Source organism: Peromyscus maniculatus, chromosome 19 (genome assembly GCF_049852395.1).
Source record: "Peromyscus maniculatus bairdii isolate BWxNUB_F1_BW_parent chromosome 19, HU_Pman_BW_mat_3.1, whole genome shotgun sequence".
NCBI classification, from domain to species: domain Eukaryota; kingdom Metazoa; phylum Chordata; class Mammalia; order Rodentia; family Cricetidae; genus Peromyscus; species Peromyscus maniculatus.
This window is the reverse complement of record NC_134870.1, coordinates 10,924,076-11,068,254: the sequence shown is the minus strand read 5'-3', so window position 1 is coordinate 11,068,254 and position 144,179 is coordinate 10,924,076. Positions and strand designations below refer to the sequence as shown.

Sequence of the window (144,179 nt, the reverse complement as noted above, 5' to 3'; positions counted from 1 at the left end):
CATTAAGACTGGTATTAGAATTGACTTTTTGAACTTTTTCAATCCTCAGAAATGGGACAATTTTGATTTCACTTATATACTCTATCAACTGTGATGACTTATTAATTCTTTTGTGTGTGAATATATGCTTTATTAACTGTGGTGACTTATGAACTGTTTTGGGTAAAAAAGAGAAGTTTGGGTTTTTTCTACCCAGGCTCAAGATGCAGCTTAAAATAATTATAAAGAAAAGGGGAAGTTAATATTCCTCAGTCTCTTTAATTAAAAAAAATTTTCTTGTACCTTGAGTGGATTAATGATAATTTGTACTAATGCATCCTATGTTTTATATAGTTCTATTAAGAAATTGCTTTTGAATATTAAAGTTTGTAAAGTGTAAATAGTCTTATTGAGAGTTTGCTTTTGGATGTAAGTTTGTAAGAACTGTAATTGTATATAGTGATATTCATGCTAGAATTATCCTAACCTGTTGATACTGATGAACAATAGTTTGGTGAAGCTAAGGGAGTCTTTAGGTTTGATGTGGTTGCATCAGGAATTTACTGATTTATTTGATGTGGTTGCATCAAGAGTTTATTGATTTAAAAAAGGGCTTGGTGCTGCTAAGACTGCTGTGGTCTTCTTAGACTCATTCAAAAAGGCCATTCCATCTTGGTTATCTTCTACTTCTTTACTGGGAGATGTGGCAGCCCTAGGGAGCAGGAGTATTGCTGTGGTTGTTCCAGCTACTTGCAAGTTCTTAGTAGGGACCTGAGTCAGAGCTGCATAGAATTAAGTTCTGTACTTTCCCCTGCCAGAGGCTGGTAGTCAGAGATGGGTAAGTCCTTTTTGCTAGCTGCCAACCTAAGACAGAGTACACTTGATGGAAAGTGTATTTCCATGATGGGTAAGGCTGATTAGTGAAGAAGACGACCTAAGACAGATGCAGTCTATCTAAGGGGTCTGAGGGGTCCTTTAAAATATTAAGAAAGGGGAGCTGCAGAGACCCACAGAGGTTTCCTAGTGAGAACATAGTCAGGGTCAGGGAATCTGAGCTTGCTTTACTCAGCAGGGCTGCATAATGGGATGATTTGATCATGGGCATGGTTACCAGGTATTTGGAAGGATCTACACTTGGCTGTGTGGTGTGCTTTGATCTAGCAAAGGTGAGGCCTTTTGCCTTGCCCCTTGGCATTGTTATAAAGCCCTTTTGAATAAATGGAAAAGGCTGTTCGGTATTGACCCAGGTTCTCCTGAAGCTATCCTTTGTTTCTGTCTTTCTCCTCTTCATTATCTTTCTATCTAATATTTCTTATCTCTCTCTCCTCCTCATAAGAACCCTTGAAAAGGTGGGAGCAGGCCTCCCACAGGCAGTGTTCATGGCATTTACAACAAACATCCTAATTCCATATTATTATGCTCAGTATGATGGTTAGATTTAATTGTCAACTTGATACAACCTGGAATTAGCTGGAAAGAGAGTCTCAATGAAGAACTGTTAACTTTAGGTTGGCCTGTGTATATGTCTGTGGGGGATTGTTTAATTAATTGATATAAGAAGACCCAGTCCCCTGTTGGCAGGACGATACCCTAGGTAAGGGGTCCTGAATGGTGTAAGAGTAGAGAAATCACCACACAAACAAGTAGCATGTATGGATTCATTTCTCTTTGCTCTTGACTGTGGACATGATTTATTAGCCACTTCAAGCACCTGCCATTATGACTTCCCTGCTGTATTAGTTGTTTTTCTGTTGCTGGGATACAATACCATGACCAAAAGCAACTTGTAGAAGAAAGAGGTTTGTTTAGGCTGACAATTCCAGAAGAATCGGAGTCCACCATGGCAAGGAGGAATGACATTAAACGTCAGGCACGGTGGCAGGGCCAGTGAGCTGAGAGCTCCCATCTTCAGCTGAAAACACAGATCTGATCCAGTGAACTGAAAGTAGGTAAGGCTATGCAATCTCAAAACCCGCCCTCGGTGAAGTACGTCCTCCAGCAAGACTGCACTTCCTAAGTCTCCCCAAACAGTGCCATAACTGGGGACCAAGTGTTATGCCTGAGCCTATGGGTGACGTTCTCATTCAGACTACCACACCTGTTATAATACAGTGTATTGTAAAACTGCAAGCCAAATAAATGCTTTCACCCTTATGTTGATTTTTGGTCAGGGTATTTTATCACAGCAACAAAAATGAAACCAGCAAACCCATGGCACTTAGTTATAGGATATCATAGAGCAGTGATTGTAGGAGCCAGTGAGGAACTTCACTTGCACTGGAGAAATTTCTTAAAAATACATTTATTTTTATTTTATGTATATGGGTATTTTGCCTGCTTGTATGTCTGGGCACAACCAGGAGAGGGCATCAGGTCCTCTGGGATTAGAGTTACAAAAAAAGGGAATGGGGTTCCTCTGCGAAAAAAAAAATGTATGCTCTTAACCACTGAGCCATCTCTCCAGCCCCACGGAGAAACTTCTTAGTGACTGATGTGCTGCAGTCAAATTTGTTGATGAGTGTGGAGGTTTACAACCCTTGAAAATGGCTTAGGAAATCGCATTGACTCACTGTGGATAAAAATATGCTTCTCTTCCTGCCTCTGCTCACAGAATTTATGCTGCATTTGCAAAATTGAGCTGTATGGAATGCTCTGCAGTGTGTTTTAATTCCAAGCGAGAGGCTGCTTGCTCTTCTCAATCACTGGCTGGCAGGACGAGCATGGGTCAGCAGATGGCTTCCTCCTATTGTGTTCGACTCACAACGTGCACTTCAGTCCCTCCAGTCTGCATCACTATGAGAAAGACTACTAGATACTGCCCATTTCCTTCTCCCACAGAATGAGGGGGAGAAGGAACGTGAGGGAGAGTACTTATCAGGAAAGGGCTCCTGGGAAGACAAAGGGGAGGCTCTGTGGAAGGCCATGTGGGGAGCAGGCAGGAAAAGGGTAAGGAAAGCAGAGGTCTGGCATCTATTTAGAACGTTATGAGAATGGGTAGTGGAAATGGTTGATAATATAGAGAAGGGCAGCTGGGGGGAAGGCGGCCCAGCCATTTGTCCCAGGTTTGAAACCTAACAATGTGTAACAGAAATGAACAAAAAGCATTGGAGACTGATGCTCAAGGAAACTAAGAATGCTCCAAAGGAGCTTGTGTGGAAGAGAGGCCTGGGGAGCCAAGGAGATCAGCAACAGAGTCAGGATGCTGAAGTGGCTGAGGCTGGTCTGCAGGCAGCCATGGACTCTGAGGTGGTGCAGCTGCCATCCTGGGGGTCCCCTGGAAACTGTTCTTGCTGGACAGGAGGATGAGGCTGACAGGAACATAGGAGCCGTTCCAGGGAAAAAACTTGAGCAAGTCCTGTGCAATAAGGTGAGCACAGCCATCTCTTCCACAGCCCTCTGAGGTGACGGTCAGTGTGGACATGGGCTTGAGAACCTTTGTTCTGAGCCTTTTCTTTTCCTACCTGCCCCCCCCCCCTTATTGTTTTCTTTTCAAATGGAATCTCATGTAGCACAGGATGGCTTCAAACCTACTATTTAACTAAAGCTGGCCTTGAACGAGCTAACCTTCCAGCCTCGGGCACCCAAGTGCTGGATTCCATGTATGCCATCACATCTGACACCTACATCTTACTTTGCTCCTTTTTCTGTTCCTGAGACCAAGCATACCTCATAGGCTCCATTTAACCTTAAAAACAACAACAACAAAAGAAAAACAACAACAAACAAAGCAGCAGATGCAGCACTGGTCTAAGCAGGATGTGTAGCACCTGGAACCTGGTGGACAGGAGTTAGATTCTGCTGTGATCTGTGGGGAAGGCACAAACTCTAAGCTACTGGATCACCATGTCGTCTGTAAAACATCACCAGACCTCTGAGCCTTGAGTTGTTGATTTGTGGTCCTAGTAGGGACCCGGAGTGAGGGGAGGGATGGAATGGCCTGTTAAAACTTGACAAGGCATTACAGACAGCAAAGTGTCGGAGAGGGAAGTAAGGGCCAGAGCAGAGATAAACCTCATCCTACCTCAGTTTGTTTTCTATGCTGTATCTGAATATCTGAGACTGGACAATGTATCAGGGAAAGACGTTTTCTTTGATTCGTGGTTCTGGGAATCTAAGGGAATGGCACTGGTAAGAAAAATGGATGGAGCAGGTGGATGTACGCGAAGAAGGAGCGTGAGCAGGAGAATGGTAAGGAGGTGTCAGCTCACTCTGTTAGAACCCACTTTCTCAGGGCTGGAGAGATGGAGGGCTCCACACATTGGCTGTGTGGAGGACCTGGGTGCACTTCCCACCACCCACACAGGGTGGCGTACAACTGCCTGCACCTCAAGTTCCTGGGGGTCTGACACCCTCTTTTTGACCTCTGTGGACACCTGCATTCACATGGTGTATATTAGCTCTTACAGACACACCCACCTACTCACAAATAAAAACAAAAACGCTTTTTAACCAACTCAGATTCCTAGGTTTCATACTAGAAATTCTGATTGAGTAGTTATGATATAATAATACATAGAATATCTGTTCTTTGTTCCTAGCACCTGGCATGGAGCTCCTGGAACAGTGCAACTTCCTTCCTTCCTTCCTTCCTTCTTTCCTTCTTTCCTTCTTTCCTTCTTTCCTTCCTTCCCTCTTTCCTTCCTTCCTTCCCTCTTTCCTTTCTTCCTTCCCTCTTTCCTTCCTTCCTTCCCTCTTTTCTTCCTTCCTTCCTTCCTTCCTTCCTTCCTTCCTTCTTCCTTCCTTCCTACCTTCCTTTCCTCCCTCCCTTCTTCCCTCCTTCCCTCCCTCTTTCTTCCTGAAGCGTGATTCTAATTAACCTTAATAATAAAAACCTGGAGTCAGATATCAAAGGTGAAAGCTGAAAGATCAGAGAAACAGAGCAGCAGCCACTAGAAACTTCTTACCTCTGTGAATCTTCAGACCGAATTGGGAGGCGGGGGTGAGATCCTGTCTCCACCCGCCTTATATTCTTGTCTCCACTTCCTTAGTGCTGGGATTAAAGGCATGTGAGTGCCACCACTGCCTGGCTAGAAACGTATTTCTAAGCATCATTTTGAACCTGGAAATAAAGTCTGCATATAAAAAGCCATGCAACAAGAAAATAAGACTCCTATAATATAGGGAAGGTGATTTGAGAACAGATGTTCAGGCAATGTAGCACCATTGGAGGTGAGGTGTGGGGACCCATAAGAAAGAGTTGAGCAACATGGAAACCACAACTTCAGATGGAAGATTCCCACTCTGGATGTGAGAGAACGGGAGAGAGAAGTGGGGTGGTAGCCAAAACTAAGGATGAACGAAAAAGCCTTTTGGAAACCCACTAGCTTGTAAACTAATTAAAAAAATATAATGGCCCAGTGGGTTAAAGCACTAGCTGCCAGGCCTGATGGCCTGAGTCTGGTCTCTGGGGCTCATAATGTGGGAGGAGAGAACTTTTGAAAGCTGTCTCCTGACTTACACACACACACACACACACACACACACACACACACACACACTAAATAAATAAATAAATAAATAAATAAATAAATAAATAAATGTGATAAAATTTATATATACTTTATGTGTATATATTTTTATAGATGTTTGAATGGAGATAACCTGCCTGAGTGGACAATGCTTCCCCCAGAAGACCTGGGTTATTAAATGAAAATCTCAGTGTCAGGCGCGGGATACCTCCTTATGAGTTATTGGTCAGGGAGGTACCAAAGGCCCCCCAAACAACACCATTGTTCTTGGTTGCCCACCACAACAGGATTGTAAGACGCTGTTGCTGAAGACACCACCCATTTGGGTTGCGGGAGGAAGAGAAGTCAATGTCAAACTGACCAGGAAACTTCTTCCCTCCTGGCCAGCTTCCATAGTGCCGGAAGGTGCTCTGTAGGCTGCTGGGGAGGATCAGCGGTGGACTGTGCAGCTACAGCACTGACCTGCAGGCAAGACGTGGTCATGGCACAATAGTGGTGTGACCGTTATGAGGGCCACCAACTGTCCTTTGCTAGACTGAAGACCTATTCTGCAGGAGGGAATTCATGCATGGCTCTATAGACCTGGTTAAAAACCACAGCTGGGCAAGTCGTAGGTCCTAGAGGAGAACCTGGCACTGTTGTTTTGATATAGGGACATGTCAAACTGCCTTCTAAATACGTATGTTTATGCCCATAGATTAGCTCTCAACCTTGGTCAGGTTAGCTTCTTTTTACAGTGGGTGGCAGTTAATTCAGAGACTCATTTGGAGTATTTAGACTAAGTGGTTGTCTAGTACTCAGCCCTAAATGGACACCTGTATCACCCAGAAGGCTCAGGGAACATCACAGAAGATGTATGAGCCAGTGGACAGGAAAGAGTGAAATGCTGTCTTCTGGACAAGACAGGGTCACTGCACGTATAAACTCTGCCGTTGTGGTTACCCTTACAAGACCTATGGAAAATAAAACCAGTCAGCATTCCAGCATGGATAGGGGAGGAGCTTCATCTCCAGGTCCCACCCCTCGTTAAGGAGCTGACAGTTGATGGCTTCTGGGAGAAGGCAAGTCTTTTTTCGGAGGTACGGCTGCTGGTGGGTTGCCCAGTCTCAACTGGATGGCTTCAAATCTATGTGCAGGTGAGCAGCACTAATTAGACATACTGGGCTATTTTTTAAAAAGAAGAGAAACTAGGTGCAGGTGGCGCACACCTTTAGTCTGCGTACTCGGGAGGCAGAGGCAGGCAGATCTGAGTTCGAAGTCAGCCTAGTCTACAGAGTAAGTTCTAGAACTGCCAGAACTACACAGACAAACCCTGTCTTGAAAAACAAACAAACAAATTAATTAATTAATGAAATATGGGGAGGGGGTGTGTTGGAGGGTAGAGGAGGAGCGAGGTGTGGATATGATCAACATTGTATACATGAGTGAAACTGTTAAAGATTTTCCCTGGGTTCAGGTGTCCTTTATTTTCAATAATACATTTTGTTTCAGTTCCTCAACAGTTGATTTCCCATTTGATTCTACTTGTCATAGAAATAATCTATAATGAAATAATTCAGATCTTAAATTTTCATGCTTAGGCACAGGCCATTTTGCTAATTCTATAATTGTGTCAACAAACAAACAAATTAGTGTTTATTTGATTTGTTAGGAAATTTGGGAGTTCTCTTGAGCAGCTGGCTGCCTTTCCTGCCAGATTAATCATAACGAATGATCTAATTTCTTATAGAAATGCATTGGAAACATTCTTGGATTAAACAGGTCTGTGACTAAGAGGCAGAATTATTAGCTTTCTCCGTGCCCTGTTGGGCACGGTAGACATGCTGTTCTGGGGCTTAAAGCTAGGCTAACAAATGTCACTTTGAAATGAGACTTTGTTTTGATCATCTGTCTACTGGCAAAACTGGCTAGACGGAGTAGTTAGGGTCTAATATAGCTGTAGGATTCCAGGACCAACATTGCAGGTGGTGAGAAAAAAGTTAGAACACATGGGGCTAGAGAGGTGGCTTAGCTATTAAGAGCAAGGACTGCTCTTGAAAAAGACCTGAGTTCAGTTCCCAGAGCCCAGGTCAGGTACTCACATCCACCTGTAACTCCAGCTCCAGAGGGAAACTGGAGTCTTTTTCTGGCCTCCAAGGGCATTGCCTTCATGTGCGTATTCACCCCCACCCATATATATATATATATATATATATATATATATATATATATATATATATATATATATATAATTAAAAATAACAGAGACAAATCTAAGGGCATTGCCTTCATGTGCGTGTTCACCCCCACCCCCACCCATATATACATAATTAAAATAACGAGACAAATCTTTAAAGTTGGGCGATAAAGTAACAAATTTATTTTAAAAACTGTGTTACATTTAATTATTTAGCGTTGGTGAATGTGTGTGTCACAGGGCACACGTGGGGACCAGAGGACAGCTTGCAGGAGTTCCTGCCATGTGGGTCCCGGACCCACCTGAGGTCAGAAGGTTTGTCCCAAGTTCTTTTCCCCACTGAGCCATCTTGCTGTCCCCAGTGATGAGTTTCACTGTGGCGTTTTCTTACAAACCTGTCACTGGACTTTGTCCTAATCTGTCTCCCTCCCTACCGCCCTCCCTGACCCCACCGCCTGCTCCCATCATCCTCCCGGAGTCGCTGTCTGCTCTCCTGCACACCTACCCATCCTCCTCTTTGTCCCCCTTCCTTGACATTTGTCTCCTCCCACAGAATCCTTTCTGCTTCATCTTTCCAGCCCCAAACTGGTTATTATAATTGTGGTTTTAGTATCTTCAGTTTCTTAAAACATTAAATCATATTTATTTAGTGCTGGATTATTTTCAAATTCCTAGATCAAATCCTCTGTTTGGTTGTATTCAACATCTCTTGATTGATTCACTGCTTGAAACTTTTCTTTTTTAACCTGCATTTTCTTTTTTTGTTTCTTTGTTTTTTGGTTTTTTTGAGACAAGGTTTCTCCATGTAGTTTTGGTGCCTGTCCTGGATCTCACTCTGTAGCCCAGGCTGGCCTTGAAATCACAGAGATCTGCCTGGCTCTGCCTCCCAAGTGCTGGGATTAAAGGCACGTGCCACCACCGCCCGGCTTTAACCTGCATTTTTAATGAAAAGTGGTGCTTAGTTGTACTTTATATATCCTTTGCTTTTTATGTATCCTCCTATAATATAAACAGGTAGTTAGTTGACAAATAAAAATTAAATGAATTTATGGGTACTTTAATGTATACACATTACAAAATTATTAAATCGGGCTAATTGATATATCCAACAACCACCTCGCCTACTTATTATTTTGTGATGAAAATATCTACCATCTATTTATTCCCTTAGTGATTTTTAGGATGTAACACATTGCTATTCTAACTATAGTCATCAAGCTGTTAGTAGAACTCCAGAATTCTTCCTAACGGAAGCTGTCCCTAAGTGCTCATGACAGTGTCCTAAACAGAAAGACTGTGACCAGGTAAACAGAAGGGCTGCCATTGGGCAAACAGAGCCAAAATTCAGCATTCCCCTGAATCTCGTAAGGTGAATTTATGTTTACCAGGAAAGCCACTATTTCCCTTATCCAACCCAACAACAACGCTCAACTGCCTAGTTCCTAAACAACCTGCCACAGATCAAAGTCCCCATGTTAAATCCCAGGCTGCTCTGGCCCAAATCTCTCCTGTTGCTGCTCCCCGTCTCCCTGAAACTGACAAGGCTTCTCCTGCTCCCACCAGCTGCTCTCTAGCCCCCGAGATGGCCCGGCAGTCTCTCATAAACTTTCCTGTCTGTGTTCTGACTTCACACCCTTTGATGTACTTGCCAAGGTCTGCTTGTTAGATGATGCTGCAGGTATGCTTTCCACACTGGCTGACTACACTACACTCTCACCAACAGTGTGCAAGAAGTCTCATTTCTTGATATCCTTGTTATAGTTTGTCTTAAAAATTATTTTATGTGGAACTGGAGAGACAGCTTAGTGGTTAAGAGCACTTGCTGCTCTTCCAGAGGACCCAAACTTGATTCCCAGCCCCCAATGTTGGATGGCTCACAACCTCCTGTAACTCCAGCCCCATGAGATCCTACATCCTCGCCTGGTGTCCACTGGCATGGCACACAAATGGTATACACACAAACATATGCACACTCAATAAGAACTCTTTTAAAAACTATTACATGTGTGTAGGTGAGGTGCTTTGCGTGTATGTATGTGCACCATGTATGTGCCTGGTGCCTGAAGAGTCTAGAAGAGGGCACCAGATCCTCTGAACAATTATGAGCTGCCATGTAGGTGCTGGGAATCAAACCCAAAGGGCCTGGTGCTCTTAACCACTGGGCCATCTCACCAACCCTTCTATTTAGTCTCAACAATAACAGTTCTAACAAGTGGGCCTTGGTTTTAGTATGCAATTCTCCAATAACTACTTTTATGGAGTCCAACCTGATAATCTCTTGTTTAACAGTGAAATCTTACAAGTGGGCTCTTTTTTCTTTTTCTTTTTTTAAACTAACCACCTGATGCTGTTCTAGTCTTTTGGGGGAAGCACTTGTCAACATTAAAATGGTCAGTAAGTGGAAAGTAATGGGCTTGGGGGGTCTTGTTAGGTTTTTGAGAGAACCTATCACATGACCTAGGCTGGCCTTCAGCTTGTGCAGCCAAAGCTGGACTTCAAATCCTGATCCTCCTGTCTCCATCTCCAAAGGCTGGGATTACAGGAGTGTGCCACCACATAGGGCTGTAAGGGGATATTTACAAAAATATCAGCCAGAGGAAGATGAAGCTGGAAAATTATAGCCATGGCTTACAATGAAGTAGCTACAGAATGTTGGAAACAACAAGCTGATTCATCAGAAAGTATATTTCAAAGGTAAGCAGAAATTCATTAAGGAGGCAGTGATGCATTTTGCATGTGAGTACACACATACTAGAGCTGATGAAGACATGAGTTTGATAATATCAAAGGCAGCATGCTAGCTACTTAATATGCAGAAACTCATTGAATGGTCATCACATTGAATAACAAAAAAAATAGGTATCTTTTCTATAGGAGAATGGGGGAGGGGTGGAGAGTTTAAGAGGGAGATAATCTGTCCAAGTTGTAAACTGGTCGGACCTGGGGCCAGAATTCCAGCCAAGATGAGGAATCTGCTTCTCTAACCATTGTGCTAACCTTTGCACTGTGTTTTGGAGAGATCAATCAATCTGACCAAGAGAAGACAGGAGATACCTTGTTACAAGTGAGTTAAATCCTTCATTCCATATATATATATATATATATATATATATATATATATATATATGGAACTTGTGTGTGTGTGTGTGTGTGTGTGTGTGTGTGTGTGTACTATGTGCCACAGTATGGGTTTTTTTGGCGGTGAAGGTTAGGGAGAAATTCTCTGCTCTCATGAGCTTGATGTTCTAATTGGAGAAGCAGAGAACAAACATAAATATACAGTACAAATAGGTATTTTAAAGGCAAGATGAAGCCCAGCAAAGAGAGTGGATGGAGGTTGTCAGGGCAACACTTTAAAGTTGGGTTCAGCTGCATTTTGTTGTGTATGAAGAGAACAAGTACAGTCATTCAAGGAGCCAGACAAAGATCCTGGGAAGCAGATTGCTATTGCAGATAATGCACAGACACTGATAATGGAACTGTTTATTTAGAAATTATACTGGGCAGAATAACTCACTAAACAGGATAGGAAAAAAATTGTCGCAGGGTCCTGGAAGGTTGATGTCCTATCCCACGCTGTTCCTGCTGCCTGAGTCAGTCCACACCATCCAAGCCCATGAGGGAGGGAAGAGAGTGAGACTTATGTGCCCCTCAGGTCTGAAGCCAGCCCCGAGGCCATGCCCAAGGGGCTGGTACCTCAAGGTCATAGTGAAACAGGTACCCACTACATATTGTAGACAATTAAAATACACAATGCGGACATGACCTTGATGCTTTCTTTCTTTTTAAAAATGTTCTGGGTTTTTAAATGTTATTTTCTGTGTAAGAATGTTTTGCCTGCATGTATATCTGTGCACCACATGTGTGTCTGGCGCCTGAGGAGGTGGTGAGCTTCTATGTGGAAGCTGGGAATTGAACTTGGGTCCTTTGCAACAACAACACATTTTCTTAACCACTTAGTTCACTTGATAGTCCTGACCTTGGTGTTTTCTAGATTGTCAAAACATTTAGTAAGGCTGCAGGGCTCTGCCTTTAAGGGGTCAAGAGATAACAAACAAACAAATGAACAAGCAAACAAGCACATAATCAGGATGTGACTTCATATAGGTTTCTTTATTTTTACTACTGCAAAAGCATTTTGAAGGCTGGAAAGATGGCTCAGCAGTTAAAACTGCACACAGCATTTGCAGAGGAGCTGAGCTTGGTTCCCAGTACCCACGGCAGGTGGCTCACAAACACACGTAACTCCAGCTCCGTGGAATCTAACACCCGCTTCTGGCTTCTATGGATATCTCACTCATGTGCACATACCCACACATAGGCATACACACATACACATGATTAAGAAAAAATGAATCTTAAAACAGTATTTTAAGTTCTGTTTCAGTGGAGTTATAGGACTGTGATAACCCACAAAACCAAGTCATAATTCATTGGTTTTGGATACTCAGGAAAGACACATGAAAATGTATGATAAAGTGAAAATGGATATAGCACTTCATGGAGGCACTATACCCAGTGGACATTTTTAAGAAATTCAAGTTAAATATTAACTTGATTAACTGATTCTAAGGGTTATCTATTTAGATTCAAATATCATTTAGTTGATTACTCTCTAACATTCCCATGGGTTTAAAGCTTGTATGGTAGTTTAATTTCCAGAATGATCCCCTAAGTCTAATTTAGCACCCTCAAAACATCACTATTCTATTAATAATAGTACAGACCATATCCAGAATGATTGCAGTGTTGTGCCCAGGTCACAAGGCCCCCAAGCAAGACCACCACAGAGCCGATACCCGATGCAAGCACACAGGTTTTTTAATAACAAAACAAGCAAGCCCTGGGCTTGGTCCCTGTGTCCAACATCCAACACAGCGGGTAGAGGAGGACCGCCCCGAGCACTCACTTGAAGGGGTTTATACAGGAAAGGTTTACATGCAGTTTGGGATTGGACAAGGGGGCTAGGGGTGAGGTAGCTCTTTGAAGTTACTGGCTGAACTATAAGCATGAGGTTACTGATGGCTAACAGGATTCAGGGTCTCTACAGAGACATATATTTTTTACTCCCTATGTCCTGCTTTTGCTGAACCCAGGAATAGATACATTCAGATTTACTGTTCCAGTCCTATTTTCCCATAAGTTCAGTATCTGGTCAGTTGAGTCTGTTACTTCCCATATCCTGTTTTTACCAAGCCCAGGATATATACATTTATTGTTCCAGCCTTATCTTCCTATGAGTTCAACTTCTGATCAGTTCTAAAACTGCTGGTCAGCAAATGCCTTTAGAGGAGGAGGGCAGCGTTTCTCAAGATGGCTACTGATTTTTTCCTTTCAGCAGTGTTTCTGCAAGGAAATTAACCCAGGTGAGGCTGACTCCCATCTTCCTGTCCTCAGTCCTATCCAACCCACTCAGATTCTGTTTGAAGTCGCAGCGCCAGCAATGAGCTCTCTAGAGTTCATGGGATATGAAGGGGAGCATGAAACAGTTAAAGAGGCCCAAGTGGTCAGAGAGACTCCTACAAGAGTCCTTTAAGTGTTAAGGGGGCAGATTCCAGTTGTCCTGGGTGGGAGGAGGAAATAGCAATAGACTAGAATGGCTGGGGCAATTCCGACACAGAGAGGGTCCATCTAGCCAGCACTACCCTGTTGTCAACTGTAAGGGACACTATTCCCTTTGTAGAGTGGCTGTTCTCACAGAATTGAGTATCTCAGGTGTTATAAATGGGAAACCTTATTGTCAGGAAGATATTGGAAGAGCTGGACTCCTGAGTTAGACACCCACGTCAACCCACATTTATGTCTCAGGCATCTGAGTTAAACTTCTAATCATCTATTTATAGATTACAAACCCATCCATATATGTATATATATGTATGTATATGCACACACACACACACACACACACACACACACATATAAAGTTCAAAACATCAGAAGGTACCATAGGGTTATTCCATTTCATGTGTTTTCGTCGTTCAAGTGACTCTATCTAAACCTCTAGTTTCTTTCTTGACTTGAGTGCTCAATCCGTCATCTTGGTTGCACTGTGGATGAAAGAATGGAAAAGATTGGGGACAGGCAGAGTAACTGCATGGTGATTGGAACAGTGTGGGAAAGAGCTACCTAGAACCTGGTCTAAAACAGGAAACTTTCATACAGCTTAGGCAGTAAAATTTCACCTGAGGGCAGAGAGAGAGAATAGCCCAGGATGTTTCTTGCTTCCTGGTGGAATAAGAGGGTGATAACGAACCCTAGCAAAGGAACAGTTTTAGGGGGATGATGGTGAGCTCTTTTTTAGACAGACCGAGTTTGATGTACCCAGGGAACAGTCCCATGGAAAGATTTAGCAAGCCTGGAGCTGGGCAGTTAGAGATTAAGATCTGGTCACCTGCATGCAGGTGGATGCAAAGCCAGGACAAGGACTCTTCCGTGCTGTGAGCTCACATCCAGGAGGAAGCAGCCTGGAAAGCACAATTAATATTTGCCCAGAAGACACGTGCCAAGGAGGTTATATTCAAGAAAATCAGAGATGCCTTTAACCCGATTAATAAAAACCGTCGGAGTCAATCTGTTCACTTGAGCTACCCAATACTCCTTAGTGATGAACATTAAAGCTGCTTACAATAAACACAAATAGGTGGCTTCTTCTTCCTCTGGCCTATTATCAAAACACTGCATTACATAACAATCTACTAGGAATTTAGCGTCAATCGAAATAGTATTAAACCAACTTATAGAAGGCTTAAATGTTTGCACAGACTTACAAGTTTTTATTGCATGTAGTCAATTTTGTACGATTTTGCCAGCCCTGCCACCCTGCCAACATTATTAAAATGTTTCATCCTTTTTAAATTATCAATAATGTGTCATAATTTCTTATTTCTTAAACAGGAGGACCTAAAACCTCTTATTTTTTTTTTCCTTCTAAGAAAGGCAGTTAGCCTTGATTTATTTTCACAATTAAATTTGTTCTCTGCAGATTTCACACCTATATGTGGTGCGTTCTGGTTGGAAGTAATCTTGGAAAATGCCAGCAATGGTTGTGTGATGGTGGAAATGTGAGAGTCGTGTCGCTAAATTCTAGTATTTACTTACATTTCAAGAAGTTACATAGTGAACAACATTCTTCCTGTTTCGTCACTCACCTGTGGCCTGCATGCGGAACCTGAGGGTACAAAGTCCTTTGCAGACCACAGTGCATCAGGGTTTACGGCCCATTGTCACTCTCTCTAAGTCATCCAAACAGGCGGGGCCCAGGGCTAACTTATAAAATGCGCATGAGTAATTATTCCCCAACTTGGTATTTCTGACGATAGTTGAGTAACAAGGAGATATAGGCGTTTCATTAGTGACTGAAGAGCGTCTGGGCTGTTTTAACAGGTGACTGTAACAGCCCCACTGCGGGCTGTGGCAGGGTGACGGGCAGGCCCCTCCCTAGGGACTGGAGACTGACAAGGGGACAGTGGATGAGGGTTGAGGACCATGTCACCTCGTGTGCTTCTCCAGGCAGCCTCTAGAGGGCAGAGCAGCCGTCGGGCTCAGCCTGAGAGGAGGCGTCTTCCAGCATGACTGCCACTTTAAAAATGTCAGACACTGTGCTTTGTAATATCCTCTGTGTGTTGACTTTTTTCATGAGATATGGTGCCACATTCCATAGATACTTTTATTCCCCAGAACCAATCAATGTTGCTTGGTTTGACCAGTTCTCTACATAGCCTTTCAAAACCTGTGTACATGTGTTATGTGTAATTGTAGAAAGTAAACCATGGAACATATATGCCTTCAACCCCACCCGCTTACTTGTGACTAAGATCACAGCGTTCCTCCTGATAGAGCTCAGACAGAAACACAGACTTCTCCCCCTGGCTTAGTTTCTGTGCAGGAAATTCATTTACAAACCATGTAAATGTTTTCAGATGTGCAAGCAAGCACAGCCTTTCCAGATATCCCATGATTGACTCCAGTAGGGAGACACACACACACACACACACACACACACACACACACACACACGTTCTTAACAGTTCATACAATCTTCTTCAGGTAACTGGTCCAATTTCAACCTCTCTTTCTCGGATTGATTTGATATTGGGGAAGGTTTTCAAAGAGATTATGTGAGTGTGTACAATCATCTTGGGTTTGTCTTGTCCTGAATGCTATGTCTTCTGAAATGTTTCTGGTGGGTTAAACTGTATATCCTGGGTTTTCTCATGCCACCCACGATGAAACTCTGCCATCTGTCCTTGCCCACTCTCCATCCCCAATTACTCACTGCTCATCTTGGTACCTCTTTGCTCCTTCCAGTGACACACATCAAGGTCTGGACACACAGGCATTCTCCTCAGATGTGAGGAGCCAGGGGTGGTGTTTCAGGTTCATCTACTAGGTTTCTTCCTGTTGGTTCCTATGACCCGGTAAAAAACAATTGAAGGGAATAAAGGTTTGTTTTAACTCCAGATTGAGAGACTAGAGTCCATCATGGCGGGGAAGGCATGATGGGAGAGTGGGACCCAGCTGCAGCAGCTGAAGCGTAAGGTGGCTGGGTATACCTCCTCAGCACGCAGGAGCAAAGTTCTAGGGTAGAAATAGGGCTGGGCTACACACCTCAGGCCCCGGCCTCCGTCACTCACTTTCTCCAGTTAGATGCTACCTCCTAAAGGTTCCACAGCCTTCAAAACCAGTGTCGCCACCTGAGGACCGAGTGCAGAGAGACAGGAGCCTGTGAGGAGCATTCCATATTTAAACCGAATAAGATGAAGGGCATATTAGCTCATGCCTGTGGAGAGATGTCTTGACCTCTTCAGCCTGAAAATTGGACCTGGAGTAGCTCGCCAAAAGGCGAATCTCACTTTCTTACCGTCTTTTGTAGCTAGAGTTTTCCTGCCTTGCCCACAGTCAGGACAAATCTCTGTCACCCGCCAGTCCCACAGCCGCTCAGACCCCACGTTGGGCGCCAGGTATTGATGTAACCAACCGTTTTATTAAATAAGAAACACAGAAATAATGCAAAAGAGAAAGCCGAGAGGTCAGAGCTCAGAGCCAAAATCTCACCCTTCCGCCTGCGGTGTCCCAGCTTCCCGAATGAGCGCTCTATTTCCTGTCTGTTCGTCTATTTAAAGAGACAGAACAAGCCACAGCTATCTCACCTCACCAGTTCCTCAGCTGGTCCTGTTTCCTCAGACTGGAAGCTTCTGTGTCCTCATCCCAATAGCTCTCAGCTGAACTGTGTTGCTCCAAAGCCTGAAAGCTTAATCAGCCAAATGCTTCTAGTTTCTGGTCCTCACGCCTTATATATCTTTTTGCTTTCTACCACCACTCCCTGGGATTAAAGGCTGGCTTTCTGGGATTAAAGGCGTGTGCCACCACCGCCACACTCTTGCAATGGCTCTAATAGCTCTGATCCCCGGGCAACTTTATTTATTAACATACAATCAAAATCACATTTCAGTATAATTAGATTACCACCACAGTCTCTTTTCTCCTTTCTATTCCTGTTGTCTCCTTTTCTGCCTGCTGTCTCACCTCCTTCCCATTCATGGTAGTCAGAAGGCTCAGCAGGAGCCTCCTCTAGTAAGGTCACTTCCCCTAAACCTCCCCAAAAAAGTCCACCAACTAGGGATGCAGTGTTAAAATATCTGAGCCTATGGGAGATATTCTCCATCTTTAATTGGAGCTTTAAAAAAATGTAAGATGTAGTTCATTGGTCAAACATTGTTCTCCTTAGCAGGTACACCACACACAAAAACATAGGAAATAATTTCTCTCCAGCAACGCAAAATAAAATCAACAGAACAGAATATATCTTGGTGATACTGTGCTAAACCTTCACAAATAGCTCCCTGTGGTGATATATTGTGCGCTCTAATAAACTTTGCTTGAAGATCAGAGAACAGAATAAGCCACTAGATTAAACATAGAGGCCAGCCAGTGGTAGCACACATCTTTAGTCCTAGCATTTGGGAGGCAGAGATCCATTTGGATCTCTGTGAGTTCAAAGCCACCCTGGACTACATGAGATTGACTCAGTCTAGGAGAGAAACTGAGCCAGGCAGTGGTGGCACAAACCTTTAATCCAAGTACTTGGGAATCACATGCCTTTAATCTCAGCACTTGAGATCTCATGCCTTTGCTTGAGAAACACACATGCCTTTAATCCCAGGAAGTGATGGCTGAGCAGAGAAAGGTATATAAGGCATGAGGAGGCAGGAACTAGAGGCTTTTCAGGCTAAGGAATCCTAGAGGTAAGAGGTGGCTTGTTCCTTTGTCTCTCTGATCTTTCAGCATATTCTCCAATATCAGGCTTCAGGTTTTTTATAATAAGACCTTTAGAAATTTGAGCAATATCTGGCATCCAACTTTTGAAGCACAAATTCACAAAAAAGCCACAGGCTCAGGCCAGAGCTACATGTGGCCAGAATCCCCACCCCGCCTGGGCCAGGAGTCCCTAATCTGCTGGCTAAGTTTTTTTTTTGCAGCCTCTTTGCAGCAAACTCCATTGGTTTTTTTTGGCTCCAAAATCCGCAGGAGTTAGCCACTTTTACATGTTCCCCTGTGCAGACAGCTGGATCTTTAGTTTCTTCCCTTTGGCTTTCTCGGGGGGCCCCCTCCTCAGGTTGCTGCCACACTGTCATCTGAATCATCATTGTCAGCATATTTGGTGAGTAAATTGGGATTTCTTAAAGGGAGGAATTAGTAAAAGAAAGTTTTTTTTCCCCCACATTAAAAAATGGGAAACATTTTAAAAATGGAAGGCATTTGGCCTCTGTTTGACTATATATTAAATGGTCTGAAAATGGAACAATTAAATGAGAGGAAATAATGTTGATATGATAGATGTAATGTCAGTTGTAAATTTTATTTGTTTGATAATTTTTGTTTTATTATTAAAAAAAGTTGGTTAATATGAGTGCCAAAATAAAAGTTTTAGAAAAACCTGCTTGTTAAAACAGATCATAGAGCTATTCAGACCCAGACAGAGGAATTTAAAGGTGAACCAATCTCAGCATTGCATTATAAGGTTACAAAGAAACAGCCTAAGGCTTTCAAACAGACAACCTTAATCTATCCAGTAACCTTACAGGAACTGCCAGGTGAGAGATATCCTCAAGGCTGTGTAAGAGCTGACTGGACTCCTGTGCAAATGTTAGATTTGAGGAGAGTCAAAGAAACGTCTCATATGACATCCATTAATTTTTTGTGAAGCAGATGTTAAAACTCATGGTCAACTTGTAATAGAATTAACCCTCAAGACTGGAAATATTTGGTTACAGCAGTCTTAGAGGCTGGTCCACAATTACAATGGAGGGCCTGTTTTGATTTATAATTTCTCCTTAAATTTTTGTTTAATTTTCTAAAGCTGTAATGTAGAAGGATGAGGCTAAGACCATTGAACAATGAAGTAGAGCTAGAGGTATAGAAATTTCCCAAGATCAACTTCTTGGAAAGGGGTTTCTGCCTTTTCAGACATCCCCTCACCATGGAGTCAGGGTTGGCCCCTGGTGGTCCCAAAGAGCTTGCTCAGACACCATCTTCCCAGATACATGCAGATGGTTGTATAGGCTCAGTAGGAGGCTGACTGCTACTGGAATTTATGGCAGTTCTGAACATCTGACAACTTCTGAGCTGTGGAGTCAATGCTTCCTTTAAAAAATGGAGGATAGCCACTACTTAAGTAGCGCTTACATTGCATTAGGTGTTGGAACTAACCTAGACAGGACTTACAGGTTACAGGAGCATGCACACAGGACAGGCACAGATATTCTGTTGTGGTGGACAGTTTTATATCAGCTAAATCATAGAGGGAAACTCAATCAAGAAAATGTCTCCATAAGATTGGGTTGTTGGTAGGCTTGTAGGGCATTTTCTTAATTAGTGATTGGTGTGGGAGGTCCCAGCCTGTTGTGGGTGGTACCATCCCTGGGCTGGTGATCCTGGGTTCTTTAAGAAAGTGGGCTGAACAAGCCATGGGGAGCAAGCCAGTAAGCAGTACTCCTCTATGGCCTCTGCATCAATTCCTGCCAGTTAGGTCTCAAACTTGGGGCAAAGGGCCAAGGTGCCTGTTTAACTTATCAAAGTAGACCTGGCCACCAGGTTCTCCCAGCATCCCTCAGTCCCTACCTGTTACAGGGTGCTGCTGGCATACCCTGCCCCCATCCTAAACTTCTCCAGCCCAAGAAGCTGTGGCCGTGCTTCCCCCAAATGCCATTCCCTGTATAATCCAGACATTTGGTTGCCTAGCCCTGTTGTCTACCCTCTCTTCTCTTGGCCCAGGCTGCCTGTCTTGGTTGGTGGCTTCTCGCCCCTCCCCTTCTCCTCACACGGCCTGGCTCACTCTGGACTCTCCCACAGTCTCTTAGCCCACACCACCCCCTTTGGTTGGTGGCTCCTCTCCCCTCCCACCTCTTCTCACATGGTCCAGCTCAGTTTGGCCATGTCTACTCTGGACTCCCCCAGATGTCTCTGCCCTTGGCTATGCTCTCCACCATACCTATGAGCAGCCATGTCTTTCCTTTTTTATTTCTTTTTTTCACTCAGGTGATTAAAGCTCTAGGTTCCTGCCCTGATTTCCTTTAATGAAACAGTGATATGGAAGTGTAAGCCAAATAAACACTTTCCTCCCTAACTTGCTTTTTGGTCACTGTTTCATCACAGCATGGCAACCCAAACTATGACATATGCTAATTTACATAAGGACCTGAGTGTAGATTTTGGAGTCTGTAGGGATCCTAGGGACAGTTCTGGAAAGTACAGAGGGTGATTTGGATTCCTTCAAAGATGGCTCATCTGCTCCATTGACTATACAGCATCCTTTGAATCACACTTGCTTTGGGAAGACTCCTGCTGCTCCCACGCCCCTCTCCCTCTTCTGCATCCATTCCTTGTACTTGCTGCTAACAAGAGCTATAGATTTTGATGCAATAAGGGGTCCTCATCCTTGAGGAATGTGTTCTTGTTGCACATGCTAGCATCCCATTTCTATTCTCCAGCCTGGGCTCCTGGTCAGGTTTGCTGAGAAGACTCTGTGTGTCAGAGTCTACGTTGTCCATCTGTCTTCTAGATTTGCTAAAAATAGTTTGTGGACTTTATTTTCCTTTCTGATTTTCTTTGATTTCCATAAAGTAGCAGGGGGACATCCCAACTTAGTCATGCTGATCCTGGAAGTCCTAACCATTGATTTCTAACATTTTTAGGAACTGGTATTAAAACAAATAACCTGCTACTCAGTCTAACAGTTGGTAGTTCTTAGAATTTGAGGGAACCATAGGGCTGGGGACACAGCTCAGTGCTTGTCTTGCAAACGTAAGGACCTGGTTTGACTACCAGAGCCTATGGAGAAAACCTGAGTATGGTGGCTTCTGCTTGTGATCCCAGCCGTGGGGAAGTGGAGACAGACAGATCCCTGGAGCTTGCTGGCTACTTAGCCTGGCCTGATTGGCAAGGTCCGGGTCAATGAGAGATTCCATCTCCAAAACAAAACAAAACAGCTGGATGGTTCCTGAAGAATGACACCCTTGCCTCTACACTCATGTGAGCCACACCCCCCACCTAGTAGATGTGTACCTCCCCCACATCTGTTACTGAAGACTTCTGGGGTGACAGTGTGTTAGTTACTTTTCTGTTGCTGTGATAAAACACCATGACCAAAGCAACTTACAGAGGAAGGGTTTATTTGCGCTTACAGTTCCAGAGGGTTCAAGTCCGTCATGACGGGAGTATAGCACCCAGCAGCAGGCATGGTGGCAGGTGGAAGGAGCTGGGAGCTCACATCCTTTCCAGGAATTAGGCAACAGAGACAATGAACAGGAAGTGGAGCAAGACTGTAAACACTCAAAGCCCGCCCCCAGTGACATCCCTCCTCCAGCCAGGCCACTCCTCCTCAACCTCCCCAACAGCATCACCAACTGGGGACCAAGTGTTTAAATAGCTGAGCCTATGGGGGACATTCTCACTGACGCCACTGCAGACAGCATGTCCTCTAAAAATAAGGATGTCTTTTATTGCTTTGTTAATGTTTATGGTGGTTTGAATAAGAATGGCTCCTATAGGCCCATAAGGAGTGGCACCATTAGGGGGTGTGGCCTTGATGGAGTAAGTGTGGCCTTGTTGGAGGAGGTGTGGCCTTGATGGAGTAGGTGTGGCCTTGTTGGAGTAGGTGTGGCCTTGTTGAAGGAAGGTGTATCACTGAGGGGGGCTTTGAGATTTCAGAAGCTCAAGCCAGGCCTAGTGTCCCTTCTTGCTGCCTGTGGATCCAGATGTAGATGTAGTATCAGCTGCCTGCATGCTGGCATGACATACTTTCCACTGTGACAATAATGGACTAAAGCATCTGAACTATAAGCCAGCCCCAATTAAAGGTTTTCCTTTATGAGTTGCTGTGGTGTGACTCAATGGGCTACACTACAGCTTCCATGCCATGATTTTTTTTTTTGTTGTTGTTGTATTGTTTCTTTGTTTTGTTTGTTTTTCTCTTAAATTTGGTTTTGATTGTGGGGGAAGGTTGCAAGGGCAGAGGGCAAATTCAAGCAGACAGAGAGATAAGGGGGATCAGAATACATGATGTGAAATCTACAAAGAATCAATAAAAATAAATAAATAAATAATTGAAGAATTAAGTTTTATGGTGAAAAAAAAAAGAGTTGCTGTGGTCTTGTGGTCATGTGTATGATCACAGCAATAAAACCCTAATTATGACAATGTTTATATCACATAATTCTTTTCATTCCTACTGTTTGGCTAAAACTTCTTGGAAATTTAATATTGTTGGTGATAATTCCTTTCATTGTCTTTAGCCTGTAAGAAGAGCACCTCATCTGAAGGAAGATGTTCTTTCTATGCTTGCTAATATTTTCATTACAGAATGATGTCCTGGAATTTCACCATTAAATCCACTGTTATGTATTAAAAGCATTATTGGCTTTAGCTCTGACCTAGTTTATCTTTTAATTACATTTTGTTTATTAATTGATTAATTAATTGTGTGTGTGTGTGTGTATGTGTGTGTGTGTGTGTGTGTGTGTGTGTGTGTGTGTGCTCATGCACACCCACAGGATTTGTGTGTGGAAGTCAGGGAACAGCTTGTAGGAGAAGGTTCTTTCCTTCCACTGTATGAGTCCTGGAGATCACATGCAGGTCATTAGGCTTGGCAACAGGGCGTTGTCTGTGAGCTGCCCTGAGGCCCCTGACCAAGTCATTCTAAAATCAGGGACAGTGAATACCTGGGCTATATTCTGGCTCCTGCCCCTCTTAGACCCATGTCAGATCACTAACCCATCCCAGCATTGGATCCTCACTGGAATTTACGTTCGAGATAAAAATCTGCTTGACACTCTAGTTTCACATGATAAAGAATTTGCCTCTCATTTAAAGTGTTAGGTAGTCCACCTAACTGAACCCAGACTATCACTTTTAGCAAAAGGGGGCATTTGGAAAGCAGAAAACTGCCCAGTCTCACCATGTATCCTTGGCTGACACAGGGGACTGTGGATGCTAGTTTTTTTTTTCTCTTTTGGGGGGCCCACCACCCACCTCCCAAATAAATCCACACATGGAAGCTTATTCTTAATTATAAATACATGGCCTTACCTTGGCTTGTTTCTTGCCAGCTTTCCAACTTATATTATCCTATCTATCTTTTGCCTCTGGGCTTCTCCCGTTCTCTTACTTCTGTAAATCTTACTCTTACTCCGTGGCTGGCTGTGTAGCTGGGTGGCTGACCCCTGATGTCCTCCTCCTCCTCCTCCTCCTCCTCCTCCTCCTCCTCCTCCTCCTCTGGCTACTTCATTTTTCCTCCCAGATTTCTCCTATATATTCTCTCCGCCTACCAGCCCCACCTATCCTTTCTCTTGCTTTGCTATTGGCCATTCAGTTCTTTATTAGCCCATCAGGTGTTTTTACACAGGCACAGTAACACAGCTTCACAGAGTTAAACAAATGCAACATAAACAAAAGCAATACACCTTAAAACAATACTCTAAAACAATACAACAGGGGACAGCCACAGGAGTCTGTGGGGATCACCCAGGGCAGCAATTCTTATGAGACGAGAAATCCATGCTAAAGCTGCAGAGAGGGCAAGCAGGCCGGAGCTGTGCCAATGGAAAGACCAATGCTTGCCTCTACAAATACTGGGGCCTCTGTGCCTACGGTTTCTAGAGAGCCCTCCTCTCCTTTCCTTTCTGCCTCAATCCCTGTGTGCGTGCCTCTGTGTGTGTGTGTGTGTGTGTGTGTGTGTGTGTGTGTGTGTGTTGCTCTAGACTTAGCGCATACTAGGTAAACATGCTGTCAGGAGCCACATCTCAATGTCTTCATCCTCAATCCCTGATGCCCTGCTTTGCCCGGCAGGCTACTCCCTCTGCGGTCCTGAACGCCCTCTCACTGACTTTGCACACACAATTTGTTACCTAGCAACTGCCAAGCCTGAGACCAGTGGACCAAGTTTCATCTTTCTTGTTATTCTTGGCAAAATGACAGGAAATAGATTAAAAGAGACTTTTACCTCTGAAGAGAAAATAGACTCGTGTTCTTCCTGGGATAGGCTTTATGGACTTAGGGACTGGAACAGGTATCTATTTAAATGTTTTATTTTGGGAAGTACTTACTCACTAACTACTGTAATATTGGTCTGGAAATAACCCATGAGGTCACCTGGTCACCAGCTCTTTATTTTCCAGGTAAGATGACTACTCTAGATGAACACTGGAGCTCAAGGGCCCTATTTCTGTTATTGTAGCAATAAAGACCATTAAGAAAAACTTCCGGTCCAGAGAATAGAATCTCTAGCCTGGGTGGAGACCTCACATTCCACTTGGGCTAGGGCTTTAAGAGGGCCAAGGGATCACTAGGAAGCAGCCTCACCTTAAGCCACACCAAGGAGTAGGCAGAATAATTTTTCTTTTAATGAGCATGGTGATTTGAAAGAAAATGGCCCCCCAAAGGGAGTGGCACTATCAGGAGGTGTGGCTTTGTTAGAGGAAGTGTGTCACTGTGGGGGCGGGCTTTGAGGTCTCTTTCGCTCACACTTCCCTCAGTGTGACTGTCAGTCGACTTTCTGTTGCCTGCAAGATGTGGCACTCTCAGCTCCAGCACCACGTCTGCCTGCACGCTGCCATGCTCCCCGTCATGATGATAATGGGCTGAACCTCTGACACTGTACATGAGCCACCCCAATTAAATGTTTTCTTTATAAGAGCTGCTGTGGTCATTGTGTCTCTTCACAGCAATAAAAACCCAACCAAGACCATGAGACTCTACACTTTTCCTCCCAACATTCCTGATCACACCCTCCCCCACAGAGTCCCCACCAGCCACCATGAGGTTTGAGGTTTGGCTGGGTCTTCTCATCTTCCTGAGGTTTGAGTCAAAGGCACAACTTCTCCTTTTCTTTTCTCTGCCTTTTCTCCCTGATGCTTTGGGTTTCATAACTCTCTCAAGGCTCCCTCCCCAACGTGCGGTGGCTTGTTCACCACATGTCTGACCATGGCTTTTTCCTTTGCTTCCTCCCATCTCCCTCCTCCGATGGACGGCTTGTTGCTGTGCAAGTGCAGCTTTTGAACTCGAATAAAATTGTCCTTGAGCGTCTGTTTGGGTCAATTCTTCCATTGTTTTGTTAGTGAAACTAAGAACCCCAAGGAAGGACCCTAGTTTTCCTTCATCATTTCTACCAACAATGTTGTCTAAGTAAAGACAGCATCGTGTCAGCTCAACAGGGTCAACAGGGTTCTTGCCTAGCACACCCACACCCCTGAATTCAATGCCCATCATCATCATCATCATCATCATCATCATCATCATCATCAACAACAACAACCACCACCAAAGTATTGTTTTTCCTGGTCTAAGATGGGAAATGATGATTTCGACTTTATATGCTTCAAACTATTGCTCTGTTGAAAAATTTTCAGTTCAGCCCAAGAGCTGGCTCAGCTGGGAAGCACTGGCCGTGCAAGCCTGCATTCAGTCTCTAGGACCCATCAACAATCCAGCTGTGATAGAACACATCTGCAATGCCAACACTTCTACAAGATAGAAGACAAAGAAAGGAGGATTTTCCTGAGGCCTGAGGGCCAGTTAACCTGCTGCAGGATGCAGTGCAGTAGAGCCATGGTGAGAGAGACCCCGAGGCAGCAAGGTAGAAGATGAAAACCCACTCTCGAAAGCTGCCCTTGCAATGTGCTGTTAGAATGGACTGTTAGAATCCAACCTCTGCTCAGGCCTCTTCTCACAGACACTGACAGGAGCCTGCCGGCAAGATTGTCCAGCTAGCTGACTTGCTGGTGCCGTGACATCTCACCTGGGAAGTGAGTTTATATCAAAGGGTACCACAGCTTGGCTTCTGCCCACTTCCCTACCTTCTGTCTGGGGAGCAGATAGCCTGGCTATAGGTTCCTCCTGTGAAATCTCCCTCTCCTCAGGGAGCAAGAAGAGACTTCCTCTTGTGCCACACGGGCCCTGGTTCACTTTAGACCTCTCACCATTGTGTCTGTCTCTGATGGGGCCTGAACTCTCCTCGGAGACCCCACCATGCTGAAGCCTTCTGTCTGTCTGTCCAGGGCATTAATAACTCTTCTAACCAATCCTTTAGTTCACAGTGATCCATCTCACTGTCCCACAAGCCATCCGACACATCCAAAATCTAACACATACCCTAATGCATGTACATGACATGTACATGCACACACATACACAGTAAAAATAGATACATGAATTTCAAACATATTGCAATAAAAGAGTGAAAGTGAAGAAAGCTGAGTGCGTGGTGTATTTTGCTAGGCAACATGGTAGTTTTCTGTTATTTGGGACAACTTTTCAAGTATTTTAGAGGCTAATAAAGTCAAACATAATTCTGCTTGCAAGCTCTAACAGAGTCAATATCTGTATTTATAATAAGACATTCACTTTGCTGCAGTGTACTTCAGATGGTTCAGGTTCAGGAGAGCCTGCTGAGCTACAGTCTGGTGCTCTATCTGTGCTCATCCCATGCCTCAGGTGGCCACGTACATGGTATGATGGGCTGCGTATCTCCCTAGGACCGTTCTGCAGGAATTTCTCAAGGTTCAGTGTACTTCAGAACACAGAAAAGACACCAGGTGTGCCCCAATGAATAGACGCTGCTACAACTAATTCTTCGAGGAATTCACTTCACTTCTTGTGTTTTCAGGGTCACATGCATTTCTTCTGGAAGCACAGCCCTGCTCCCTGTGAAGGTGGACGCGTGACAGGTGACATGGGGGTCCCTCTCAGGAGCAAAGAGCTTGAGGAGATGAGCGCCTCTGCTTCTTCCACCACCCACAGGCGTGCAGTCGAGGCAGGTTAATCATCCCTCCTCAGAGAGCCTGGGTTTATGGCTTCTCCCCACCTCCTCTCCCTCTACACGGGTAACCTCTCTCTGACCCTGTTCACGGCAGCGCTGCTCATGAGGCAGAGCAGGCCCAGGGCTACTCATTACCTGGCTGTGAGGAAATGCCAGGGTCTAAGCCAGGTGACTGAGGTAAATGGCAGGTTGAGTATCTCATTACTGTGTTTAACAACAGTTCTGAGCATAAAATATTCTTTCAGGCATGCTCGGCCTGCACTGCTGGGGCCAGTCCAGAACCCGATTTATACATTATTCTGATTTTATTACTCAGTGTGAACTCTTTCTTGGATCCCTAGGTATCTGGAGACCTCTCCTGCTAAGTCTTCCCCTTCAGCCTTTTAATTGACTGGTGGGTCAGATGTGATCCAGTGGAGAGGTTAATTCCTTCTCTTTGTCTGTTTCCCCCACTTCTCCCTCACTCCTTTACTGTCTCTCTCTACCCCCTCTCTCTCTGGAGCCAGATGACCCTCACTGGGGTCCCCGGCTTGCCCATTCACTGACAGCACATGTCTTTGAGTTGTGACACGTCAGTTTTCTCCTTGGCGAAATGGAGTAACTGCTTTTGCCACCGTTACCGTGACCATCAAACGGTATAAAGAAGGCGGCAGTCAAGGGCAGCCTCAGGATCCCCCACAGGAACCTGCAATTCCTCAGAATCAGACAGCTTTTAAAAAAGAGGAACTTTGGCTGAGGAATTAAACACAGCCCAGACAGAGGACAATTAAAATGACCAGAGCGCATAAGCCTGAGTGAGCATGAGAATAAGTGGGAGGAAGAAAAGTGAAAACCAAAAGTAAACTCAAAACCATATTTGTGTGTGTGTATGTGCATGTGTATGTTTGTGTGTATTCATGTGTGCACAAGCATGCATGAGGTAGGTGTATGTGGTGTTTTTTTTTGGGGGGGGGGTGTAGATCAGAGGACGTCAGATGTCTTCCTTGATCATTCTTCAACTTAGTTTTTTAAAAACCTGGTTTTTAGGTCACTGTATTTTATGTGTATGAGTGTTTTGCCCACATGAATGTATGCATACTACATGTGTGTCAGGTGCCTGAGGAAGTCAGAAGAGAGCACTGGATCCCCTAGACCTGGAGTTACTGATGGTTACTTCACCTTTTGTGACAGAGTCTTTCACTGAATCTGGAGTCCAGGGATTTGGCTAGGGGAGCTGGCCAGCAAGCCCCAGGGGACCCAGATGTTTCTACTTCTCCAGCACTGACATGATAGACATATCTCTTTTCTGTAGGTTCTGGAGATCTGAACTCAGGTCTTTGAGCTTACAAGGTAAGCACTTTATTGAGTCATGTCTCCAACCCTGAAAGCCACATTTTTATGCAAGAACCATAGTATAGATTTCTGTTGTATAGTACATAGAAAATACACATTGAATGTTCCTAATTGTTCATCTGAAAATCAGACTTTAGCTGAGTGTCTTGCAGTTTTACTCAGGGAACCTGGCAGTCTCACACAGCTGAGTCTCTTGAGCAACCTGCTTCTGCAGCTGCTGGCCCAGCCCCTGAGCAGGGTCTGCATAAAACCAGAGAAGTGAGCTTATGGCCTATACGGTCTTTTCCTACGAGAGTAAAATTCCCTGCTTCATCCTCTCTTCTGAGCTTGGCATCTTACTCTTAGATTTCCACAAACTGTAAATACAAACATCCAAGGCATAGATACTTTAGGTAAGTTGTATCTGTGCTGGCTGTTCTTGGTTGTCAAGGTGATTATATCTGGAATTAACTACACCCCAGAAATGGAGGGCACACCTGTGAGAGATTTATTGCTTGGTTTGAAGTGGGTAAATCCACTTCTGGCTTGGACCTTTGGGGTAGGAAGACAAAAGTCTTTAATTTGGATCTTGAGACTGGAAGACACACCTTTAATCTGGGCCACACTTTCTGCTGAGGTCTATATAAGGACAAGAAAGAAGGAAGCTTTTGCTCTTTGCCTGCTTGTTCTTGTCTTGCTAGCAAGTCCATCCCTTCACTGGCATGAGAGCCTACTTCTTCAGCTTCCAGTCTCTACTAAAGACCAGCTGAGACATCCAGCCTTGTGAACTGAGCGATTTCTGGATTCTTGAACTTTCCATTCATAGCCAACCATTGTTGTGTTAGCTGGACAATAGCCTGTAAATGATTCTAATAAATCCCCTTTAAATACTATATATAGGACACACACACACACACACACACACACACACATAATATATATAGGACAATTCTATATATAGTTAAATAAAAATATATAATCACAATTAGGACACTGTTGTCAGGGCTCAGGAAGGCTGGAATGCTAGCCAAAGGCTGGTAGGGGATTCAGGCATTGGGGCTGAATATATATAAATATATATTATATAATATAGATATGGGATTTACTAGAACACCTACATATGTATCTACAGATGGATAGAGAGGGAGGGAGGGAGATTCATTTTATAAGTTCTGTTACTTTAGAGAACCCTGACAAATAATACAATATCATCATTTATACTTGACTGTAGAATACTGAGGAGAGAGAGAGAGAGAGAGAGAGAGAGAGAGAGAGAGAGAGAGAGAGAAAAGAAGAAGAAGGAGGAGGAGGAGGAGGAGGAGGAGGGAGGGAGAGAGGGAGGGAGGGAGGGAGGGAGGCTGGTGGAAAGGGGAGGAAGGGGACCTGAGGCAGGGCTCGGGAATGCTAGCCACATACTTTGCCTATTTCCTAGGCCTGTCTCAGTCTATTGTTCTCTGCCAGGCTCAGCCAGGTATGTTATTTGTGTGTGCTCTCCCTGCTTCAGAGGAAGAGAAATGTCAGGAACGGCCTCGAGGGCAGCAGCGTTCACACTGTAGTGAAAGCGGGTAGATCTTCCTGAAGACAGCAAAGCCACTCATGTCCCCTTGCTGCGGGAATTCCTCGGCTTGGCACTGCCTGACAGAACTTCCTATTGTTAATCCCACTGGGCGAGAATAAGACCTCTGCTGCAATGTTTGAGCCAAATTAGAACAGGCTTTGTTAAATGCCGGCCAGGACCATGGGCACTGGCCAGGTCCATACCCAGGATTCCCAGAGTGTGATGCCAAATTACACTGATCAGGTGCTTACAAAGCTATGTACTTCCCACCTTCTTCAGTCAGGGGCAAGCATACACTCTGATGTGCTTCCTGACTGTGCACCTCCCACCTATGTGTGATCAGGCACACATCCTGTGAGGCAACCATGCTTGCTTGGAGAAGCAAAAACACATGGCTTGTTATCTTACATGAACAACAGCCCCCAGTATTCCAGGAAGTTACCTGTTCTTGGGCAAGTGAGACTTACAGGTTAGAGGCATTTTGGTTTTATAGATCTCTTAAGCTTAGTAATTTAAACTTAAAACATAACTTTGGTTTGCATATTCCTTCCCTGAGTTGTATCCTGAGTCAAATCCTTGACTCTGTGGTAGATACCTGTTCATACTTGGATCTAATAACCATCAGCCTAATGACACCAAGATGGGAATTTATGTATGCAATTAAAGAATTAATGGTGTGAGGGACAACAGTGATTAATAGAGACAGAAGGACCAAAGGCCCTGTGATGGCTGGCATCAGAGTTACTATCCAGAAAGAGCCCCAATAAGAATGGGTACCAGCCATTTATTTCATCTTGGGTCCCCTTTTTGCAATTTTTTTAAAAGTACATATCTCTAATGGTTTCCTAGTGGTTTGCCTAGAAACAAGAATTTTTCTTAAAAACCACAAAATAGCCTCCTTGTTTTACATAGGGCAGGCCAAGTGCCTTATTGTATTGTAGAACTATTTCAGTTAATGAATCCACCTGTTGATAGCTCTGGGTCATTTGTTTTTAACAGGCACCTTTCCTGGTATTCCAATAGACACTGTAGGTAGCATTTTGTCACCTTTGCCAGAGAGTTTCCTCTGGACCTAACATTCCAGCCTTTGTTGAGGATAAGGGGAGATGTACTCTCTTCTGTAACTACTTCCTGCTGAAACAAGGACATCATTGTCAGGGCCCAGGAAGGCTGGGATGCTAGCCATAGGCCAGAAGGGGATTCAGACAATGGAGCATTCATCAGAAGCATCTTGTTTGCTGACCCTGATGAAGAGACAGTGAACAATCACTTCATCTGGACTGGTTCACATCAGCTTTCAGCAAGTCCAGGGCTTGCAGCTGTTTGGAGCAGTTTGTAGTCCACAGCTGATTTCTGGATGGGGTCTGTTAACTGGGTGGAAATCTGCTCTTAATCACTGAGCCATCTCTCTAGCCCCTGAAACTTTTTTAAAAAGAAAATTTTGGAGGTTTTTTGTTTTTGATTTTTTTTTTTGTATTTTCAGACAGGGTTTCTCTGTATAACTACCCTGGCTGTCCTGGAACTCTCTTCTCTCTCTCTCTCTCTCTCTCTCTCTCTCTCTCTCTCTCTCTCTGTATATGAGGCTGGCCTCAAATCCACAGAAATCTGCCTACCTCTGCCTCTAGAGTGCTGGGATTAAAGGTGTTCATTACCACTGCCCAGTGGAAGTTCCAGAGGACTCAGATTCAATTCCCAGTACCTATATGGCAGCTCAAAAGTGTCTGTAACTCCAGCTCCATGGGGTTCTGACACCCCCACACAGACATACATGCAGGTAAAACACCAAAGCACCTAAGATTAAAAATCTCTCAATTGTGGGATCCTATAATATAAAAAAATAAATCATGTACCTTTTTTACTTCAAGAGGGCACAGTCACAGTCTAGACAAGACAAGAGCAAACTCCAACTGTGTAAATAGCTCAATGCTCAACATCTGGGACTCACTCACAATTTTCTGGGCTCCTCCAAGGGGCCTGGGTCACCTTTTTAACTCCATCCTTGGCAGCATATGCAGCCTGCCTTCTAGGCTCCAGCCAGATCCATTTTATTGAGATTGTTGTTTCTGGTGACTGCTATCACATGTCAACAGCATTTCCCAAACTGCCAGAGTCCCTCCCCTGGTCTCTCTATAGGAACTCCAGCCCTGCTACACAGTGCCAAGTCTCAGCTTCTCTCCATGACCCCTTCATGCCTTTAAAACCAGTACCACCTGGGTGAATCTAAGTTGCAAAGTTTGGCAGCCAGCACAAAGTATATTTTGTATATGAACATTCTTGTATATGAACACAGGGAGGTACAGCTTTAATACCTTATTAAACAAGCATTGTTTTAAAATCCGGTCTATTATAAACTTTGTGGTGGTTTGAATAGGTATGGCCCCCATAGACTTGTGTGTTTGAATGTTTGGCCCACAGGAAGTGGCACTATTAGGAGGTAGCCTTGTTGGAGGAAGTGTGTCAGAGTGGAGGTGGGCTTTGAGGTCTCAGATATGCTCAAGCCATGTCCAGTGTGATTCTCAGTCTCCTTCTGCTGCCTGCAGATGAAGATGTAGAGTCTCATGTCTGCCATGTCTGCCTGCATGCTGCCATGTCTTGCTATGAGGATAATGGACTAAATGTCTGAAATTTTTTGTTGTGGGTTTTTTTTGTTTGCTTTTTGATACAGGACTTCTTTGTGCAGCTCTGGAGCCTTTCCTATAACTCACTTTGTAGCCCAGGCTGGCCTCAAACTCACAGAGATCTACTGGCCTCTGCCTCCCAAGTGCTGGGATTAAAGGTGTGTGCTACCACTGCCCGGCAAATGTCTGAAATTTTAATCCAGCTGTAATGAAATATTGCCCTTTATAAGAATTGGTGTGGTCATGGTGTCTCTTCATCGCAATAAAAACTCAAACTAAGACCAACCTTGTTTTTGTTATTTTGTTTTCAGAACAAAAATTATCACACAAAAATTCATCCTAATCCCAAATACCTTGGAGGCTTGTCACTGCCTCCTTGGTTGGTTTATGCCATGTGGTCTCCTTTAATCAAGATGGTGGTGAAGTCACATGACATCCACCCTCTCCAACCCCAGCAAAGAAGGCTGCCAGCCACATAGTTGTCTCCATCCTGACGTGGGTCATCAGTTCAGATGGCAGCAAGTCATGTGTCGCTTACATCCCAAGATGACATCATATCACAAGATTACCTATGTATAGATTTTTCACTACCGACCCCTTGTGTTGTGAGTTTTAAATTAACCTCTCTGTTACAGATTTTATAGATTTTAACCATACCCGATAAACTTACAAATCTTGAGGTACAGAAAGTTCACATAATAGTCTTAAAAATCTTGAGATAAGCTTTATATCTTAGTGTGGTAGTTTGAATGTAATTGCTTCCCATAACTTCATAGGGAGTGGCAATATTAGGAGGTGTGGCTTTGTTGGAGTATGTATGGCCTTGTTGGAAGAAATGTGTCACTATAGGGGTAGGCTTTGAGGTTTCTTATGCTCAGGATTTCACCCAGTGTCTCAGCCAACTTCCTGTTGCCTTCTGATCAAGTTCCAGCCAGCACCATGTCTGCCTGCATGCTACCATGCTTCCTGCCATGATGACAATGGACTGAACCTCTAAAACTGTAAGGGAACCACCTCAATTAACTGGTTTCCTTATAAGAGTTGTTGTGGTTACATGTCTCTTCATGGCAATAGAAACCCTAACTAAGACACTTAACAAAAGAAGTTTTAGGCAGTTAAATGAAACCAATCATCATCTTTTTTTGGGGGGGGGGCTCTTTTGCTTTGCTCTCCTCTACATGTCACAAAGTCAGGTAGATCCTCTGACATAGGACACAGAAGAAACTTTTAAATAAACATGCTTGGGTCTAGAGGAGGGAGAGCCATAACCCAACTCCAGAGCTAGCTTTTCAATAATGTAGAACAGCATGAAACAACTTTAATATCATCCATACCCAAAAGACATTTGAATTCCTGCTAACCTTAGTCCAGTGACCAGAAAGCTCAGAGATAAGATTTTCTAAGCCCTGGCCATCAAAGCAGCCATGGGAAGCAGTGGTGGCAGTGGTTTGGCAGCCAGCAGTGGCAGAGACAGCAAAAACAAAACCAATAAACACAGAACACAGAAAGTCCAAGATACAGAGACAGCAAAAACAAAACCAAAGACAGGACAAACAAAACACAAAACCAGACCAAGAACCTCAGGTGGGAGGTGTGACATCTCACTTTTTTCCCTGGACAGGAGAGAACTGAGTCTTATTGAATCCCGTATAGATTACTATCCCAATAGAACCAGATGTCACAGAAAATTACTAAGACTTATTGAGGAGGGGGCAGCCTCTGTAGATGTTTGCTGTTTTTCTCAGCATGGCACTTCACTCTGATAGTCCATAAAACCAAGGTATGCCTTGGAGTTTTAGAACATCTCAAAGTGTATAATTCCTCAGGTGGTCCTCCAGCCCTAGAGCCCTGGAATGAGGTCTTGCTTTAGAATTTGGGTGGGTGGTCTGATCTCGCTGGGGCCTCCAGAAAATATTAATTCTACTGGGCGAGAATAAGACAATTTTTTGAGCCACATTGAAACAAGCTTTATTAAATACTGGCCAGGACCATACCTAGGATTTCTAGAGTATGGTTCCAAATTATATTAGTCAGGTGCTTATAAAGACAAAACCCACAAGGCTAAGTACTTCCCACTGTCATCCAATCAGGGACAGCATATATCCTGAATTACTTCCTGCCTATGTGTCTCCTAGCTATGAGTGATCAAGCACGCATCCTGGAGCAGCCATGCTTGTTTAGAGAAGCAAAACCATGTGGCTCATTATTGTACATGAACAGCAACCCCTATTCCAGGAAGTTATCTGTTCTTGGTTAAGTTGGACTTACAGATCAAAGGCATTTTGTTTTCTAGATCTCTTAAGCACAGTGATTTAAGTTTAAAACATAATGTTAGCCATCATTCTACAACAGTGGAAATGTCTGGCTCTGTCTATTGCAGTAGGCACAAGTCCTGTTTTGTGACCAACCAGGAAGGAAGGAATTTTTAGTTTTACTTACATTTCATTAAAATTAAACTTCAAATAGTTGCATGCTGCTTCCAACTCTGAACTCAGAATTGCATACTACATCCCTCACCATCTTCATGGGCAGCTTTAGGCAAAACTTTCACCTCTCAGAAACTGGGCTCTTCTATCTGTAACATTAATGATGGTTTGTACTCCACAATGTTGTTACAAAGCTTTTATGAGAAGAGGTGGGTAAAGCCTTGAAGATCTGTGATTGGTAATAAATGTAAACTTCAGGAAGCAGCTCATTTTAGCTTACTGTAATTTTATTTACAGTTTTTGTTTTTGAGTCGGGATCTCACTATATCCCTGGCTGACCTGGAACTCACTGTGTAGCTGCAGTTGGCTTCAAATTCAAGATTCTGCCTCACTGCTACCATTACTGGCTGATTCACAATTTTTTATATAGAACATCAATTTTTGAAAGAAACTGGTGGGAATTAAAATGGTGTAAATAAAAGTGTCTTTCTTGTTAGTAAAAAGTAAAGTGTAGGAACTCATATAGAGGAAACATTATTTTTATACACTTTCTGGGCTAAACTCTATTGGTCATAAGTTAGTAAACCATATATGAAAATAACTGTATATTGAGCCTACCGAGATGACAGACTCATTAACATTCCATTCCTTGCTTAGTGGCATTCTTAATCTGGAACTGGAGAGGAACTATATTTAAAAAAAAAAGAAATCAAATTTAGATGGAGCATAATGTCATTAAAAATAGGGCAGTGAATATCAATGTGAGCACAGCAAAAAAATTATGGAGAAAGACACAGAAGTGACCTTTGTAAAAAAAATAGTATAATAGAAAAGCTAAAAGAAAGTGACCAAATGGAAGTGTAACAACTAATGGCAATTGTTGTTTGAATATAGATGGTCTTTTAATAAAAACCCAGAGCCAGATATCATGATGAAAGCTGAAAGATCAGAAAAGCAGAGCAGTCAGTCACTAGCTCTTACCTCTACGAAATCCTCAGCCTCAGGAGAGTGAGTTCCTGCTTCCTCACGACTTATATACCTTTCTCTGCCCTGCCATATTACTGCCTGAGATTAAAGGCGTGAGTGCTTCCCAGGCAAAGGCATGCGATTTCCAGTGCTGGGATTAAAGGTGTGTGCCATCACTGGGGCTCTGTTTCTCTCCTATACTGGATCAATCTCATGTTGCCCAAAGTGGCCTTCAACTCACAGAGCTCCTGACAGATCTCTGCCTCCCGAGCGATAGGATTAAGGGTGTGTGCCATCACTTCCTGACCTCTATGTCTAATCGAGTGGCTGGCTCTGTCCTCTGATCCTCGGGCAAGTTTATTAGGGTACACACTGTATCACCACAGGCAACCACTGACTATTGCTGAAACCCAATGTCAAAGAAGAAAAGAGCTTTACTCCAGCCTGTTTCTAAGTCATTTGGAAAAGTGATTTAGCAGAATTTCTCAGATTTCAATGTTATTAAGATTTTAATATTATTATTATCAACAACATTTAACAATGTTAGTAAGTTTTAACTTAGTAGCTACAATCCTTTTAGAATATTTGGCTATAAAAAATATACATTTGAGCCGGGCGGTGGTGGCGCATACCTTTAATACCAGCACTTGGGAGGCAGAGCCAGGCGGATCTCTGTGAGGTCAAGGCCAGCCTGGTCTACAGAGCAAGCTCCAGGACAGGCACCAAAACTACACAGAGAAACCCTGTCTAGAAAATATATATACATTTGAGTAAGCTGTAAATGCAGAGCTGTGAGAACAAGCAATTAGGACTCTGATTTTATAAAATTTAATTTAAAATTATTAATTTTATTTAATTTACTTATTTTTTGAGGCAGTGTTTTACTTTGTCACCAAGACTAACTAGGAATTCAGTATGTCAAAGTAAAAGAATAGAGAAAACACAGAGAGAGACAGGTAACACAACAAAAAAGATGTACGTTTGATATTGGTGAAGTGGAAACAGAAGGAATTCAATGGGAAAAGTTCAAAAATACAATTGAGCTAAAAACAGAACAAGTACGTCTCTTCAGTATAGATTTTGATGGTTCTATTATCCCTATCAACTTTTGTATTTGACTAATCAAGTTTTATTTTATTGGTCTTTGCTCTCTTCTAGTCTCTACACTCTGTTTCTAACATTTTATTGGTTATCCTCGGACTTTAAAACACAGAGGTAATTTGTTTGGGCTTGAGGTGGAAGCACACAGGTTAGGGTCTCATGTAGTCTACACTGGCCTGGGAGAGATGATCATCCAGCTTCTGCTTTCTGAATCTTGAGATTTTAGGTATACACAAGCATGACCGGTATTTAAAGTCTTATTCTAGTAGGTGTCAGAGGTGCTTGCTAAGGAGAAATTATCTTAGATACACACCAAGTCTTCAGGTGGAATGAGACCACAGGATCTGTCAGGGTCAGACATCCACGAAGATCATTACAGATGATGCATCCTTTTGGGAAAACTCTTAAAAGATAACTCTTCAGGACAGGATGCTAACTTTGTGCAAAACAAATAATAGACGATGCCCGAACCCAAACCAAACTAACACAAAACGAGGCGTGGCAGCTTCCTGGCAGGATTCATAGGTTTAAAGGTGTTTTGTGATTGCAGGCTGTGTGTGGCCTAAGCTCTTCAAACAGGGGGTCCACACAACACACTGTGGCCTCCCAACCATGAGGTGGGTCTAGGAACACCCCCCCCCCATACACACACACACACACACACACACACACACACACACACACACACATGCACACACTTGTTACCTCTGAGAATTGTATGACATTTTAATTCTCTAACGCTGGAGGTATTAGGACATGAAATTTTAAAAAACTTAATATTTACTGAGATTTACTATGTTCTAAGCACAATGTCTCATCACTACTTTTCTGAATATGGTTTATAAAATTCCCCAAACATAATTCTCTTTCTGATATGGAGTGAATGCATCGATTAACTCACAAGTGAGCAAATTAGCAAGATGATAAAGTCGTTTGAAGAGTATTTTGAAGAAATGAACATGCAGGTACTTAAGACAGGTATTAGAATTAGATTGTGCTTTGTAGCCACAAGACGACAAAACTTCTGAGCTCATCTTTTCCGTCCTACTGAAACTACTTTAGGTTTACTGATCTACCTGTAAGTTAATATGTAATTCCACTAAGTCTAAACTCTTAGTTCCTGTATGAGTCATACAAAAAGCTCTGTACAAAAGTCAAAGGAATTCTGCACCCATAGTTTAATGATCCATGAATGAGCGGGGTTAAATAATGACCCAATGTGTCACCAAAGGCATGTCCTGAGTTCTCTTTGCCTTAGGTCCAAGTTTTACATAGCTCTTAAGGAATTTATACTGGCATTCTCTAGAGGAATAGATCTTATAGAATATATCATTATACAACGGAAGCAGTAAAAGACCCAAGTCTGCATTATTTTTCTCTATTGAAATTCTCATTTGTAAATTAAAAATGACTACATTTAAGTAGCTACCTGGCTTTTGCCTTATTTGTCTTACATGGCTGATTTCCATTGTGTTGGACCTGTTGTTTATGGGTGTGTGTTTGTGTTTGTAGTGATGTTTGTGTTGTACTATATGTATATATGTATGTGGTGTGTATACCTGTGTGTGTGTGTGTGTGTGTGTGTGTGTGTGTGTGTGTGTGTGTGTGTGTGGTGTATGTGTTTGTGGTGTGCACATGAAGACCAGAGGAGGATGCTGGGTGCCTTGCTCTGTTACCCTCCCCTATTCCATTGAGACAGGGACTCTCCCTGAGCCTGGAGTAATCCTGGTAGCCAGCAAACCAAGGGGCTCTCTTGCTTCTCCCTCCACAGCACTGAGGTGGTAGTCACACTGCCACACCAGCTTTTTATGTGGTGCTGGGAACTGAACTCAAGACTTCAAGCTTGCACAGCAGACACTCTCCACTGCAAGCCATCTCCCTGTCCCCTAACTTACAGGTTCTGCCTAATTCTTCAGGCAAAGGGAACCAAGACAACGCAGAAGTGTACCGACGAAGACTCAACTTTACTTTCTTATGTACACTTTCTCTACTCCTCTTTCTCAGGCTTAAGCTGGTTAACCATGTCATACTTCTCCAAGACTCTGGGCCACTAAATGCTGTTGACTATTATGTGTATTGCACAAGAGAGGTCACAGTAAGTTGCTTAACACTATTTTGGTAAAACAAAAACAAAACCCTTTGATTCTTCCTGGTAACCCTGACCCAAGCTCTCAATTCACCAAATGCACTTGCACTTAGGAAGGAGTTACAACCTACACACCATATCTTGTAAAGGTGAAGTCCATCATCACTCTTAGGAAACTGAGGCCAGACACCCAACTTTATTAGATTTTAAATATTCCAAGTAAAGCACAACAAATGGCACTAAGTTAGATACAGACCCTTTCTGGTGTGAGACGGAACTCTCTGCTCCTCCAGGCAAGGTGGAGCTTGGCTGCCAATTCCATTGTTCCTCAGTATATTGAAATCTATCTAACTCTTCAGACTTTGGGCACATTGTGAGACTGTTAATAGTGACTGTCCTTGTGCCTGATAGTCTGATTTACCACTTACCACAGAACTCACAGGACCATTTTATCTTATTCAGTTTCTGTTGGCACTGATATTGTTTATGGGAAATAAAGATAACAAGATTAAAGTCAGGGCCAAGTTGCATAATTTATTATGGTTGGTTATCTTCCTCAATTTCTTCTCACTTTATCTTTTATCAATTTTTTGGAGACAGGGTCTCACTATGTAGCCCTGGCTGGCCTGGAACTTGCTAAGTAGACCAGGTTGGCCTTGAACTCACAGAGATCTGCCTGTTTCTGCTTCCTAGGTATTGGGATTAAAGGTGTGTGTCACCAGACCTAGTACTTCACCTTTGTATTTGAGACAGGATGTCTCACCGAACCTGAGGTTCATGATTTTGCTACACTGGCTGCCTGGCAAGCTCCAGGAATCTTCCTGTCTCAGCCACCCAGTGCTGGGGTGGCAGGAACACACCATGGCACCAGCTTTTTATATGGTTGCTGGGGACAGGAAATGTAGGACCTCGAGCTTGTATGACAGGCACTTTCCTGAGCAAACCACCTCCTAAGTCTGAGGTTTACTCTTTTCTTGATATTTGCTTGATGTCAACTTCAAATAGGATGAAAACAGATACCTCCCCCACATTGCCAAAAACTTTCCAGGACCTTACAGAGAAATTTTAAGGTCAGGTTCTGTCCCAATTTTCTTTCTCCCGCTCCCCCACCCACTTTTTTGTTTGTTTGTTTGTTTTTCTAGACAGAGTTTCTCTGTACACTTGGCTGTCCTAGAATTTTCCAGGCTGACCTCGAACTCACAGCGATCTGCCTGCCTCTGCCTCCTAAGTGTTAGGATTAAAGACATGTACTATCATGCCTGGCCAACCCCAATTTCTGATTTATAATGAAATCTCATTTTTTTTCTTAAATTGAGATTTGATTTTTTTAAATTAGTTTTTCCTATTTTATTTAATTATTACTGTTACATGAATCTATACATATATAAATATACAAATATACATATATAAATATATAAATATACAAATACAACTCACTGAGTCCATTCACTACTGCATATATATACTTTTGGGGTGGCCAGTTGGTATTGAATAACCAATTAGGGGACTCGTCCCTGGAGAAGATTGAGTCTCCCTTTCTCAGCAGTCATTAATTACCTGTAGCTCTTCATCTAGGGATGGGGCCTTGTGAGAAACCCGCCCCCCATGATGCTGTAATGTCATCTGGTCTTGTCATTGCTCAGGTCTTGCTTAGGTGACCATATTGTCGAGATTTCGTGGATGAGTTTCATTGTCACGTACAGGAGACACAATCTTGAAACAAATACCCTGGTCCTCAGCTTCTCTTTCACCTTGTTCCCTGAGGCCCACATGTAGGGCTGTGTTGTCTGTGTGGCAGTTTGGGCTGTGTACCTGGGCTGGTTAGTTTTTTGTCTACTTGATACAAGCTAGAGTTAACTGGGAAGAGAGGTCTTCAGTGGAGGGAAAACGCTTTCAGCAGATTGGCTGGTAAGCTAGTCTGTGGGACATTTTCTTGATTGATGTTTGATATGGGAGGACTTGGCTTTTATAAGAAAGCAGGCTGAACAAGCTATGGACAGTAAGTAGTGTTCTTCTATGGTCTCTGCATCTGTTCCTGCTTCCAGGTTCTGGCCTTGACTTTCTGTCACGATGGACTGTGGGATGGGAATGTACCCTTTCCTTTCTGAGTCGCTTTTGGCCATGGTGTGTTGTTGTTTGTTTTTTGCTCTTTTGTGGGGGCCTGCCACCCAGCTCCCAAATAAATCACACATGGAGGCTTATTCTTAATTATAAATGCCTGGACTTAGCTTGGCTTATATCTTGCCAGCTTTTCTTAAATTATCCTGTCTACCTTTTGCTGCTGGACTTTTTCCTTTTCCTTCTTCTGTAATCTTACTTTCACTCTTACTCTGTGGCTGGCTGGGTGGCTGGTCCCCAGCATCCTCCTCTCCTTGTTCTCTCGATCTTTCTCCCCCCCCTGCCCCCCATATATTCTCTCTGCCGGCCAGCCCTGCCTATCCTTTCTCCTGCTTTGCTATTGGCTGTTCAGCTCTATATTAGAATATCAGATGTTTTAGACAGGCAAAGTAACACAGCTTCACAGAGTTAAACAAATATAAATGTAAAAGAATGCAGCACATCTTTGCATCATTAAAGCAAATTTTCCTCAACATACACAAATGTAACACATCTTAAAATAATATTCCACAACAATGGTGTCTGTCACAGCACTGGACCTAGTGGACCACTCGTCTCTGCCTTCTGAACACCTGTGGCTTTCTGCGATGGATGGTCTCTGTATGCTGCAAAAAGAAGCTTCGTTGATGAAGGGTGAGAACTACAGTTATCTGGGTCTATACCATGTATGTTGGCTACAAGGTCCCTGGTAGCAAGCAGCTAAGTTAGTTTTTAAAAATCAGAATACCAAATACTGAGTTTCATTGTGGCATTTTCAGTCTCACTCTGACTTTGTTGACTGCCCCCCACCCCTGTCCTCCTGGTCCCCTCCTGCTGGCCCCTTTTCTGCTGCTAGAAGCCCCTCTGTTGTCTTCACATCAAATGTATCTTATTTGTTCCTCAATCCCCCTCTCTTAAGACCCACCTTTTCCCTTCTCAGAGTCCCCTTTCTGGTTTTATGACCTAAAACCACCACACACAAATACACATACTTATAAACGAAAATCTTGGATTCATATACATGGCTTTTGTTATCAGCAGCCTTTAGAGAAACTGCTCCAAGGCTGCACCCAGGGTATGCAAAAAAATCCATGAATGTGACGAGGGCTAGACTTTTTCTGTCTGAGGGGTAATAAGAAACACATGCTTTCTGATGGTGACTTTTTCTTTTACTTCATCTTAAAAAATCTCTTTCTGAAAAATCTGTCTACACACAGCTACATTCCCCACACAGCTACATTTTCCATACACAGCTGTACATCTCATCTACATAGCTCTCTCTTCTGTCCACACATCTCTCTTCTTTACAGCCACACATCTCTATGCAGCTACATCTCTCTTCTACACAGCCATACATCTCTACACACAGTTACATCTCTTTTCACATAGCTACACATCTCTCTCTACACACCTCTCTTCCACACATCTCTCTACACACATCTCTCTTTTTACACATCTCTCTCTACACACATCTCTCTATATACACATCTCTCTTCTGCACATCTCTCTCTACACACCTCTCTCTCTACACACATCTCTCTCTACACACATCTCTCTCTACACATCTCTCTCTACACACATCTCTCTCTACACACCTCTCTCTTTTTACACATCTCTCTCTACACACATCTCTCTCTACACACATCTCTCTCTACACACATCTCTCTTCTGCACATCTCTCTCTACACACCTCTCTCTCTACACATCCCTCTTGTACACCCATCTCTCTACACACCTCTCTCTCTACACACCTCTCTCTCTACACATCCCTCTTGTACACACATCTTTACACAGCTACTGCCCCGTCTCTCTACACAGCTCTCTTGTACATAGCCACTCATCTTCTACACAGCTCTCTCCGCACACATCACCTTCAACAGCTACATCTCTTCTCCCCACACATCTCTTTTACACAGACTTCTCTCCACCCTGCTACATTTCTTCACTCGTAACTTTGCATCTCTCTTCTGCATCACTCACTCATTCTTCACTCACTCTCTCACTCACTCACTCACTCACTCACTCACTCACTCAATTTCACTCATTACTACCTCACTCACTCACTCACTCACTCTTCTTTCCCAGAACAAACACTAGACAATAAATGAGTTACATATTCACGGTCACATAGCATTGCTTGAGTAAACAGTAAGAAACAGAGCCGTGAGAAATCACAGCCTCTCTCAGGCTAGAAATGTCCCTCTGACCAGGCATGGTGAGTCTGTTCAACAAACAGACACCTGGAAACTTGCCCTTGTGCATATTTTGCAGGGACAACTAGTCTATTTTGAATTTGCTCTGAAGTCTAAAATTAGCTAAATGTGTAAAAAGTTGTTTGTTCTTTGTAGCTGAGAATACCGTTACTTTCCTGTGTCAGTCTGAGTTAAGAAGACTATCCTAGTATTATTTCTACTTCTCAAAATTATACAGCTTAAGCAGAAATTGTCTTCCTGACCATCCACAGCTACATGTGTGCCCAGGAGATGGAATATACACATGAGATAAACATACAAGCAGTGGGGAAAATACCCATAGTTGGTTTTAGGGAAGAAATGTAGTGGCACAAGAGAAAATTACAGAATCAACCAGTTTTCAGAGTCTGTGGCCCATAAGCCTTGCTTGAATGGGCTTCCTCCTTTAGAGAATTATTCATCTGGTGGGTTGACACCTGAACCATCAATTGCCATCTGCTGTACATTCTTGTGGCCTCTGGTAAAGCCATTGTTACCAGTAGCTCTCAGCAATTCGTCTTTCTGGATCTGGGTTACTTCGTTTAACAAAAAAGTTTCGGTTTCACGGGATGAAATTTCTTATTAGTGTTTAGCTCTTTTTAGTTACCAGTCAGACCTAAAACTGATTGAGAAACAGTCCTTCACCCATGCTCTGTTCCCTGAGGGTATGTGTGTGTTTGCAAAACTCTTCTTTTGCAATTTTAAAAAACCAATTTCAGTGTTATCATGGATACAATCTTCCTGATATGTGGTTATTTATCCTTCAAATGTCATGTCACCTTTTCTTTCTATTCTTTCTGGGCCTCATCCAGGATCTGCCTTAACTAGTTCTGTTTAGAATAGAGTTTTCCTGGCCAGGTCATACATATAGGCCAAGGTGGAATTTCTGATGCAGGAGGCCTACGAGATGTTGCCTTTAGAGCTTTCTTATTGGTGCTAGCTCTGTGATATGATTCCAGACTAGGTTAAAAGTTGCACTTGCATGGGACACAGTTTTGTAGTAGACTAAGTTTGGCTGCCTTTGACTCAGCTTCAATACTTTCCATATGAAAAAAAAATCAGCAGTTCAGAATTTCATGTCCTCCAATGTTTCTTCCACATCTTGGAGGTTTCCTCTATGTCCATAGCTTGTTTCTTGCAGAGATGCTGTGTGTGCATGGCTAGTTGAATAATCCTTCCCTCCCATGTAGTCAACAGAGGCAGAAATACTTTCCCAGCATTCTCCCTGCCTGTGAGAAAATATTCCCAACTGTCTCTATCCCCCTTTCCCAGACAGAGTCTCCCGTAGTTCAGGCTGGCCTCAAACTCATCCTGTGGCTGAAGATGATCCGGGACTTCTGGCCCTTCTCTTCTCACCTCTCTGATTGCTGGAGTCACAGCATGTATGTAATGGAGTCACAGGCAGGCTCAGCAAGCACTCTACCAATGGAGCTACATCCGTGGTCGCCAGGCTTGCTTGGGATATTACTGCTCCGGGATTTTAGGTGGTCCCCAGTATCTTGGAAGATGTTTTGTTCTTTTTGGGAGGGTAGGTGACAGAGCTGTTTTTATTTCGTGAGTGTAAACCGGAAAGCACATTCAGTCAGTCCAGCCTTTTTAGCAAGTCTTCTTGCCGAATGAGTAAATACTTGCTTAACCCCTTTTCTGTGGCGGTGGAGAAAGACTGACAGACAGAACACCACCACCCTGACATTACCTAATGGTGTGCTTCAGAGCATTAATACTCTTTCTATATATCATAGCACAGCTTAAGAATTGCTGTGCTTGCCAAGGTGTGGGGGTGCACACCTTCAATCCCAGCACTCAGGAGGCAGAGGCAGGAAGATCTCTGTGAGTTCAAGGCCAGCCTGGTCCATGTAGTGAGTTCTAGGACAGGCAGAGATACATAGTGAGACCTTGCCTTAAAAAGCCCCCAAACTGAGCTGGGCATGCCTTTCATCCCAGCACTTGGGAGGGCAGAGGCAGGCGAATCTCTGAGTTCCAGGCCAGCCTGCTTTCCAGAGCAAGAGAAACCCTGTCTGAGAGAGAGAGAGAGAGAGAGAGAGAGAGAGAGAGAGAGAGAGAGAGAGAGAGAGAGAGAGAATTGGTCTGCTCGATGAAGGCTTCTAAGAAGATCGTCAAGTCATTTTATGAGCAGGGGCCCAGACGTTGGGCTTGATGTCTCTTGCTTGTAACCCCAGCATTTGGTCAGGGAGAGTCAGGAGGGTGGCTGTAATTTGGAGGCTAGCTCGGGCTACATGAGTTCCAGGACTGCCTGGTCTGGGCTATGCAGTAAGACCCTGTCAAATCAACCAAACCAAACAGCAACACCCAAATAATCCTGGAATTTACGGATCTGCTCATTAATCAGCATGCGACTCACATTGCTGAAATGATCCTGACATATGTGCTCTGGGCATCACTAGGTTAAAATTTATTTCTGTCTTTGGTTGGTGCTGTTGATTTTACAGTTACACATGTTATTTTGGCATTTAATGTTGGTAAAGTGACATTTTGTATAAGACAAGGTTTTGTGGTATGTGTGTGTATTTGCACATATGCATACATATATACTGCAGCGTTGGGCACTGAGCCCAGGGCCTCGTGGGTGACAGGTAACCCTCTCCTCCTGAGCTATATACTATATATATATATATATATATATATATATATATATATATATATATGGAAAGTTTTTACTGAAATAAGTTATTTGAGGACAGTTTCTGTCAAGGTGACCAATAACTTAGTAAAAATTGGCATTTTCTTCAAGTATCCCTGGGAACAGGAGCCCCACAAATGCTTTTCATTCTGACTTTGACAAGGATAGCAGAGGTGTACTTGGATAATTACCGAGCTTTAAAATGTTAGGGTTGGGGTGGTGGCGGCGTGGCTCAGCAGTTAGAGCACTCAGTGTGCAAGGGTGAGCCCTGAAGATTGGATCTCCAGCAGGCATATAAACGTTGGGTAGGCAGGGCTGTCAGACATGATTCCTGCCTGTGAAGGCAAAACAGGGGTGGGAGGACAGTCTCTAGAGCAAGCTGGTTGGCAAGACTAGCCATCTCCACAAGCTCTGGGTTGTGTTGAGAGACCCTGCTCAGTGAGTAAGTGAGAGAGTGATGGAGGATGATTTCTTCTTCTTGTTGTTGTTTCTCATTGTTAATGACAAATATTGCCCCATTTTCTCTGGTTAGAGTCTTAGCCAATCAGAAGATAAAATCATCTGACCTATCACCCATCCTGCAATGGCTCTGCTGATGGCAAAGGCCATTAACACTGTCTGTGACCTTGTCAACCCGGGTCACATTCATCTGGATGGACATGTGGTCCTTGTCACGGATGATGTGTTTGCTTGCAGAGCATTTTCATGGCACGTACAGGCCCATGAACTTTCAGGCATCAGTCTCCATGCTGAGGCCACACCTATTCCCTCCATTATTTTTAATGCACACGGCCGCTTTGCCATGTGTACGTCTGTGCACCCACTTTCATGCCTGGGGCCCACAAAGGCCAGAAAAGGGTGTTGGATCATCTGGAAATGGAGTTACAGATGGTTTAGCTGCTATGTGGGTTTTGGGAGTCAAACCTGAGTCCTCTGGATGAGCAACCAGTGCCGTTTACCATTGACTTCAGCCTGAGGACGATTCTTATAGCAAACTCTGGTCTCCATACATGTGCACCCACACACCTGAACAAACATCTACATGCATATGTACAAACCACACACAAGTGAAAAATGGAAAAATATATTGTATTATTTTTAATTTTCTATATTGTATTGCTTTAGTAATTTGCCTAGCGTTGCAAGATACGTGCACGTCTGGTGGAGGCTCACTGGCCATGGTGAACTGGTGTTATTCTTTTTTTTTTTTAATGTATCTCTGCAACAGCCCTAGCTATCCTGGACCTCAAACTCACAGAGATCCGCCTGGCTCTGCCTTTTGAGTGCCGGGATTAAAGGTGTGTGCCACCACTGCCCAGCAGTATGATTCTTACTTTGCAGGTGGAAAGGACTTGGCTTCTTTCTTTAGCTACCTCGGGCATACCTAATGTTCTTGTCTTTTACAACAGCTTCTTACGTTTTACAGTAACACGATCCTTCCTGGGACTGTGCACTTGTGGATTTTAGTTTAAGCCATGACCTCAGTGTTCTAGGATTCTCCTTCAGACTCAAAAGTATCAACCCTGCTGTGGATATCGTTCTATATAAATAAAACACTGATGGCCAATGACCAGACAGGAAGTATAGGCGGGACAAGGAGAGAGGAGAATTGGGGAAACAGGAAGAAGGAGGGAGAGACACTACAGCCACGGCCAGGACAAGCAACATGTAAAGGCACCAGTAAGCCACCAGCCACGTGGCAAGGTATAGATTTATAAAAATGGGTTAATTTAAGATAAAAAAAAAAAAAACAGCAAGAAGCCTGCCATGGCCATACAGTTTGTAAGTAATATAAGCGTCTGAGTGATTATTTTATACATGGATTGTGGGACTGCGGGGCTTGGTGGAACCTGGAGAGAAGCCCTCCAGCAACAGAACCCATTTCTCACTTTAGTGCCAGTACATTGAGCCCGGCTGTCACACTCAGAAACCCAGACGGGCTCCCTGCCCAAGATCAATCCAGCCCCAGTTATGACATAGATAGGGAGGTCCTCTCCAGGCCCCATCTTCTACTGAGGAGCTCTGGGAGAGGGAGAATCATTCCTATTTGAGGTTGTTCCTAATACCACTAGGGGTCTTGATTGGGTTCATTTTTTTCCTCTGCCAGTAAAAGAATTAAAAGTTAGGGAAATTCTGAAGTTCAACAGGTAGCAGCAGTGTAAAATCCCAGGCAGAAAGAACCAGCTGGAGAAAAAGGCTTTTATTAGGGATACAGACTCCCCCCTTTCCCACTTCTTCCCACCCCGCTCCGCAATTCACACCCAGCAAGGCAAGACACACACCCAAGGCCCTGCAGAGAAGAGGGAGGGCTCAGGAAGCTAGTGTCCGGTTTCTCTTTAAGGGGTGGGGGTTTAAGGGTCTTTGAGGGATCTTCTTCTTCTAATTGAGAGTTCATCAGGTGAACAAGATGGGTAGGCTTATAGGTCCATAACTTTGGGGTAAACATGCCCTGATCTGGCCTTGAACTTGTTGGACAGGCCCAGCAGCAGGGTGCCCACTGGCAGGAGAAGAAGCCTGCCTGGCCTTTGTTCTAAGCTGCCAGGCTGCTGCCTCAGATCAGGAGGATGGGGAAGAAGCCGACCTTTACCGTCTTTATTATCTACCTGTGACTCCTATACAGGACCTAACCCCTCGTTGCTCATTCCTACCCATTCTCATGCTCCGGCGGGTGACCCCCACTCACCCACACATACCTGGGAAGCACTAATTGGACTTAGTAGGCTACTAAAAGGAAAAAAAAACACATGAAGTTGGTAGGAAGCCAGGTAGCATGTTGGGGAGGATTTGGAAGGAGTTGAAGAGGGAAAATGGGAGTAGATAAGATCATGTTTCACTGTATGCATGTATGAAACTCGCAAGAGTAAAGAAAGTTGACAGAAGTTACGAATATATTAAAGCTCCAAAAGTATTTTTTCCCCAAGTCACTAAAAGAATAGCTTAGAAAAATCCCATGAGCTTTGTTAGGACGTTAAATAGGTTAATAAATGGATAAAAAAAAATGGTCTAGAAAATTCTCTCATTAACGGTTCTCTGTATCATAATTGTATTTCTTGGCTTGTTTTCGTAGGTACAGCTATATTGTTGTTGTTGTTATTATTACTTATTAGTTTTTTAGCCTGTGTAGCCCTGGCTGTCCTTAAACTCGCTCTGTAGACCAGGCTGGCCTCGAACTCAGGGATCTGCCTTCCTCTTCCTCCTGAGTGCTGGGCTTTAAAGTTCCTGTTGCAGTAAATACATTCATAATACATTACCTTTCATCTAGATGTTTCCAACCTGTGGATTGTGGCCCCTTTGGATGTTAAATGACCCTTTTATAGGGGTTACCTAAAATCATCTGCATATCAGATATTTACATTATGATTCATAACTACAGTTATAAAGTAGCAATGAAAATAATTTTGTGGTTGGGGGTCATCACAACATGTGGAACTGTATTACAGGATTAGAAATAAGAGATAACAGCATTAGCGAGGTTTAGAACCACTAACCTAGATACTTTTTCTGAGTTATTCACCTGTGAGTATAAAACTTCTGTTGTTAATGTGCTCTGGTAAAATGGATTAGGATTTTTGTTGTTGTTGTTGCAGTTGTTTAACAACCTAAGGGGTATAAAATAAAGTAAATAAAGTGCATTGATCAACTCTTGCTTTGCGCTAGGTACTCAGATACGACTGCATATCATCAAATTCCAGTGCAAGTGATCTTTTAAAAAAGCAAGTGATGGGGTGACTGGTGGCGGCACATGTCTTTAATCCCAGCACTTGGGAGGCAGAGGCAGGAGGATCTCTGAGTTTGAGCCCAGCCTGGTATACAGAGTGAGTTCCAGGACAGCCAGGGATACACAGAGAAACCCTGTCCCAGGTAGGTTGGTGGGTGTAGGCAGAGTTTTCTTGTCCTGACTGCCCATTCCCAAATAACCTACTCAGAGGATGAATATGAATTATAAATGCTCGGCCAATAGCTTAGGCTTGTTACTAGTTAACTCTTACTTTTAAATAACCCATTTCTATTAATCTATGTATTGCCATGTGGCTCGTGGCTTTACCTGTCCTCTGGCACATCTTGCTTCCTGGGTGGCTTGCTGGCATATCTCCTGACTCTGCCCTCCTTCTTCCCATCATTCTCAGTTTGGCTTTCCCACCTAAATTTTCTGCCCAGCTACCAGCCTGTCAGATTTTGATTAGCCAATGAGAGTAATGCATGTTCATAGTGTAGAAAAAAATTGTTCCACAGCAGTGGGGGAGCAAATGGTGGAGAGTAGGACATTTCGGCCACAATAAGCAGATTCTTTTGAACTGTGTCAAGGAATAATTTTTGGTTTTCCCTTTTAACAAGGTAAACAGCAGGAGAGAGATCTCAGAGATGCCAGGATTAACCAGTTTGGATTTGCATCAGATCTAACAATTAGGATGTTGTATTTCTGTTGCAAATTCTAAAGTTTACCTCTACAGCCACTTCTTCCCTCTGCCTGCTCTAACCTGTCTCTGTCTCTCCTTGCCCACTTGACGATTCAACTCTTATTTAGAAGAATAGATCTACTTTAGTATATATGCAACTTGATTCTAACTCTTGTTTAGGAAAATAGATGTTTTAAAATAGCAGCCACGTGGTTTGCCTCCATTGTGACTGATGACCTCATTAGCATGGAAGTAGCCATATGCTTCCACTCTAATTAATAACAATAGATCTCTTCTTTTCCACCATATCTCGGCTTGGTCATGTCCTCATTCTCACTCACTGGGCACATATGCGTCAGTGTGGTGACTTCCCTCAGACTTTTTGGGGTTGCACAGGCTCCATGTACATGCAGCCTCAAACAAGTGAAGACAGCCTCTTCTGGTCAACCTGGGTATTTAAGATCATCCCTTCCCATGGAGGACAATGCACTTTGCTTTCAATGTGACATGGCTACACTTCGATCCTTCTATCTTCATTCTTCAGCTGGGTGTGATGGTGAATGGCAGTAACTTCTAAAAGGTGGAGACTGGATGATCAGAATTCAAGATCTTTTGCAGCTACATAGTGAGTCTGAAGTCAGCCTGGGCTATTGGAGATCCTGTTTCAGAGTAAAAGCTAAAACTAAAAGTGAAAACAAAATTCCCACCTTCACCCTTCCTTGCCTGCTTGCTCACTGCCCAGCCCCAGAACATTCTGAAGGACTCCTCATTTCCACAAGGCAGGCTTCTTACTCCAGTCAGCCTTGGATTTGCTGGCCCTGGGCTGGGGCCAGTTGGTGGCTATCAGGCAGTTCAGATTCTCTTTAAGGAAAACTGCTGAATAAACCCAGCAGACATCAAGCTGAGAAAAAGAATGGATAAAGCTAACAGGGTCTACTAATTTTCCAATTTTGATTTATAAACTAGTGACAAGTCAGGACTAGAGGGAGGTGACCTGACTCAGAAAAGGGGCCATGACTTCATGTACTACTTTTCCTTCCCAGCATCGATGCCGTGTGATATCATTTAAATAGAATCCTGACACAGATGCTTATGACAAAATTACTAAAGAAAGCTTGAATCACAGATCGTCTGTATCAATTTCAAAAACGATGATAAAAGCACCCCAGCTAGAAAGGTTTACCCTGACACGTGAAGGAACCCATGTGAAGATGGATGCTGGTGCGGCTGGCAGGAAGGGCATAAGATCAGCTCAGCTGATAATGTCTTGGCTGGGCTCCCAGTGCTGTGCCTTACTCCTCTTGACCTGAGGCCAGTTCTTTTGCCTCATCTGGCTGACTCCTGTTTCCTCATCCCCAGATGACCTACGATGCTCACCAAACGGGTGCTGGGAAAATGATGGGCAAGTGGTTTGAATACTTGGAAACATAAAAGGGGGTTCCGATGATGAAAGAATGGTCTTCCTCAGAGGTGAAGGGCGGGAGGCATGTGGAGAGCAGCACAAAATTTGGGTCAAATGCTGAATTAGGGATTTTCTTTAATTTTTTTATTATTTTAATTCAATTCTTTAATATTTTATTATTTCAGACACACCATAGGTATGGCTGTAATGTGATGAAGTTTGCTTCTCAGCATCATATTTATTTTAAAATTTCTCCACTATAACCTAAACATTGAAGAAATCAATATCTTTTTTTTAACTCAAAATTCTGACCATATTTATAAGGGGAAATTTATTTAAGAGAAGGTTCTGTACTACAACATATGTATAAATAATTTTATGACTCATGCTGGTGTCTAACTTCCATATAATTTACATGTAATTATATAAAAATTATGTAAAATATTCAGTTGTCTAAAGCATAATTTATCAACTCAATAATATTCCTGAGCTAGGTCTCAGATAGTGAGACCATGCATTGGAAAAGGCATAATATTACATATTTATATGCTCATGAAATTAAAGTTAATTTTTATGGATGGTGTATGCATGTGCGTCTGTAGGTTTGTGTGTGCAAATGTGAGCACTTGTGTGTGGGAGCAAAATGTCTTCCTATCTTCCTCTCCACTTTCTTTTTTTGAGACAGGGTCTCTCACTGAACCTGGAGCTCCCCTGATTCAGCTAGACTAGCTGTTCAGTAAGCTCCAGGGATCCTCCTGTCCTCTTTTTCCCAGGATTAAGATTACAGATGAGTCTCACCTTGTGCAACTTTTTACCTGTGAGCTGGGGATGAGAACTTGGGTCCTCATGCTTGAGCAAACACTTGAACAACTCAACCAGAGCCCTAGCCCCGTAATTACCCGATTCAACCAGTGATTACAATACAGAGGTTTGAAGCCTTAGCAACGATTACAAATGAGATGGTATCTTTGTTTTGTTTGTGAAGACAGGATGGTGCTAGGTTAGCTTGGCTGGCCGGATGTTTGCTATGTAGCCACAGCCGCTCTTACACCCGCAGTGTTTCCTGTCTCTGCCTTCGGAGTGCTGGGATTACAGGTGTGTACCACGGCTCCTGGTCAAAGTGAGCCCCTAGATGCTGGTTTTATTATTCCCATTTTCCTCCTCTGTCACGTAAAATTCTTTTTACTAGGCTCATAAAGAAATCTGAAGCACTTGGTGGGTGCTGCTCATTCTTACTCAGCATATACCAAATAAAATGTCTTGTATCTCCAGCAACAATTTCTCCATTCTTCCTTCATTCTCTCTCCGCTCCTTCCTTTTCTTTTTGTGACAGTCTTGCTCTGTAATCCACAGTGGCCTCAAACTCTCTATCCACCTGCCTTAGCCTCCCAAATTCTGAGATTACAGATATTGTAAAAAACATCAACTATGATTTAATTTATTCAGCTATATATCTAAAATTTCAAGTGTGGGGGCTCCAACAAACAGAAGATAATAAAAAAAAATCACTACACACCTAGTAGTAATACAGTTAGAAGAAAGTCATTAAATGGAGTTTCCTTCTTCTGTCTTGCCATTGCAAATTACAGTCTACTCTCATAGGTTTAAGGTGTTTTCACCACTGTTGAAAAAAGCTCCAAACATCTCAGATTTCTGCAGCCTACTTTGCTGTGGAGTTTGCCTGGCCCCCCAGGAAGTATCGGTTGCTAACACAGGCTTGAAGAGGCTCAGTTTGCATTTCATAGGCTCCAAGCATTCTGTCTCTGTCGTAGAAATGAGCTGAGCACAGTGTTTTAAGGTTCAGCACAGTGGTATTACCTGCCTACAAGCCTCTAGGCTTAATCTTTGGCATGGGAGTTGGGTAGGGAGTGGGGAAGGGGAGCAGTGAGATCCTCCTGCGTCTCTTTAAGATCACCAGAGACAAGTTTTGGCAGGAAATTTGGTGGTTTTTTTTTTTTTTTTGAGACAGGGTTTCTCTGTGTAGCTTTGCGCCTTTCCTGGAACTCGCTTTGGAGACCAGGCTGGCCTCGAACTCACAGAGATCCGCCTGCCTCTGCCTCCCGAGTGCTGGGATTAAAGATTAAAGGCGTGCACCGTCACCACCGCCCGGCCGGAAATTTGGTGTTTAAACAGAGAGATAAGCATCCCTGTCCCTTGGGAGACTGATCAAAAGGAGAGATTTTGGATCAGGCTCCCCTGTACCCTTTACCCTTTAAAGGCATCAACTCATTTACTAAAGTGACCACATGCATTTGTTTTTTGGTATAACTGTAGAGGTATGATGTATTCCGGAAGAGTCCATTAAAAACAATTTTCTTAAAAACCAGAAGTTCTGTGTATGTATGTGCATGTTTGTATATGTGCACAGGTTCACATAGACGTGTGCATGAGTGTGTGTGTGTGTGTGTGTGCGCGCGCGCGCGCGCGCGCAAATGGAGGGCAGAGATTGACATTGGGTGTCGTCCTCTACTCCACTTTGGCTTTTGAGAAGGGGCTTGGGGAAGAGGTAGTCTTTCACTGAATCCAGAGCTCCCCAGTTGCCTAATACTGGTTGCTAGTGAGCAGCTGGGGTCTACCCGAGTCTAACCTCCTGGTGATGGGCTTGAACAGACCATGGTGGAGCATACACAGCTGTTGCTACCATTAAGTTCGACTCCCGCCCTGGCAGTCCTAACAAACCAGGACCAAGCACCTGCCCTCAACAGGACAGTTAAACATAAGTAACAGTGACAAAGAAAGGTGATTTATTCAATGTGGCCACACTGGGAAAAGAGGGAGATAACGAGATCTAGTGACCTCCTCACCCCAAGTTTACCTTCAGAGTCCTGGCATGAGGTTTAGATTTTCAAGGAATACGCCTAACTAAGCAGTCCTGGGCAGACAGTGGTCCCTTCCACCATTGACTCAGCTTCCTCTTTCCTACAAGATGGTCTGACAAGTTGTTAGAACTGTGTGAAACCTCTTTTGGAGAAATAAGTCCCTGCTCTGGCTAGCACTGGGCTTCAACCTTTTCCTTCCCCGGTATGAGAGTATGGAGAAATTCCGATTTCTTGAAGACCATTGTTTTTAACAGTTTGAAGGCTAAAAGAAGGACCACGCATCTCTTTGGAATCTATCTTTGGTCCTGCCAGGATGGTGTATATAGTCACAATGAACTGATCAGCTGAAAAGAAACACCTGCATACAATATGCTGGGGATATGAGATGTAGGTGAGGAGCCCAAACAATGTAGCTAGCAGCAGGAAGCCATGGAACAAAGGGTAGCCCCGCGCCTAGGAGGTGCATCAGTTCAGTGGACTGCTTCCCGTTTGGGATTGGGCTGTGGTGTTCGTGGGCCTATTGGCTGCGTTCACCTTCAATGGGAAGGTTGGTAAAGGCATAACGGATACACATAGGCCCACATCACATCCGACAGTCCATAAATCCGGGTGGGAAATGTGCCTCCTTCGTCCTTCTCCAAAAGATCCTTGTTTCCCACGAACATGACCCTTGGTGCAGAGCGCATCCCACGGTGGGGATGCGGTCCTTGCCTAGTGCAGGGTCCACGGGGGACAGTAACCCGGGAGGGCGGGGCGGGGTGGGGACGCTGGAGCGGAGTGCCAGGACCAATCAGGACGCGCGGCGCTCCAGGGGCGAGGACTCTTGGTTCCCCTGCTCTGGGCGCAGCGCCGCCTGGCGAGTTGTGCACCGGCGGGCGGAGCCTGCAGGGGTCTCAGGGCGCACAGGGCTGTCGGGATTGTCCTCGTGGGTGTCCGCGATCCGCGATCACCGCGCGTTTGTCACCTCTTTCCTTCACCCTTCACCCTCCGGGCCCCGGCCGCGCGCCTCCGCCGGGTAGTCCCGGGTCTGTGCGGGGGCGGCACCTCCTCTCCCTCGGGCTCCGCGGCGGGAATGCGGCTGCCGTGGCCGGCTGGGCAGCGGGCGGCGGCAGCCAGCGGAGCTCGGGCGCATTCGCCGCTGGCCGGGACGCCGCCCTGGCCTGCGCTCGGCTCCCGAGGCCGCCGCTGCGCTCCGGGGCCCGGCGCGGAATGAGGTGCAGGCCGCGCGCCGGCGAGCGCCCCGCTCCGCAGCCCCCAGGTTCCCCGCGGCCGCCCGCGCCTCGAGTGCCCCGGAGCCCACGCTAGAGCTCCGCACTGGCCGCACTCGCCGGGGCGCAGGCCCACAGAACGCACGCGACCCGGCCCGGGTCCAGATCGCGGGGACTCACCTCTTGGACGCCGCCCGGGGTGCGGGGACCCCGACCCGCTGCAGCCTGTGGGCCGCGCTCCGCAACTCAGCGCATTCACCAGCCTGGCCCGCGGCTTTGGCCTCCACGGTGCCCGGTCCCCCGGCCTCCCTCCACCTTTCCCCGCATCCTCCCTCCACCCTTCCCGCTGCTCCGCCGCCTCCCATTCATTGCATCCGTTTCCCCTTCCCGGCTTGGTCCTCCCCTCCGAAGCTTCTCCGGCCGGACCCCGCTACCCTTTTGGGGTTCTCCGTACATTCATGGAAGTTTAGGGCCTGGACCGTGGCCCCGAGTTCGACCTGAGAGCGCAGCCCGCGCTGCCGACAGGACCAAGGAAGATGTCTGCGCTCAAGCGGATGATGCGGGTCTCCAATCGCTCCCTGATCGCTTTCATCTTCTTCTTCTCCCTCTCCACGTCCTGTCTCTACTTCATCTATGTAGCTCCAGGCATCGGTAAGCACCCGGACACACCCTCACCTCCTATGGTCAGAAAGAAGGTAATTGGGGTGTTCAGTCTTGGAAGATGAACCAAAGCATCTGATTTGACTTATTTCAAAACTGTCGAAGAAACTGCTTGGCCACGTTAGCTTGGTTAATACACCTTTCAAAGAACTTAAAAGGTGGCATTCGGTGGATGTAGGGAAACCAGGGCCTGGTGCTAGCCAGGTAGGGGTGGGGGTGGGGTGGGATGCCTCTGTCGCTTTCTTCAGGTAAGTTCGGTGTTTAATTGTTGTATTATTCAGACATCTTTATCTCCAGATACAATATCCGGTTATGAAAATATGATGGGGGAAACAGGACCTGTGAGGAAGGTCAAGAGTGTGTGCATGCTAGTGTTGTAGGTCAACAGACGTTTGCTCCATACTGGGGACATTTTAGGGGCTGAGTTGTTGAAACACAGCTTTGTTACTTAGTCGGCTTGGGTCTTCTTGTCAAAGTCATCTCTGCTTAACTTGTTCGGATTCCTGCTCAGGCAAAATGATGATTAAAATAATTATGCAAGGCAATTTATGGGCTTAAATTGTTAACTTTCTGTTAGTTGCGTTTGACTTTGGGTCCCCAATACACCTTTGCATGATCTTGGCTTCTTTATTGGAATATCCCAATTCCTCATTTCTCCTGCTGTTGACAAGGGGGCCACATGGCCTTGTTTCAGGGAGTGAAGATTTCTGTGAATTGATACGACTCTTAAAACACATCCTAGTCTCTAAACCTGGCTGAGTTTTCTTGTCACTCAGTGTTTATTGCTGAGTGACTTGGTAACAGTGAATATTCTGTCACTTCTCCTAAGATACTCAGTTGTCTTTTTTTGAGTCAGCGTTTCTCCCCTGAGTTAGCTAAAAATGTCATGCCTTTCAGAGAGGGAAAACATCTGCAGAATTTTGAGGTGAAATTCTTATCCCTGTAGAGGTGTGTGTGTGTGTGTGTGTGTGTGTGTGTGTGTGTGTAGGTGTGTGGGTGTGTGATAGATGATGGTAGTGAATTGCAGGGACAGACTGAAGCTTCATCCAGACTGATTTTTCATGAAAAAATTATTACTGTATAATCTTTTTTATTGGACTTAATTAAAGAGTATACAGTCAGATAATGATGCTTGGAAAAATCTTGACGTATCATTGCCAACTAGAAGTTTAGGGTAAAGTTTGAAGGAGTATGAATACTTGAACAATTTTGTCCTTTAGTTTGTGTTTTTCCCCAGGTAAAGAAAAACAACAACAGCAACAACAAGGACAAAACCCCCATTCTCTTGAAACTTTTGGTGCTTATGGCAGCATTTCACATCTCAGCCTGAGTCACGAATTGGGCAAATTCTCATACAGCTGGGATAGGCTGTGTAAGAATGGTTTTTATTGGCCTTAAGTTGGATGTTTTGAATCTCTTTCGTTAAGAAGTCTTTATTAATTCTGCCACACCAGCTAGTTTGTAGATATCAAAGGTATTTTACTATCTTTTCTGTCATTTAGTAGATTGGATATTATTTAGGATATTTAGGAAAAAAAAGGCTATAAGCAAAAAAATTCTTTCTTGCCATTTTAGACATCATATAAATCATCTACTTCTATAGAAACTTTTTTCCTTTTCATGTAACTCCTCAAAAGTTGGACCTCTTTGGAGAATGTTATTTTACCAGATATTTAGCTGTGAAAGAGTCTGCACAGGAATATTTTTTCCCCAATGTAATATTTTTATTAATAATTTGGGGAATGCACACAATGCACATAATGTACCCTGATCACACTCACTTCCCACAAGGATAATTTCAAAAAGTATCTTTCTTTATTGTGTTTGTGTATGTGTGTACAGGTGTGAACATGCAGAGGTGTGTGTGTGTGTGTGTGTGTGTGTGTGTTGTGTGTGTGTGTGTATGTGTGTGAAGGTCAGAATACAGCTTGTAGTCATCTCTCCTTCCACCGTGTGGGTTCTGGAGATCAAGTGCAGGCTGTCAGGCATGGCAGCCTGCAGCTTTACCTGTTCAGCCATCCTGCTGGTCCCTGACAAGATTTCTTTTTTTAGACTGGATTGCTCTATGTAGCCCTGACTGGCCTGAAACTCTCTATGTAGATATAAATGCTGAGATTAAAGGCATGCACCACCACACTCAGCAAGAATTTGTTTGAATTTATGATTTTGTATTTACAACTTTGAAAGGTCTCTCTTTGCTTTCTTGTTCCCTCTGTGATGCTGGGATAGGTGGTACTCAGGGCTGTGTGCGTGCAAAGAAAGCCTATATAACGGAGCTAATCCTGGGTCCTGCCTTTACATATATTGGGTAACGTGCTAAAAGGTTAAGCAGAGGAAATCTGCATCTCAGCTTTCCAGTGCTCATCTACTATCTGTAGATTGTTAAAATGCAGCTGATATGGGAGCCTGGTACACTTTTCTTATTTGAGTGTGCAATGTTGCAATAGAACAGCCAATGTCGTACAACCTTGACAATTGTCTTGCAAGCAACTAGGTTAATGTGGTTTGGAAGAAAATAGCCTCCAAAGGGAGTGGCACTGTTAGGAGGTGTGGCCCTGTTGGAGGAAGTGTGTCACTGTGGGGGCGGGCTTTGAGGTCTCTTTTGCTCAAGCTTCCCTCGGTGTGACTTTCAGTCAACTTCCTGTTGCCTGCAAAGATGTAGGACTCTCAGCTGTTCCTCCAGCACCACATCTGCCTGCACGCCACCATGATGATAGTGGACTGAACCTCTGAAACTGTAAGCGGGCCACCTCAATGAAATGTGTTCCTTATAAAAGTTGCCACCATGGTCATGGTGTCTTTTCACAGCAATAAAAAACCCTAACTAAGACAGAAGTAATAATTTAAATTACTCTATTTTGAGAACCTTATAATTAAAAATGTTAACAATGAAGCCAGGAAGAAAAGCATGTTAGCCAGACATAAATGATATGAATTTGTTAAGCCAGTGTCTGCCTCCCCTGTACCCTTGTGCTTTGGGGGAGAGAGTAGAAACCAGTGTCTGCCCCCACCCTTATGCTATGGGAGGAGACCAGTGTCTGCCCACACCCTTGTGCTAGTTTTTGGGGGGTTGGGAGGTTTTTTTCCTCTTTCTTTAAGTTTGAGAAGTTTTTTGTTTTTTTCTTTTTCTTTTTTTCCTTTTGATTTTTCAAGACAGGGTGTCTCTGTGTGGCCCTAGCTGTCCTGGAACTCACACTGTAGACCAGGCTGGCCTTGAACTCAGAGATCCACTTGCTCTCTGCTTCCTGAGTGCTGGGATTAAAGGTGCAAGCTACCTCTGCCTAGCTGGGAAGAAGTTTTCTAAAATTCAAAGTTTTGCTAGAAAATTCAAATTTTGTGTTTGGTGGCAAAGGCTGTCTGCTCTCTCTCTCTCTCTCTCTCTCTCTCTCTCTCTCTCTCTCTGTTTCTCCTCTCTCTCTCTCTCTCTCTCTCTCTCTCTCTCTCTCTTTCCCTCTCTCTCTCTCTCTCCCTCTCTCTCTCTTTCCCTCTCTCTCTCTCTCTCTCTCTCTCTCTCCCTCTCTCTCTCTTTCCCTCTCTCTCTCTCTCCCTCTCTCTCTCTCCCTCTCTCTCTCTCCCTCTCTCTCTCCCTCTCTCTCCCCTCTCATGTATGTGTGTGAGGTCACTTTCTTCATGTCTGAGAAAATGCAGGTCAGATACACAGATCTAACCACAGTGTGTCAGCTGTTTTCTGAAGTGAAAATGGTGTGGAAAATGTGGTCAGTTGAGTTCCTAGTACAGCGGCCAATTGCATAAATGCTTTTCCTTGAGGCCCCTGGTGCCTAGGTGCTGCATTCTGAGCCTCACAGGCCATCACTTATCGCTTTGTAGTTTCATTGGACATACTGATATACAATCTTGCCATTCACTTTCTCACCCAAGTTACATCCTGGAGCAGAATTTACCTTTGACTGAATTATGCCACATAGAAGTTCTTCTTACTGTTTTTTTTATTTCCTTCTTATTTTATGTGTATTGGTATTCTGTGCATCATCTGCATGCAGAAGCCAAAAGATGTTGGATGCCATGGAGCTGAAGTTACTGATGGTGGTTAGCTGTCATGTGGGTGCTGGAGACTGAAACTAGGTCTTTTGAAAGAGCAACCAGTGCTCTTACCCAGCTGAGGTGTCTCTCCAGCCGCTCTTTTCCTTCCTTCTTTCCTCCCCTACCCGACTCAGAGACAGGGTTTTTCTGTATAGCCATGGCCATCCTGGAACTCACTCTGTAGACCAGGCTGACCTCGAACTCACAGAGATCCACCTGCCTCTCTCTCCCGAGTGCTGGGATTAAAGGCGCCCACCACTACTGCCCAGCTCCAGCCCCTCTTGTCAAAAACTGTTTCAAATCTAAGGCTCTTTGAGCCACATCATATCCATTTGTTTGTTGGGTGTCACTGTGTTTCTCTACCTTTTGGGTCCAGACACATTTGGTCAGGTGCCTCTCCCCCAGACAGTTCTTCCATCGTTTAGTTTACTCTGTCTTGGGCCTCTTTACCTGCACGCATCTCCTTCTGCCCTTCTCCCTTATGAGCCGACAGGCCACACAGTGTACACAGCCAATCTGGTTAGTTTTCTGTTTTCTTGGTGCTGCTCTGCATTTGCTGGGCTGTTTGGGGCCTCGTCTAGCGTGAGTTCAATATTACTCAAAGCTCCATTATTTTAAGTACAAGTTGAAACATTTTCCCTGATACATATTCGGGAAACACAAGATAGTGTTTTTACACGAGGAACTTCAGTGCTGAGGGAAACCGGGCTGTAGATAAGTCTCTGGGAGCCATCCCACAGGAAGTCTGTGGCTGCTTTGCCCTAGCCTTCCCGGCAGAGGTAGGAGTCAGGCATTCTGTTTCATGCCTGCCTCTGTGTGTGATTGCCAAGAGGTGAGTGCAGCGTCCTTCTAGGGCATTGAGCTGGCTGTATTGAGAATAGACTTCCATTTATTAGGGAGCCGTTTCCAATATAACTTGCCCTGCAACACAATTGTATCCTGTTGCGTCAGAGGAGCCGTTGGTTTGGCTGGAGCCCCCAAGAGAAGCTGGACAGTGGGGTCTGGAAGACTTGAAAAACGATGACGACAGTTCTTTGTGGAGGTTGGCACCATGAAGGAGCTTCAGTGTACACGATAGAAAGCCTAAGAGAGGGTGAGGGATGGTTATAGATTCCTAGGGTGGGTAGAATAGGACTGATTTATATCCAGCACAGCAAAAGCTTCTGGAAAATGCCAGTAGTCTGGTTCCATATGGCTATTCCTTAGGGTGTGGAGAGGAAGGTTGCTAAAAGGTCTTTAGGGCTCCACATCCAGCCCAGCGCTCGGGTCGCTGACGTTCCCAGCAGAATGAACTGGTCTGGCCCACACAGCTTTATCTAAAGGACGATAAGAAAGAATTAGATGTGCCTGCCACCCACAGGGCAGTATCCGAGGGAGACTGCTTAGCTTCTGTGGGAATGGGGAGGTTACCGTCCTTTCGTCACCAAAGCCTTTTTCCTGGTCAGCCTTTCTTGGTCTTTGGGGGCAGAATCTGGTTGGCCACTTTGTCTGAAACCCTGTGGGTCTTTCGGTTACTTGGGCCTCCCTGGAAGGCCTGCTGGAAATGAAAATGGCGTGGGTGGTGTGGGGTATCTAAGAAGACGTATGCGTTTGTGGGAGGTAGCTCAGGTCTTTGCTCAGAGGCTGGCCTGATATCTTGCTTTGGCTGGCTCTGGGCTACCTCAGCAGGTAGTTACTTGCCTTGCACCTTTTTAATGTGCTCTTCAGCTTCCTAGACTCAGGTACCTTTCCAGGCCTTGCTACGTGACCTGTGCCTTTGGAGCTGATTTAGCCTGCTTTGTGTTGAAAAGGCCCTTTGTGGGTTTTTTTTTTTTTTTTCCCCCTCTTCAAGTTCCCTGTTCTTCTCTGGGGCCCTTTCCCGCAGTCCTTCTGACTTGGTATTGGTCACATTTCGCCTCTGGGCCTGCCTTGCTGTTTTGTGCTATTTTTGTTCTGTGAGTAGCAGGGCTCAGCAGGAGTTTTGCGAAGGGGAAAGAGACAGCCCTTTGTTTTAGAGTCATCCTAGCAGGAAGGATGGGAAATGTAGGGCAGACACAGAGACGGGGAGACCAGGTAAGACGCTCCTGCTCCTGACAGGGTTCCAGCAGGAGGAGTTAGATCCAGATCACAGTGGGCGATGAGAGCCGTGGGCTGGCAAAGGGGCAGCTTCCCTGGGATGCTCAGGTTCTCACTCAGACCCCAGGTGACCAGTCACAGAGGACGTCCAGGGGCTGGGATTGAGGGAGCGGTTTCGGCTTTAGGGTATGGTAATTGGATGCTTCTGGACTATCCAGGAAGAATTTGTCACTGACTAGGTAGTTAGAGATAAGGGCTTGGAGCCTAGAGGGCAGCTTTGGGTGTCGCTATCATACAGGAGGGTGGTGTTTATCTTTGTCTTGTCCATCATATATATCCCCCCCCCTCCCCGCCACCCAGGAGTCATCTCATTTGAGCAAGTTTTGCAGCCTACACACCAAGTTAACTACTTCTGAGCATGGTCTTCAGTGATTGCAGGAGAATATCAAGAAGGTCCAAGTGCCCTTTGGACTTCTTCCTAGGGGGTCTGCCACCTTCTAACTTCCCACCTGGAGTCAGTGAAAGGTTTCAGATTTCACAGGGCGGCGGGGGGTGGGGTGGGGACATTGTGGCAGACCACCCTCGTGCGTAGGATTTACTGGATAAAAAGAATTGTTACCACCAGGGACATAGAAACTGCAGCATGGCAGAGGCTTTGAGGAGAGTTCAGGCCAGGAGACAGAGTGGCGATCCCTTCTGACAGCTCTCATAGGAAGAGAGTGGTTTCATGGAGGCATGTAGTCAGGCTGTAGCCGATTGTTCTCCAGCTGGCAGAAGGAGAAGGGCAGGGGGCTTGCATTGCCAGCCACTAAGAAACGCACACCTATAAGATGTGGGGGAGGGGCGGAGGAGGCACAGATCTGGTTGAGGTGTACCCATTATGGGCGGGGGTGGGGTGGGGGATGTGTCCTCGCTAGTCGCCTTCTGGTTGATGTCTTAGCACTTGGCAACATCCCTGTGGAAGTGGGAATGGGGTCTGCCATTGTCTTGGAATTTGGGCACCTGGGGAGTCTGTTAAGAGGTCAGAGATTCACCCACAGGCTCTTGGCAGGAGGCTTGGCTTTTCCCTCCATGGAGAGGCTGCTGCAGGTTGGTGTGGCATGAGCCACAGTCCGGCTTAGATTCTAACAGTCTGTAGGCCCCTTCCTTGCCCACGCACAAGTAGCCCCTCTGAAGGATGGCCTCCAGCGGTGGGATGGCCACTCACGAGTAGTATTTGTAATTCTGCCCTTAGTGTCAATGAAAATTAATGTCAATCATATGACCCTGTGGGAAACTAGGTAATTTTTTGACTCATAGAAATCTGGTTCAACTCAGTGCTGTTCTCCACCTTATTTGGTGGTGAGTGAATTTGAGAGCTGGTAGGTCTTCACAGCAGGATGAACAGCCATGCTTTTCATTTCTGCCTTCCAGTATTTATTAAAGATAAAAATAGCCATGCCTGTGAATATTTGTAAAGGAGAAGTCCGAGCCTGGGCTGGTAGGTGTCTGTGTATGATAGATATTTCAAACATTATTCAGAACTGTGGGAAGAGGTATGTGTTGGGAAGTTGTATAGACATGGTGAATATGGTAGTTAGTTTTTGAACCCACCCAAGCCATATTGAACACAGGGTTTGTTTTATTTTTAAGACAGGGTCTCTAGTTCAGACTAGCTAGAATTCTCTATGTAGGTAAGAATGGCTTTGAACTTCCGCCTCCCTCTCTGGAGTTGCTGGGACGACCAGTGTGGGCTTTTGTGCCCAGCATCTGTAGTGTTGAGAACATTGAGGCACACACTGTATCAGCCGAGCTACATCTGAAGTCCCATTTCCTGTATCTTACCTCTGAAAATCTTGGTTCTGATCATGTTGAAAACACAATGCATCCCGCTTAAACAACTACAGAGCTTTTCTCATCATTGGACCTCGTGCTCTGGCGGTTCCAGGTGTGGTTGTGGCTGTCCTCATCACAGTTCCCATGTTTCATTCTCTGTGCAAGGGTGTGGAGCCGCGAGAGCCTGGGGCATAGATGCAGTGGTGTCTTGGATGCCATGGTTGTTGCTGAAGAAGTGTCAGGAGCAAAACCCCAAAAGTGGCCCATCATGTTGTCCACCCTGGAGTGCCATGGTCAGTCAGTGTGGCTGCACTGTTTGCAGGAAGGGGAAGGACAGGCCCCCACACATCATCCCCTGCTCCAGGTCTCATTCAGCATGTCTGGAAGAGCTGGAATGTGTATGGTAGGATACCTGACTCTTGGATCTGTGTGGAAGGAAATTTCCAATTTTGCCTGGTTAAAGATGGGGGAGAAATGAGCCCCATCTCTCTCTCTCTCTCTCTCTCTCTCTCTCTCTCTCTCTCTCTCTCTCTCCCTCCCTTCCTCCCTTTCACCCCCCCTCTCTCTCAAATCAGTTTGAATAGCTTTTGTGTAGATGAAAAATAAAATAAAACACTTTTGGATAGCCTCAGCAGTGAGGGTAATTACAAGACTCATTGTAGGTTACACGTCATTCAGTTATCTTCAAAAATGAACAAAAAAATTGAACAAAAAGTTGTATTAGTTATCTGGGAAGGGGAAGGGGCTGGTTACCACTCTATTTAGCTTTTATGTTGCTGTCATAAACCATTCTGACCAAAGCAACTTGGAAAGAGTTTATTTCCTCTTAGACTTCCCGGTCACGGAACCTCACCGAGGACAGTGAGAACAGGAATCCAAGGCAGGAACCAGGGAGGAACACAGCTTGCTGGCTCCATCACTAACTTTTTTTTTTACAGGGCCCACCCAGGCCCACTTGCCCAGGGATGGCACTACCCATACTGAGTTGGTCTGTCCTGCACCAATTGATAATCAAGTCAGCCCCTCACAGACATGCCCACAGGCCAATCTGATGAAGACAATCATTCAATAGAGACTTTTTGCCTTTTTTCAGGTGACTCTAGGCCAGTGGTTCTTAACCTTCTTAATATACAGTTCCTCATATCGAGGCAACCCCCAACCATAAAATTATTTCATGCTACTTCATAACTGTAATTTTGCTACTGTTATGAATTGTAATGTAAATATCTAATATGCAGGATATCTGCTCTGCGACTCCTGTGACAGGGTCGGTCAACCCCAAAGGGGTCGTGACCCACAGGTTGAGAAGCACTGTTCCAGGCTGTCACGTTGACAGTTAATGCTGACTAGGGCAGTCACAAACTTAAGGTTTAACATTACTAGGCGTAGTGGCGTCATCGACATACGTGTAATGGCTGACAACATCCTTTCTGCTCGCTCACTCCTATTTCACCTCAGCGGGGTTTTTGCAGGGGCTCAAATCAGATGCTGCCAAACTCTGCTAGGACCAGAAAGCAAATGTGCCCACAGGAGTCGAACCATGAAATAGCAAATCAAACCTGCCCAGGAAACACCACCGACAGACATGACACTTGGGGCTCCGAGAGGAGGAAGCAAATGTGTTCTCCAGAGACGTGTTCATGAAAGACGTTGCAGCACCCTGAAATATCTACTTCCTTCCTGGGCTGGCCTGATCTTCACATCCAACCTCAGGATCACTCACACACCGCCTTCTGTGTTTCTGTCCTGACAAAAGAACTTTTTAAATATTGTCATTGTATCCTGCAGGAATTAACAACAACAACAACAACAACAACACTCAGAGGGGAAAGGGAGTTGAAGTGAAGACAGGCTGTCTGCTTGGCCGGGTACCTTGTAAGGTCAGGCCATGGGGGCAAAAGCCAGCTTGGTCCAAGGCAGCCAAGACAAAGCACCAGAAATTGGATACTGGGAGCACGAGGCCTGAAAGACTCCCAAATATGACCCGGGAACCCACGCCCTAAAATACCCTCTGCAGGTTCCTCCTCCAACTCTCACTCATTATGGTTACGTTTTGATACTATTGAAAGCAGCTTTCAGATATGAATGTTTAAGCTTTATTTAGAGTGGTCTGCTTTAATGTGCTTATTTCCCAGGAATATCTCCAGATGCACTCCTTTTTTTCCCTTTCATACCCTTTCCTTCCTTTTAGCTTTATTGAGACAGGGTCACATTCTATAGCCTTGGCTTTTCCAAACTCACTATGCAGACCAGATTGGCCTTGAACTCACAGAGATCCACCTGCCTTTGCCTCCCTAGGGCTGGGATTAAAGATGCAGCCACAATGCCCAGCCTTGCTTTCTTTTTTTTTTTTTTATTAGCTTGAGTTTGCTGTTCAAGATAATGGGCCCCTTTGAGGCAGTTGTATGTGTTATATATACATATTATGTACCTTGATCCTGTAGCCTTCCTGGAGCACTTCCTTCTGACGGTTCCCTTCTACCCACACCTCTCAGTAGAGCTGCTGATTGCAGCTCTCACGCATTTTAAGCACGTACCTAGATGCTTCTGACAAACACCGAAGGTGGTATTGGTGGTGTTGGGGAATTAAGTACAGCCTAGGTTGACTTTTGTTTTGTGTAGTTGAGGATGACCTTGGAATTCTGATCCCCTGCCTCTACCTCTTGAGTGCTGGGATTATGAATGTGTACACTCAAGTTGGTTGATGCAGTGTTGGGTTTGAACCCAGGTCTTGTGTACATTGGTCAAGTGTCCTACCAATTGAGCTGCATTTCCTGCTCCCGGGTCTGCTTTTCTGAATTGATCATCTGATGCCATTTGATCGTTCACAGAACTAGTGCCGGTTTCTAAAAAACCAGAATCACTTGTTTGAAGATAGAAGTGGCTGACTACCATGATAAATAATTTCTTTCATCAAGAGCAGTGTATAGATAAATTGCTTAAAAGAGTGATACTATATGTTCATTTGTAGGTTAGCAGTGACTAGGGAATTTGGTCGTGAGTTGATCTAAATATGTTATTTATCATTTTTAATTATTAGAAAGATATGCAGCAATCCCTTCACAGAATTAATAAAAGTTCTTAAAATATATAGCACTACAGTGTTCCCAATAGGTGTAATTTAAAAATAGCATTTTCCACTATTTGACTAGAAAAAGCTTCTTAAAATATCTTTACAAGAGAGCTAGAGAGATGGATCAGTGGTTAGGATCACTGGCTGTTCTTGCAGAGGACCTGGGTCCAGTTCCCAGCACCCACATGGTGGCTCACAACCATTCATAACTCCAGTTCCAGGGGATCTGGTACCCTCCTCTGAACTCCCAAGAACACCAGGCACCATGTGCATGTGCTGCACATACATGCAGGCAAAACATTCTTACACATAAAATACAAGAATCGAATCTGAAAATGTAAAATATCTCTACAATAGTATCTTTAAGTGGTTGCCTAACGTTTGTTACTGAAGCGTGGTATCTTGGATGAAACAGGTTCCATCCTGTTGGTTTTACATATTTGATAATATTAATATAACATTGACTAAAGTCACCTCAGCTGCTGAATAAAATAATGTTACATAGATTGTCTTTGATAACCGAGGAGCTGGTAAATGCCTGGAGTACCAACTGTTCAGAAGCCTGAACCAGGAGGCTTACTTGAAGCCAGGAGTTTGAAGCCAGCCTGTACAATAAAATAAGGCAAAAATTCTTAGAATAGAGGAAAGAGAAAAGAAAAAGGACACAGGAAAGTGTAACTTCTCAGTCTGGTGTAATGTCCAGTTTGACTCTAGGAAGGAAGAGGAACTGGATTGTTTCCATGTGAGTCAACAGGCAGAAGAGACAGAACTGTATAGTACCTTGTTTCCTGATCTAAAAACATCCCTTGGGCTTGGAGGTTGCTCACATTCATGTTCTGCCCAGTGTCTTCTTTTCTGCCTCTGGTTTTAGACTCACTCTCTTCGTGTGAATAAGTTCTGAAGTTTTAATCATCAAAACGCAGAGTGGTTGGAGATAGAAAACATCGCTTATACCATGCCTCCTTCCTGTATCTGTTTAATACAGTTCTTAAGTGGGTAGGGATTTGGTTCATGTTCATCTTATGGATGCTGAAAATGCTAATTTGTAATGCTTCCAAGGCGTGTTTACTTGTGGCTTTGTCTTTGGTAACATCATCGAGTTTCCTGATTAGATTTTGCAAATCTGTTCCATCGCCCATCTTCCTTTCCTGAGTCCCTCGCTTCCTTCTGGTTTCACTTCCTCATTAGCTTTGTTAGGGTCCTTGTAATACTTGGAAGAAACTAAGCACGCATTCTAGGTGACTCATTGTGCGCTAACAAATGCAGGACATGCAGCTGTCCTTTGTCCTTCCTTAGTTTTTTCATGTCAGTGGGTGCCAAGTGTCCTCTTTGAAATATGTTACATTGAAACAAGGATGAACCTGTGCCTGGCAGTTTGTCTTTGAGATCTTGATTCCTTCACTTCTTTCTTCCTTCTTTCAGATTTATTTGTAAATTAAATGAACTTTAATTAATTAATTGATTTTTAAGGCAGGGTCACTCTACAGACCAGGATGGCCTTGAACTAACTCATAGAGATCTGCCAGCCTCCCCTCCTGGGTGCTTGGATTAAAGGGGTGTGCCACTACACCTTGCAAACTTACTGTATTTTTAACTATTTGTATGTGTGTGTCTGTGTGTGGGTATGTGCATGTGAGTGTGGGTGCCCTTGGAGAACAGGAGAATAGATTCATCAGATCTAGAGTTACAGGCAGGTAAGCTATCCTAAATGGGGACTGAGAGCACTGTGCTTTCTTAACTGCTAAGCCATCTCTTGAGCTCTGGTTTGTTTTTGAGACAGGATCTCATGTAGTTGCAGTTGGCCTTGTGATAATTACAAAACCAAAGATGACCTTGAACTTCTGTTCTTCCCACCTCTGCCTTTCAGTCTCTCTCTCTCTCTCTCTCTCTCTCTCTCTCTCTCTCTCTCTCTCTCTCTCTCTCTCTCTCTCTTTTGCAGTACAGGGTATGAGACCTTTGTGCATGGTAGGCAAGTGAAGCTCCCAATGAACCGAGGACCCAGGGTCTTGATTCTGAATGTACATGGCCCCTTAGTTTCCAGCAGTGCTTGGTAAACAGTAGGCAGTAAATATCTGCTGGGCAAACTTCCTCCACCCTGACTAGCTTTAATATAAAGCTGTTGGAAAAGTCAGTTTTGTTTAAAAATCAAAGTTATGACCAGTCTTAACACACATGCCCTCCAAGCAAAATTGTAGCCGTTAACGGCACCATGGACATGATAGGTGTGCTGTGGAGGCACTCCGGTTAATTTTTAGTGCCTATGTCAGCAAAGCATGCGCTGTTGGATGGGGTTGGAAACCGTCCTGTTCTGCCTGTTATCACTGCTTCTTATCACTTGTTGAAGTGGGACTCTGAACAGAGTTCCTGCTCTCCTCCTGAGTCAGTTCATGATTGACTTGGAACTACAGGTCAATGGTTTCCATAGTCAATTGCTTTGAGGCCGTGCCTGAATTACCATCTTTGTGTTATGACACTCTATAACTCTTTGGCCTAATGGGGATTGTTTATCAGCCTGGCACAGTCCTAATGTTTAGTTTTGGGTTTTAATCCTTCCTCTTCAGCAGTGGCTCTCAACCTTCCTAATGCTGTGACCCTTTAATACAGTAATACAGTGCCTTATGTTGTGGTGACCCCCCCCCAACCATAGAATTATTTCACAACTAATTTTGCCACTGTTATGAATCATAATGTAAATATCTGTGACCAAAGGGTCATGACCCCACAGGTTGAGAACCCTACAAAGTACAAACCATATTTTATGCTTGACCTGGCCTAATCCTGGTGTTAGACCATGATTATTATAAGTATATTTTCTTTTGTGAAGATGAGCAGCTTCTGGAGGTTTATTAAGCATGGCACTGAATGTGCAAAGAAGCTAAGTTTCCAGCGCCTAAAGCAGCTGTTTAGAAGATTGTTGTACTTCCTAGAAACCCTTAGGTGACTGGCTCAGCAGGTAACAGCAGGTAGGTGGCGTGGGGCGTTTTGAAACACTGTCTCCTCATGTGTTCTTAAGTGATGTGGGAGGCAGCTTCTCTCCTGTTATTTTGTCCCTTCTGGCTCTGATGTTAATTGTAGACTGTAGTCTGGTTTATGGTGATACTTTCTTCATGATTATTTGTGTGTGTGTGTGTGTGTGTGTGTGTGTGTGTGTGTGTGTGTGTGTGTGTGTGAGAGAGAGAGAGAGAGAGAGAGAGAGAGAGAGAGAGAGAGGAGGAGGAGAGAGAGAGAATGTGCATGTGAATGTCTGTGAGAGCAGGCTTTTTTCTGCCCTGTAGGTTTTGGGGATCAAACTCAGGTTGTCAGGCTTAGTGCCCCTGCCCCCCCCCCCATAACTTTTTGTCTTGAAGATCTCTCTTTTTCCTCACTTGGTCTCCTGTATTGCTCTAAGTTGCTGTCCCTCAGACCCTTCAGATCTAATTGGATGTTACCTCTGGGCTGTTTTCTTTTTTGTTTTTCCCCTTCTGATCTCATACTGAAGAAAGCTGACTCCCTTTCAGCTAGTACATTAGTTTCTGAGGTCTGCATGCCTCCCGACACCCATACCTTAAAACACGGGGAATGATCTCTCCCGAGGCTTGACACCTGAAATGAAGGCTGTAATGGCAGGCTGCTTTGTCCTGAGGTTGCAGGTACCTGTTGGTCTCCCGGTCTGGGATCACATGAGTTTCTGCCTCTGTCGTCACGTGCTTTCTGTGAGTCCACACCCACATCGCACCCCCTTTCCCTTTCTGTTATAAGAGCCACTGCCACTGGATAATCCAGACAATCCAGAATGGTCTCTTCACTCTGCTTTGCTTTAGGCTGGGTGTCAGTCAGCCCCTATGTGGTTTGTCCTCCCTGTCCCTCTATGGACCACAGCTACCCAGGCTTCCAAGGCTGGCAGCTTCTCCTCCCCTCTGCTGGCATCTTATCCCACCCTAGTCTCCTCAGTTCCCTTCCATCTGTTTCAGCCATCCACACATGCACCGGGAGCTGTCCAGCTTATCGTCCATTGCTACTAAACTCGCCGGTGGCTGAGTGTCACACTTGAATCCTTGCTCCCTTCCTCCTCAGAGCCTCTGCTCACACTGCCATTGGCAGAAATGCCCCTCCCTCCCTGCTCTTCATTCTCTGAGTGCCACAAATGGTTCCACCCGGGCCACAGGCATACTCAGACCCTCCCCTTCTAAGGAATCTTCTCTTCTCCTTGCTGGCTGCCCACTTTCCTTTCGTGAAATGTACTGTCCACAGAACCACTGACTCTTCTCCTTTCGTTTCCAGAAGACACTGCTGTCTCAGAGGTTGGCAGGGACCTCCTCATAGCATTGTCAGGAGGTGGAGAGGTATGATGGTGACTGCTTCATCACTTACAATAAGGATGTGGTTTTCTCATTGCCCCACCTCAATTTCTTTATTTATTAATGGCAATAATAGTAGTACCCACGGAGCTGCCGGAGAGAATTAATTAAAGATGGCACACATAAAGGCGTATGTAGGGTGCCTGGCAAAGCTCATGTCGTATGTCATGTGTTAGGAGGTCTTTTCTCCTAAATTATCTTTTTATTTTATTGTACTTTTTTTTTTTAATTTAAGACTTATTTTATTTAGGTGGCCACAGAGGCCAGAGGATGGTGTCAGAGCCCCTGGAGTTGCAGTTACGGGCCATTGTGAGCCAACTCACGTGGGGGCTGGGAATGGAACCCTAGCGCTCTTCAAGAACAGCTAGCGCCCTTAACCACTGAGCCATCCCTCCAGTCCTCAAGCTATCCCAGTCTTTTCCTCTGTAGCCTTTGCAGCATTTAACCTAGTTGGCTTCTTTGTAGTCTGTAGGTTCTTCTGAGGTTAAATAATTTAGGGGTCATTTAGCCTTAGTCCTCCTGTGTGTCATCTGCATAATGGGCTCATTACCTTCTCGTATCCATCGAGACCAGTCTATTCCACCTTGTGCTGTTACTTTCATGTCTCCTAGCTGTGGTTCCAATCCCTTTCTTAGCTGCAATCCCACCATTATAAGTGCTGCCAGATTGCCTGCCCCTCAGGTCCCCTTTGGAAGCACCTGTCCATTTGACTGTAAGGCACTCAGCAGCAAGGTGTGTCTCCGCAGTCAGGAACCTGGATATCAGTGCTGGAGATCTCCCTGTCCATGGACACTTTGATGTCCCTGCACATGCTGTGGCCTCCTCACCATCAGTGCTCCACACTTCCAGTGAGCAGAGCTGGGTGTGGAAGGGTGGTCAACTCAAGCTTTTTACAAACCCCTTAATGTTTTTATAGTGGAGAAGGGGGGCAGGTTCACGAAGCCCCTGTCACAAGCCCTGGCTAGAAAGCCTAGACACTTTGGCAAACTATTGCCTTTTGAAGTTTTTTCTTTTTCTTTCTTTTCTCCAAGGTGTTTTTATGGTGTTTTTCTTCCTTCTGAAGGGATAACTGGCAAACAAGTTGGATTTATGTCTCATTATGTAGAGGGAAGTAGAAAATGAGCCAATTAAAAAACACACAGCATGGTTTTAATTAAGTAGTGGTGCTTTTTAGTATATTTCAGAGTTGTCTCAAGACATAAGGGCAAATGCAAGAAAGACAACCTTACTCATTTTCTGAATTATGATTTCACAAATTGGAATAAAAAAAATTAGATCAGGATTTTTTTTTCTTAAAGTCTTACCAGCGAGAGATTGCAGTTGCTATTGGCGATAATTAGCTGGGATGCAGCTGCATGTGGGTCAGTGCAGCTGTATGATGTTGGGGACTTTGTCCTGGTGGTTTGTTTAGCGTGACTTGTAGGTGCATCATTGTGTCTCTGTCAGCTGCTCTGTGTTTAAGCACATCTTCATTCCCAAATGGGTTCCTGTCTTCAGGGACCAAACCCAGGAGGGCCATTCACCTGAGGGATGGAATTGTCTTAGCTGTAAATGATTTAAAGTAGACTAATAGATTGCTCCTTGCTGTTGAGAATGGTCCCCAGCTCCTCCTCATGTCTGTTCCTCCATTCATGCAGTGAATATAAAATGCATTCCTTTATTAAAAAAAAAATCATCGTCATGATAATCTGTTTTTTTTTTCCCTAAACAATTTTGTACCTGTAGTTGAAACTATGTGTATTTTAGAGTTATGTCTCTAAGACCCAGGGTAATGTCCCCGAACTCTTAACACCTTAGCATCCACTCAAGGGCAAAAGTGCAGTAAAATCATGTCATGTTTCTAACCGTACACGATAAACGCACTATAAAATGCATGATAAAAGTCTAAATAAGTTAAGTTCAGTTAGGAGCACTCTCCAACAGACACATCCAAGCCTGGGTATTCATTCTGTGAGAGTATCATTCCTCTGCACTGACAGCTTTTCGTCATGTGGACAAATCTGTTAACCAAGTCTTGCTGGTGCCTAACTGCTGTGGGAATGAACTGCTTACCTGAATGGAGTCCTGAAGGTTTGGCTTTGTGATGAAACTAGTTAACATGGAAGGGGGATGGGAGGTATCTGGTACAATGCTACCTATTTAAAAAACAGAGCTGAGGTCCTGTAGGCTGTCTCATGTGGGGTCCCCAAAGAGGATCTCCTGACTTAGCTCCCTGCCTGCTCAAGGGAGTGTAACACCTTAGTTAAGGCATTCTGGAGTCTGTCAGTTTACTGATTTCCTCAACAGATAGAAATTAGGGACTGCTTTTAAAACACCTCAAAGAATTAAGGCTACAAACCTGTGCACCGACAGTTGCTTTTTCATATTTTGTGTTTGAAAGGAATTATAGTACTTTGAGTAATTAACTCATAGAAATGATCCAAGTGGCTGTCAATTCCAAGTTATTCCTCCTTTCAGACACATTGAGGCTTTATGGGGCTCCAGAATGGTGACCCATCCAGATGTTCTGGTGATCTCTAGACCCCATCCAGGTGTTCTGGTAATCTGTAGACCCCATCCAGGTGTTCTGGTGATCTGTAGACCCCATCCTGGTGTTCTGGTGATCTGTAGACCCCATCCTGGTGTTCTGGTGATCTGTAGACCCCATCCTGGTATTTTGGTGATCTGTAGACCCCATCCTGGTGTTCTGGTGATCTGTAGACCCCATCCTGGTGTTCTGGTGATCTGTAGACCCCATCCTGGTATTTTGGTGGTCTGTAAACCCTATCCTGGTGTTTTGGAGATCAGTAGACCCTCATCCTGGTGTTCTGGTGATCTGTAGACCCCATCCTGGTGTTTTGGTGATCTGTAGACCCCATCCTGGTGTTTTGGTGATTTGTAGACCTCATCCTGGTGTTATGGTGATCTGTAGGAGACTCCATCCTAGTGCTTTGGTGGTCTGTAAACCCCATCCTGGTGTTATGGTAATCTATAGCATATTCCCTGTAAGATAAGGGGTTACCTTTGTGGAGTTTTGGGTTTTAGTGAATTAATACAGAGTTTTAAAAAGTGAGTTTTGAATTAGAGGACTGTATCCTTATAATAAATATCTCTTTTGAAATGATTATGTTTATATGAACTTAAGGAATTTTACTACAATTTGTGTATTTAGTCTTGGCCTGTTAGCTAGAAGGATGTTGCCACTTAACGTTTTTTGATTTTTGTTTAAAAGTTTACGTTTATGTATTTCTGTGTATGCATATATATGTGTGTGTACTCACATGCTGTAGTGCACATATGGAGGTCAGAGAACAACTTTTGGGAATTGGTTTTCTTCTTCAACTATATGGGTACCAGGGCTCAAACTCAGATCATTGGGCTTGGTGGCAGGCACCTTTATCCACTGAGACATCTTGTTGGTCCCTATTTTAATTTTTAAAAGTCCACTTGTTCCTAAGTTTTTCATTCGTTTGTTTTTTTGTTTTGTTTATTTTTTGAGAGAGGGTTTCACTGTGTAACAGCCCTGGCTGACCTGGAACTTGCTCTGTAGACCAGGCTGGCCTCAAACTCACAGAGATCTGCCTGCCTCTGCCTCCCTAGTGCTGGGATTTAAGGTGTGCTCCACCACACCCAGCATTCCTAAGTTTTTTAAAGCAGGAAACAGTCGCCTTGTATTTTGTTTTCTCCTTTGACATGGTAGGTAATTGAGTGTCACTTTTTGGGTACTTTGCTAAGTCTGAATCTTCCTAAGAAAAATCTTACCATTTCATGACCTTCTTTCTCTCTTTTGTTCCTCTTTTATAGCCAACACATACCTCTTTATGGTACAGGCTCGAGGTATCATGCTGAGAGAGAATGTGAAAACAATTGGACATATGATCAGGCTGTACACGAATAAAAACACCACGCTCAATGGGACAGGTAAGGCTGTGTCCTCCTTTGCTTACCCTGGGAGTTGCAGGTCAGTAAACTAACCTTTGAAATTCCAGCTCCTTCTCCTGCTCATAACTCACTGTCAAAGAGGGAGCTGCCTCCTACTAAGGGCATCGCTAGATGATTGGCATCCCTACTAAGTGTATTGCTGAGTGGGTGTCTTCTAAATGTACCGCTAGGTTGGCATCCCCTACTAAGTGTATTCTAGGCTGGCATTCCCTACTAAGTGTTCAACTAGATTGCTAGTTCTGCTAAACTGTCATTTAGTTTTGGATGTGCTTCTTAGTAATTTTATGACCCTCAAAGAAACCAAAGGATGATACATTTTATGAAGCTGGAAATCAGCAACTGTTCTTTGCTGTTTATGATGTTAACTGGAAGTGGGCTCTTCCTTAGACTCACACAAGGCTAATATCAAGTTGACTCCACTAGGAATTTTCTGATTGGAAGTAGTTGGTGTCAGTGGCTTTATTTCCCTGTTGTGGAAATAAAGTGTCTCCCAGCATATTATGGGATGTCATATTGACAAGATCTGTGATTGTCCCTTGAGGTACTCTTTAGATCTTTGTTTTACATAGTTAAACATAGTAAAACTCTGTGCCGCTGTAGACATACTCAGTTCTCATCGCCTCTGCTCCCTCCCCGCAAGAAAGCCTCTATCTCCCTCCATAGTGGGATTTTAATTTATGTCAGGTGGGTGGGAGTTTTACACCTAAAATTTCAAGATGATATGTGTACTTGCAGAGAATCCATCCTGCTCATTTGCCTGATTTATTTATGATTCTCCAAATCGAAGCATTCTTACTTCCCTTAATCTTTGAACCTTACTCATGTAGAGAGACTGTCTCAAGGTAGCTTGACCCTTTGATAGTGCAGGGGAGTCTCAGTCACTGGTCTCCTGCATTAGTTGGTCATATTAAAAGTTTAAACTTTCGAGGAGTTTCCGTGGGCCATGCTAGTGAAGAAGTCGATTGTGAACATTTTCATTGAGAAGTCCATTCAGCTGGAGTGTAAAGTATGTTTAGGTTCCTGTATTTGTCTGTGTGAATACTAAGACTCTCATGCATCTTTTTTCCCACTCTGGGATATGAATAAGTTTTCCGTGTGGGTGTTGAGTTTGGCTGGGAGCAATGATGACTTGAGCAAGCAGATGTTCCTCACAGTGCCCTGCAAAAAACAAGGAAACTCTTTCTTCCCCTCTCCCAGCCATAGTTTTAATGAAGATGAATCGAGTGTGTATGTGTGTGGGGGGTGTACTTTGACAAAGAGTTGTTTACTTTTGTGAGCCTCTTAGAACCTTCCATAGGATTCCCGTGCTGGTGGGAAGTGTTTTCGAGAAGACACGGGAGGCTTTCTTTCCCGTGTGACGTCCAGCAAGCTGGCAGCCTGTAGCTCTTGTGGAAGGTCCTGAGCATGAACTACCACGTGTTTTTCTTTTTCCTATCTGTCCTGCCACGTTACTTCTTAGTTAACGTATAGCCCAAAGTGGTTGCCAGGGCTCCAGTCGGCCACCCTTCTGCTTATATTTGGTTCAATGGGGCTGGGGTGGGGTGGGGGACAGAAGATGTCCTCCTCTGAGGGGACTTCACAGAAGTCCCACTGTGTCCCTTCACCGGCTCACTGGCCAGACCTAACTACATGGCTGTAGGGTGATGGAAATGCAGATGTAAAGGAGATGGGGAAATAGAGTCTGTGTTGGCAGCATTAAGGCTCTGCCAGGCTCATTTAGGCAGCGTTTATTGAGCAATTAGTATAGGTCATGCGTGAGTAGATATGGGAGATGCAGAGTTAGGAAAACCCCTTTAAAGAGGAGCCTCCAAGCTTTTGGGAGACATGATTACTAAATCATGGGGACATGATTACTAAAATGCATCTAATTGTTTTTGAAAAGACTTAGATATAATTTGCCAAAATAAAAAAAAAAGAAGCCAGTAAAATGTACAAAGCTGTAAGTGAGCACTACAGGAGAACTGATGAACACATTTATAATTCAACCCAAGAAGGGAAGTCGGTTGTGATATTCAATATCACCAATTATATTTGGTTTCAGGTTTTCAGTGCTGTGTCTGACATTCAGCACCATCGAGTGCAGACAGACGTAAAACACTTTTGTGTAGAAATCGTAAGTTCTCAGAATCCAATGATGCCTTTCTGAGTAGCCTGTGGAATTGACAAAAGAGGTGTAGTTATTGAAAGTGAATTCAGTAGGTGATCAGGGCTGGGCCAGGTAGAGATGATGGGTTCGGTAGAATGGACCTGGTGCACTACTTCCTTACTTGATGGGTGCTTCAAGTGAGGCCATCCATCGGCTGTGGCCATCTCTCTGTGTTAGTGACAAGCACATCCGAGCTCTAATGGAGTTCCCACACACCTTCCGGGGTTCTCTCCTGCAGAAGTGAAGCTCTTGAGAGGTATCCCTTGGTCCCCTTCGGACTCTGTTCTTTCCATTCAAGAATGGAGTTGGGACCTGCCTAGCACTTTTCCCTTGGAGTTTTCCATTTCTCTGGGTGTGGTTCTGGGAGGGGGAAGGCAGGCAGGTTGTCTGGAGCTCATTTTGTTCCCATCCATTCATTAGATGAATAATGTCTGCCTTTCACAGAAGCTGCGGTGAATCTCAAGTGTGTCTATCCCACGTAACCTCTGGGAACTGTTCAGGGCTTTTCAAACTATTTAGTGGCTGCAGTGTGGCTGGTGCTCACTCACCACCTTCCCGGGAAGAATGGCGTGTGGATTTCGGCAGCATTGTTTCCAGAACCGTAAATCACTCAGGCTGTTTTAGCCGCCATGATGTGTTTATTTGCAGTATGTTCCTTGGATGTCTTAGGTGACTGACATACGCTGGAAGTTAAGACAATTTGATCTCACTTAGAAGGGATGCTCAGGCTGGTGGTTCCAGCTGTGGTTAGGCTTGGCTGGAGTGGCTCCGGATGAAAGGCTTGGGCAGCTCAGAAGTGTCCCTTCCAGTCCCTTAGTGACATCCGCCCTTTATGGTCATTTATAATGTTGTGGCAGGGACAGCAGATATTTCCCCCTGATGCTTGAAACTCAAATGATTAGCCAGTATTGCATATCTTTCAGTCACTTAAAAACTATTGTTTGCTTTTATTAAGGCTGGTGGAAACAGTGATTGTGTTCTTTTATGAAATTTGTAATCAGTCTAGCCCTAGACTACCCACTGTGGACTTCCGTTTGCCACTTCCTCTAGGGAGTGATGACTAACTTTGTTATAGAAATAACCAGAGAGCTTGAAATTAAGGGGAGTTGGATGTGGGTCTGTAGAATCACAGGATGTGGAAGAGGAGAGGCCCAGGTGTCAGGGACAAAAATCAATCAAATATGCAGAGCAAGAAAACACTCAGACTTAAGTTAATACGGAGCATCAAGGAGCTACTGGGTGGGCCTGGGGAGGGCTATTGGGAGCAATCGCTGCTCTTGTAGAGGACCCTGTAGTTAGAATTCTAACAGGTCTTTTTAATTAAAAAAAAAAACAAAAACAAAAACCCAGAGCCATAAATTGGGGTAAATACTGAAAGATCAGAGAGACAAAGGAACAAGCCACTGCCACGTCTTTCCTCTAGGACTCCTCAGCCTGAAAAGACTTCAGCTGAAACAGCTTCAGCGAAAAAACTTTAGTTCCTGTCTCCTCATGCTTTCTATACCTTTCTCTGCCCAGCCATCACTTCCTTCTTAAGGAATTAGAAGGATTAAAGGTGTGTGATTCCTAAGTACTGGGATTAAAGGTGTGTGCCACCACTGCCTGGCTCTGTTTCTCTTCTAGACTGAGTCAATTTCATGTAGTCCAGGGTGGCTTTGAACTCACAGAGATCCAGACAGATCTCTGCCTCCCGAGTGCTAGGATTAAAGGTGTGTGCCACCACTGCCTGGCATCTATGTTTAATCTAATGACTTGTTCTGTTCTCTGATCTTCAGGCAAATTTTATTAGGGTACACAACATATAACCACAGGATCCCAGTTCAATTCTCAGCACCCACATAGGGCAGTTCCAGGGGATCTAATACCCTCTTGTGGCCTCTGCAGGCATCCACATGAACTATATGTTCTCTCTCTCTCTCTCTCTCTCTCTCTCTCTCTCTCTCTCTCTCTCTCTCTCTCTCTGCATCTCTCTCTCTGTATCTCTCTCTCTCTCTCACACACACACACAAAACAATTTTATAAAGAAGAAATTACTGGACACCTAGACATAGTGGCCATGCTTGTTGTCCCAGCACTTGGGAAACTGAGGCAGGAGTGTTGGATGCAACTCCAAGGCCAGCCTGGGCTACTAGTGATTTGAGTTCCAGGCCATCCTGAGCTAGATAGAATAAGACTTTACCACAAAGCACCAAGTAACCTAAAGACAGACAAGTAATAAAAATATTACTTGAGAGCTGTATGAGAAGCCTAGTAGTTTTCAGCCTTAGTGTTATCTATTTATTTATTTATTTATTTTAAAAATGAGTCTGGGGAACACACAAAGACAGCGGACCCAGGACAGCCTTGTTTTCCGTTTCCGGCTACTGCGCGTGAGCAGTATGCAGTAGAGGCTTAAGGAAAATGGACGAGATCAAGAGCAGGCACTGATACAGAGCTGGGCTGTAGTGTGTGCAGCAGAAAGCTGTGAGGTGTGCGTGTGTGAGGGGCGTGGGGAGGGAGGGAGATGCTGTTTTAACCATTGATCTCATATCAAACAGCAGCCTGTATAAAACGCCCTCTTCAGTCTTCAGTCTGAGTAATCATTTTAAGGTAGAGGGGGATTACGGTAAACACAGTCTCTGCCACTCACCCTCTCCTTCAGTTCTCATACTCAGAGAGAACAACCTAGAACTCGACAGTTTCTTTTGTATCTGTGTCCGTGTCTCTCCCTCCCTCCCTTCTTGGCGGAGCCCAGGGCTCCAGCCTGCTGGGCATGGGCTTTTCCGCTGAGCTGCAGCCCACGGCTTACTCTACTGCTGCCTGGAGCTGTCCTGCTGTGGAAGGGAAGCATTTAGAGCTCATTCTGCTTCCACCGCTTCCCCCCTAGACGTACCATCAGGACTAGAGTCAAATCCTCCTGGATCAGAGTATAAACAGTGGTCTCTGTGTCCCTAGAGTCAACGGTTTTGGTGGCATTCCTTCTCCACATCCCCCCCAGCCCCCCACCCCTCGCTCTCACTAAGCTTTCTGCCTTCTATCATTGGGTTTCCCCGGGCTGCTTAGGCACATGGTGAGTGAGCCATGCTTATGAAGGGTCCCACCGCTCACCCTCACCCCTGCATCAGTTTCCTTCTGTTCTCCTGGGTTCCTTTGGAGACTGTGGCCGGCGTTCTGATACAGTTATTGTCTGTGGAGCAGCATTTTTGTTTTTCCCCTTCCTGGAGCCTTTGGGACCCTCCCCTCCTCCTCCTCACCTCCCTCCTTTTAATCCGTTTTTGTGCTGTCGGGTTTTACGAGGACCCTTCACTTGGTCTATCTTCTCTTCCGGTTTGATTGAAGTCGTGGCCGTGAGCACTTTGCCCCCCAGTTCTGTGAAGCACCCTTTGTGCTGATTTCTTGGGTCATTTGTGCCCCCCCCATTTATAGTTCTCTTTCTTGCTACTTTCCAGGAGATTGCTTTGATCTGTTACAAAACGTTGATATGATTTTAAATTTCTTCATAAACCTATCTGTAGTTTTTAGGGATTCCTTTTGTTTTCTTTCTTTTATTTTTACTGTTGTTTTTGTTGTTATTATTTGGTTTGTCTTGCCGTAGTGTCTCTCTACGTAGCCCTGGCTGTCCTGGACTTCGCTCTGTAAACCAGGCTGGCCTCAGACTCGCAGAGATTCACCTGCCGCTGCCCAAGTGCTGAAATGAAAAGCATGTACCAGCAAGGCCAGCTTGCTTGTTTTTCTCAACTCTGTATCTGAAATAAGAATCCCTGTCCTTTCAACTGAAAAAGAAAACTTCAGTTTTATTTTAATAAGCAGGGAATCTATTTATTGATTAGCTAAGACACTCTAAGGTATAAATCTAAGAGCTGGATAAATATCTACTGGAACCCATAGCGGAAGTGCTAATCAAATATTTTTAGTGGAGACGGAGAATATTTTTTTCTTTTTAAAATTTTTTACTTTTTAAAAAAATTCTTTTTAACTTCTATTGATTCTTTGTGGATTTCACATCATGCATGCTGATCCTACTCACCTCCCTTCCTCTCCCATCCTCCGTCTGCCATTGCAACCTCCCCCAGAAACCAAACAAAATTTAAAAGAAAAACCAAAGACCAAACGTGACAAACAGAACAAAACAACAACAACAACAACAATGACAGAAGGAGAATCTCATGGTGGAAGCTGTAGTGCGGCCTGCTGAGTCACACGCTTTAGTCCATTCATCTTTACTTGGGTTCACTGCTGTGAGTCATTGGGCTGGCCCCAGGCCTCTGGTTTCTCTACATGACTGATAATGGGCTCTCCCTGGGGCTCCTCTTGGATAGCCTGTTGTCCTGTGTCATGGGGATCCTGCTGTTTTGAATCTGTAGGTTCATCACCTTCCCATGCTCCAACAGTTCATAAATATGATGGATGCTGGGGTGAGCCAACTCATAGTCCTGGTTCTGGGCCTGGGTGGTGGCTGGGTTGGTCAATTCGCTGACTTCCCTCATCATCACTACCTAGGCGAGCTCTCCAGCCCTGCCCAGGCTAGCTCACCCAGTTCTCCTGCTCTCAGGTCCTCAGATCAGGGGTCCCCACACTCACACCACCAGGGCCAGCTCTACTTTTACCCAGGCAAGGTGCAGGGCCCTCTCTCCCCATGGCTGTAGGCGACTTCTGGGGGGAGGGGTCAGCTCTCCTGTTCTCACGCCCTCAGGACTGGCTCCCCAGCACCCACTACAACAGGGTCCCCTCTAGTGTGCTGCTCACGTGGGATACAGGGTCTGCTCTCCTGTGCCCTGCAGCTGGTGAGGGGTTCTCTCACTCTCTCACCTGCTGCAGGTAGCAAAGGGCAGAGGGGGCAGGGCATGTTTCCCTCACCAATGCCACTGCATGGCCCTCAGGGCCAGCGCACCTGTGTCCAAGAATCTTTTTCTTTTAAAGATTCATTTTTCTTTTTGAATTATGAATATGTGTGTGTATCTGTGTGGGCAGATGTGCATGTAAGGGCAGGCACCTGTGGAAGGCAGGAGAAAAAAGTGTTAGATCCCCTGATGGTGGAATTGCAAGTGGTTGTTGAGTTGTCCAGTATGGGTGCTGGGAATTGAACTGGGGTCCTTGGCAAGGGCAGTATGCGTTCCATCCCTCCAGCTGTGTGCAGACTCTTAATTCATGTTTAGAGCACCAATCTCTCCCATTGGCAGAGCAGAATCCCTTATGAAAGAAGAAATTGTTGTAAAAATATGATCTGCATTTGATATGCCCAGATACGCTTTTATAAAGCTCCTTGAAGGAACGAGCCTCGTTGGTCCTCATAGTCTTGCTCTATGTGGAGTGTGGTATAAGTCTCAGACGCATTAGGTGAAAGTATAGAGTTTGGCCCCAAGAGGAATTTCTGTGATCTTGGTCTGCCCTTGGGCACATTAAATGATGGCTGCTCTATCTCTCCTCCCTCTGGTTTGGAGCAGTTCCCTGCCAGCTGCTTTCCAGGTCTCCGCCTGAGAGCAGTGTGGGGAATCTCTCCCTGGGGATTCCCATATCCCGGTGCAGTGTGCCTTAGCCTTGTGGCGTCTGTTTATCACGTTAGGCTTTCCTGGCAGTTCATCTGATGCTTCATGGATGTGCTCCTCAGTTCATAGTGTGGGTTTCCATGCAGCAGCCTCTGGGACTGAACCTTCTCCTTTGGCTCTATCTCTTCCTTGGTTTTGGACCCAGAGCCTTTGTCCATCTCCCCAGCCTGTTAGGAGCATCGGGAGGATCTTCTTCCACCAGTGGGCCTGGAAATGTTCTGAAGCTCTGCTCAGAAATCCCCCTTGGTTCCCAGGCTGCAGCTCCACCAACTCTGTCTGATGGTGACAATTTCTGTTCCCAGGGGAGGTGCTTAGCTTGCAATGGCTCCTCACACACCCTATCACCATCCTAATGCCATTTCCCCATGGAACAGGGGGGTTCGCTTTTACAGCTTTTGCACTGGAGTTGGTTGCGGATGGCTATAAGATTGTGTTTACATTTTCTGCGTCCCTGGTCGGATACAGCAGGCACAGCAGTTTGCCAGTTGTTTTTGTTGCTTATCTCTAGTCACCACTCCAGGCCATCTTCCTCCACACAGCAGGAAACGGGCACATCCTGTTCCTCTGATTTGCAGTTTGCATCTGTGCCCTGGAGAGTAACTGAATTGTGGTCCTGGATTCCATGTTCAAAATCCTATGCCTGTGACAGTCACATGCATAGGTACTCAGTCACTCACAACTAAAGCTACTGAATAGTTTCATGAGATTATTCACTCTAGGCTCTTGTGTGTGTGTGTGTGTGTGTGTGTGTGTGTGTGTGTGTGTGTGTGTGAAGAGAGAGTTTGTCTACCATGCATGTGTGTATGCACTTGCTCTTATGTGCACACGTGGAGGCCACAGGTTGACATCAATTGGGTGTCTGCCTCTAGGACTCTCCACCTTAATTTTTTGAGACAGGGTCTCTCACTGAAGCTGGAGCTGGTTGTCTCAGCTAGACTGACTGGTTATAAAGCCCCTGCGATCTACCTGTTTCCATCTCCCTACCCGAGTGCTGTGTTTATAGATGTTTACGTGCTTGCTGGGGATCTGAACTCAGGTTCTCATACTTGCAGAGCAGACAGTTTATCCACTGGGCCACCTCTCTAGGCCTTTTTAGCTATTTTTGCATAGCTTTTTGAAATCTGAAAATGACAATAGCAGTATCGAAATGAGAAACAGGATTGTCCCACTCTCAGATCAAGCACATGCTGGAGTGGGATTTGAAGGTAAGCATTTGGTGGTGCTTTAGGCCATTGCTCTGTGGGTGGTGGAACTTGACCCTAAGGAAAATGGCCTTAATGTGACATTTCCAGGATCCTCAGGAGCTGCAGCTTGCAGGTTAAGAACGTGACTGACTAGCCAGGCAGTGGTGGCGCACACCTTTAATCCCAGTACTCAGGAGGCAGAGGCAGGCGGATCTCTGTGAGTTGGAGGCCAGCCTGGTTTACAGAGGGCATTTCAGGACAGCTAGGACTGTTAGACAGAGAAACACTATCTCAAAAAACCAAAACCAAAACCAAACCAAACCAAACCAAAACAAAACAAAAAAAGAAAAAGAAAAAAGAGAGAGAGAATGTGACTGATTTAAAGGCTTCAAGTGAGCTGTTCCAAAAGTAAGTTGAAGGGTGAATCCTGGGTTCTCCTGAGGTCAAGGAATCATCACTACACCCCTCTGCCCTGTACTCAATCAAGCAGCCGTGCGCAGATGGTGTGGCTGCTCTAAGCTTGTTCCTTTAGGTGGGGCCCAGCCGTGGAGGTGAGGGAGTAGGTGTCCTCTGGCTGCAAAAGGCACTGTTGTGTGTGTGTGTACGGGTGAGGGCCTGATGCTCTCTGCACCTCTCCTGGGACATCCTGCAGTGTCTGGCCCAGCTTCGGAGTGTGCGCTTCACTGGACTTCTTTCTAGGTCGTTGCTTGTACATGCCTCTGTGCATGCTTCTGTGCCTTGCATGCTGTGGCCCACTCCATGCTGGTGACACACTTCGTACTGGAGGCAAAGAACAAAGACAGTATTGGGTTGTAAACTTCTCTCTCTCTCCCTCTCTCCAAGATTATCCTGAAGGCAATAATTCGAGTGACTATCTTGTTCAAACAACAACGTATCTTCCACAAAACTTCACCTATTCGCCCAACCTCCCCTGTCCAGAGAAGCTGCCTTATATGCGTAAGTGTGAACTCATTTCTTTTGACGGGTGTCCTGTTCTTTATAAAGGATTAAAAACCACGTGGTTTGAGCATGTCATCAGATGGATCATTATTGTGGATGCTGACATTTTTACTGTATCTCATGTTTTCCCTCTTTTTAATTTTGGTTTTTGGAGGGACAGTGAGCACTGGTTTTGATGGTGGGTGGTTGAAAGCTGAAGAAAAATACAAAAGAGAACAAAAGATAATGAGAAACACCTGTATTTCTCCCATCTAGATTTGCAAAAATATTTAACTTTTTTTTTTTTTAAAATTTTCGAGACAGGGTTTCTCTGTGTATCCCTGGCTGTCCTGGAACTTGCTTTGTAGACTAAGCTGGCCTGGCCCAGAGATCCGCCTGCCTCTGCCTCTGGAGTGCTGGGATTTAAGACATGCGTCACCACACCAGGCTTTAACTTTTAAATTCTCTTAAGGCAGATGAAAAAAGAGTAACTAATGTGATTTCTCTCTTTGGATATTAGAACATTATAGATTGAGCGGAAGTCTTCTCTTCCTCTCCCTATGTGGGTTCCCCTCCCCATCTCAGAAATGACCTGGTGTCTGTCTGTCTGATGTGTGCACATGCAGAGTACCGTAAACTTAGTTTTACATAGATAAATGGAGAGAGAAAATACATAGTTTCAAAGGCTTTAAGAATTTTCCTACCCAAGAATCTGTCTCTAATTGACAGTCGCTTACAAAGGAAAACTCAGTGTTCTCCAATGGAGTCTCACTGGGTATAAAAATTCCTCTTAAGGGCAGGGCCTATGCCCAGCTGTAGATGGCCAACACAAAAATGAACTCAATGGTATATATTAAATAATGATTTGTCTGGGCTTTCAAAAATGTATTTATTTATTTGCCTAACAGATTTTTTTTGCTTAAATATCATAGTTTCTGGTTTTGTGTTTTCATGGAATTTTTGTGTGTTTCTGTGTCTGTATGTGTTTCTTGTGTTTTTTTCTTTGACTCTTTTTTTCTTCCTCCTGTTTGTTTCTTTGTCTTGTCTGGTTCTGGTTGTTGGTTTTAGTTTTATTTTTCAAGTTAGATTCTTATTTGTTTAATGAGAGAGAGAAAGAAAGGGTATGGATTTGGAGGATCTGGGAGGAGCTGAGGAGGGGATTCCATTCCTGCTGCCCATATGCAAAGGGTTCGGTTGAGGGGGACCAGAATATATTGTGTGAAGAAAAATCTATTTTCAATTACAAAAAGAAAGAAAGAAAGAAAGAAAGGAAGGAAGGAAGGAAGGAAGGAAGGAAGGAAGGAAGGAAGGAAGGAAGGAAGAAAGAAAGAAAACAACCAAAACAAAAAAAAATTAGATGGTTGTCTAATTACATGTTAATCTGTCACCTGAATTTTAGCTTGTTTTTTGAGAGTTACCCACAGTCTTCCACGTGGATCTGAGTCGTTTCTCTGAACTAATGTGGAGAATGTCTGTGTATGCATGAAAATAAAACATGCTGTGTTTTATTTTCCAGTGCTCACCTGATGGGCAGTTAGGTGGTTTCCATTTTCTTTCTTTCTTTCTTTCTTTCTTTCTTTCTTTTTTTTCAAAATCACACAACTGGAAAAACAAAACAAAACAAAACCCTCTATCTTGCTTATCTATAGAGCAGTGCAGCCTGGCCCTTCCTGCTCCCAGGTTCGTGCAGACTCCGGAGTTGATAACTCGAGGTTGGCTGATGTTCTAGCTGCCTTGGGTTTCCAAGTTCACCCCAAGTTATTGCGATAACCAGGACTGATTTATATTGCTTTGATGTTGGTGGACTTTGTGGTCTTTCTAAAAAATTATTTATTTTAATTGTGTTTTGCAGGAGGGCTTAAGTATCTGTCTTTGCTTGTAGTTCATGGAGGTCAAAAGAGGGTACCCCAACCCCCCACCCCCCACCCCCGAGCCCCCCCACCCCCCCCACCTCCTCCAACCCCACCCCCACCCCCAACCCCACCCCCTTCCGCTGCCGCTGGAGCGACAAGGATGGCTGGGAGTTTCCCAGGTATGGGTGTTGGGAACCCCCAGTCAGAGTGGGAAGCATTCTTACCCTCTGAGCTGCCTCTCCTCTTTGCGGTTTTTTTTTTTTTTTTTTTTTTTTTTTTTCTAACGGCTGATCAAACAGTGAGAACAGTAGCCCAGTATTCACCTCTTTACTTCCCTCCTTACCAGGGGTCTGGCTCTCTGCCCCTCGCGGCTCCCCCCTTGGTGGCTGTTGGGTCCTGTTCACCTGTAGCAGGTGTTGACATTCCTGAAGTGACAGCTGTCAGTTGTGTGTGCACGAAGTGTGTTTTCACACTCCCGGGCTTGCTTTCTGACTTTCTTATGACGTCTTTTACTTTATGAAGTTCAAATTACAGCTTTTCAAATGGACCAATCTCTAAGACTTCGCTTTTTTTTTCTTCAAGAAAGCTTTTCTCACCTTGACACCATACAAATACCTTTCTTTCCTATTAATTTTTGATTTTGTTCTTATAGTTTGCATCCAATGTGTAGTGGTGACCCAAATATATAGTTCAGATATATTTTTTCAAGCATCCGTTCTTCCACCTTGTGAAGAGAAACGCTGTCCCCCAGCTGTCAGCAGCTGCCCCTCTCTTCTCTTACTGCTATGGGACTCCACCCCACTCTTAGGAGTAGCTTCCATACGCTGGTTTGTGTCTTGATTTGATGTGCTTGAAGATGTAAGTAAACTTTTGGATTGCTTATGTGTCCCCATGCTCTACTGTCCTTGGTGTCTAAGCATGCTTATTGGGAAACTGCTCTCTGCCTACCATGGATGTAGGTTGGCTTTTTTTTTTTTTTTTTTTTTGGTTTTTCGAGACAGAGTTTCTCTGTGTAGCTTTGCGCCTTTCCTGGAGCTCACTTGGTAGCCCAGTCTGGCCTCAAACTCACAGAGATCCGCCTGGCTCTGCCTCCCGAGTGCTGGGATTAAAGGTGTGCGCCACCACCGCCCAGCATAGGTTGGCTTTTTAGTTCATTGTTGGTAGATGTTCTAACCGTAAGACAAAGGAAGACCGGCTTTGCCACATGGCGTACGTAAGGTGTGATTTTCTCCATGGAGGGTGCATCAGAATCACCCAGAAGGTTCTGTGGAGCATAGTGTTCCTATGCCCTCGGAGTTCCCCTTTCAGTGGGGCTAAAGTGGCACTGGGAATTTTCATCTTAAAGTTCCAAGGCGCTGCTGAAATTGATGCGGCTTGGGATACATGGACTTCACCCCAGGCCGTACAGAAGAATTGCCTGGGGAGTGAGCCTCTATGCTGTTTGGTTTTATTGATCTAAACTGTGCCCTGGAATTAGTAAAGCAAACAAAAGAGCAAGTGATTCTGATCATGCTAGCTCTGTGTCCCACGATGAAAAGTGACTCAGAGTGACTTGTGCTAGATCTGTGCGTCTCACAACAAAAATGACGAGAAGTGACTTTTTTGGCCTCCTCATCTGTCATTTGTTATGACAGCCTTGCTTCCCCAAAATAAATGTTTTTGTCTGTGCAATACTGAAGCCACTGGGAAATGTTCTGTTGGAGTATTGATTACAGTAATTTCATCTTCATAATTTGCATATTCAGGGAATTATAGTTGTAGGAAATCTTTGTCCTTGGGGTAGTGATCATTTTCTTCATTAGTGGTTTATGGATACTAATTAAACAGTTTGAACGTGTCTGCCTGCCAGGCCCTCATGCCAGCATCCCTGACCTATAATCCTACAGCTCCTGTGGGATGGCTTCTCTGGCCTGGTGCTTGAGAGAGTTTCAGCTTGGCTGCTGTGGGCTCTGGGGCTGCTGTAGACTCTGGGGCTGCTGGACAGACAGTTACCCATTCACAGCAGGCTTCTCCAGGGTTCCTAGCTTAAGATGGAGTACCAATCTCATGTCAGGGACCCAGGGCAAGTGCGTTATTTGACAGAAAATATGACCATGTACAGGTAATCTTTCAGAAGGGGCCTATAAGTATAACCACATAATGAGGCTCCTGCAGAGAGGGTCCTTTGTAATGAGAGAGAGAGAGAGAGAGAGAGAGAGAGAGAGAGAGAGAGAGAGAGAGAGAGAGAGAGAGCACGAGCACTTTACTGGTCATGTGACTCTGCCCAGGGCATCTCTGTACCCATCTGTAACACCCGGATTGCAGTGCCAGCTTAGGTGTGAATGAGGGTGAATCACAGTATGGAGTGTGAAGCTCCATGGATATTAACTGGATTCCTTCCTTCTTTCTCCCATTTTTTTTTTTTTTTTGAGGGAGCCAGACTTTGTAAGAATGAAGGGAATGGGACATGTGTGTCATCCTGAAGCTTTAGAACAATTCCCCGTGACCACAGCGAGCAGCATTATGGGGCATCTGGGTGTAAAATCTTGGTAGTTGGATGCGAAGAATTCAAATATGGGTGATATTTAATGTCCCTGTAACTGCCCACTGCGATGTGAACTAATGACGGTGTGCTTGATTATGGGAGTGTCAGTTCCTCTGGAGTCCCCCCTGGTGTACCGCAGGACAGCCATCCCTGGATTTCCGTACTGTGGGCTTTGAATTTCAGCAGCGTTTGGTATTCAGTAGTGGCCAATCACACTATCAAGTCTATCTTAATTCACGTTATTTGTATGAAGAGGGTGAGCGACTATTTCATTGCTATTTAATATTTATAGACTCTCCAGAGGGCAGATCCACTCTCAGCTTTTTTGAATCTTGTAAGACACTTGGTGATAACCCAGCGAAATAGAAATCTGTCCTCCCAGAGCATAAACACAGTGCTTAGCATGGATGTTTTGATTTTGATTTTCCTGTGTGAGTTGGAGATGGAAAATGCCAGTTGTGCAAGCAGCATAACAATGAAGATCAACTTTCCTTCCATCTGACTGATTGTCACTCAAACCGAATGCACCGGCAGTGACTTTTCCTTATCCTGACCTTGCCCTCATCGTCCCTGTAGCTGCAAACCTTATGAAAGCTGGCTAAGGTGAATTTGAATGAGTGGACTGAAATTCAGCAAAGGGGGAAAAGCAAGTAAACTCGAGAAGAGCTCCCACAATGCTTAACGCAACAGACTGTCCTATCATGTGGACGTCTGCTGTCAAGAGAGACCAGGGAGAGGAGTCAGCAGCTGGCTGCAGGCCCGGGTGTGCACAGGGGCTCTCAGAGGAGCAGAGCCAGTGTGATCCAGCAGAGCTGGCCAGGAGCAGGTTGCACCCAGAGCAATGCGGTGTTCTGTGCTCCAGGTGAGGCACCAAGAAGAAAGGAGAGTCACCGGGGGACTTGGGAGCTGGGTCTTCAGGCCAGGCCAGCAGGAAGATGAAAGAGAACTGCCTTGGGGCTGAGGAGGAACTTCTGTGTTCTGCACTGGGGCAGCAGCTCCAGTTGGAGGGGCTGTAGGTGGGTCACACTGAGGAGAGGCTGCAGTAAAAGGGTTTGTGTATAGTGCTGGGGGATCCCCAGGCAGCTGTGAGATGGCTTTGGAGGGGCCCAGACCCGCTGCCCACATGCAAAGGGGTGGTCACGAGTCTGTGCAGATTTCTCTCAAGTCAGAACACCAATTTCAAAGGGTGATAGAATGGGGGTGTGGGGGTTGAGAGCAGAGCCGTGGGGGAGTGAGACCACTGAAGGTGGGGAGATGGATGATGGACTAGGTGTGTTCTTCACAAGGGTTGTTCAGATGAGAATTTCAAAGCGATTAGGGAGAGGATGGAGTCAGGGTCACTGGTGAGGCATGTGACACCCTTGGCCAGATGTCACATCTGCCTGAAGGTTGTCTGATGTGGTGATCCTTTATGGACGCAAACAACTCAGACAAATACCACTGTGGAGAATGGGGAAATTCATGAGTTTAGTTGGGCATGTCTTATTGGAAGTCCAAGAGACTTAACTCGGGGTCTGAATTTTGTGAGAGGACCATGGTTGGAAATAAGAGGAAGTGAGACAGAAAGAAGGCTGAGGATGGGGCCCTGAGAGGTCTGCAGTTGTGGGGTAGGAGTTGATTAATAGAGGAGACTGGGAAGGACACAGGAAGTCGGGACAGAGTCCCAGGGATCAACTGTTCCCAGGAGAGCAGTTGGAATGAGGAACTGTATAAAGGCCGTTGAACTTGATGAGTGGAAGATCTGTGCCAGAGATTAGAAGAGTCACACCTGAGAAGTGAGTCAGGGTTATAAACCTGGGTGATCTTCAAACTTTTTTTTTTTTTAAGACAGGGTTTCTCTGTGTATCCCTGGCTGTCCTGAAACTCTCTCTGTAGACCAGCCTGGCCTCGAACTCGTAGAGATCCACCTGCCTCTGCTTCCTGAGTGCGGGGATTAAAGATGTGTGCCACCACCCAGATGGTTTTAAAAGATAAAAGTCCAGTGGGATAGGGAAGGAGCATAAGGGCACAGAATCTGAGCGGTGGACTCAGAGAAAGACAGCCAGGAGAGAGAGCCAGGACAGCCAGCAGAGAGAGCCAGGACAGCCAGAATACAGAGCCAGGAGTGTGGTTTGACCATTCTGGAGGGAGAAGGGAGAAGAGGCCTGGGAGCCGGCGGAGAGAATGGCATGTGGAATCTGTAGAGAAAGGGAAGGGAAACAGAGGTGGCCTCCTCAGGTGGATGAGCTAGCTCTGGAGAACAGGAAGGCTGACCCCACAGGCCACATGGCCGACCGTCCCTGTGGAGATGAGTGGAAAGTCAAGGCCTGGCTTCCAGGCTGTTTGATACAATTCAGAAGTCTGTATGTGCGTGAGACAGAGAGGGTGGGGTAGTAGAAGGAGGAGGAGGAGGCAGGAAGGGAGGGATGGAGAGAGGGAGGGACGGAAGAAGGGAGAGAGAAGGTGGGGTGGGGCAGGGGAGAACACAGAAAACAAGCAAAGAAGGACCAAGTGCCATGGGAGGACGGAGCAGAAGAAAGTGGAGTCAGCTATCACTAATTAAAGGGTGACTCACCAGATAACAGAGAAAGCCTGCCAATGCACTCACAACATGACCCTTGTTTGCATCCAAAGGTGGATGTACCGGAGGCAGTAGATGAAGTATTGTCAGCTCATGGTGGGATTTATCTATAGTTTCCTTCAGTGCTTTGTGTTAGGTGGAGAATTCTGGCACACACAGCCATTGCTTCAAGGTCCGATTTGAGTCCTTGTATGACAGGTCCGGAAAGGGAGGAGATACAGGTGTTGGTGAGGGTATGGGTACTGTGACAGGACTCAGGCCGTGGGCTGTGTTTTCCTGAGTGTAGTTCAGGGATGGCAGGTACTAGAATCAGCTGGGGTGTTTGTCCAAACACAGGCCTCTGACAGCCCGAACAACTCAGACCGCTAAGCAAAGGCCTGGGTTCTTTGTTGCAGACCACACTGTATGTGGTTTAAGAAGATAGAATCTATGGAAAAATACTGGAGAGACTTCAGGAAACCTGGGTGACCAGTTAGGTTAAGAGGTTGAGTAGCACAAAGAAGGCCCAGCCCACGCTCTGAAGTACCCCTTGGTGCCACTTGGCACAGCTCACAGTTCCCTTCAGGTCTGGAGACAGAATTGCCGTTGCTTGGTACCCTCAAGCCACCATGTTTACAGCAAGGCATTTTGCAGAGCACCCTGTCTTTAGACTGTTTATTGCTTTTCCATCTTTTGTGGTCACATGACTGTCCTTTCCTGCTTGAGATGCTGAAGATTGGATTCTAAAGTCTGCCTTTGGGAGGTCGGACTCCGCAGCTGAAAGTCCACACAAGTAGAGCTGGTAGCCACAGACGTGACCCATGGGCATCTCTTGGCAGAGAGGTTTTGACATTGGGGCCCCAAAACATACATCGTAAACACGAACGCCCGCTTGGCTGGCAAACCTTTTTATGAGGCTGGATACAGAGGTGATATGGAAACAGAAAAACGAAGGTATTGCCATCAAGAGGCTATGGCAGGAACATCCAGGAAAGGAAGGAGTAGAGTGAGAAAAAAGGTTTCACGGGAGGGGGCAGTGGATGCCAGGGGGTGTGCAGGCCAGGAGGCACTTGTCGGGGAATGGAGCTGTGAACTGGAAGGTGGTGGGGCTGTGGGCAGAAGGTGTAAGATGTTGAATTTGTGGCGAAAGGAAGCAGACAGTTTGGAGAGAGCAGGAGGAAGTATGCGGCTGCATTCTGTATGCTTGACTTTAAGGTTGTGGATTTGGCGGTGTGAGCACCTTGTGTTTTATACAATTTGAAAGCAAGAGACGGGGTTTCTGTGAGATGAGGAGCTAGACGTGCTGATAATTTATACAAACCAATGAGACACAGTGCATGGGGATTTCTTGGTATGTGCATGTCTCCGGGAAACACATTTAAAAAGGCAGGAGCAGACGATAAGCTGCATTTTCTTGATTTCATTTGTGTAATGGCTTTTTGGGGACAAAAAAGAAGCATTGCATTTAATGCACACATTGAACCCTGTGCCAAAGCAAAAAGGAATAATGGATGTGTGTAAGGAAAGAGAAGCAACGATGGCAGGTTATGTCTTCAAGGGGATTGTCAGATTTCTTTTTATTGTTGGGGAAGGGGAAGGTAATTTGGCAGCATCTGATGAAAGATGTGAGTTCTCTTAGGAACTCCCAGAGTTCACGGGGAGACTACAGGGCAGAACTGGGAACAGAAGCAATAAAGGTTGACTGGAGACTCAGTTAGTTGTTAGTTTTTAGTTACTTGTTCAGAACAAGTCAAGGAAAAACACAAGCAAGAGAAGAAAATGGGCATTAAGAACTGTGTACTGTTTAGATTAGGAGACAAGGGCCTGGCAGTTATGGGGTCTGCTATATTGAGTCATTTACACCTGGGATACTTTTGGTATAAGTGTTTTTAAAGATGTGTTGTAGCACCTGGTCAAGTCAGAGAATACAAAAGTACATAAAAAAGGTCATGGGGTGCAACATCCACGTATCCATCCATCCATGCATCCCAAACCATCCATCCATCCATCCATCCATCCATCCATCCATCCATCCATCCATCCATCCATCCACCCACCCACCTACCTATCCATCCACCCATTCACCCATCCACCCATCTATCCATCTACCAACTCACCCATCAATCCATCTACCCACCCACACCATTTATCCACCTATCCATCCATCCATCCATCCATCCATCCATCCATCCATCCATCCACCCACCCCCATATATCCACCCACCTACCCATCCATCCATCCATCCATCCATCCATCCATCCATCCATCCACCTGCCCACCCATCTACATACCTACCTACCCACCATCCATTTATACATTCCAAAGGCACTGCACTCAGCATTAGGATTTGTAACTGAAAATTTTTATGCTTAGAAAGCTCTGGTTTGGTCATTTCAAGAAGAGCTGAGTAAGAACACATTTGTTAAAACAGTAGTTATGGAAATTCTAGAAGTCAAGAAGCCTATGTAAGGCATTTGAAGGAGTGTCTGGTGTTGGCCTCAGAGAGGACATAGGTGAACCATGGCAGGGTGAGTCATAGTCATTCAGCTATAGAGCTAGACTGGGAAGCACAGGAGGGTGGGGGAGAGAACATCCTTCTCACCAGAGAGGAATACTCCTGGGAGTCTTTCACATTGGCTCTAGATCTCTGGTCAGTGTATATTTAAAACCCTGGAGGCAAAACACAAGAATCAGGCTTTTTATACCAAAAACTGGTGGAGGCCCCGGTGTGAGTGATGAAATCATTTCACACTGTTGATTTATAGGGAAAAGAGCCCTCTCTCTACAGATTAGACGCCTTGTATTTCACCTGAGCTGTAAGAAGGATATACGCTTGAATAATTCACATGGGGTGAATGTTTGTGATTCTGAGAATTGTATTTAATTGAAAAAAAAAATGAAAGAAAGTAAAGCTCTGAATCATGTCCAGGATAGGTTATATTTCACATTGCCGTAAGCCTGTCTTTTTTTGGTCCTTGAGAACCCAACTGGCTCCAGACCCATCAGGCCCAGCTTCAAGACAGGAGGCATTGTTTCGTATGTGTGTGTTCAGGAGGCTAGAGTCTGTCAGCAGTGCAGCAGCTACATCATTGCCATGTACAACAGCCATCCTTGGGCTTGTGGGCGTGGCTACCAGACTGACTGGTGGCTTGCCTGCTGCGATTCCCACCCTTCCCCTTTGCCCTCCTGGTGACAGGCAAAGCCTTCCCGAGGCAGGAGGCAGGTGCTGGGTAGCTCGCTCTGCTCTTCCTGACTCTAGCCCCACCCTCCAACCGGTGAAATTCGTTGTGATAAATTGTATTACTTACACTGTTTGCTGATTGACTCCACTTCTACAGATTTTAGTGAATGTACTTTTTTTTTTTTTTTTTAAACCTTTGGATCTTTTAACAGGAAGCAGAATTCACTTGTTGGCAGGAGAAGAGAAGGGGTTTAGCATGGACCAGTGAAGGTGCCAGTCTCTGGGGAGCTCTGTATATGCACTGCAAATAAACTCAAGGGCTGGCTGGCCTGGCTGGTGGCTCACAGTAGTAAGGGTGAAGGGTGTATACATTGAGAGCAGGGGGCTCTCAAATGCTTTTGGAAAGCACTGACATTCCTGAAAAAAATACACACACACACACACACACACACACACACACACACACACACACACGAAGTGGAAGTGGCTTTCCTTAGGGGCCGGAGGACCCACACCCCACAGTGGTGGTGCTGCTATCATTGGCAGGATGACTTCACGTCACTGGATCATCTCTGCCCTTCAGCCTGCATGGTGTTGGGATTCCAGAGCAAAGCACTGGGTACACAGGAAAGCTGATAGCACACAATGGGGGTTACCCCTGAGGAGACCATCAGGAGGAAGTTGAAAGCAGGGCACCTCAGGCATTCTCCGGGCAGCCAGCAGGAACCCAGAAGGCCTGACTCCTAATTTAGTGGAATGTGCATAGGCATTGGAGATAGAGATTCAACTGCAAAGGATGCTGGGAGAAAACTGATGGTGATTATAGATGCTGAGCCAAGAAATCTGGAGAAGAGATAAAAAGTTGTTGAATGGTGCAAGAACACAAACTTCAATTACTTATGCAAGCTGCTTGTAATTTAGCCTGATCACTATCATTTTAGTAATGTGGTTGCTTTAAGATACATCTGATTTAGTTGTGATTTTTTTTTTTGTCTGTTTGGTTTTTTTTATTTGATACGGGGCTTCTCTGTGTAGCACTGGCTGTCCTGAACTTGCTTTGTAGAGCAGGCTGGACTCAAACTCAGAGATCTGCCTGCCTCTGCCTCCTGAGTGCTAGGATTAAAGGTGTGCGCCACCACTGCTCAGCTACTTGTGATTTTTATTTGATGAGTTTTTTTGCGATAAAGTCTTGGTATTTTAGGCCTGATGTCTACTGTTACTTTTATATTTGACTTGTCTTTCTAAGTTCATAGGCTTTATTCTGTTTTGCATACTTAAATTTGATCTTTCTAAGGTTAGCTAGTGTGCAATTTGTCTCACCAAAGTGTGGGTATTTGTTTACAAATTCATCAGTAGAGCAGGTCGGCATCAGAAGATGGATTTTCCTCCCTAGCCCACTCTGGGGAGCCTAGGAGCTTACATCTACAAATACTACTCTGCAGCATGCCTGAGTGCTGCCTGCAGCCTCTGCTGGGCCCGCTTCACCAGATGAGGGGGGATGGAAGGGAGGCCGTGGATAGACCTGAGCAGACCGAGGAGGAAAGGCAGGAGCTGTCTGGAGAGGAACCAAGTGTTTTGCATGCAGTTGTGGTAGTGAGAGGTCCTGAAGACTCACACATCAAGGTCTGCTGGTTTATCCTTTGTGAGATGGGGAAGTCAGAAAGGAGAACCGACGGGAGAGCATTCTAGACTGATTCGTACCTACTTTGGACTTTAGCAGCTGTCAGGTTAGTTGACTGCTAAAAATGACCCCGTGGTTCCGTCTTCCCGGCTTTCACTGGAGATGGGGGGACGTTGAGGGCGTTCGTGAGCGGCTGCTGTACAGATCCGGCGAGGACCGAGAAGCTTCCAGCTCTCAGTTCAGGAATTGACTAGATTAAGAGAGATTCAGTCTCATTTCACAGGTAGAACCATGAGTGTTACGTTGGAGAGTCGGTGCTTGTTAGCCCTGGCTTTTCAGCTTTGTATAATCAGGGGCCTGATTCACTGCAGGTGCTCAGAATAAATATGTTAGCTTATATATGCAGATTTCCTTCTTAAGAACTGCTGGGGGCAGGGGCCTAGAAGGATAGCTTAGCAGTTACATTATTGCTTTTCCAGGGGACCCAGGTTTGGTTCCCAGCATCCACTTAAGGTAGCTCACAACTGGGGATCTTTGGTCTCCAAGGGCATCTGCTCAAATGTCGCACGCACGCACGCACGCACGCACGCAATTTTAAAAAAGAAAAAAGGCGTGTCAGGGGGCCAATTATGATGGTGCATGCCTGTAAGCCTAGCCGGGAAGCTGAAGCAGGGGAAATGAGAGTTCAAGGCCAGAGCTGCACCCGGTGGTCTGGGTCTGTAATCCCCGATCCTCAGGAGACCAAGACAGAAGGATTGCAACTAAAAGGGCAGCTTGGTCAACTTGGCAAGACTTTGTTTCACAATTAAAACAAACAAGCAGGGGTGGATGAGACACAGGTCAGTGATACTTGCCAAACGTGTGTCCCAGGTTCAGTTACCAGCACTACCAAAACGACCAACCAAACAACCCATGGGGAGTTCAAGGCTAGCCTAGGCTACTACTTAGTGAGACTCCGTCTCTATCTTCAAAACAGACGAGTCAGAAACTGGGGAGTTAGGTCAGTAGTAGTATCAGCATGAGCAGGGAGGTGCCATGGACACCTCTTCTCAGGTAACGTCTGCTCCTTGACTACACTGCAGAAAAGTGTTTCAGGACCAGCCAGAGTGAGTCCAAGAGACTGAGACAGCGAGGCACACAGGGAAAGGACACCACACACCCAAGACAGGGGAGTGGGCTTCTCAATAGCAAGAGTCCCCCTAAAGTGTCTTTGGGTGGCTGTATACATGATTATGGGGCTTTTAAAGTTACGTTGTTCAAAGAATGTAATTTACAACAAGATTTAAACAGAGTTTACAAGTCAAGTCAAGTTTAAAAATGTGTGAGCTGGTTTGCTCATTTATTTTAAGGATTTGGGGGATTTTTTTTTTGTAAGTAAAATTGTAAGGTGGTCTCCTGAGATGTAGTGTTTATATTTGGGGTCCAGAAGAGTGCTAACAGACTGCGGCTCAAGCCCACACACATTCTGGCCGCAGGAGAGCATCATTGGCTCTTTCCACCACCCTCTGGAGACTGAGCCCTGCCTTGGTAGCAAGCTCAGCTCTACCGGTTATATCGCAGCTTCTTGACTGCCAGCCTGTAAGAAACGCAGACTAGTTAGGGTGAGAGGCTTATTTTCCTTTCTTTGTGTCCTTAATTTTTCTATCTTTCTCTCCTGCCTCAATCTTCCGTGGGGCCCTGTGTAAATAATAGTGATAGCAGCCAGTGTTTCCTGAGTATATCTAGTGTCTGTCCTGTCCCCGTCCTTCCTACAGGTGATGATTGTTAGTTGTTATTATTATGTGGCACTGTGTTATTCATTAAGCGGCACTGTTTACCATGTGAGAAAAGCCTCAAGGTACAACGAAACCCACGATAAGAGTTTATTAAGGGAAGATGTGCTTAGGCCTATGGAAATGGTCCTGCAAGGAGAGAGAGGAAGAAGAGGGGGGAGGAGTCTGTGACCCAATTTCTATGGATCCCCTCATACATGTGCATATGGGCTTATGTAGCTACACCACGCATGCACATAGATTATGTGATCACACAGCCACAAATTATGTGATCATGCAGTGCATGAATTACATAGGACGTAAGGCCCTGGAATGACTAAACATCTTGCATGGCTACTGGGTAGCACATGTGCAGTCATGTAGCTGGGGGAGTGGCCAGGAACAACAACAATCTTCTCTCAGGGCCTGTGGGGAATTGATTTCAGGAACCTTCCTGCCCAGAGTACCCAAGTCCATGGACACCTCAGTCTCTTACATAAAATGTCATATTTACATGCAACCTGTGCATGGCCTCGTGCATGCTTTCAATCACCTCCAGATTGGTAATAGTATCTAGTAACTGTAGGTACCATGTGTTTGTTTAGGGAATAATGACAAGAAAAATGTCTACATGACATTTTTTTTTCCTTCCCAAATGTTTTAATCTGAGGTCCATTGTCTCTCTGGCTATGAGGCCTGCTGATACTTCGGGCTTTTGAATCAAATGGATATGACCACCTTGGAGGGCAGGCATCACTACACTCTCCTATAGACGAGGAAGCTGAGGCAGAGAAAGAACAATGTCCCCTGGTAGGCTCTAGGATTCAGATCCCTGCTGTTCACTCATTTAACTATTCACACTTGTGTCATTTTAAGGGCTAGGGAGATGAATGATCTGGAGAGTTTGTGCCACCCCCAAGCATGAGGACCTGAGTTCAGGTCTCCAGAACTCACATAAAAAGCCAGATGTGCTGGTTCATGCATGTAATTCCTGTGATGGAGCAATGAGAGGTAGAGACAGTGGATTCTGTAGTTCTAGGTCAATGAAAGACCCTGTCTCAAACATAAGAAGGACTGAGACCAGAGAAGTTATCCTCTGACCTCTACAAACATGCCATTCATGTACACACCCATGCATGCACACACATACACTACACACACACACACACACACACACACACACACACACACACACTAAAATACTTGGGTAGTTGTTAAATTATAAGAGTGTGCCATGTTAGAGTGAGGTTCAACACTTCCAAATACATATGTTTTTTAACTTAGAAGTGTTTTTACTGAAAAGCAAAAGGCTAAAGATTTTTATTTTCTTCAGCCAGTATGCCAAATGTAGTGGTGTGGCCATACAAGCTACCATCTGAAAGTGAAAGGTGTTATTCAATGAGTACATGGTGACGACAGGAATAACCCATACTTTCCATCGCTCTGTGACTGATGTTGCCCTTCATGTGTTTTGACTTGCAGGGGGATTCCTCAATGTCAATGTGAGTGAAATCAGTTTTGATGAAGTTCATCAGCTCTTCTCCAAGGACGTAGAGATTGGACCAGGAGGCCATTGGAGGCCCAAAGACTGTAAGCCCAGATGGAAGGTGAGGCAATTTTCCTCAAAGGCTATGTGACAGTGACTAAGCATTTGGGGACAAGAATGTGTTTGGTTCAAAACAGAGAGCAAAATCTTTTTGAAGTTTGGATAAAATGGAAGCATGTATGTATTTAATGCACAGACCTTTACAGTTTCCTCGCGGTCAGTGCCATTATTTTGAAGACTGTAAGTGCACCTGTACATGCATAGAGTGTGTGTGTTCTTGTGTTCAGGGTCTCAGGGTTTCTGGTAAAGAAGTAAGATGAGTTTAAGCTGGAGAATGGATTTCTTTTTGGTATGACCTTGTTCAGAGGAGAGGGCCATGAGCCAATGACTACTGATGCCTGTAGGTGTTTCCCACCAGTTCCTGGAATAGAGAACTCACAGGAAGGATGCTAATGTCCTCATTTTCAGTTGGGTTCAGCAGTGGGCCTGCCACGCTGTTTCTCAGTCATCACCAGAGGCCTCTCAGAAGTCATGGTCAGACTTGGAAGGGGGGCTTTGAGCTCTTCACTTGGTTATCAGAAGGCAGAGCACAGGCTCTTTTGATGGGTCAGAATTCTATTTAATATTTCGTTTGAAAAGCTGTAAGGGAGCATGTCAGCCTCTTGTGCACTAAAACAAACAAACAAACAAGAACAAAACCAAAACAACCACAAAGAAAACTGGTTGGAAGTTGCTCTCAGTACTATGAAACTGACCCTAAGTGAAAATCTGTGTAATGGTTAGAGTCCAGCATAGCACTATGCATGCACCTGAAGTGAAAACCAGAAGCCACCAAACAGGTGTTAGGCACTCAGGATTTTGATGTGACTTTAACCTGGAAATAGTCCTTTAAAAAGAACCAGTGTTCTTCCAACATATTTGTATGTTAGTATCAAAAACATCCCCAGCAGGGAGGAGAATTATATGCTGTTCATTGTCTGATAAAGATCCTGTGACATTATTGACTTGACCGTGAACACCTTCTGTACAGGGATGCATGCATTTCTCTCTGCATCCCTCATGTGTAGCAGAGCACTTTGCATGAGTAAACAACACAGTTTTGTTGAGTTGGCCTTATGAGATTAATAAATGCCTTTGTGGCCTTATCATTTTCTCATGACTTCAAGCAAGTTACAAAGCTGCTTCAATGCATTTCAGTACAAATTTTAGGAAAATATTCTATTTTATAATTGCATAAATGAATTTTCATATTTCTTGATAGATCCTCTGAACAGTTGTATCTATATGAAACAGTCTACTTTAGAAAATGTTCTTGGAAAATGGGCTATTTTTATTACTTGAGTATGAGTGTATATGTTGAATGCTGTGTAAGGAAAAACATAATCATGAAGACTGAGGGACAACATGGAGGCTAAGACATAAACAGGACACATGCGCATCGTACTGGTGGGATAGCTTGGGATCAGAAAACTTGTTCATTCTGCTTACTGTGGTTTGTACTGGATAGGTCTTACATTTCGTAGCATATTTTCTTTTACTTTCCGGGACAGCTGGAACCACAGGGGTCATTCTTAATTAGAGCTTTAGTGGGCTGTGTACTCACATGACTGAATAGGACTGGAGGAATTCCTGGGAGCAAAGTAATTTAGGGATTAAAAAATTTAGCTTCCTTTATGTAGGTGTGTATGATAGTGCTAAGTTCAGCTTTGAGCCACTTTAGTGAGTGTATTAGTTAAGGTTCTCTAGAGAAAAAGAACTTATAGAATGAATATATATGTGTATATATATTCATATATGTATGTATATATGTGTGTGTGTGTGTAGATGGGATTTATTAGAATGGCTTATAGGCTAGTCTAACAATGGCTGTCTACCAATGGAAGGTCCAAGAATTCAGTAGTTGCTGGATGTCTCAGCTGGTCTTCGGTATATGCCGGAATCCCAAAGAAGTAGGCTCTAATGCCTGTGAAGGAATGGACATGCCAGTGAGAAAGAGCAAGCAGGCAAAGAGAGCAAGCTTTTTTTCTTCTATGTCCTTTATATAGGCTGCCAGCAGAAGGTGTGGCCCAGATTAAAGGTGGATCTTCTCACCTCTAGAGATCCAGTTTAGAAGTGGGTCTTCCCACTTGAAATGATTTAATTAAGAAAAAAATTCCTCCCAGGTGTTCCCAGCTGCTCGAGCTTTCGGTAATTCTAGATGTGGTCAAGCTGACAACCAAGACCAGCCATCACAGTGAAAATGTAGTCTTTAGTTTTAAGTTGAACTTAAACAACAGGTTTAAATGTAAAGATGCTTGAAGGTCCTTCAAAGGTGAGCTACACTTGCCATGTTTAATTTCCCTCTGCCTTTGCCTGCCATGTATGATTCTAATGATGCCCCATCCTTATGACATAGAATTCCGAGGGAAGAAGAAAGCAGTTATTAGATACATGCTAAAATCTGCTCTCCACGTGAGTCTTAATCTTTGAGGCTCCCTGTCTCTATTTTTTTTTTAAATACCAAGTCAGTTTGTACTGCCACCTGCCAATATTAGAGAGTCCAGAACTCTCTGGGTATTCCTGATACTGCAGGGTTGAGAGGAAGAGTCTTCAAAGGTCAGGCATCTTACGGAGGTAGTCATGTTTCCACAGGGGACTTGGAGAGAAACAATTGGTGCTTTTCAGGTGGTTAGCTGTGATGATGCCTTTCCACGCAGGGTTCACGTGAAGTCTGATACCTACAGGCTAAGGTTTGATGATATTGTCCTAATTAGAGGCTCAAAGTTCCTCATCTCACCCCAGGTCCCTCAGGGATGGGTCTTAACTACCTGCTTCCACCTACATGAGATGTTCAGTAACACAAGCCAATTCTTGAACGAAGTCATCAGACATACTCGTCTAGAGGGAACAGACAAGAACTGCCCCTCTCTTCTTTATCAGGCTGAAATTTGTTCCTGTGGGCACTGGAGATGAGGAAGAAGAGGAGGTAGAACTAAAACATCCCAGGAGAATGAGAGCTCAGTAGCTCACCCTCACTTCCATCTAATTCAGTGCCAACAGCTAGCTGGACTCTAAACCAACCTAGTGTAAAGCTGTGCCACGCTGGGTCATGTAGATGGTGGTGCGCTTCAGCATGTGTGGCAGGGGCGGGAACTTGCTGGGAGAAGTCTACATGGCAGGCATTCTCTTGATCGTCTCTTCATAGTGAACTTAAGAGGACATAAGCGGAATGGAGGGAGGGGAGGCGTGCATGGATAATTCAGTAAGATTAGTGGTCTTGAAATGGGAAGTAATTTTTCTTGAACAAGAGGTGGTGAGGAAGGACTTAGAAACATAAAGTGTAGAAGGTGGTGAGCAAATGTCCTCCATTTCCCCTGGTCCGTCCATAAGAGAGGGGCTTTTGCAAGTCCACGCGTGTGGAAGGAAGGCTGATAACCCCCAACATGAATGACCATGGGACACGGCACTCTCTTGACAATAAATTACAAGCTATTAAGAATATTGCTCCACGGGTAAGAATGTCAAGTGAATTTTCATGATATTATCTAACTTCATTTTAATTAACACACACACACACACACACACACACACACACACACACACACACAGAGAGAGAGAGAGAGAGAGAGAGAGAGAGAGAGAGAGAGAGAGAACTTTAGGCCAGTCACTTAAAATGTGATAGCATCTGATTGTGACTTGGATGTGCATTTACTATTAAAATGTCACGCTTAGCTCCTTTTGTTTGCCAGGGTACTTTCTTTTCTAACATTCTCAGTTTCTTACTAAGATAAAAAAAACAACCAACAACAACAAACCTCCAAACCCAAACCAGCTCTTGGTATTTTAGGTGCTGCACTGAAGAACACACTCGACTAAGGGCTGTCACTTGGTATTTGCTGATCCTTACATGTTCACCTCCTCAGCCTGATTGTATTTCATTCCCACGGGTGATCTTTAATACAGACTTTGACCCATTCGGTGGCTTCTTCGCTTATGTATCTACAATTTTATTTTTTTTAAGATTTATGTGCGTGTATGAGTTCAGATAAGAATGTCAGATCCCCTGGAGCTGGAGCTGGAGTTATGGGCAGTTGTGAGCCACTTAAACCATGTGTTGGGAATGGAACTCAGGTCCTCTGAATGAGCAGCAAGTGCTCTTAACCACTGAGCCATCTCTCTAGCCCCTATAATTTGATTTTTTTTAAGTGTATTTATTATTTTGTGTATGAGGTGGGTGGCATGTGTGCTGTGACATGGGGGAGGGGCCAGGGGACAACTTTCCAGTGCTGGTTTGTCAGCAATTCTGATGTCTCATCTCCCCTGCCCAATATCTCTCATTTGCTTTCGGAGCCCGTTTGTATGATGTCACAGGTTGGCAGCTTGCGGCCAGAGGCAAAGCCAGGAGGGGTAGATTTTGCTGCACCTCCCACTGATAGACCTCGGGTAAGGGACACAGTAAGCACATAACCCTCACCATGTGACTTGTCCTCCCCTTGGACTTTCCTGAGCCCTCCCTGCATCCACTGTGAGCCAGGGCCCCGTGAGCTGGTTGGCTGCTGGTTGATTTAGGAATTCCTCACATGTGCCGACCATGCCGAAGCCCAGCAGTCCCCGCTGAGCACCTTCAGTACTCACCGCGTGGGGACCAGGGAGGGCGTATTGATGCTGCTGTAGCATCATCCAGGTCCTCACGGTCCTGAGCGCAGAGATATCTTCTGGGGATCATCGCATGGGAGTGGTGTCCACAGGGCATCAGAATCACGGTGGGTCCTGTGACTTGTCGAATGTAACACCGCCAATGGCAGCGTGGAGATGCCAGCCTCTCAGACCGTCACATCAGTGAAGGAAAGAAGCGTGGCCTTTCTAGTCTAGACGCCCTCACATTTACTAAGCGGGGTCTTCTTCTCCTTCTAAGGAAACCCTTGACTCAGTCTTGTCCCATTTGCAACTCTGGCAATACACGTGGCTAAATGTCATGTTTGTTTGTTTGTTTTCTTTTTCTGGTGTTGGGAACTGAATCCAGGACCCACGCATACCAAGCATGTGTTTCACCTCTGACTACACTCCAGCTCTGCTGTTGATTTTTTTGTTGGTGTTAACAATGTCTAAGGTCATGTCCTGATTTTACAAGTAAAATGAGTCCCGGAACTTAGCATTCTCAATTATTTGTAGTTTTTGTTCGTTTGGGTTAATATATTTGGTCTAAATAAAAATTTCAACAAACTCCAGGTTTATGGCTCTTTCAGAATACAGAATACAAAGTGGTATAGACACGTTTTAATAACCTTTTCATTTGTTAAATTGTTTGAAAATTTGGTGATTTTGGGAATTTATCGTGTATAGAAAATTTGCTGTGTTGATATCAAGTTTTAATAACAAGTTAACAGCTATAATGAAGCCAGTTTAACTCAGAAGTTAAGGAAAGTGAATTAGAAGATGCTTTAGCTTTGGGAAGGTCAGAATCTGACCTATAAGATTTTGCTTCTCTGGCAAAGTTTGAATCCTAGAAGTTGAGAGTGTGTGTATGGGGGGAGGCAGTGAGTGATGCTTAAGAATTGTTCAGAATGTACCTGAAGCAAGGGCCGCACCTGTGTGAGCACTCGGCGTGAGTCTGATGAGAATATTCAAAGCTGTGACTTGAAGGCACCAGCCGTCTCCGAGGCTGTGCTGTTGTGTACACTTGCAGGGCTTGCTGAAACACTGCCTTACTCACACCGCAAGTGTTCTGTTCTGTTTTAAAGGTGGCAGTTCTCATCCCCTTTCGGAACCGCCATGAACATCTTCCGATTTTTTTCCTGCACCTGATTCCAATGCTCCAGAAACAGCGGCTGGAATTTGCCTTTTATGTCATCGAACAGGTGAGGACACTTTTCAAAATGCCACTAAATATTCTAGAACTTTGTAGCCAGAGTTTCCCTGTCCTGACTGCCCGGTCCCAAATAACTGACTCAGAGGCTGAATATTAATTACAAATGCCAGCCCATAGCTCAGGTTTATTACTAACTGGCTCTTACAACTTAAATTAACCCATTTCTATTCACCTACATTCAGCCATGTGGCTGGTGGCTTTATCTGTCCTCCAGCATGTCCTGCTCCCTCTGCGGCTCCTGCTGTTTCTCCTGACTCCGCCCTTCTTCCTCCCAGAGTCCTCCATGTCTGGCTGTCCCACCTCTACTTCCTGCCTGGCTAGTGGCCTGTCAGCGTTTTACTAACCAATGAGAGTAATACATATTCACAGTGTACAGAGGGATTGTTTCACAGCAGACCTTCAACTTGAGATGGAGTTTGATTAAGACTACTCAGCCAAGGTCCTTGGGTGACTTATCCTAGATTAGGATTAGGGTTGAATAAAATCATATTTGGGATTGAACCTGTATTTTTTTTTCTCATAATAATTGCAATTTGGTCAAATGAATTGAGCAGAGATTATGCTCGACTTTGAAATGATAGCTTTGATATGTATTTTATGGCTTTATACTGCCAATTGGATTGTCAAACTGGTTTATAAGTAACTGGATGATGTTCATCCTACAGGATTAAAGGTTAAACTTGTAACATTGTTCCACTTCTGCTTTTCTTATATTTATGAATTTGCTTTTTTCTTAAAAACCTCCATGAAGGGCAATTTACTTGGGGACATTGCTTCTTTTATAATACAGGAAACTCAGGGGTATTTGGTCCTGTGCAGCTGTCTGGGGCTCATGATGGTGCATATCGGCGTGTCATCAATGGCCTGTCCTATTCTGAATTATGCATGCATTCATTATGTGAATGACCTCAGACATACCCACTGTGTTTTGTTTTGAAAGTGCTTTCCATTTCTGACCTATTAATTTAAATACATAAAGTGAAGGATAAAGGTATCATATTGTTTTTCCAACGTGAAGCATTGATAATTCTTGATGGGAGGTTCGTTTGTCTGGGGGAACTACTGCTGGCTAGCTTTGAAAGCTAATATTGTCTCAACCTTATTAGGTAATTAAGGGTGCCTTAGTAGAGCCAAGTAGTAATCCTTAAAGAGAGAATGGTATGTAATGGACATTTTCTGTTCTGTCTTTATAGTTTTCCATTTTCATAATTACGTTTCTTGGGGGCAGAGCCTTGGTTGTTTCTGTTGTAGACCCACATTTATAGCTTGTCAGCTGCCCTTAGGCCGACGTGAGCGATAGAACACTATCCCTTTCACGGCAGAGACCAGCTCAGTAAGGAAAGGCTCATCCAATGACTGATAAGGCAAAGAAATTACATAGAGAATCAAGCCTGTGATGCCCAGGATCCCTTCCAGATAGGAATCTAGAGTTCTTTCAGAATAAGAGATACCCAGGAAGAGAGTAGAATTAATAAATAAATAAGCATTGGCAAAGCAAAAATCAAAACAAACAAAACAACTTCATTCCATTTGCCTTGAACGGATGCTATGCAAGCTGGCATAATCTACATCAGACTGAAGTGACCTTGCCTTGGTGTCGCAGTCCGTGTCTGTTTAAAGACCATGAGTGTAACGAAAGAATTTGGTTCTTTTATTTATATTCTTTTGTAAAGCGCTGTCTCAGAAACCTAAAATAGTGCACTAACCCTCGAAGAGAGAGATCTCTACTGATTCAGGCCTCTCTTTCTGTAACCTCAGCAGTAGGCAGTATACTTTGTACTGATATATACTGACCATTTCATGTCTGTTGCTGTGATAAAATACCCTGACAAAAGGCCACTCAGAGGAAAGAACTTATTTTTAGCTCACAACTCCACCTTATAGTCCATCATGGCAGGGCCTTAAAATAGTCATTACTCCCACAGTCGGGAGTTAAGAATAAGAGAGTATGTGCTCACCTGCTGGCTGGCTTAGCTGGCTCCCTTTTCTCCACTCACCCAGCTCCAGACAGGCAGGAAGCAGTGCCACCTACAGTGTGGGCTGGCTCTACCCACACCAATTAACTTAATTATGATCCCCGCGAACATGCCCATGGGCCGACCCAGTATAGACGGTCCCTCACTGAGGCTCTGTTCTCGGGTGATTCTAGGTTGTGTCAAGTGGACAATTAAAGCTCGCCATCATTCTGGCCCTTCCAATCACCTTGCAGTCTTTCCCACACTTGTCGTGGTTAAGGAGTCTGTAGAGTCTTGTTGCATCTTTCATTTTCCCTACTGATTAAAGGTGTTGGTCATTTTTTCTTTTTTATGTCTTTGCTGTTCATGTAGATTAGGAAGTCTCTGGTTAGTCTTTTTCTGTTGTTTTAATGGAAATGTCTTTTTGTTGGGTTGCAGAATTCTTTGTGTATTCTAGTTGTAAGTCTTTTGTGAGTCATGCTTGGTGAGTATTCATCTTCAGACTGTGGTCTGCCCTTTATTTTCTTGATAGTGTCTGTTTTCTTCCCCTTCCATGCTGGGATCGAACCCTGGGCCTTGCACTGCTATTTAAGTACTCTACCACTGAGATGCACCCCCAAGCCCAGGCAGGGTTTTATTGAAAAGTAAAGGTTTTAGTTTTAATAAGGTTCATTTATTTGATTTTTTTCATAGTTCCTGCTTCTTGTTTTGAGGTTGAGAATGGTTCTCAGATACTTTCAGAATGTTTTCCTCCAGAACGTTTGTGGTTTTAACTCTCCCATTTGGGCTAATCCCTCTGAGTTAATCTTTATATGTGGTGTGAGGTAAGGATGGAGGGTTGGGTGTTTTTCTTTTGGCCTGTGGGTCTTTGGTTATTTCATCACCATTTATAAAACAGCTCATCTTTTTTCTCATTAGCCCCTTTGTTGGAAGTGGGTTCTTCCTTGTGAGTTTAATAACCTAACAGACCTTTATCTCTCACTTCTTCAGAGAGGAGACAAAGCCATGCATACCCCTGGATACTCTGGCTTTCTGGGGTCTCTTCAGTTGTCCTGTGCTATCAAATGTGTGTCCCTGGCTTAGTATTGATCAAGTCTGAGATTCAGACATAACAGACTTGAGAGTTAAAATGCACATCTCAGGTGCTCTGGTAGATGTCTTCATCACATACTCAGTCATTCAACAGCACCAAACTCCAGGGAGTGCTCACCTCCTGCATGTTATGGGTGAATGATGTTTCAAGGAGGATAACTATCAGTTTCTGATCACAATGTAGATTCACAACTACAGCCATCATGAAAGTAGGTTAAAATTCTGACTTGTTATAATTTTTTAAAAGGTCAATTTTTATAGGATTAGTTGCCATGTCGGAAAGTACACATGCTTGGGCCAGGCATCAGTGCACACGCCTTTAATCTCAGCACTTGGGAGGCAGAGGCAGTTGGATCTCTGTGAAAAGGCCAGCCCAGTGTGTACAGGGAGTACCAACCAGGCAAGACAGAACTACACAGTGAGACCCTGTCTCAACGGGGGTAAGGATAATACACAAGCTAGAGACATGCTAACACATGCACTAGGGATAAAACTTGAAGGGTCATATTAACCACACTTTGTTCATTATTAATTTTGTTGTATATTCTACTGAGAATGGAGGAGACATTACAAAAGAGCTTCTTATAGAAACAGGCAAGCACATTTAATGGAACAGGACAGAAAGTGCAGAACTCACTTCCAACAAAGGGCTAACTAGGAAAAGATTAGCTCTACTATAAATGGTGATGAAATATCTCCTCCACAGTCAAGAGCAGAGAGAGATGAATACACTCATACCTGTTTCTCCTTGTCTTCTCTGTTCTCATATAGTTCAGGACCCAAAGCCAGGGAATGGTACTGCCCACAGTGGGCTCGGTCTTACCATGTTAATCAGTGCAATCAAGGTAAATCTTCCACAGGCATGCCCACAGGCCAGCCTGACCTGTAGACAACCCCTCATTGGGGCTCCTCATCACACCAACTAAAGCCCCTTACTGTTCTGGAAGGGAGAGACAGTAAATTTTCATGTCATGTGCAGACGGCTCTAAAGAAAAACCAGTGGGTTCTATGTAGAGAACGAGCCATAGGTGAAACGGGAAGGAAACAAGGAGACCAGTTAGAAAGCTTCTGCAGTCGTCAAGAAGGGTATGAAGATGACTTGGGCGCTGGTGGCACAGGACATTGTCAACAGTGGTTGGGTCAGGTTTTAATTAGAGTAGAATTATTTAATGATACAATGATATGCAGTGTGAGTACTAGGGAGATCTCCTTGGCTTTTTAGTACTTTAGTCTTAGACATGAATAGGCAGCCACCAAGCTCCAGGTTTTAAAGAAAATGTCTACAAAGGAGACACAGTCAAGTGAGGTAACGAGCGAACAAAGAAACCCCAAAGACAGAATCAACAAAGACTCACAATCGGGATCCATGGAGCTAAGGGCAAAGTGAAAGATCATTTCTGAAATGAGAATGGTTTGCTGTAAAGGAAGAGCAATCAGACTACAATGTCAGTGGAACTGAAATGTGGTAGGTGAAAGCTTTTGAAAGAACAGCTGGGAGACAAAATAACTCCTACAGTAGAACTAAAACATAAGGAAGTAGAGTATAAAAGCACTTCACCTGTGTGAGGATAACGGTCCTCCGAGAGCCCATGGGATACAAGATAAGCTGCCCGAGGAACCACTACACAGAAGTAGTCTTGACTGGAGAGTAGGTCATTGGCACAGGCTCTCTGCTCTGCTCAGAAGAATTCCATTTCTATAGATGACGTGCTCAGCATCGTAAATGACCACTGGCCTGTTTTATTTCTGTTCATTTTCCCTGGTACTAGGGATCCAGCACCGTCAATGAGTTATATCTCCCACCTATGGCTTTTCTTAAGTCACCAAGTTTTGCTGAGATTTTTAATATGTTAATGTACAACTAATACACTCACTCATCAGAATTCTGGAAGAACCACAGCAGAAAAAAATTTTAGGAGTGTGGAAGGAAAGGGCTAAAGAAAAAAAAAATAGAAGAAAAATTTCCAAAGCTGGGCATGGTGGTACACACCTTTAATTCCAGCACTTGGGAAACAGAGGGAGAGAGGTCTTGGTGAGTTCAAGGCCAGTCTGCGCTACATAGAGAGTTCCAGGACAGCCAGGGCTACATAGAGAGACCCTGTCTCAGAGAAAGAGTGGGAGAGAGGGAGAGGGAGGGAGGGAGGGAGGGAGGGAGGGGGAGAGAGAGAGAGAGAGAGAGAGAGAGAGAGAGAGAGAGAGAGAGAGATTTCCAGAATCAATAAGCATGTGTCTTTGTGTGAGACACCTCACAATGCACATGTGAATAAATCACACATCCATTATAAAGCATAGTATTTTCTAATTTTAGGATAAAAATGAAAAAGAAAAGGTATTAAGAAGACTATAGGAAAAATGACTGGTAGGAATCAGGAATGTATGAGCTATCCTGCCATTGCAGGTGGCTAGAAGCCTGACTTACAGATTCTGGAGAAAGAAAGGTAGTTTGTCCCAGAACTTTCTACCCAGAATGTCAATACAAGGGTAGAGTGTGGTGTTTTCAGTCATTTGTTGATGAAATACACATACACACACACACACACACACACACACACACACACACACACACACAAAAGCACACATGAGTGTGCTTTTAAAAGAACCTTCTGAAAGACATACCTCAGCAAATTAAGTAAGCCACATAAAAGACAGGGGTGACCAAGAGCGTGAAGCAGCAGGCTGGATGAGAGCCACATGACTGGCCCGAGAGGACAGTGGGGATTGACCTGAGGAGACAAGGAGCTGAGAGAGGATTTGAAATGTCTGTAATTACATCAGTTACTAAAGGCGTAGCTTATATCGACTGTCCTTTCTAGTTATACAGAAAACTAGTTCATCTCTTTCACAAAGGAAAAAAAAATCAATTCACTCAGCACTGAAGAAAATTTGTACACGGTGCTAATAATGTACACCTCATTAATTTAACCAAAAATCCAAGGCAACCATATTGGGAGGTGGGAGGGAAAGGCAGAGATAAGGTTTAACTCCTCTGCTTCCAGAGTAGGAAGTCTAGAAAATGTCTAAAGTTAACCAAGCAAGAGATAGCATCCAGGCGTGGACAGGGACGCCAGAATAAACATGCCGAAGAGTTGCGGCAGTGCGCTATTGGCTGAGGAAGATGGGTTAGATTCCTCCGAATAAACTTCTAAGTATCGTGTCCACATTTAAGAGAAGCAGATTCTAAGACTTTAGAAAAAACAGTTTATCAAAGCCGATACTGACGTGCCAAAAATAATGTTGTAATTTCCCTTCCTTTCCTTGTAAAAGCAGTGTGCCTTCTGTGACCTCGGGTTCGTGTGGAACCTGCACCCCCACACTGAGTGATGCCTCTCCCAAGGCCACACTCTGATGCCGGCTGCACTGAGTGGTTTCTTCACTCCTGCCCAAATCCTGATGTTGGGGGATGGTTTTGTAAAAATTGTAAGGCGTTTGTCCATGTCTTTCATCGCCCTTAGATGCCCAAGCAAGCTCTGCTGTTTGCAGCCGACTTGTATCATCATGACGAATAAAGGAAGGTGGTTGCAGCAGAGGAACTTGGATTTTGTGTAATGAGTTCCTCTGTTGTGTCCGTTACAATGTTCTTGTCTTACGATAAGCAGGAACAGAGGGTAAAAAAAGAAACTGTTGCAGTGCACTGTAATGTAGGATGTCTACAGGAGGAAGGAAGCTGGGTGTGTATTGTCGAAAATGCTCTCGGTGGACTGTAAACATCAAGGCTTCAAAGCCCTTCAGAGTGCATCTGTCCTTTCAAGAGGATGCCCATCTTTGTTTTGTAGAGGATGGTCTGCTTGTGAGTCGCCTTCAGTTTCCTGCCTTCATCTTTTCCCCATCCCCCAGGTTAGGGAGCAAACCCAGGATTCCAAGCATACTAGGCAAGCATTCTTATCACTGAGCCCCACCCTCTCCCTCCTATCTTAATAAAAATTGTTTATTTTTATTACGTTAGGTGGGTGTGTGCAGTTGAATGCAGGTCCCGAGGAGGTCAGAGACGTCAGGCTCCTTGGAGCTGGAGTCACAGATGGTTGTGGACTGCATGACGTGGGTGCTGGGAACGCACTCCGTGCCTCTGTAAGAGCAGACGGGGCGCTTGAGTGCTGAGCCACCTAGCTGCGGAGCACCACCTCGCTCTTCATTTTTAATATCATAGACAGCAACAGTAGAAAGTACTTTTTTAAAGTTGTTTTCACGTGTTCTTTGGTGTAAATTTTTTATTTTATCTTTATTTTTGGGTCAGACATAATCTGTGAGCTGGCATATTTGAAGTAAAGCAGAAATGCAAGTTGATGTGTTCACATATTTGCAGTGTTCCAGTAGAGTGGATAGTAACAGCTATCCGGTTTCTTCTTTGTCATCAAAATGCATCCTAAGTAAATTTTTTTTTTTTTTTTTTTTTTTGGTTTTTTGAGACAGGGTTTCTCTTGTGTAGCTTTGCGCCTTTCCTGCAACTCACTTGGTAGCCCAGGCTGGCCTCGAACTCACAGAGATCCGCCTGCCTCTGCCTCCCGAGTGCTGGGATTAAAGGCATGCGCCACCACTGCCCGGCTACATCCTAAGTAAATTTAAACAGTCTGCAGCCCTGTGCCCTGTGACGGCATCATCAGTCAGCAGCATTGTACACGTGTTATGGCTCTCCCCAGGGTGTATCGCCCCGTGATAGAGCAGCCATAATTTGTGTATGACTCTCTAGTGTCTGTACAGTGTTGGTCACTCAATGACGCCTCAGAACGAACCCTCCATTGGTAAGTGGTGCCTGGCCATGTTTGGAAAGCCTGACATATGCTTCTGACTTGTTTATTTCACTACCAAGATATAATTATTCCTTGACCATGATACGACAAATTAAGAAGTGATGGAAAATATCACATGACCAAGTCTGAGTACATTTCTGATTTTCTCTGCTCTGTGGAGACCGGCACACAACCGTTCAATCGTGCGATGCTCTTTAATGTGGGTTTCAAAGAGGCCATGAAAGACAACGCCTGGGACTGTGTGATCTTCCACGATGTGGATCATCTGCCTGAGAATGACCGGAACTATTACGGATGTGGAGAGATGCCGCGTCACTTTGCAGCAAAGCTGGACAAGTACATGTACATGTGAGTAGCATTCCACTCTTGATGCTGTACAGTGTACTTGTAACAGCACACTGGGACTTACTCTGAGACTGCTCAGGACCCTGAGGGATATCATACCCCCATCCCAGCATGTGCTAGGGAGCCAGGACAAGGACTGGTTTGTCCATTTGCGATCCCACAGAGGTTGAATGTGGCATGATGGGAAAGAACCTGGCTCCTATAGTAAGCACATAGATTTAAAAGTGGGTTCTTACCCCTCAGGGCTTGCTTAGTCTCAGGGTCCTCTCAAGGTGGCTTTTCTTCTCCCTGGACAATTGAGACCATCTGTGGGGCTGCTTTCTGGGATCACATACCCTAATCCTAGCTCACTGTGTGCTTGCTGTTTGACCCATGCTGGCTCCTTAGGGATGGTTCAGGGTCCAGACCTGCCCTTCTGCAGACCACCTGTTCTGTAATTATATGAAGCAAATGTCCCCCTCCCCGTGTGTGTGTGTGTGTGTGTGTGTGTGTGTGTGTGTGTCTGTGTCTGTGTGTCTGTGTGTGTGTGTCTGTGTGTGTGTCTGTGTCTGTGTCTGTGTCTGTAGGCAGGTATATATGCACGTGTGTGTGCATCTGAAGTCCAGAGCTGGCTGTCCTGTATCTTCCTCAGTTTTTTTCATCTTATTTTTTTATTTTTTTGGTTTTTCCTGGATCTTGCTCTGTAGATCAGGCTGGCCTCGAACTCACAGAGATCTGCCTGCCTCTGCCTCCCGAGTGCTGAGATTAAAGGAGTGCACCACCACCGCCTGGCCCCATCTTATTTTTGAACCTGGAGTTTACCAAGTGGTTTAACTGGATGGCCAGCAAACCTCGGGGACACGTCTCATCCCCAGAGCTGGGACCACCGGCCCAGCTTTTTATGTGGGTGCTGGGGATTCAAACTCAGTTCCTCATGCTTACATGGCAAGCACTTTGTATAGTGAGTCATCTCCCCAGCCCCCTAGAAATATCTTCATTGCACAAGTAATTGCTACTCTAAGTATACAATCTGAAGCGGTCAAGTCAAAGTTAATGATCCAGTATTGACAGAAGGTTCGGGCAAAACACAAGCAGATGACTCAGACAGGAACTTCTTAGGTATGCCTTACCATGGATAGTGCCACCTCATGTAACCAGATATCTGCCTTTTTTAAGGGCAGTTTTGATTGGCATATCCATTGCATGCACACAATTACACGAAGACATTCTTGTATAAGTGCATCATACTGAGGACTCTGTTCTCCTTCCTTCCTGCCTCCTCCCCCTCCTGATTTTCTCATTCCTTCCCCCAAGAGAGTTATGCTCCCACATAGATATGCTCTTACGTATCTCCATAAGGGGTAGGGTTCTGCAAATGAGAGAAATTGTGTAATGTTTGTCTTTCTGAGTTTGACCTACTTTGCTTAATATAATGCTGTCTAGTGTATCCATTTTCCTCTGAACCAGTGTTTCTCAGCCTGTGGATTGCAACCCCTTTGGGGATCAAATATCAGATATCCTGCATATCGGAGATTTACATTACTACTCATAGCAGTAGCAAAATTAGTTATGAAGTAGCAATGAAAATAATCTTATGGTGTGGGTCACCATAATATGAGAAACTGTATTGAAGGGTCGCAGCATTAGGAAGGTTAAGAACCATGCTCTAAACAGTGCATTTTTTTTTCTTTTATGGCTGACTAAAAACCCACATATTTTTGCACACATATTTTAAAAAGTGGCAACAAGTGCTGGTGAGGGTGTAGGGAAAAGAGAAGGTAGACATTGCTGGTGGGAATGTAAGTTAGCCCCGCTGTCATGGGAATGAGCATGAAGCTTCTTCAAAACCAGCAATTCCTGGGACATAAATCACAGCCAATTCTTTGGAGCCATCCAGAGGTTTAGATGCAGGTGGAAGCTTGTTAAGAAGTCACAAAGTTGTAAGTAGAGGATGGTAGCAGAGGGATGGTGGCAGCCATTCAGGGTCTGGGCAGGAGGATGCCGAGCATGGCCGTCACTGTGAGCATCCTTCTTCCCAGAATGCAATTCCCAAAAGGTTTCCTCGATAGCGCCCCCTCCACAGGCACGTACACAAATAAACAAATGTAATAAACATTCAAAATGTTTGAGTTTGACCAACTCCTAGGAATTTGAGTTAGAGAAAGTAGGGAAAATAAAACCTAAATTAAAAATAAGGGGTATTTGTAGCAGGAATCTTACAAGTTCTTATTAATAAAATCAAACCTGAGGCGAGTTATTGGGGTCCATGCTGGTAGATCAGAGAGACAGAACAAGCCACAGCTATCTCACCTTGCCATTTCCTCAGCTGGTCTTGTTTCCCCAGACTGGAAGCTTCTGTGTCCTCATCCCAATGAATCTCAGCTGAACTGCTGCTCAAAAGCCTGAATGCTTAACCAGCCAAAATCTTAACCAGCCAAATGCCTCTAGTTTCTGGTCCTCACGCCTTATATATCTTTCTACTTTCTACCACCACTCCCTGGGATTAAAGGCTGGCTTTCTGGGATTAAAGGCGTGTCACCATGCTTGGCTATTTCCAATGTGGCCTTGAACTCACAGAGATCCAGAGGGATTTCTATCTCTGGAATGCTAGGATTAAAGGTGTGAGTGCCACCATTTTCTAGCCTTTGTATCTAGTGGCTGTCTGGTCTCTGACCCCAGATAAGTTTATTAGAGTACACAATATTTTGGTGAACACAATACCACCACAGGTATTTTTTCCTCGGAATACCAGCCCACTAAAAATAACTGTGTTTGGAGCTGGCGAGAGGGCTGAGCAGACCTATGGCAAGTCTGATGACCTGCGTTTGATCTCTGGGACCCGCGTGGTAGAAGAGAAAGCCGACTCCTACAAGTTGTCCTCCTACAGGGCTCCTACAAGAAAACCTGACCCTCTACAGGGCAGCATGGTATCCCCCATAATAAACATGTGGAAAATGTTTTAAAATTATATATTAAATATCTACGAGTATTTTGTGAGTTTAATCCAAATAGATAGAGTACTTTTACAAGTAGCAGTTCATGTCAAAATTAAACATGTATTTCTTCCTGATTTATATTTATTCTGTTCCATGTAACAAATAATATGCTTATAAATAAAATCAGTTAATATTTTAAAATGCTTTTAGTTTAGCAAGATCTAGCATTCCATTGACAGTTACTAGCATGTTTAAACACATTTTTTGGTGTGAGAATAATATGCACTTTTTGAACCCTGGGTTTTGAGTCATAAAACAAAAGTACTATTAAATTTCAGTTGCCATGTATGTTTTTATTTTACATTTAATGTAAATACTTGCTTTGCTGTTCTGTGAGAATGTTTCATTTCTCTGGTCACATTTTCCAGAATAATTTCCCTCCCCCCCCCCCCTAAATCATCTTGTTTTTGTGAAACCAGAAGTGTGTGTCAAAGCTTTATGAGAGGTGGAGCGTGAGTGGCCGGCTGTGCGGGCCGATGTGGACCACTGGGTCGTGATCTCTTTTGCAGTCTTCCGTATAAGGAGTTCTTCGGCGGGGTGAGCGGCCTGACCGTGGAGCAGTTTAAGAAGATCAATGGCTTTCCCAACGCCTTCTGGGGCTGGGGAGGAGAGGACGATGACCTCTGGAACAGGTGTGGTGAGGCCCAAGTTGCTTAGTAATTGAGTTTCTAAATTCTGTAGACTTTGTAAATCACATCTGTCTCTTCTAAGAAAGGAGACTTTGGGCTGGAAAGTTTGGAGTTCTTAAATCTGTTTTTGTTCTCCTTTTTCGTTCTGAAATTCATTCAGTCCATTTTATATTGCCTTGCAGAGTTCACTATGCTGGGTATAATGTCACCCGGCCCGAGGGGGACTTGGGAAAATACACATCTATCCCCCATCACCATCGGGGAGAAGTACAGTTCTTAGGGCGGTAAGTTTAATGGTCATCTTAAGACTTCTGGGCTTCAAAACTAATATACTGCATGTTTAAAGAAGATAAATAGAAGGAAGTTACTTCTGTGATCAAAGGTCTCTTTGGCAAATGTTTCTGGATTGCTGTTAGTGTGTGTGTGTGTGTGTGTGTGTGTGTGTGTGTGTGTGTGTGTGTGTGTGTGTGTGTGTGTGTGTTGTGTATATAGAAAGATACAGACTGATAAATGTAGACAATATATGTTTATATTCTTATCTAGTTTACTGCTTTTTCTGTAGGTATAAATTACTAAGGTATTCTAAGGAGCGTCAGTACATCGATGGATTGAACAATTTATTATACATGCCCAAAATACTGGTTGATAGGTTGTATACGAATATATCTGTAAACCTCATGCCAGAGTTAGCTCCAATTGAAGACTATTAAAAAGAAGTCTCTCGTGGTGGGGTAGACCACAGTGCTGGATTGTGAACTTGGCTTGGAGTGTACTCTCCAGGAGGTTAGAGATTGACATGTCTCAGTGTCCCAGTCTGTGAAAAGAGCCAGCAGTCCTTAATGTTTACAGCGTGGGACTCCATACCATCACACTCCCCACTCTCCTCCCTGCTGGGGGGCGTCCTCCATGGCAAGCATTGTGGAGACCTGAACCCATTGCTTGGGATTGGAAGCGAAGAGAGCTCCCTACAAAGAGAAGATTTTTATACTGAAATCTATAATTTAATTCAAGAGAATGCTTTTATTTCTGTTCAAACCATATTTTGTACATATGTGATGTAAATTAAATGTGTTTAAATTGTTGAAAAATAAGATGTCACAATTTTGCATGTGATTGGTTATGCCTTCATTGGACTTTTATAGACATTTTTTTATTTGCATGGGGAAAATTATGTAAATCTATGTCTCGAAGCAAAGGTTGAGCCTTGTATGGCGTGAAGGAAGTACCAGCGATGGATACAGTAACTGTTCTCTGGTGTTCAGCTTTAGACCTTCGGCCTCCTGTGGGCGCAGGCCCAGCCCTCTGAGGGCACTGAAGGAAAGAGCGAAAATGCGCACAGCTTTTCTTCCTGCCAGAATTACCTGGTTTTGTTTTGTTCTGTTCTGTTTTTCCTTGCTTGCAATCTCATCAGATTTTGCCAAGTCAACAGCCATACTGTTTATGCGCACTGCATGAGTATTACCAAGAAAACCTTCAAAGTTGTGAAGTGACATGCTGTACAGGACCTCTTCATGTTAAATGTCTCTATGTACCTCCGATGTACGTGTCAGGGATCTTGTGCCTCAAAAAAAAAAAAAAGTTCCCAAGGTTGTCTTTATATACTGTATTTTTTTTCAGTTTCATAATGAACAGCATTATTATTTCCAGTTAAGAAAAACAAAAGAGAGTATCTTCTTTTAAAAACTTTTTTTAAGAATGAACTTAAGGAAAACCCAGTTGTGCTTCTACAGATGAATTCTACTATTAGATGAGAAATTAGATGCTCTATTTTTATGAAGATAAATGCTTAGATTAAAAATAACTTCAACTTTAATTCTCAAGCATACACAGTTCCCCTTTCATATCAGCCAGTCATTCAAACTATTTTTTTTCACTTTCAAGAAATCTCCAGTGTTACTAAAATTTTCTCACCGAAAGTGTAATTTAATGCCGCCCCCCTTTCTGTGGCACTGGGGATTGAACCTAGGGCCTCTAGACTTACCTTAAAATCGGTTCATTGAATGTGTGGATACTGTAACTTCTGAAATATGTCTCACTACCTACTGCCAAGTCCACTCATCCTCAATTTGGATGAGGTTTTCCATGACAAAACAATAAAGCCCCAACAGTATTCTTACTTTGAAAATGATCCATTATAAAGATTCTTGAAAAGTATCACATATTCTCTGTAAGATCTTATCTCCCATACTTTCACAGATTTAAAACAGAACACCATCTCCCTGTAAAGTGAACCTTCCCCAAGAGTGAGGAGGGAGGGAATTCTGGGTGTGAGAAACTTTGCTCTTCTTATCTATCTAGTGTTGAGAGTTTGGCTTGCAGTTGTGATCTCTGTCATAGTTTTGGTAATGCTAATGGCCACAAACCAAATCATACAGAAATTAAAATCCTTACCTGTCTGTCATGACACCAGTCTTTCCATGTTTATTTCTTAGAAGCAGTTCTAAAATATTTACCTTTTAACTTTTTTGTTACTTAAAAGAGTGAAAAATCAGAACTTCTGCTGATGAAGATATTTGTATGTTATCCATTTATTTTTCTGTGGCCAATGCAGTATTTCATTTGACAGAATGACAGCAGATTATAATGTTACTGTTGCTGATGACTTGTGAGACAGGGATACAGGCAGGTGACCCAGAGCTCCTCCCTCCTCCCAGCGCTGGGGGAAGCGACACCGTGCTGACTCTTACAGAGGAAACACATTTTATAACGTGGACGTTGGGATACCTTTTTGAATTGATACACAGTTCACTATTTCGGGAAAATTCAGGACCCCGGGTAATCTGCCTTACTCTCTTGGGTTACATCTGGTAGGAATATGGCTTCAGGAATTGGATGTAAGTATTTTTGTTCTGTTTTGGTATTGAATCAAGTGAGCCAGCCTATGAGAACCACCTCACCACTTTGTTTTCTATTTTGCTTTTTAAATTCAGGCCCAGAATTATTTTCAGTTAAGAGCAGTGACCTATATATGTTCCCACAAATAACAGTTTTGCCCAGTTACCATGGTCACATGACAACAAATCTCTTCCTTACATATTAGCGGAAGCAGACAGTCTGATAAAATCACATCTACCCTGGTGGTTTTCACTAGGTGTCTATTCCCCACCGGCTGCCTGTGGTTGTTTAAAAGTTTTGCTTTGTCCCCTAAACAAGTCAAATCAGAAAGTTGAAACTTCTCTGAAATAAGGAAGCTGCCATCTGATAACTCACCTGTCAGTTGTCTTAGTCTGAAATCCACTGTGGACACAGATGCTGGGAGGTCCTCATGGCACGGGGGAAATCATATGATGCCTTTGAACTAGAGAAAGAAATCATGACTGATGGGCTGTTTATCAAAGAAAGGGAGAAAGTATGCACATTCATTGTAACATTCTTTCTGGTTCTCAGTGAAGATGTCGTTTAATTCTTTGCCAAAACAAGGGTTTGAATGAAGTGACTTTTTTTCCTTTTTCTAAATACATTTTCTGCTGTAGACCTTTGAGCTGGCTCAGAGAATAAAGGTGCCTGCTCCAAGCCTGGTGGCCTGAGTTTCCTCCCTGGGACCCACAGTGTAGGAGAAGAGAACCTACTACTGCAAGTTGTCCTCTGACGTCCATATGTGTACACGTGCACATGTATATACACACACACACACACACACACACACACACACACACACAAAGCTAATCAAAAGGTAATTAAAAATTAAATTTCTGTTTGTGTTTTATGAAAAGGTATTCACTGAGAAAATCTTATTTATAAAATTTAAGTACAGAGTTATCTATTAAAAACTTACATTCCCTATAACCATCTTAATACAGAACGGAAGCATAGCCAATACAATAGTCTCCCTTTGGAGACTCTGAGAGCCGACGCAGGCTCTGTGCCATTGTATTGGGCCTCGCCCTGTTCCTTTATACACCTGTCAGGTAAACAGCACTCTAGATTTCTTGCTTTGGGTTTGCATATTGTCACTTGAGAAGCAAACTGTCACAGTGTTGTTTTTCAGGAGGTGGAAGTGTACTTAAGATTATTTATTACAATATGAAATACTTCTATGTAAGTGCATTGACGTAAATGCTAGTGATTCCCTGCAATCTTTTTTTTTTTTTTGTCTTGTTTTGCTTCTCATGGAAATGTTTGTACTTTTTTTATCATTGTCTTTTATGAAATATAATGTTCTAAAGACTTTGTGTGGTGATGTCATTGTTTTCTCTCAGGATGTCCTGGGAATTATCTCCCCCCCCCCCCACATCCCAATTTTGGATGCATTATTGATGACTAAGTTGATGTTAAGGGCGTTGATGTTAAGGGCGCACTCTAAAGATATGGAGCTCAGGCTTAAACACCCTCACTTAGTGCTTATTGTAACTCCCCCAACCACACCATGATTTAATACTCATCCATACACCTGGTAACTCATAGATTCCAGAATTACTCAGTCAGGGTTGAAATGAACGAGCGGTCAAGTGTTTTCCCCACAGATGTGAGAGGATCTACGTTTGTCCCCAGAACGCATGTGATGCCAGACTTGGTAACACATGTCAAATCCCGTGGTGAGATGGGAGATGGAGACAGAATTCCTTGAGGCTTGTGGGCCAGCTGGCCTGATGTTTGCAACAGTGAACAACAAAAAAGACCCTGACTTAAGGTAGAAGGCAGGGATCAATATTTGGAGTTGTCTTCTGACCTTCACTTGCAAGGTCTCACATATCCCAGGTTGGCCTTGAACTCACTGTGTACCGAAACAGCCTAGAACACCCTATCTTCCTGCATCCACCTCCCAAGGGCTGCGATCTGACTGGGGAGATGGCCCAGTCAGGGGCACACACTGCCCTTCCCGAGGACTAGAGTTCAGTAAGTACGTACCAGATAACAGATGACAGGAGTGTACCAACACGCCCAGCCTTCAGTCTTAAATTATATTTTGATGTCCTTGAAGTATGTTAATTAATTTAATTAGTTTAATCTTCAGTGTTTCATCTTGTATTCCAGAGGCCCTTGAAGGGGTAGCAGCTAATATGACCCTCAAGAAGCATCCAATCTTCCGAATGTAAATCTGATAGAGTGGGTGGACCTGAGGAGCACATGCCATCCACGAGGCTGCACTTGCTCATGTGTGTTTCTGAACCTCACTGTTGGGGTCACTCTTCCATTGGTAGACTGCTTCCCAGCCGTAAACATGAACTCTGAAAGGGTAGTTGAAATGATTGTTCTTCTGCAGTAGATCTTGATGGATGTTAGTAAACTCTTGGGGAGGCTCGGTGGGAAGACTCATCCATGATTGACAAAGGTTTGAATTTGGAGATCACCTGTCATTAGCTAGCAAACAGTAAGCTTTTCAAGTTGGGCAGTTCTTGGTTTAGTGAGCCACTGGAGGGTCCTGGGGATGATTAAATAAGCTAACACTGGGAACAGGCCTGACATTCCCAATAAGAACTAGATTTGTCTGAAGGCACTTCTGGCTTTATGATAAATAGCCTTTCTTCCATGCCAATGGCCCTGGGTTATGTTTGGGAAATATTTGGCATGGTATTCTTTGATTGTCAGAAATGTTGACAGAGGTTTTGCATAATTACACAAACAATTAGTAAAACTAGCAAAGGCCCATGATCAACATGTGTAGTAGTCGTAGAAGAAATGTGGCAACTAACAGGTGCAATACAGTTACCTCACCGCCAGCTAACGCAAAAGGGCCAAGTAAGAAGACAGGGAAGAACATTTCACCTCTTAACCATGCCCTGTCAGTACCATCGCTCAAACATTGCACGCGTGAGCGCATACATACACACGCACACACACACACACACACACACACACACACACACACACACACGCACACACACACACACACACGCGCACACACACACACACACGCACACCCACATGCACACACACAAACACGCACATGTGCACATACGTGCACACCCACATTATTATGGTGAAAAGGCTGAGACAAACTGTTTATGAGTTCTCTTTATGGTAATCTCTCTCACACCCAGCCTCTCTGATTTTCTTATTTTGATGTCTTTTGAATATTTTGTAGGCTCACGGGGCCAGCTTACAAAATGGTTACTGAAGAGACTGTTACTTCACTTATTACACCCAGGAGCATGCCAGCCTCTTTCCTCTTAGCTCCTCTTTTGATTCTCACATCTCTTCAGAAGTGAGAGCAGGCTTGGGAGTGGGAGTAGGTTCATTTTGCAGTTCCAAGAGGGTCCCGGGCAGAGGAGTGGGGAGACGTGCTGCTAGGCACTCCTGTTTGTTCAAAAGCACCCCGAAAAGGGAAATCATTGAAAGACTGTTGAGGATTTGTGGAAGTCCACACATCTCAGGACTTCTCATCCCACAAAATCCTTTCTAGAAGCCAATTTGTCACAAGAATTTTTTTCTGGGGAAGATGTGAACGACAACCACTCCCTGATCTAAAGGGGCTGATCACAAACCAAAGTACATTCTGCCTCAGTTCACCCTGGGAGCCAATGAGTTTATTAGGGTTACGTACTTAGCAGGGGGGATGAGTTACTGAGCAGGAGCAGGAGTGACCCCCCCCCCCAAAGCAGCCACACTGGAAAGTCTCCACCACACGTGGATGGTGGCCTCATTGTCACCCCTAGTTTTTCCCAGCTTATATACTAGCTATGGGCAATTAAGGCAGCCTTGCATACAATGGCTGGAAGGAACAGCCATATACTCAGGTTGAGGGTTCCATGACCTGCTCACTCTCCTAGGAGAAAATGTTAACAGTTCTGTCATGATGGGCTCTCAAGTCCTGATCTCAAGAAGATGGTGGCAATTTGGCTCAGAGGATACTACTTTACAACACAGTTTATAACTTTAGATTTTAAGTCCGAAGAAATTCAACAAAACCTTTAAATATAAAGGTCTTACCTACCCACGAGTGTGTACACACACTGAGTGTATAGTGTGAAGGGTCTCACTGCTTCTAAGAAAAAAAGAATATGGCATTGCCTGTATAGAGAATTTTTTATAAGGAAATAAAAGCTATCCAAAGGACTATTAGGAAAAACGGGAGGAAATAATCAAGTAATTATTTGTTAATAATGAGTTTTTAGTAGCTACTTATCTAAAAAATTCTTTTAGAAGTCATTACTGGAAGTGGATGTAATTTCACTCTATGCCCTGAAGCTATAAAGCATTATAATTACGAATCCCACTGAGGAACAAATTGAACAGGAATCATGGAACCAGGAAGGACACATTCAAGCCCTTCAATTCACTTCTTTTACTTCTATTAGATAAGAAATAGAGATAGAAAATCTCCTCCCTCCCTCCCTCCCTCCCTCCCTCCCTCCCTCCCTCCCTCCCTCCCTCCCTCCCTTCCTCCCCCTCTTTCTTTCTTCCCTTCTTTGTCTTGTTATGTAGCCCAGGCTGGACTGGAACTCACAATCCTCCTGCCTTCCTCATGCCTGCTCAATATAAATAGAATTGCTGTCTCTCCCCTGGGCAGCCATACCAGGCTTTCTGTGCCCCCAATCCAGCCCCTTAGCCACAGGCTGAGCTTCAGACAGCCCTGGCCAGTCACCACCCTCCTTGCCTTCACCAGCTTCCCCATTGCTCTGGATTTTAAAATTTTCCTAACAAAGCTCTCCAGGCTTCTTGCCTGACATGTCCCAGGTTCTAATAACCAGAGCACCACCTTTCTGTGAATATTGTCAATCTCCATCTCAAGTCCTTGGCCCTTCACTACTTAACTTTCTTTTCATGACTGGGTTTTGCTATTTACTTTCTTAGTAGATCCTTGTAGCTTCTAAAGATTAGCAATTTGCTCATCTTTGTGTGGTCCTTAGTCCCCAGGAGATCAGAATATGCTTTTCTATTTTGTCGCTATGGGATTTAAAACATTTTTATGACAATGTTGACTGGCTCTCCCACCAGCTGGCCTGTCTTCCATCTTCCTGCCTTTTTTCCACTCACCCAGCCCCCACCCCTGTGTACGTGTGTGTATGGTGTATGCATGTGTATGTCTTCATATGTGTACACATGTCAGAGGTCCATGATGAGTGTCTTTACTCTCACTAGCCCCCTTATTTTTTGAAACAGGGTCTCTCCATGAAGCTGGAGCTCACTGATTTGACAAGACTAGTTAGCCAATGAGCTCCTGGTATTATCGCCCTAACACCAGGATTATAGGCATACACCACTACACCCAGCTTTTTATGTGGATTCTTGGCATCCAATCTCAGGTCCACATGCTTACATGGCAAGGACTTTACCAGCTGATCTGTCTCTCCACCCCCTGCTCCTTTCTTTCCCTTTTTCTATAGCAATTACATCCGAATCCTTCTGTTGAACTCCCTACCCCCTGGGCAGGTTTCAATGACCTCAGTGGGGCTCTGGCCCCAATAGTGTCCAGATCCCACTCTGTGGGTCCCCATCTCTGGTGCTTCTCTAGTTAAGCTTGGGACAGCAGAAGGACTGTGCTTTCAAAGACCCTGGTTCAAAAACCTTTCCATGACCTTTTGTTGTACCTTTGAAATAGTAGGTGCTATTTTGTCCTGGCCCTAGTCAGAAGGACAGTTTTCATAGACAGTTTCTACACATATTTTAAGTTCTTACAGTCAGTCCAGAGATGTAGAAACTGGCCCTGGTTCATAAAACAGGTTCCCCCAGAAGAGGTAGCAGATTTCTCATAGTACCAAGTCTGTATGTTGGAGAGAAAACCCAACTGGTCAGTCACAGGAGGTGGAAGACTCAGATTTGCCCACCTGGAACTAATTTCTTCATTCATTCATGTGTTGGTTCATTCATTAATTCATTCCATATGTTTGAAAGGAATACTACTCTATGATGCTTAAAACCTTTATTACTTCCTATGTGGTAGGTGTTATTTTACAGGAATTGGGAAACACATCTAATGTGCTCTCCAAATGCACTTTCCTGAGGAAACCAGTGAACACTGTTGTCCTTCCGCTCAGCACAAGTTCTTGTGTGCGGACAGCACTTCTGGGTTCACCTTGTAGCTTCAGCCTTGGCCTTCCCTCCCCTCATACCCCGTACCTGTGTCTATGATCTCTAGCTTCCTGGGAGTGAATAAATGGCAGCAACAGCAAGTGGTTGACTGCTGAACTGGGACAAGGTGCACAACCCTAGGATTTACTGAGGGAAGCTCATGTGCCACCCATCTCCTTGACTGTATGAAACCCATCTCCTTGCTCGGAGAGGTTCTGGAATGGACCTTAAGTATCTACTTGGGTTTGCCAAAGATGAATTACCATTGGCTTCGGCTTAAAATTAATTGAGGCAGCTCCAACCCAGAGAGAATGGAGAGCTGGAGAAACGGAATTGATTCTAAGCTTATTTCCATTTTGAAAGGCAGGAAGGAAAACTAATGGAGCTTAGGGAGGCGCGTGTTCTATGAACTGTGAAGTAAAGGAGGGAATTGCCTGTGAAATGAAGGTTTGGAGGACATAATTCTGCCTCTGCTACAAGTTCCAGTGGATGAAATACAGCTTGAGGCAAAAATGCCCCCAGCTTTCTTGTTTGACAGGTGCTATCATAAGTTGCAGGTAGGGCTTGAATATTTATGGTTATTCTTTTCAAGAGACGCCTTCACCCCTTGGTTATTTGTGTGCATTCACTGTCAACTTTAGAGTTTAAAAACTGGTATGATTACATTAAACTCTGTGGTTAAAATTGAACTTCTCTTTGATGGCATATATGGCTGTGGTTTTTTTGTTTGTTTGCCTATATTATTGTGTTCATTCCTTGTTTGTGTGTGTGTGTGTGTGTGTGTGTGAGAGAGAGAGAGAGAGAGAGAGAGAGAGAGAGAGAGAGAGAGAGGGAGGGAGAGAGAGAAGGAGGGAGAGAGTGGGAGAGAGAGATTTCAGTTAAAGATGAGTCTGGATAGACTAAGTTGTTGTTAGACAGGGTCTTCCTATTTTGTTCTGGCCAGCCTGGAACTCGCCTTGTAGACCAGACTGGTCCAACTCACAGACATCTTCCTGCCTCTGCCTGTCTCCTGAGAGCTGGATTCTGTCTTTGACCTGATTGCCAGGTAGAACTGGTCTAAAGTGGATTAGAGGGGCTGATGTAGTGGTATCTGCTCTGCCTGTGACCTTGGGCTATAGAGCCTCAAGGAGGCGATGCTTCTTGCCATTGTATGTGACCTCTTAAAAGGTCAGGGAGAAGGGTCAGGAGCCCTTTCTCCCCACTGCCTGCTTCCCGGTCTGATCAAACCAGGTGGATTCGCTCCCAGTCAGATCAGAGGATGACCTCAGCTGTCTACTCCAGTCTGTATTTGTGAGTGTATTGCCTCAATTTACTCTAATAAATTTCTCTAATACTCCTTAACCAGACTCCTGTGGATTTATCACATTTTTTTCTGGTGCCCAACACAGGGCACGAACCCACGACCCGGAGATTAAGAGTCTCATGCTGTACTGACTGAGATAGCCAGGCTAAACACCAGGATAAGTGGGGGTGGGGGGGAGGAAGGAAGGGAGGCGAGAGGTGGCTCAGTGGTTAAGAGCACTTCCTGATGTTCTAGAGGACCTGGGTTCAATTCCCAGGCCATCAGATGTCTGATCATGCCAGGGTAAAAAAAGTGGGGGGTGGGGTGGGGGAGGGGGGGAGGACCCACGTGACCCCTCTCCCTTCCCTTTTAAGAGGCCACAGACAACAGCGGGAAGCACCACCGCCTTGGCCCGACAGCCGGAAGTCATGGGCGGAGTAAATCCCGCCTCAGGCTGAGCTGCCGCACATCTGTCCCTTGGGAATGTACTATTCTTTAAAAATGTTTTGGTGATTAATTTTGTTTTCTCCCGTTTCATACATGTATACAATGTGTTCTGATGCTCTCTTCCCTGCCCTCTCTATCTCCCTCCCACCCCGCCAAACCCTCTCCAAGCTGCCACCAGCCCTTATCCAAAAATTCATTTATTCACCGTGGCTTGACGTCTGTTGGAGCATGATGGGGTCGTCAGCGGATACAAGCTGAAGACAGTGACCGCCCCCCACCCCGAATCTGTCAGTAGTAAATAGTTCAGCAGTAAGGGTAGGACCCCCAAAGCCCATCTTCATCGTGCCCGACTGTTGATAGGCCCATTCTTGTGCAGAGGAACTGTTGTTAGGATTCTGCCAAGCTCCAGCTGCATGACCACACATGCTCAGTTCAGGAGCTTGACAAAGGGTCTTGCCTCTTACATCACCAATGTGCGCTGGTGATTACGTACACGCAGCGTGGTAACGCAATCTGTGCATGCATGACGTAACTCTGGAAGCCCGCCTGCGCCTTAAAGAGCCGTGGCTCAGACCCCACCCTCTCTCTGTTCTGTTCCCTCTTCTCCCCACCATCTTTCTCTCTCTGCACGTGCTCCTTCCCCGGGCCTGGTTCTCTTCCTCCTAAAAAAGCTCTGATACTGATACTGGGGTAGCCGTGGCTATGACCTTTCCTGGAGAACCAGTGCCGGCACCCAGCGCTGCTTATCATTCTTACAACTGGGACAGCCCCCAAATGCGTAAAGCACTTAACAAAAATGCTCGAAGGACTAGTCCTCTACAGTTTGTCTCCTTCTTTCACTGAAGGTCATAGAAAAATAAAACATCTTATTTTCAGACCGTGCCCTTGGGATTGCTTGGGATTGAACCCAGGGCTTTGAGCATGCTCGGGAAACGCTTCTGTGTATCTCCAGACCTTCAGACTGTGCTTTGAATGTCTACAGACCATTCTTAGCTTGTGCTTTGCTTGTAAAGCATTGAAAGCTTGGCCCTCTCTGCTTCCTGATCTGTCTGCCTTGAGTGGCCATGAGCAACCATGAGCTTCCCATGATGGACAGGATCCCTTAAACTATGAGCCAGAAAGATATTTCCCTCCTTAAAAAACATTCTGGCCGCCAGCCAGCGGTGGTGCACGCCTTTAATCCCAGCACTTAGGAGGCAGAGCCAGGAGGATGAGTTCGAGGCCAGCCTGGTCTACAGAGTGAGATCCAGGACAGGCACCAAAAAAGACCAAAGGGGAAAAAAGTTCTGGTCAAAGATTTTCTAGAATTCTTTAGTGGCTCTATAATATTTGGGTTTTAGGGGCAGCAGGAACAAAATGAAGGAATAAAAAAGAAACAAAGTTTGAATGAAATGACAAGTGGTTTAATAGGAATGTTTCATGGCGTCTTTCCGAATTGCTAACACAGTTTATGGAGCAAGAACACTGTTTCCCTGCAAACGGGCTGCTACTGCTTTGGCAAGATCCTGGTCCTCCTGGGCCGGGTACCTCACGCCTGGGGGTTGCTGACCACGGCAGTGGTGCTGTAGGAGTATGGGCTGAGCAGGGCCGCAATGGTGTAGCGGCGATGGCCAGAGTCATTGGCTGTGAAAACCACCTAGGAGAGAGGAGAGACAGTTAGGTTTCAAACAGAACTCAGAGGCGGGAGCCACAGTCAAAGCCTTCCCTGGAAGTTCAATGCTAAATTGATAATCTTCATTTGGTTATCTGACTTTGAGGGGGATGAATAATTAGAACAAAATCAAATATGCTGCCTAAGTCTTCAGAGCCTTGTGCAGCTCCTAGAGAATTTCAGAAGGCCTCTCTTCAAGTTTACAACCAGTCTGGGTGGTCCTGGCCACTCCAAGCTGAGTCACAGAGAAGCCGGAGGGCTTTTGTTCACTTTCTTGGCTTCAGAGAAAAGTAGAGAGAAGGGAAAAACCTACGGACCAAAGACCTGTGGGGAACAGTGGTTGTCGCCCCGCCGCAGACTTCCAGACCTAGAATGCTGGCAGGAATCCTTCTCCTGCAGACCTGAGTCCTACAGTTCCCACCAGGAAGGGAAGACTCCTTGACTCCAAGTCTAGGGATTTCTCTCCCACTGTCCCTTTGCATTTTCTAACAAGAGAAGATGTATATACCTATTTTTAGGTAAGTAACAATGCTGAGGTGTGGGGGGAGGCATCACAGGCTTCTCTCCACAACACAAGCAGCGTGTGGCTGGCGACATCGGCAGAAATGGGAATGAAAGCTTTGGAGCCCATGGAAGGTGTCGGGACAAAATGTGGATTTTGCAGTTTACTACCACATCCCAAGTCACCAGACTGTCTGAGACGTGGGTGCAGCAAAAGCCCAGGTGCTGGGGTTGAGGCACATCCAGAAGAAACGGTGGGCAGAGAAGATGTGTGTAATTTTACTCATTTTGTATACTGGTTTCAGAGAGAGCTTTGAACACACCTTGAACAAATACCTCTTATTTCTGAATGCAGGGCAAAGAAAGCTTGGATGATAGAGTAAGAAAAAACTAACACAAAAACAAAAACAAAAACAAAAACCCACAAAAACAACATCCAGATAAATGGAAGGGAGATTCATCTCAGACTTTCTGTTTTATTTATTTATTGTCATTCATAGTGCTATGGATCAAATCTGTGAATGCTAGGCACACCCTCTGTCCCTCAGTAACAACCCTAGCCTCTTGTCTAAGCTGGCCACTAACTCCTGATGACTCTGTCTTAGCCTTCCAGTGTTAGAGTACAGGTGTGTGCTACTACACCCACTCTGTGAGGTTTCTTTTCTCTGTCACATTGTGTTCCAGTATCATCTGTTTCTTCCTCAGAAGTGAAAAAGGGATACTATGTGATTTTTTTAAAAATCCACCAAGTGCCGGGCAGTAGGGGCCCATGCCTTTAATTCCAGCACTTGAGAGGCAGAGGCAGACAGTCATCAGTGAATTAGAGGCCAGCCTGGTCTACAGAGTGAGTTCCAGGACAGCCAGGGCTACACAGAGAATCCCTGTTTCAGAAAACAAAACAAAATAAAATCCACAAGAAAGAGAGCTCAGTAAGATTCTTGCCTTGCAAGCATGAAGACATGAATTTAATCTCCAGAATCCATGTAAAAATTCAGGATGTCTGTAACCCCAGAGCTGGGAAGGTGGAGATAGTCTGGGACTCACTGGCCATTCAGTCTAGCCTAATTGGTGAGATTCAGGTTAATAAGAGACCCTGTCTCAAAGTTTGTGTGTGTGTGGCTGGGAGTGGACAGGGTTCCTGAGAATGGCATCGATGGTTGTCTGTAGCATCCACATTCATACACATGTGTGCCTGCACACATACATGCACAGGACCATGCACCCACATACATAAAAAACAAACAAACAAACAAGCAAACAAACAAACCCCACAAAGCAAAGAGACCTAACAGTGTCAAAGAACATTTCCTAATTTTCCTTGGTGTGTGTGATGTGATCCTCTGGGATGCTGGCCGGGAGGAAATGGCCAGCACTGAAAGGCTGCAGCTCTTTAGGAGACGTTTATCAGGAGAGGAACAAACAGCCAAGAAGACCGTGGCCACAAGCACTGTGTGCCTGCCAGCACTGGAGCAGGGGGGACTCACACCCCACTTCTCAGAGTCTCTGCTCCTGTGTGCCAAGCTACCTCCGGATCCACTGAGGGACTGACACCAGCAAGTCTCTCCCTTTCTATTCCAAGGGCGTGGATGCATGGTATCACTTCTGCATCTCTAGCATTTAGCAGAGTGCTTGAGGCAGGTTTTCAGTTTTTGGAATGTTTGCTGAGTGGATTGGCAGTGTGGTTCAGTTGGTAGAGTGCTTGCCTGGCATCATGAAGCTCTGGGTTCAGAGCTCCAGCGTAGAGTAACATGGCTGTGGTGGTCCATGCCTGTTATCCTAGCAGTTGGGAGGCAGAGACTGAAAGGCTAGCAGTTCAAGGTCTTTCTCAGCTATACAGCTAGTTTGAGGCCAATCTGGCCTACAAGAGACCTTGTCTCGAAAAAGCTAAAACAAAATAAAAATGTTTGTTGATTGAATTCTAAAAGAGTGTCAGACAAGTATCCTAAGAGCGATGGCATGTTATGAGTGAACCCCTACGAGTCATCCCAGCAGGCTGAGACTGGAGCAGACGAGGGTGTAAGGGCAATTAATCCAGTGGGCAGAGGAGGTGTCCCCCAGCGAACCCTGCACATGCCCCACTCCACGAGTGCGCGGGTGCCCGGTGAGGAGGAGCTAGAGTACATCTTGGTAGGTGGCGGACTCTTGACAGCTGTGAACCCCAAGAGTCCAACAGACCCCTCTGGTTTGTCTGGTGACAGAGTCTGCTGTGAGAACTGGAAGACTCATCCGTGGTCAAGCCACAGAGAGGTTCCCCGGCACACTTGGTTCGATATGTTTTTGTCAACGTGACACCAAGTAGAGTAACCTGGGAAGAGGGACCCTTCGTTGCGAGTAGCCTCCATCAGATTGGCCTGTGGGCAAGTCTGTGAAGCATTTATTTTCACTAAGGACTGATGTAGGAGGGCCCGGACTACTGTGGGCAGTGGGCACAAAGAGCTGGGCTGTAAAAGAACGGTAGTTAAGCAAGCCAGTAAGCAGCATTCATTCCCCTTGGTGTCTGCTTCAGTTCCTACTTCCAGCTTCCTGCCCTGGCTTCCCTCCTTGATGGGCAGAAAGCTGTAAGATGGAACAAGCCCTTCCCTCCCCATGTTGCCTTGTAGGTCATGGGGCTTATAATAGCAACAGACAGCAAACCAGGTCCCATGCACAGCTATTTTTGACAGAATTCTTTATCTCCAGTTCTGACCAAGAGGCCTGGATTCTATTTCCATGACAGCCCCCTGTGTGACATGACAGAGGAGCCGGGGAGCCCAGTGTGAAGCGAAGGCTCCTCATACGGTTTCGGTGTTTGGCTTTGCGTTTTGCTTTAGCTCAGGTTCTTAGAGAAGTTGGCTGAGGCATGGAAGGCATACCGACCAACACAGAGCTCAGCTCCAGCCTGGGCTCCGGCGGCATGTCCCTGGGCCTTCGCCTGCTCACACATGCTAGCCACGTGACCTTGACGAGGTACTTAACTTCCCTCAGCTTCTTCACTGGTAAAATGGGGGCAAGACAAGGCTAGCCCTCCATAGATTGATCGTAAGGATGAAACAGTTTTGATAGAGAAACCCTTTTGCCATGTGGTGTGTGCTTGGAGATTTAGCTCTTCAGCTGTTATGATTTTGAATGCATTCTCATTCTGTGCATTGTCAGGAATTGTTTACCCAAACCTCTGGGGCACTCGATGTGTTCGGGAATAAAGAAAATGCCAGAATTTAGAGAAATAACACAGGGAACCTTCTCTTTGGCTATGAAATGCCCTCGGTGGTATCTGGAGGCTGCCTCAAAGGCAAACATTAATATTCCTTCAACAGAGAAACGAATTTACATAAATCACACCGACCATAAGTAGTGTGAGCAGGTTCGGGCAATGTTGCCAAGTGAGTTTTTGACAAACTCAGGAGATTTGCTGCTTTCTGGCTGTAGGATGGGGGAGGGTCCTGCTTCCTTCTCACGCCCAAGAGTGAAGTGCATTTCCCAAAACTGAAAACCACCCCGAGCACGTCGGCGTGTCCACTCACCTCTGCGTACTCGTGGAACGGGGAAATGCCGAGGGCCTTCCAGTAGGATTTGGTGTCCAGCTCGACTCTGTACACCCCTTCGACGAACTTCTCGTCTGTGGTGAGTCCGTGCAGCTCTCCAGATTCAGCCGTCTTCCTGGAAGGCGCAGAAGGCCAGGGGAAGTCAGGGGGAAAGAAGGGCTACCGCACACAGACGTGTGTGTGCACGTGGTTGTGATAGACATGCGTGTGTGCATGTGTGTAACACGTATGTATTTGTGTATTTTTTTTCTATCAACTGAGTCAAAAGGGAGGACATTTTTGTGTTTGTGGTAAAATGGCAAGAAATTCCCAGGAACTTTACGTACAGCTCATTGTAGAGTTTTGTCTTATGAGAATAAACTACAGTAAAATGTTTCCCTTAAAAGTCTTAACCCAGGCATGTGGGGCCCTCCTATTATCCTAGTTCTCTGGGGGTAGAGGCAGGGGGCTGCTACAGGTATGAGGGCAATTTGGTTTACACAGTGAGTTCTGGACCAGGTGGGACCCTGTCTCATAATTAGTTAATTAGATCTTTTTAAAAGAAAGAAAAGAAAAGCCTTAAGGTCCGGGGTGTTGCTCAGTGGTAGAGTTCTTTCCTAACATTTGTATAGCCCTGGAATCAATCCCCAACAATACATACACACATGTACACACACACACACACACACACACACACACACACACTATTACATTCAAGGTTAATGACTTGATGAAAGTCCATGGCAGTCCCTGAAAATGTCACAAGCAGCTCTCACTCTGACGCCCCCTGTGGCAGCAGAGTGACAGACCAGTGTCCCAGGGCACAAGGGTGACTTCTGGAGCCTGTGTCGTTTGTCAGAGTAGAAAACCTAATAAACAAAGGAGATTATAACTGACTTTCTCTTTTTACAAATTTAATCTGCTTGGCAATCCTTTGCCATCAAGAAACACCAAGCGGCTTCTGTTTCTGCGTAGGCACCAGTTCCTAATGGAAATGTCAGAAACGACTCCTCATTTCATTACAACCAAGACAAAGTGACAATTGCCCTTAGTGACTCTGGTCATGCCTGTGCCCATCTCTCCACCCCCCTTTTGGGGTGTTCACAAGAAAGAAGAGTCCCAAGAAAGCTTGGCTATTTGGGTGTCGGTTCTGTTCCAGCTTAGACTCCCCTCACCACTTTGCATGCTGGGCTTGACACTCACATAATCAGGAAGAAATTAACAAATAGAAACTCAGTTAAAACTGTGCCGAAGAAAATGATCTTCCCAATGATTGGTGAGGAACATTAGTGGTGCTTGGTATTCAATTAAAACTTAATAGAAAGACTTCACCCAGGAGACATAGGGCTTAGCTGTTTCTGCTCGGTGCTAAGGGCATCTTAGCTGCTTTTTCTTTTGGTTCGTTTGTTTAGGTTAATTAGTAATTTCTTTGGAATTCTTGTAGTGGTTAAAACACACACACACACACACACACACACACACACACACACACACACACACACACACACAAATTGTTAAGTGGCCAGCACAGGTGTGAAGTCATTTTGGCATGCTAGTGGGTGACTGTGAGATCGATCAGCCCCTGCGTTTTGCCTTGCAGATCTCTGTTGATGTGGTTCTTATTAAGCATGGTAGCTGCTAGCCCTGCACGGAGCTACTCTGTCCCTAGTGTACATCAAAAAGCTCCTGATTCTGGGTAACGCCAGGAAGCTCCAGGAGAGTCCTTCGTCAGTTCCTTTCCTTTCAGTAATTAATCACCACACGGTACATCCTTCCTAAGATTCTAAGACCAGGACTCAAAGCTTGAGCATCACCCATGGGTGCCAGGGAATCTGAACACTCCTGAAATTACTTGTATGGTTTTATATGCATTTGTCATGTGCCTCATTGGGGCCATGGAGTCTATAATTCTCTCTCTCTCTCTCTCTCTCTCTCTCTCTCTCTCTCTCTCTCTCTCTCTCTCTCTCTCTCTCCTCTCTGTATATGTGTGTGTTGTGTGATTGTGTATATTATTTTATGTGTTGTGTGTGCGTGTGTACACATTTGCATGACCTGAACTCAAAGCTGGCTGTCTTTCTCAATTATTTTACATGCTGATTTTTGAGACAGGGTCTCTCACTGGACATGAACCTACCCATTCAGCGAGGCTGGTTGGCCAGGGAACTCCAGGGTCCTCCTGTTTCTAAGCCCCCATGCCCAGGCTGGGGTTATAAGCATGCACTACCATGCTGGGCTTCTTACACAGGGTCTGGGGATTCACGTCAAGTACCCTATCTTCCAAGCAGGCGCTTAATTGACAGAGGCATCTCTCCAGTCCCTAGAGGCTGTATTTTCATCACCTTCTGCAAGTGGGCTGTGATGTGAGAGTGCAAACTCCTACTGAAGCAGAGGAGTTACTGACTCCTTTTCCTCCCTTCAGTCCTAGACTGTGCTCGGGTTCCTGGCCATGCTCAGCTAAGCAAAGCAAGAAAGCAGCTTGCTTAAGAAAAGTCTCTGCCCACACCTTTAACCTTCAAACATTCTCTGGCTGCCAGCTTTGTTTTCATAAGACTGTTTCCTTTTACTTTATATGCATGAATGTTTTGCCAGCACGTGTGTCTGTGCGCCACCTGCATGGTGCTCAAAAGAGGATGCTGGGTCCCCAGACACTGGAGTTACAGGTACTGGGTTTGAGCTGCCATTTTGGTGCTGGGAGCCAAACCTGTGTCCTCTACAAGAGCAGTAAGTGCTCTTAACCCCTGAGACATCTCTCTTAGCTCTACAGCTGGTACGCTGTGTGTGCAAATGGTTCCCAGGTTCTGTACCAGTCTCTAACGAGCAGAAGGGCGAATGGAAAGGCAGAACTAATCCCATGGCAGGGTGCTTTGCAAGCTTACCCAGAGGCAAATGGTTCCCAGGTTCCCTCGGCAGTCTTTTTGAACACTTTCACGGCCACATCCACAGCAGGGCTGCCTCGGACAGCATCCAGGACTTTGACCATCAGAGGACACTTGGATTCTCCAGTGCCCTGGGCATAGAGAAGACAAGAGAGAGGTCAGTGAAATTGATCAGAGTAAGAGGGCTTGTTCTTTCTGGTGTTAGAATCTGGAACAAACCCAAAAGTACATGCTGATCCCGTTATGATAACATAAGTGTTGACAATTAATGTGCTTCTTTATTCAGTATAATACAGGCAGCATTGTTTCCAAAGCAAGAACAGCTCTGCCTCCAGACACACTGCTGTGCACCAGGGACATGTATAATGAATTTTCAAAGGGAAAACAGGCCTTCTGAGAGCCATGCCTCTCCATCTGAATGGAGCCACTGGAAAGGTGCATGGTGCAAAAAGACAGAATGGTCTTTTTCTTGAGACCATTTTAATCAGCTGTTGCTATAGTAATTCCCTCTAGTTGTAACATAACACCCACATATTTCCTGACCCATTTAATTGAACTGATTCACTCTTCTAGAGAACTCCATCAGAACAGCACTCTTGCTGTTCCCTCCCCAAACAAATAATGATCAATAATATATCTTGATTAGCTAAAGAACCAAAATATAACCTTACACAATAGGTATAATAAATATATGAAATATATTTTACGAGAATTCAATATTAATAGTTCCACTGATGATGTGGTTTTTTAGTTGTTTTTTTTTTTTTTTCTACAGCTGGAGATTGAACACAGGGCTCTCCACATGCTAGGCATACACTGTACCATTACACTACATGCCCAGGACTTTTATATCTTTATTTCTATGTTTATTTCATAATTTTATTATCTAAGGACATCAAGATACTGAGCATTACAGACTCAATTCACCAATGCAACAAGAGAAAGAGCCAAGGGTCTAAACTCCAGATCTTCTCTTTGGAGTTTAATGGGCATCCTTGTCCTAATAACACCAGCTAGTTGCCAAAGCTGGAGGAAGTCACTTCTCCTTTATCTAAGGTGCACCTGCCATGTCCGCAAAGGCGTCCATAGGATCACTTACCGCAGGGCCAGCCTCAGACATAAATGCCAGTGCAGCCAGGCAAAGGAGGATCAGATGAGAGGAAGCCATCCTGCTAGGAGCCAGTGGACCTCTGTGAAGTCCGCTCTCAGGTGGAGGGGCTTTTATACTCCCTCCTCCAAAGCCAGGCTGCTGATCCCCTGCCAAGCTGACTCCAAACCTGCTGATTCTGATTATTGACTTAGTCAACAAAGGGAGAATAAGTAACCTACACAAATATGAACCTTGTCTAGTGAGATTAGAGCAACGGAACACTCACCCTGTGAAATATTCTTAACTGGTCATTTGACCAGCCAGATCCACACAACAAAGTAATCTAAACCAAAGGAAAACAGTCTGGCTGAGGGATCTAGAATTCTTGGAATTTCCCCCTTATTTATTTCTATGCATCTTTTCCAGTTTCCATACATTTTCATCTTTGATTTTTATCTGATAGACAGAAGTTGTATTGATTTATTTCATGCTGATTGACATCTGGCTGCCCAGGTTTGGATTTAGTGCATTAGAAAATATCACAGCATTAGGTTGTGAGACAACAAGGAAGACCCCTTGGCAGTTAAAAAAAATCCTCCAGTAGTCAAACTAAGACATTTGGAAGATTTGCTGTTTGTCTCTGTGTGCGCGTGTGACACCATTTCTCCATTCCCGGCTAAGGTTCATCCCAACCCCAGGAAAAATGGTGTGTTTCGGATTGCTGTTTGTGAGATTAAAATGTAAAAATCTCTACTGAGTCTCCTCACTGGGATTGCAGAAAACAAGACACTGTCTGGGTTTTGTCAGAACTGGTAATTTCTGGAAGGAAGCAGAGATGGCTGTGAGAAGGAGATGCTGTGCCTGATGACATCATCATCCTCACTGACAAATCCAGAAATTGAGAGATTGGATGATTCGTTGATGAGGCTGTGTGTGTGTGTGTGTGTGTGTGTGTGTGTGTGTGTGTGTGTGTGTGTGTCTGACAGAGATAGAGACAGAGACAGAGAGAAACAGAGAGAGAGAGAGACAGAGACAGAGAGAGAGAGACAGAGAGAGTAAATTAGGCAGGTTTTTATCCTTACAGGGGCGATATATAAGAGATACACAGAAGATGTGTGTTTTGGACATTTGTCAAGGGTAAGTATAGCTTGGGACACCTAGAGTTGAGGAGACATTCCCATGGCTGATAGAACCAGGTTATGAGAGGGTCATCAAGAAATCATGAAGGATCCAGGGAGACATGGAAGGGACAGGAACGTACTTCAGAATATGAAAATGTACAGAAGCCTTTGAGAAAGAGGACAGCTGTGGGAAACGCAAGAGTGAGCAGATATAGTGAAACAAAGACTACTTCCAGACCTTTAGCTTAGAGTGAGGTTCTGGGTGGGTGGAGGTTCTGACTCCCCCAGCCCGAGACCTGTCACTCAAGGGCCTGCTTGCTTCTGAAAATGATTTCCTAGTTCAGATATCAGCCCACACCTTTGTAAATCAGAAACATCTACATTTCTCCTTGTAGGTGTTGGTCTATGAACTTTAAATACCTGATGATACAAATGCACTTTATAAATGGGAAAACATAATTGTAGTATGATTCCATTCAATACCTATGCCTAAGGAGAGGATGCTTTCTCTGGAATGCCTCACGCATTGTCACCCAGGAGTGACTTCATTATTTTTCATTGCTCAGAATGTGCTAGAAAACCCTTCTCTGTAGAGGAATCCCAAACATTTGAAGGTTCTTTCACTGCCCAGAAAAGTCTCCCTTCCACAGTCTGTTGAAACCAAGAATTGCTTCCCCAGGATCTTGTAAACTGACAAGTTGGGCTGCCACCTGCCCACAGGCACCACTGTTTCTCGAGAATTTTAAAATATTTGCAAAAATTACAAATTGAACTATGTTGCCTTAAAAGCTGTACTTTCGGTTGATCTTGAGAAACTGGAAGAAGGCAGCAGTTGGCTTACATCCTGTGAAGATGATCTGTGGGGTCCCATGCTGGGACAGCTCAGTTTCCTGAGTCCCCCCAACTCTGAGGCCAGAAGACATTGCCACTGATACTGTCAGACTTGTGTTTTTGTTTTGTTTTGAGTGCTCATTCTGTGTTCCCAATCCATGGTAATGCCCGGCCTCTTTATAGATTTGTTGTGATTCCCAGTCTTCTGACAGCATGTTTCCTTTCGCCAAATAAACAGGCCTACTTCTTTGGGAGATTTCTCTTCAGACGTAGGACCTGGAATCTTCTCAATCCAGGACTTTGTCCTCTGGCTTCCTCCCAATGGTCATTCTCTTCCAATGTGATGCACTGAACCGGAGGCACTCCTGATAAGATTGTGTCAGCTCTGAGGACAAGTTGATAAGGCTTGAGTGTCCCTTGATGAGGGTGCTCTGCAGACAGTGTTGCACCCTGGGTGCATTCATAACTTTATTCACTGTGACACCCCTCCTACTCTGCATCTAACACAACCATGGAGTATTCACCATAATGAGCCATATTCATTCATCAGTTTTGTTTGGTTTGATTTGATTTTTAGAGACAGGATCTCACTATGCAGCTTTGGCTGGCCTGGAGTTCACTGTGTAGACAAAGCTGGCCTTGAACTTACAGAGACAGCACCACCTCTGTCATTTATAAATTTTAATCTAAGTGTAAGATCCCAATTTTATCACTGACCATTGCATGTGGTAGTTCTAACTCACCACCCCATCTTGCTGACATTTGGTAATTGATTCTATCAATCAGTGAATTAGAAAACCCCAGAGACTTTCATTTCCTTGCTTTTTGAACCAACATTGGACTAGAAACCATCTTTTTTTAAAGTTGAATTTGAAATAGACAAGGATGTAAAGAAAAAGAGGGGTACTTTGAAGCCCAGGGAGGCTCTTGAGTGTGATAAGAAAAACCGCCAATGACCCTTCCAGAGACAGAGATGATTAGAGCATGTTTGAATGGAGGCTGGGAGATCAGCAGGTAGACTGTCTGGGGTCTGAGTCAAAGGTCCAGCAATATTTTATATGATGGAGCAGGACAGAAGGAAAAATGGACAAAGTAAGAATACATTCTTTGTCCAAGACATGCTTTGGGACAAAGGGCAGTTGGTCCCCCACAGGAGCCCACCCCGTGCTTTTGCCGGAGTGTGAGTTTGTGCTGTGAAGGGGTTGCATGGATAAACATAATTTTCTAAAGACAGGCGGGTAATGTCTTTTTGTGCTTAGCTGAATTTGTCAAAGCTCTTCATGGAGGATAGTTGCAGGGATCCATGGAGAGGGATGGATTCATGTCAAAGTTCACCACCTTCTGCTGTAGAGGTTGCTTGTTGTGCGGTAGTACTAACAGCACCTCAGATCCACAGCTAGAGAACACAGCGATCACTGGTGCAGTGTTCAAGTTACAAGGTGGTGTCTTCCCTTAGCCTTTTACTGGTTTTCTTTACATTCTGGCTGTGGTGCTGTAGCCTACATGCTTAACTAAGGTGAAAGACTAATTTAGTCACAACATCCCTCTCCCTACCACCAATATGTGGTAGTTAATGAACAACTCGGGCTGGCTCTTAGTTTGAGATTCTTCTGCCTTCTCCCTTAAAATGTACAGCCTATGTGACACATCTTTTCATCTCCTAAACAATTTCTTCATTTGTTTTCTGAAGGCCCACAGCCAACACCTAGCAGGTAGTCCACAGGCTCTGGAATGCTTGCTAATACTATTGCAGTAAGCTGATTAGCAGGAAAGAGGTTAGAGGGCTAGGGGCTTGGGCAGCACCTCATGGTGAGGGTGTTAGAAGGAAAGAAATAACAGTGTTTGGGGCTCTGGATCTTTTCAGGTCAAAGAATTCAATTTTGTTAGCTCACCTTGAGGTGGATAAGTCCTGGAGTGTTGATTAATGCTAAGCAAATCATAAAGTCTTGTTTTAAAACCATAATGCTGATTTAATTAATAGTCAGAATGTCTTCTGATAATCAAGGATTTGGAGCAAGAGGGCTTTGCATGTTTTGTGAGAATGATTTCTAGGTGGGAGAATCTAGCTAAGCTTGCTTGCTTCATTGTTGAATACACACACACACATATAAATATATATATGTGTGTGTGTATATATACATATATATAGTACTGAGCATACTTGTATCTGCCTTGTCTAGTTTTTCCTCCTAGGAGTTGAGTACATAATAAAAGGCCTTTTTCTTCTCCTCTTCTTTCCTTTGTCTTCTACCTATCCAGGTGAAGACTAGCATTATCCAGGACATGGTTATTACATCACCTTTTAGTTTTGGTTCTGTGTAGTTTCAGTCTCATCACTGAACTGTACTGGCCACCCTAGCTGGGAGCACCAATTGAGAGCACCCTTGTGTGAGAATGGTCCCCATCTCATAGCATACGTGTGGCCATCTACTGTATTGCTTGCTGTGTTCACACGTATTTAATTCCTCCATCCAGCCATAGACACAAGATGTAGTGAGAGTTCTGACTTTTAGAATCCTCCAAAAATCCTCCTCCTAGTCTATGTGGAAGAAGGGAAGGTTCAAAGCCCTTTTGTCAAGTAGATGGGTTTCTTTCTGCCATTACTTGCCATTTTTAGGTGGTTAGTGAGTCCCAGCAGACTTGAGATTGCTTGGCATTTAGACCTGCCCGGCTACAATCTGTGAAGGGTTAGCAGAAGCTATGGTACAGCCCAATGGAGAGGTGGTAAGGACTAGATATCTTTCTAGTCTAAACGTGTCACTGGCTGTTTCACAGCTTAGCCCAGTTTCCAAGGAGACTGCATTGGGCTTGGGTCAATGGTACCAGCTAGAATTAAAGATTTGATCAATCTTTTGTCTGCACTCAGGTCTTCCTTAGAATTACCTGCACTGGTCTGTGGCCATAATCCATCAACAAGGATTCAGATTTTGGTTTTGTCCACTGCTGTCATCTTCTGACCTGGGAGCTATGACTAATAAAGAGACATCGTACATTCAGTTCATTAAAGAGAAGCACTTCTGGGCATGAGTCAATGTGAAATCTTCAGGTTGCTCATAATTTAACTCTTAAGGAAAGACAGCATGTTCATTGAGCTGGAAGCAGTTGATGAATGGGCAAGACTTCATGGACAGAAGTGGCTTTGAGTTCACGAAGGGATAAGATTTTCCTTTTATTATCTAAGATAACAGTATCTAAGGAGGTAAAAAGAAATTGTGCTTGTAATTCTTTTCTCATTTAAAAGAATTGTGTGAGTCTCCAGCTGATGAAGGGGGGGGGGGGGCGGAATTAATGGCCTAAGTCCTGTAGGGCATGGAGGAAAACTCCAAATCTAGGGTTAGGAACCATGAACAGAGTGACAAAGCATCAGGGTTTTTCACCTCCCTTGTTATTTTTCTATGTGTACCTTTGCTTATGTGGAGGCCAGAGGTCAGCCTCAGGCAATGTTTCCCAGGTTCCATTCACTTTGTTTTTTTTAAGACAGAGTCTCTCACTGGGACCTGGAACTTGCCAATTAGGCTGAATTGGCTGGCTACTGAGCCCCGGGGATTCTCTGTATCCTTTTCTGCCCTGCTGGGATTACAAGTGCTCTCCACCAGGCCAAGCTTCTCACTTGGGGCCTGGGAATCGAACTCAGGTCCTTGGACTTGCCTGGCAAGTACTTAACTGACTGTGTTTCCCTGGTGCTAACAGCATCAGTTTTAAGGGTTAAAGAGAGATTTAGAGGAGGTGGGAGGCAGTGGAGTAGTAATAGAGCAAGCAGAAAGGGCGAAGTCAGAGCCATTCTAGAGCCTGGAACCTGGTGGACTCCAGACACAAGCGGCTTCTAGATCC

General features: G+C 44.6%; 2 protein-coding genes across 2 annotated transcripts; one reads left to right on the top strand and one right to left on the bottom strand.

Moving 5' to 3' along the window:
* Positions 1 to 55,759: 55,759 nt before the first annotated feature.
* B4galt6 (beta-1,4-galactosyltransferase 6) lies at positions 55,760 to 122,264 on the top strand. The gene is made up of 9 exons (XM_006970209.4): positions 55,760 to 56,447; positions 75,561 to 75,677; positions 85,397 to 85,510; positions 100,445 to 100,569; positions 106,229 to 106,345; positions 114,309 to 114,496; positions 117,978 to 118,100; positions 118,280 to 118,381; positions 118,660 to 122,264. The coding sequence occupies exons 1-9, from the start codon at positions 56,333 to 56,335 to the stop codon at positions 118,805 to 118,807; spliced, it is 1,149 nt and encodes a 382-aa protein (XP_006970271.1). The 5' UTR covers positions 55,760 to 56,332; the 3' UTR covers positions 118,808 to 122,264.
* Positions 122,265 to 130,159: 7,895 nt separating this feature from the next.
* Positions 130,160 to 138,561, bottom strand: Ttr (transthyretin). The gene is made up of 4 exons (XM_006970208.3): positions 138,406 to 138,561; positions 137,307 to 137,437; positions 134,431 to 134,566; positions 130,160 to 130,414 (listed from the first exon to the last, which is right to left on the bottom strand). The coding sequence occupies exons 1-4, from the start codon at positions 138,472 to 138,474 to the stop codon at positions 130,307 to 130,309; spliced, it is 444 nt and encodes a 147-aa protein (XP_006970270.1). The 5' UTR covers positions 138,475 to 138,561; the 3' UTR covers positions 130,160 to 130,306.
* Between the last annotated feature and the right edge of the window lie 5,618 nt (positions 138,562 to 144,179).

Coding starts and splice junctions, on each gene's coding strand:
- Ttr (XM_006970208.3), bottom strand. CDS start 138,474: ATGGCTTCCTCTCATCTGATCCTCCTTTGCCTGGCTGCACTGGCATTT. Junction 137,438..138,405: donor TGTCTGAGGCTGGCCCTGCG/GTAAGTGATCCT, acceptor CTCTATGCCCAG/GGCACTGGAGAATCCAAGTG. Junction 134,567..137,306: donor TGGGAACCATTTGCCTCTGG/GTAAGCTTGCAA, acceptor TGCGCCTTCCAG/GAAGACGGCTGAATCTGGAG.
- B4galt6 (XM_006970209.4), top strand. CDS start 56,333: ATGTCTGCGCTCAAGCGGATGATGCGGGTCTCCAATCGCTCCCTGATC. Junction 106,346..114,308: donor CCTTTTATGTCATCGAACAG/GTGAGGACACTT, acceptor TGCTCTGTGGAG/ACCGGCACACAACCGTTCAA. Junction 114,497..117,977: donor CTGGACAAGTACATGTACAT/GTGAGTAGCATT, acceptor TCTCTTTTGCAG/TCTTCCGTATAAGGAGTTCT.